Source organism: Camellia sinensis, chromosome 12 (genome assembly GCF_055761805.1).
Source record: "Camellia sinensis isolate YWXY chromosome 12, ASM5576180v1, whole genome shotgun sequence".
NCBI lineage: Eukaryota > Viridiplantae > Streptophyta > Magnoliopsida > Ericales > Theaceae > Camellia > Camellia sinensis.
In genome coordinates, this window is record NC_138972.1 from 72,156,355 (window position 1) to 72,288,962 (window position 132,608).

The window sequence follows — 132,608 nt, forward strand, 5'->3', positions numbered from 1 at the left end:
CTTCTCCACTCGCGTGCCGCGTTTGGACGTATCCTTTCTCCACTCGCTTGTCACGTTTGGACGTATCCCTTATCCACTCGCGTGCTGCATTTGGACGTATCCCTTCTCCACTCGCGTGCCACGTTTGGACGTATCTTTTCTCCACTCGCGTGCCGCATTTGGACGTAACCCTTCTCCACTCGCGTGCTGCGTTTGGACGTACCCTTTCTCCACTCGCGTGCTGCGTTTGGACGTACCCCCCTCTCCTCTCGCGTTTGGCACGCGTTTGGATGACTGTGCTTTCTTGCACATTCATTTCATCTCATGCGTGTGCCACGCTAAGAGTTGCTCTCTTTCCTTTCATGTGTATGCCACGCTGAGAGTTGCTCTCTTTCTCCTCATGCGTGTGCCACGCCGAGAGATGCTCTCTTTCCTCTCGTGCATATGATACGATGAGAGATGTTGTGTTTGAGATGCCGAGTGTCCTCGGTAGTCACTTTTGGTCTTCTCCGCGTGAGACACAGCGAGAATTGTATAATTTTCTTACATCCTTTCTGTTGGAATGTGTAGGATTGTTATCTCTTATTCACTTGCTTAAACTGTTGCATTTGTTTTGCATAAATGTTTCATTACAGCTCTCTTTGCATGATCATAAGTTATGTTCGGCACCCTGCATGTCATTTGCATTTTGCCCCTGCCTTCGGGCACATATCTTCCTATCTTGCATACTTGTCTAAGTCTTCGGCCCTGTCAAAAATGGGTCGTCTCTGGGCTTTGACATTCACTTCCATCATTTTTATGACTTTCGAGTTCTGTCAAAGAGGGGCAACTGTAGACACCCCATTTTTACTCGGCCTCAAGACTTGGACGTCATCGTTTGAATACTCGATGATCATCCATACTCATGTTCGTTTTGAGTTCTCGGAGGTCTCGGCTACGCGTCTTGCCTCAAGATCTCTCAACTTGTCTGTTTGGTGCTTGGTTGTGGACCAAACACTTGTGTTTTTGCTTTTAAGGGAAGAGAGTGGCTTGTTTGCCATCCCCTCAACCCACCGGCCAAGGCATGATGCCATCGGCCCCTTATTATTTCCATCGGCCAAGAGTGTTGGCCGATCGGCACTTTATTTGGTCAGTCGGCACTTATGTTGGTCGATCGGCCATTTTTGGTGGCTGAACCCTGTTCATCTACTTTATGCAGATATTTTGTGTCAGCTGGTGCAGCTGGCATGCACAATTCCCCTCCTCCATACACGTGTATGGGGGGATTTGAGCCTTGCTTAGCTTCTCCAAGAAGCTTTGCAAATTTGGTTTTCTATAAAAGGAGAGCCTCATCTCCCTTTCTAGAGGTTCAGCCAACTGATATAGAAGATATATCACTCTCTCTCTATATCTCCTCTCTCTCTCTATAGTTGTGTGTCTAATAGTGTTCTAAAGGGTGTTTTTGTTTATATTTTTGCACTAAAGCACCTAGTGGTACACTATCCCTTAGTTACTGAGGTGCTAAAAAGTTGATTTTAGAGTTTTTGAGTTGGTTTTGATCAGAAGGAGGTGCTGGAGTTGGTGTTCTTGAAGTGTTCTTCAAGGGTGAGAAATTACTCTTTTATTCCCCATTTTTGCTTAAGCTTTTAGCAATACTTACATATTGTTTTAAGCTTAGTGTCCAACTGAAAGAAGTTCTGTTTTTGTATGCTAAATATGTTTGTTTAAGGTTACTTTTGGGTTGGGGGTTGTCAACCCCCTCTTAGGCCTTGTTTGGCCTTATTTTGTGACCTTTTTTTTGAGCTTTGAAACCTTTTTGTTTTGACCTTCTCACCACTGAAATCCAGAGGATTTTCAGTGATGGAGAAGTGGTTTTGAAGTCTTGAATAGGGGAGGGACACCCCCTTCCATTTGTGTCTTATTTGCTTGCATTGTTGGCTCATCATAGTAGCATGTTTGCTTAGCATGTTTTGGCCTTATTTCAACAAGTATTTGGTGTTATCTTAGCATGATATACCTCTGTTTTAAGTTGGTTTGTTGGTCTCTTGCATGCACCATATACTTGCCTTGTAATCCCTTCTATTGCCTTAACATGTATTTTGCATTTGGACCATCATTCTTGCATATTACGGCTCAACTCTAAGGAACTTTTAGTCATGTTTCACCATGTTTAAGCTCTGTTTGGTGTTGGTTTGATCATATATGCATTGCTTTGTATAGCCTTAGTTCATCCTAGCTTGTTAAGCTTTGTGCACCAAGTTGCTAGCATGCATTGTTTTGACTATTCTCATGATTTGGCATCATTTGAAATCACATTTGAGTCCATGTAGTGTAGCCACACACTTATGTTTGCCATCTTCCCAATGCTTTGAAGAGTTGTTGTTTTGTGCCTTAAGATTGGGTCATTGCGTATGTTTTCATGATTAGGTCTTTAGGATGCCACCACATTGGGTTTTGGGGCTTATTTTGACATATTATGACTCTGTTTTTCATTGCATAATTCATGCCATGTTCGGTTGTGATAGGCGTAGTGTAATGCTCCCTTTATAGCCTTGCATGCCCCTTGTTTGTGCCCATCTTTTTAGCATGTTTTGGCCTCATTCCATGCATGTTCTAGCCTTGTTTTGGCCTGCCCTAAGACTGTCTTAGGTCACTTTGGCCCTTTGGGGCTTGGTTGATATGGCCATGGTGAGAGCCCCTTGACTAGCTTCAGGCATTGAGCCCATTAGCATGCTATGTTTCACTTGTGTATATGATTTGGCATCATTCTTCACATAATTTCAAAGCTCATTGCATTGTTATGTTCTCATGTTTATCCCATTTTGCTCATGGTTGAGGATTGTGCATCATTGCCTAGCTTACCGATCCATGTATGTGCATGCATGTCTCCCTTTTGGTACCTTGATTTGGGTGTTTTGGCAACTGTTTTTGGTACGGCTAAGGTCTATCCATCTTTAGTATAAGTCCATGGATCATGCATTTATATATTGTTGTATGCTTATCGCATTGCATGTTGTTGCATCCTTATGGTTGGTGTCATTGTTGCATGCCTATCACTTTGTATATTTCCATATCTAGGTTGCATTGTAGTGTTGCATACTTGTTGCATTGCCATGCTGTTTGCATGTTAGGTTGCATCACATTGCACTTGGCATGCTCATGTTACATTGCCTTACATTCCCATGTTGCATTGTGCTTGGTTGCATGTATTACATTGTGTTTGGTTTGGGGCGTCAAACCAAACATGAGGGCTGAGGGACGTTTCGTACTTGAAGTGACGAAACATGCCTCAAACCTCGGTTGCCGACGCTCTTGATCAAGCATGATAGAGTTCTAGGCATTCATTTGTTTTGTTGCATTCATTCCACATTGGTTTGCACACTTGGCTCCTTTGGCCATCATGCATTGAAATGCGTGATTGGTGGTCCGAGGATCGAGAGCGATACCCCCTTGAGTTTATAGCATGATAGGGAGGGTGGTTGTGCACACAATATCTTGTAAATGCTTTGCCATGCACTGTCTGTCCTCTGCTGCAGCAAAAACAGAATTCTGCAGGAAGATATGACCGGTTGACCATCTTCAGTGCCGGCCGGCTACCAAAATCTGGCCGAGAGCAAAAGGTCGATAACCATTTTCGAATGGCCTGTGGTCCTATCTCTTGGCCGGTGACATCCTACAGTGCTTAGGGAGTGGTTCAGAAGCATCCTTGGGACTTGTGCAGTTTTCAAATGAGTAAAACAGTGCAAACAGAGGCAACATGTGGCATGGGAATGGGTTTCCGAGCGAGGCGATTGAGCATGCATTATTCAATCATTCCAAGGTGGAACTGCAGTGGCCTCCTTTTGCAATTAATTTGTTAATTAATTAAGGGTTTGTAATAATTAATTAGCTAGGATAGTTGTTTAATCATTTGGTTTGTATTATTTATTCGGACCCTCCTTCGAGAGGGCAATGTTGTAAATAAGTGTGCGTGTGTGTGATACATGTCTTCCAACCCCCATTTCTTTCTCCCTTTTATCTACTAGCTTACGATGGTTAGTTTTAGGGCATGTTTCAATTAGCATCCTTATGCTCACATGTTCGCATTCATTCATCTGTCTTGCATGTATCGGGCTCGGCGCATCATACTAGTTGCATGGTATTTCAATTCCTGTTTGAATACATGTATCAAGTTGTGTTTCACATGATATTTTAGAATAGCCGAGCCTATCTTAGTTGCATTTTGTATGTGTTGCATTAGGCGTTCTTGACATAGCTAGAATCATGCATTGATTACTAACTAGCTATTGTTTTGGCTCGGAGTACTAGGTAAGCTTTTACGCTTTAGCATACTGCATGTGTATTAGTGTTGCTGTGATAGCATGCTTGCCATGAGGCTAACTGTTTATATGTTTAACTGCCTGAATGCCTGTGGGTGAATGTTAGATTACTTGAATTGGAACAATTCATTGAAATGCGAGTTTTAAGCCCACTTTGCGGAGTGGCAAAATCATGCTTTCTAAGCCCACTTGAGGGTGACAAATCCACGTCTTAGCCTACTTACAAGTAGCACCATCAAACTATTTTCAAATAAACAATTAAATGTTTTGTTCCAATTTAGGCGATCCAGTCTATACTTGTGTGTTGTGCGCATCACATAGTAAATTCTAGCTAATAACCGAAATAAGAACGCATATGTTTTCAAAAACAAAATATCATGTTTAGTAGTGGCCGACTTTTGATCGGACGAGCGGGGGTGCTCATTGCATGACCTTCCCCAATCGTACCCAAGTTCTCGAGCCGAGGTAACTTTGGTGATGACGGACACGTGGCCTTAGGCACAAGTCAGGGTTTCCTAAATTCCCCCAAGATAAAATATTTAGGTGGTGACTCTGTATCTGGAAAAACAGTCCATGTTTGGCACTTCTTTCTTAAAAATTAGTTTTCCAAAATGATTTGCCGGATTTGGACTCTTTGGTGATTTATCAATCTCACATCGCACATTGTGAGATCAGATTAAGAACCGTGACACTTTGAGTCCGAACTATAGTAGCAAAGCCCTCGGGGCGCGTCTACATCACCTCAAATGCCAAAGGCCTCCTCCTACAGTCGGCATAACTCTTTTGGTGACTCTGGGCTGTAACAAGCCTCCTACGGACAAGCTCAACTTTCTCCGTCGTTTCCCTCACCAACTCCGGGCCCAACAAAGGTGCATCACCCACCTCGGCCCAACAAACTGGAGACCTACACGATCGACTATATAAGGCCTCAAACGGTGCCATACCGATGCTCGATTGGAAACTGTTGTTATAGACAAACTCCACCAAGGGCTAGTGCCTCTCCCACGTCCCACTAAAGTCAATAACACAGCCTCGAAACATATCCTCAAGGATCTGAATAGTACGCTTGGACTGCCGGTTAGTCTGAGGATGATAAGCTGTGCTAAAGGTCAACCTAGTGCCCAAGGCGCAAACTCTACTACAACCTAGCAGTAAAACGTGGATCTCTACCTGAGACGATCAACATTGGGACCCCGTGCAACCTCACTATGTCCCGAACATACAAGTCGGCAAGATAATCTACTGAATCTCTTACGCGCATAGGAATAAAGTGCGCCGACTTAGTTAACTGGTCTACAACCACCCAAATAGCATCACTACCCCGCTGAGTCCTCGAAAGACCTACAACGAAGTCCATAGTGACATGCTCCCACTTCCACTCGGCAATAGGCAAGGGTTGCAACAAACCCGCTGGCCTCTGATGCTCGGCCTTCACTTGCTGGCAAGTAAGACACTTACTCACAAACACTGCCACATCCTTCTTCATACCCCGCCACCAAAACTGGCGTCCCAAATCACGATATATCTTAGTGCCTCCTGGATGCACCGCAAGGCGTGAATGGTGAAACTCTCGAAGTACCTCCTCTCGGCAAGACTCCGGCACGAACAAACGGTCTCGGTATCTCACACTCAGGTCAAGATACACAGTCAAACCCTTTTCAACCTTCCCACTGGAGATCTTCTCCCGGAGGGATTCTACCTCAAGGTCACCTTTTTGTGCCTCTAACACTCGAGTCACAAGTGTAGGCTACGCAACAACAGAAAATAAGGCCGCAGCCTCAACAGATTCGCCCAGAAGCAAATCGAACTCGCCCAGAAGCAAATCGAACTCGCCCAGAAGCAAATCGAACTCGCCAAGTGCACCCAACATCTCCCACTCCCGGATGGCTATACAAGCTACATCACTAATAGATTTCCTACTAAGGGCATCGGCCACAACATTGGCCTTTCCCGGGTGATAGTGCAACTCGAAGTCGTAATCCTCAATAAATTCCATCCACCTCCTCTGGCTCAAGTTCAAGTCTTTCTGTGTAAACAGATACTTCAGACTCTTATGATCTGAGAATACCTCGAATCTCTCACCGTAAAGGTAGTGCCTCCAAATCTTCAAGGCAAAGATCACAACTGCTAACTCTAGGTTGTGTGTAGGGTAATTCCTCTCGTGTATTTTCAACTGCCGCGAGCCATAGGCTACTACTTTCCCCTCTTGCATCAACACACAACCAAAACCCTTTCGTGAGGCATCACAATAAACCGCATAACCCAAACCTCTCTCCAGAATAATCAACACTGGAGCGGTGGTAAGTCTAACTTTCAACTCTTGGAACGACTTTTCACATGTCTCACTCCATACAAATTTGACTCATTTCCGCGTCAATCTAGTCAACGGCGAAGCTAGCCTGGAGAAATCTTTCACAAACCGGCGGTAATACCCAACTAAGCCCAAAAAACTGCGGATCTCAAAAACACTCTTAGGCTGTGCCCAATCCTACACTGTCTCTATCTTGGATGTATCAACAGACACCCCTTTCCCGGAAACAACATGGCCTAAGAACTTAACCTCTCTTAGCCAGAACTCACACTTTCCAAACTTAGCATATAGCTTATGGGCCCTAAGCAACTCAAGCACTACTCTCAAGTGTTCCTCGTACTCCTCCTCTGAAGGTGAATAAACCAAAATGTCTTCCACGAAAATGACCACGAAACGATCTAAGAATTCCCGGAAGATCCGGTTCATCAAGTCTATAAACATTGCTGGTGCATTGGTGAGCCCAAAAGGCATCACCAAAAACTCATAGTGGCCATACCGCGTACGGAATGCCGTTTTCGGAATATCCTCCTCCCTGACCCTCAACTGGTGGTAACCGATCTCAAGTCTATCTTAGAGAAACAACGGGACCCTTTCAACTGGTCAAACAAATCATCTATACGGGGCATAGGGTACTTGTTCTTAACCATAGCCCGATTCAATTTTCGGTAATCGATACAAAGTCTCAAGGCACCATCTTTCTTTTTATCAAAGAGGGTCGGTACTCCCCACGGCAAAGTACTAGGGCGGACAAAACCCTTATCTAGCAACTCTTGGAGTTGAACTTTTAACTCACTTAACTCGGCTGGGGCAAAACGATAAGGTGCCATGGAAATCGGCGCCGTGCCGGGCACTAAATCAATGGAAAACTCCACCTCTCGATATGGTGGCAAACTAATAAGATCCTTGGGAAAGACGTCCGAGTACTCACAAACCACTCTCAGCAATACAATATGGGTCTCATCACACTCACTACTCATACTGCTAGCGAGAAGACAACTAAGCTCACTCCGCTCTCGCGGATCATACACCGGTGGCAACACTCTACCAACCCGATCCCCCAAGAAATGGAAACAATCCCCGCTCAAGGTATATACAGGGACCCTCTGGCGGTAACAATCAATAACAGCCCGGTATGACGATAGCCAGTCCATACCCAAAATCACATCAAAACCCGACATAGCCATTACTACAAAAGAAAATAGAAGCCGGCGGTCGGCGACCTCTATATCACAGCCCCTACACCCCTGCTTCAAAATCAACTCACCCCCAACAGGTGACACAACACAAATAGGAGATGCTAACTACGCCAACCCCAAACCCAAAATAGATCCAAATGCAGCATATATAAAGGAATGGGATGCACCCGTATCAATCAACACATTGGCAACCGAGTTGCAAAACAAAAAGGTACATCTCACAACAGATGGAGCCGATACAAGATCCTGCGCGGTAACATTATACACGCGCCCTGTAGGCCCCTAATCTATCTGCTCACCTCTCAGAGCAAAAGACTGCTGCACAGATTGGGATGATGAAGCTCCTTGATTGGCCCTCCAGGCCTGAACTGACTGTGTTGGCTGAAACTTCTGTGTTTGCCTCAAACCAGACGCACCAGATATGCCACTCAACTGCGGGCAATACCTCTTCAGGTGCCCCGCCTGACCACACTGGTACCAGGAGAGCGGCTGGCCTCTGCCCTGACTCTAGCTCTGAGGTCAAGCCGAAGATGAAGCTATTCTCTGCCCTCCTCCCCTCTGCAGGCAAGCTGGAGACTTGTGGCCCAGCTGACAACATTTGTAACAAGTAACGTCTCCCTGACTGCCTCTCCTAGAGCCTGCACTCCACACTGGAAAGGTAGATCTCGCAAAAGCCCCCTGGGACTGCTGAGGGTTAGAACCTCTCTGCCTCCGACCACCCCCCTAGCCATCCTGACTCCTCTTGGAGCCCCTCATCCTCTCCTTCTCCTCTTGCATCATAATTTCTACATGGGCCGTGGCATCCACAAGGCGCCCATACTCCCGGGTCATGGATCCCCCAACTCTGGTCTTGAGCCCATGTCTCAACTTCCTCTCGAACTCAATGCAACGGCGTTCCTCGGACGCCACAAGCTCAGGTGCAAACCTGGATAAACTGGTAAATGCGGCCTCAAACTCGGCCACTGGCATACTCAGCTGCTTGAGCTGACAGAACTGGTCTCTCAACCTCTCCCTAACAGTTAGAGAGAAAAACTTCTCCGGGAAAGCATCTACAAAGGCCTCCCATGTATCACCAACACGACCCCTCATGAACTTCCACCACTGACCCGCATCTCCCTTCAATTGAAAAGACGCCAAGGTCACCTTCAAAGCCCCGTCTTCGATGCCATGCATCTCAAACGTCTTCGTCATCTGCTTAAGCCACTTATCAGCCTTAAGTGGCTCTTTCGAATCGCCAACAAACTCGTCCGGATTAAACCGGAAGAACTCCCTCTTCAGAAAGGAAGGCCCTACCTCAACTACATAGGCCTGGGCTTGATTCTCAGTCTTGAGAATACCTATAGATTCTCTCAAACCTCTTGCCATCTTGCGGGCTAAGGCGCCCATGGCCTGCTGACCTACTGGCTCGGCCACATTTGCCTGGCCAACACCCTCCTGCTGTGCCGGAATCTCATCCGGTATAGGCATCTCCTGCCTACCACGCCTACTACGCCTACCTCCGCGTCCTCGTCCTGATATCCTAATAAAGGTAACAGGAACATTAGCACATTCACAAATGTGCCGAAGCTACAACACTCACGTCCTAATGCAATGGACAACTGTAATTCATTTCACGTAAGCACATAATCACATAAGCACTTACGAATTTCATTTCCGGATAATGACAGTCCCGAGGCGTTGCTAGAGTTCCAGTTAGAAACAGCATTGATCAGCTGCTTTTCCAACAGGACTCCCAGAAATCCATGGATCCAATCAACATCCTAGAAACTAAATCTTATACCCATATAGTCACATAAGCATGTTATCATACAAGCATATAACATTACACTTAAGTTTCTAACAAGCGAGACAAACCCATTGTGGTTCCAACCACTTCCCGCGTACCCAAAGTATTCGAACCCGGTACACTCTGATACCAAGTTGTAACGTCCTCAAAAGTCATACATTCGTGACATCCATAAACATAAGAGAAATAATCATATTTCTATTCATCAGAGTATTTAATCCAAAAATATTACATGTTGACAACAAATGTAAATGCCCTACGGGCTTACAACTTTCCAAGCCAACACTTGGTTACCACAAAGGAGAGTACTAACTCAAAACACAAAATAAGCCCTTGGCTTGAATTACATGTAATACACAAAATAATTACAAAAGTAAGCCTTCAGCTTCTAAAACCTCCCAAGCTAAGTCCTTGGAGGCGGCATATCACCTGTACCTGAAAATGATATCCCATATAGGGTGAACCAACGCCCAGTAGAGATATGCTAAACATAATATGAACAATGACTAAAACATGAGCATTCGATAAATGTTAACACTAGTCTACCAACTTACAACACCATTCAATCCCATGACAAATATGTCAATGTTCATTTTACTTAACAATTTCGATTTATAAACATGGCTTAGAACCTGGCCAAACAATTTAAATGAGATTACATCTCTTATTAAAACATTTCCTTTATCCACAATTCATTTTCAAATGAGATAATACTCATATCAAAACACTTCCATACTTCACAATAGATACACATATTTGCTGTATCAATGTCATATTAAAACACTTCCATACTTCATAAATGATACACAGATTTGCTATATCAATGGAGTCCATTCCCTATCTCCTCCCAAATAACATCCGGTTTAGGAGTCCATCCCCTATCTCCCCCTAAATCGTGGAGTACATCCCCTATCTCCTCCCACACAAAACAATGTATATAAATAATTATCATATACACGATCAATCAATACACAGATTTGATGTATTATTTCAACCGTCATATTCAATGACATGCTCAATGTGATTAGTTTCAGTTTTTCCTAATCAACATACAGTGTCTACAACAATCACGACTATCCTCCACCGATAGCCCAAAGCAATTATTTCTAGACAGATAATAAATGTATCAACAGATAAATTATCAATATTTTTAAAAGTGAGTGATTAATCAATCCAACTCCACCATTCTTTCTCATAACTTTCCAATTCCACTATTTCACAATGAAAGTCATTAATTACACTAATGACCCAATAAAAACCCAAATATGGCATTTCTCCCCTTTTTTCAATATTGACCCAAAGGTCCAAATATTATCGTTAAACAACCACAATCTCATTTTAGGACCCAAATACACACGTATTGGCCAAAAAAACAAAACCCCTATTTTTCATATTTGAAACCCTAACACCCACAATTACCCAACTTCAACATTACATCAAAACGACAACAAGTTTATGTCAAAGACCATAATATGAGTAGTTATCCCTACCTCAAATTCGGAGCCCAAACGAGAAGGCGAAGAAAATCGAAAGTGCTCCAAATCCCAAGATTTTCGGATTGATAGGAAGCCCAAGCCAAGCTCTACACTTTTTGTAAAGGAACTAAGGTAGAAGGTCATTCAAACTAGATCAAACCTTAGAGAGAAGGTGAAATGTAGTGAGAGAACCTCTCAAAATAGATTTTGAAAAGTAAGAGAGAGAGTGAGAGTTGAAAAAGTGATCTGAAATGACCCAACTACCAACTGATATACGTATGACCCGCTCAAGCGGAGAATAGGACGCTCGAGCGTCAAACACAAAAACTTAACCCACTCGAGCGCAAAAATACCCGCTCGAGCGCCAAGGCACAAAACAAGACACCACCTGCTCGAGCGCAAAAAGGAACCCGCTCGAGCGTAGATTCTACTCTTCCAGTACTTTTACAGACATCGAACACCCGCTCGAGCACAAGGATACCCGCTCGAGCTCGACCTGCTCGAACGTAAGGAAATCCGCTCGAGCATGAAAAACACATCTACAGTATTTTTACAGACAGACAAACTACTGAAGGTATGCAAACTTCGCTTGAGCGCAAGAAGACCCGCTCGAGCGGATCACTAAAAATCTGGGCAACAAGAGTTAGGACAAAAGCTCAACCAACCTGTTCGAAACAAGCCCAAAACAAATCTAAACTCAAATACAAAGAGTTAAAGGACGGGAATGAAATACAGACAACAACAACTATCAACGGAACCAAGTCCAGAATACAGTAAACAAGGAAGGGAAAACCGGGATCGCTATAGTGGGTGTGTTTATCGTGGTTAGGTGTTTCATGGTGAGTGGAAACCTATGCAGGTGATGTGTTTATAAGATTTGAGTTAGAACTATAATTGGAATATATGATGTGTGGAATGAGAATAATAATACCTAACCAAATTCATAAGTGTGTGCATTGAGATATAATGTGCACAGAGATGAAAATGTGTGTGGAGATAGAATTTCTCTATCTCCAGAGATGAAATGTGTTTGCAATCAAGTCACAACATAACGAGATGATTGTCAACGAACCACAATTATGTATGTACTTACTTGTTGGAAAATGAAACTGTAAGGTATGTAGAGTATGAAGTAGAGGATGAGAAAGGAAACGAATGAATAATGACAATTTTTGATACATAAAATGGCTAGAGGGATTGCCTATTTATGGATAATGAAGCGTCTGTTTGGACGGGCTGAAAGTGGTTCTAAATGATTATGATCAAAAAATTTCAAAGAGAAGCCGAAAAAATTATGTTTTGTGAGAGGAGGGAAATTGAAGACATTAAATTAAAAATTTCAACTCAAATTTCAAAAGGCGAGAAAAGCTTGAAGAAGTTTAGGCCTGAAATTCTCGGGTAAAATACATGATTCTTGGAAGACAAGAAAAGTATAATGAAGTAAGGTGCAAACCCCGGTCTAGGGGGTTTGGGACTTGAAAGGTTTAATGAACCTACAAACCAAACGTGGTCGAAAACACAAAAGGTTAAATGACCCCTAAAATCTATGCACTTAGCTTCACAATATTCTAGGAATCTAGAAATCGCAACGTAAAGTGGGTTTCAGAGCAATATGAAGGCTTTGAGCCATTCCAATAATGATGCGTAGAATGGTAAGTTGCGATCGAAGTTAGTGACCCTCTCTCGAAGATGTGGAACTCGCTGCCTATACCCAAAGCCTAAGTGGCAAGACTTGGAGGGGTCTTTCGAGACTCGGCAAACCTTGTGGCAATATGTTTTTTAAAACTAACCCTCATCCTATTTTGAGATGTTGGGAATTGTTGGATTGATGATTAAAGACAAAGTATTGTTGATGTAATTCATAATGCTCTCGAACTGTCTATTATCCTCGAAGGATTATTCGAGGGAAAGACACAAAGTCCTCGGGGTTTACAATTACCTCGACTTGAAAGTTAGAAAGAATCTTTTCCCTACTTGTTCCCTTGGACACATGGCATCACTACAATAGATTGCTTAAACCATAAGCCAATCTTGGGGGTGTATAAATACCTACCACTCATCAAAACTCCACGAAAAAAGAAATCACTTCATATCTCTTTCTTAGAGACTCACTCATAGGAGCTTGAAGAGCTTTGGAAAAGTGAGAGCTTTTGAAGTCATTTATCTAATCATTTAAAACTTAATAATTTGATTTGTTTTTAATATAAGCCATTTATTTATTTTTGCTAAGTAAAATCGATGAAAAAAAATGGCATTCGGTTCATAAATGTGATTTTTTTTTTGTCCAAAGGCCCACACTCTAAAATACTTTGTCCATAAGGACAAGATCCCGCAAAATGACCAAACTACCAATGTATATATATATGGTATACACGTGAACCAAACCTTGTTCCCTATCTCTCTCTTATCTCCTACGATCGACTATCCCTCTCTCTCTCTCTCTCTCTTCTACGATCGTCGTCGTTGCTTCATCGTTGTCGCCTTATCGCCGTTCTCCACTCCTCTACTTTTTATGTTGAACGTCGCTACAACCGTTGTCGATCTACTCCTTTGTGGCTTTGGAAACACCACCGTAGCGCGGTCCGGTGTCAACTAATGATCGTTCTCTCTTTTCTCTCTCTCTGTGATGATGACGACGACTTAGATTTGGCCCTCCTTCACGTCATCAGACTTCACCGCTTTAGATCTGAAGTCGTCGAAACTTTGGTGGGCCTTCATTCGCAAGTCCACTTCGGCTCTACCTCGCAAGTGAACCCCTCCTAGTTGACTCAAGATCTCAGTGGATCAATTAGCAATCCTTCAATCAACAGCTTGGATCTTTTTGCCGATTCGCCTATTCTCATGTCTCTGTCCGTGCTTGATCTTACTCTAACGAACTCGTCAAAACTGCTATGAGTTTGATATATAGACACACATAATATGCATCTATGAGCTAAGTTTGTTGTATTTTATTTTTATTTATTTATTTTTTTGGGGTTTTAATTATTAAAAGTTGTGAAAATCATTGATTGATCATATTTCTACTATAATTTATTGTCATCGTGTAGGTTAAATAGAGCATCTGGATATTTGCAAAAGAAAGGCATGACTTCATCACAAATCGGAGTCATTCTTCGTGACTTTAACGGTATTCCTAAGGTCAAGAAACTACAAACAGATAGATATTAAGAGAGAGAGAGAGAGATATGTGAGGAGATTGCAACAGATTAAAACCAAAAAAAAAAAAAAACACATAAGACCTCTCTCTCCCCTCTCTTTCAAAATTTTTTTTTTTTTTTTTGAGCTCAATATTAGATCTGTTGTTGATAAAGATGATGATGATGTGTTGTTTTTGTTTTTCTTCTTTATTTTTTATTGTTGATAGTTGATTGTTGGATATTGTTGTTAATAATGATGATGATGAAACATATTGCAACAGATATGAGAAGAGAAAAAAAGATTCCAACATATAGTGGATTCATGAACAGATATTTTTACCAGATTGAAAAAAATTAAATAGATAATTTTTTGAACAGTGGATTGATCTGTTCAAAATGAGAATGAACAGATAAGTTAAAAATAAGAATTTCAATAGATAGAGAAAGAGAGAAAAGAGAGGTGTAAAAATTGAACAAAGAGGAAAGTGAACAGGTATGGAAAAAATTGAACAAACAGGGTAAAAATTTGAATAGATAAAAAATAATTTAAATAGATAGATATAAATTTGAACAAATAGTCAAAAAAAAGATAGATAAAAATAAGTCAACAAATAAAGTAAGGGGTAAAATTGGAAACATAATGTCATTTAAAATAATAAAAATGATTTCTCACTAAATTATTGCACAAATGGTAGACCTTTCACCAATAAAAAATATCCACCAGACCTAATGCCTTAAACACTATCCAAATTCGATTTATCACCAATTTTATCTAAAAAAAAATAGTATTTTAGCCATTAAATTAAACATAAGTGTACATAAAATGTCTAAAATATATTTTTTGAATTTAATGGATAAAATATAATTTTTTCCCCATCGTAACGAAAATAGACAAATAGTTTAAATTGAGAATAAATAAAAAAATTAGAACTTAAATTGACAAAATAAAAAATTTAAGACGTATTTTGTTATAGATTTTTATTAATTTTTATAATTTTGTTTAATAAAGCCTTTTTTTTTTTTCCAAAAACTTCAACCAGATATATTGATTATTATTTTACAAAGACCTCATTTGGGAAACTAGTTATTTTAATTAGTTTTTTGATTATTTTAACTTGACTAAAAAGTTATGTTCGAGAAGTTGGTTGTTCTATTTTTTTTTTTTTTTTTTTTTTTTTTTTGTAGTTGGTTTGATGGTTCTAAGAGAAAAAAATAAAATGATTATGGTTTGAATGTGACATTTTGTCCTATTGGCTATTTTAGTATATTTTGTTTTTATTGATTATTTTAGCTTTTAACCTACTCCCCCAAACACCCCCAAAATTAGTAATGATACACACAGAGGACCAAACAGAGAACTAAACATATAAATAGTTCATCCGGCCAGACGACCGAGTGGTTAATCGGCCAGAACTTGTCGATCACGACTATCATTTTGACCGCGACCAGAGCTTGTTGACCGCGACTGAGTTGTCATCTTGTTGACTGCAACCGAGTTGTCATCTTGTTGACCGCAACTATCATTTTGTTAATTGTAACTGTTATCTTGTCGACCGTGACTATCATCGTGTCCACCGCAGTTGTCATCTTGTCGACCACGACTATCATCTTGTCAATCGCGGCTGTTATCTTGTCGACCGCGACTATGATCTTCTCATCCGGGCGATCACCCGGTCATTCGGATGAACAATTTTTGTGTTTGATTCTGTATTTGGTCCTCTCTGTGCGTAGCATTATTGCCCCCAAAATAGGATACCGTGCCCATGACACAACAATAGCTGTTGTGCCTCAATTTGAGGTTTATTGTAGACTTATTTTTATGATTTGAACCATTTATTTTGTGGAGTTCATCAAGTACTTCATATATATTAAAAATTATATTGATCGGATAGCGATAGTTACGTGATCAGATTCATATTTTTTATACTATTTTAAAAAAAAAACAGAACATATATATATTTTTTTTATGATAAATGTAATCCGATCAAATAGTTACTGATATCCAATTAATAATATTTTTTAACATGTTTAAAATGCTCGACGAATTCTACAAAATTAACAATTCAAATTATAAAAATAAAGGGGAAAATTAGTCTAACATCCCTCTTTCACTTTTAGTAATGGAAGAGATCCACAATATTTTTTTTTATAGTCCAAGGTCCTTCTATATATCACACCCACTCTCTCATTCACTCTTTCTCATAGATTTTACTTTCTCTCTCTTCAAACCCTACATCTCTCTCCTCTCTCTCATATTTGAACCTCGTTAATGGTGACTTCAACTCCGTCAATGGCGGCCTCAGTGATTTTCGAAGCCAACTCGATCACGCGCATCTCGGGTTTAGTGTTTAATGTTAGTTCATTTGGAAATCACAGTTCTCAAAGCTTCACAAGATGGCAAACCATGCTTTCATGGTGGGAAAGAAGGTCTGGAAAGAGATTTCATCTGGGACAATTGTACTCAAATTGGAAAATATGGAAGAGAATTTATCTGAATCGTGTATTCATTCGATTTCGATTTTAGGCAATGAATTCAAACAGAGAGGTTGAATCATGGTGATTCCATATGGGTTGACATTGGGATCACATATTACAGTGGTAGGAAAGGCTAATTGGGCTTACCCAGAGATTGGACCAAAGATTGCATTGGTGAGAGAGAATGATTACTCTGTGCAGAGAGAAATTCTATGTTATTCAATTTTCTCTGGGTAATTTTGAATGAACGTTTGTTCATCTCTCTCTCTCTCTCTCTCGCTACTTGATCTCTACGCCATCTCACTAAGCTTCAAGCAGTTCGATTTCATTTCTCATTCTCTCTAGAGAAATTCTTAATATTAAGGACCCTAAAAAAAAATCCCAAAGTAAATCATAATAAATCTCAAATTAAAACACAGTCATTACTATGTAAAGGCTCAAATTTCAGCATTCGGATCCTCTAATCAATTGGCGCAGTTTTGCAGAGTTAGAGAGCGGGAATGAATTGCGCCTCCAGGGCTGAGACAGAGAGAGGACTTTCCTAAAAACCCAATTTCCATTCATCTCTGTTCCGTAAAAAACCCCAAAAAATTAAAAACCAAAATCATCAAAAAGGCCCACCCAAAAAAAAATCATCAAAAAGGGCCACCCAAACCCAAAGCGCGCGTGGCGCGTTCTTTCCTCTCCTTGGAGCGATAAGCTCTTCCGTAGCTCCTCCTCTTCTTGTTTTCTCTCTCTCATTCTTGCTCTCTATCCTTTCATGCTCAAGCGATGATCCTACATTCAAAGGTACTTCAAGCTGTAGAATATTGGAGATTCATTTTTTATTTTATTTTATTTTGGTATGCTAATAGTTCAATTTGTAATTTGTGAGTGCATTTGCAATATGGGTTCTATATATAATTATTATTGATTTTTGAATAAAGATCCTTCTTGAATTCCTCTCAATAATTGTACGTTGTTTTTCTCATACACACTTACGCTGGAGATAAGCGTCTTCTAACCATTGTAAGACTATAATGCCTGACTTGATGAATGATATTGTAGGCTATGTAACTGCTAGGTTAGGGTCACACAATAGAGTCTTTAAGGAATTGGGCAAGTATCACAATTATCACCCACAATATATATATATATATATATTTTTTGATAAATACAAGGGTTAAATTCATTTTACCCCATGTGGTTGGGGCTTGGAGATCTCCCTATGATTCAAATATAGTCAGAAAACCCCATGTGGTTTTGGCCTAAAGTGTTACCGTTAGTTTTCCAATCCAAACTAATGGAAGGTGCATTACACACACCATTTTTTAGAGTGAGTTTGGTTTTTTGAAAAATTAAGGTGAAATTAAGACAACAAAAAAACAAATTTACCTCCATTTTCTCCAAATTTAAAATTAGATTAATATGTTAATTAAATTAAATAAATTAAAATATTATTAAGAATTGATCTAAAATATAAAATATAATGAAGAATTGATTTAAAATATAATTAAATAAAATATAAAATAAATAATAAATAAGAATTGAACTAAAATATAATTAAATTAACATGTTAGGAATTATAATAAATAATTAAATATTTAGGATTAATTATGATATAAAATATAATTAAATTAAAATTAGAATAACAAGTTAAGAATTACAATAAATAATCAAGAATTTATAATTAATTGTGATTTAATTAAATTAATGTTAGATATTATAAATTATGTGTATTAGAGCGAAGAGAGAGAAAATGACAAAAAAATATAGGGTTTGAGGGTATTATAGTCATTTTACATTTATAGTTAACAGTGTTAACGGTTGCACTTTAATTCAAAATCATATGGGGGCTTTCTGGCTATATTTGAAATTAGAATAACAAGTTAAGAATTATAATAAATAATCAAGAATTTATAATTAATTGTGATTTAATTAAATTAATGTTAGATATTATAAATTATGTGTATTAGAGCGGAGAGAGAGAAAATGACAAAAAAATATAGGGTTTGAGGGTATTATAGTCATTTTACATTTATAGTTAACAGTGTTAACGGTTGCACTTTAATTCAAAATCATATGGGGGCTTTCTGGCTATATTTGAAATTAGAATAACAAGTTAAGAATTATAATAAATAATCAAGAATTTATAATTAATTGTGATTTAATTAAATTAATGTTAGATTTTATAAATTATGTGTATTAGAGCGGAGAGAGAGAAAATGACAAAAAAATATAGGGTTTGAGGGTATTATAGTCATTTTACATTTATAGTTAACAGTGTTAACAGATGCACTTTAATTCAAAACCATATGGGAGCTTTCTGGCTATATTTGAACAATAAGGGGGTCAAGTGCTCTAGCCTCAAACCACAAGGAGGTAAAATTAATTTAACCCTAAATACAATACAGCGCTATAGGGGCCACATGGCAGGGATAGAGAAAGAAGGAGGAGGATCAAGGATGAAAGGGAGTCTGTAGGATCTTTAAAGAGGAAGAGATAGCCATTCAATAGAAGAAGAAGAGTGAGGGGAAGAACCTCAAGAAGAAAAGGAGGGAAAAGTAAAAGAGATTCATAAAATGAAATGTCTAGAAACAATCTGTTTATTAGTAGATAAGTCAATGCTAGGATATATATTCTTAAGCCATCAACTTTTTCTCTGTGGTAAGTTGAGTACGCAGAAGTCTCTAATCTTCTTCTTTCTAGGGTTCTTTGTATTTACCTCACGTGAATTCTAAAGGGATGGAATCGAGAAATGCATGGTAAATGTACCTAATGTTAACCCCAAGGGTTTGGCCTAGTGGGTACAGCTTGGGGGTGTGCTACCTTCAAGATCTTGAGTTCAACTTCCACTAAGTGCTATCAACTCCTTGGGGCCACGCCTGTGGGTTCTGCTCAAGATTTGTCCGATCCCTGTGGAGGAGGTGTTTTGCGTGGGTCTCGGGATTAGTTGAGGTGCGCGTAAGTTGACTTGGACGGTCATCAACAACTAAAAATGTACCCGATGTTCAATTGTCTTAAACAAAATTTTGAAAAATTGGTTAATAGACTGAATTTAGATAAATATGCTATTTCCTTTATGTCTGAAACCTTGGTATAGGTCTAAGTCGCAGTTCTATTTCATAGCATAAATATTGTTAAGAGCTCTATGGTATGAAAACCTATGAAGTACGGACACCTCTCCGGGGCTTGCGTATCAGTGTTGGACACATGTCAGACACGCTGTGGACACGTGTCTGACACTCTCTTGAGAGTGTCCCTTTTTTTTTTTTTGAATTTTTGCAGCCGGACACTTTCCGGACACGTTCAAACACGTTTTGAACATTGCGGGGTGCAAAACATAATTTTTGAAGCTTGAAGTGGGGTCAAATTGTAAAAAACAAAATTCAAACAATTAACCCAATTTGGAATCCTACAATTGAATTGATTGAAGAGAAGAAACAAGAGAAAGGGTTGCTCACTGCTCGTTGCCATATCGAAGGTAAGTACTTCGATTCTCTTCTTCTTCTTGTTCGTTTGATCTTCTTTTTCTCTTCTTCTTGTTCGATCTCCTTCTTCTCCTTGTTCGATCTTCTTCTTTGAGTTTTTCGATCTATCTCTCCGTCGCTCTCTGTTTTTCTTCTCTCTCTCTCTCTCTCTCTCTCTCTTTCTTTTTTCTTCTTGAATGTAATGCTTTTCTGTCTCTTATTATTATTATTATTATTATTATTATTATTTTGTTGGCTGATTAGTTTTATAATTTTATTTGATAGAACAAATTAGTTTTATTTGAAGGGAAAAAAATTGTAGTTGATATTGCTAAAATTATTAATTTTAATGATGTGTTTATTAAGTTTATTATAGGACCAATTTTTTATGCTGAAATATAAAATGTTTTTTTGTAATATAATTTTAATAGTGTCATTTTGTATTTTTAATTACCTTTCAATATTTTTTTTAATAATTTTATGACATATAACATATAAATTCAATTATATGTATTGAACATGTCCCCAACGTGTGTCGTGTCCTCTATGTTTTAAAAATTTGCGTGTTCGCGTGTCCGCGTGTCCTTGTCCGTGCTTCATAGACGAAAACAAACAAGTTTGTGATGTTGAACTGGACTTCCGATAGATAAGATAAAATCGAAAAATACAATATACATGTGGCTATGTGCGCCTCATGGTAGGGATAGAGAAAGGAGGAGGACCAAGGATGAAAGGTAGTGTGTAGCCATTTAGTAGGAGAAGAGTGAGGAGAAGAAACACAAGAAGAAAAATAAGGAAAAGGAAAGAGAATTCATCAAAAAGAAATGTCTATAAACAAACCATTTATTAGTAGACAAGTCAGTGCTAGGGTATATGCTAAGATGCAAGGACATGGACACGAGACATAGTGATTTCAAAAAAATGAGGACACTGACACGGCGGGGACATGACAATACAAATTAATTATATATATATATATGTAGATTAATATTACATTCACAAACAATTAAAATTAACAAAAATTAATACTAATGCAAAATAATAAAAAAATCACTTTTTTTTTTTTGGTGATAAATAAAGTTTATTGCTTGTAGCATCAAGATGATTGAAAAAATACAAAAAGTGCCCTAAAAAGGGGAAGACTGCATAACCAATCAAATCATTCAAGAAATCAAAAAAATAAACAAATCTAGGTCTACCCTCATTGTAATCCAACTATACAAAACTACAAAAAACCTATTTTCTAACCACGAGATAGACCGAGCCACCCCCTGAAAAATACGGCGATTCCGTTCCAATCCAACCAGTGACATTAAGCACAATGGGGCCATGGCCTAAGCCTTCCGCTGCCTCCCAATCTGACCCCCTCCCCAACTTCATAGGACCGCCATCACCCTCTTTTGCTGAACCCCAGTAATTCCAAAAGTAGAGAAGATAAGCACCCACAAACAATAAGCCACAGGACAATGGATAAGCAAGTGATTAACAGGCTTTGCATTACCATAACACATATAACACCAGTTAACTTGAAAATAACGATGGCGAACCAAATTATCAATAGTTAGAATTCGATCAAAAGCTGCCGTCTATGCAAAAAACGCCACCTTAGATGAACACTTGTAACATAAACACGATGCCAAAGAAACTCCCCCTCCACACCACTAGACAAAGCCCGGTAGAACGACAAAATCGAGAAAACACCTTTATGCACCTGACCCCCCCACACCAAGATGTCCTCCCTTACCTCCCTAAACCCGCACCGTGTACAATAAACTCAGTAAATCCACCAATTGCCCAACCTTCCCATCCTGAACCTGCCGGCGCAATATAATATCCCAAACCACCGCACCTTCAACTCCATCTAGATAAGATGCCACCACAGCCTCCTGATCAATGGCAATATGAAAAATCAATGGAAAACAAGACTACAAAGAAACCTTACCACACCATTGACATCTATTAATTATTTAAATTTAAGCAAAAAGTAATAGTCATTCAACATCCAACATGCATAAAAAGAACTAAGAAAAGGGGATAAAAAACTAGTTGGGGTGTCCCTTTAAAAAGAAGTAATTAAATAAAGGGACACACGAGTCCCCTCTGTGTTCCTCTCTCCGACACTGCTACAACACATATTTTGGAGTATTGGTGCTTCATAGGGTATATGTTTTTAAGCCAATTAGATTCATATATTTGATTATTTATTTATTGGAATTAATGTTATGCTCATGCTTTATTATTTGAAATGTTTTCATCTAAGAAGCAGGGACATAGACATGGATACGTTGACACAACAATTTTTCAAAATTTTAGGACACGGCATGTTGGGGGATACATGAAAAAAAATAATGTTTTTATATATTTATGTCATATATATTACAATATTCATGAATTTAGAAAATACTAAATCAATATTGTGTTTTATTTTTTTTAAATTTTTTATTGGATATGATTTATTTATAATAAACTATTTGTTTATTTATTTTCTTGGATTGGTTTGCAATATAGTTTTTTCCTCATCATGCTTTGACATGATGGGCTTGATTTTTAAACCTGCTTGATGTAGTCCAAGTAGAAAGCCATGCACAATGAATTGGGTCAGTGGCAATTTAGAATAAAACACCCACAAAGCCCATAACAATGTACAACAGACCAACAAAAAGAGAGCCTACCCCATTAAGTGGAAAAAAAAAAAAAAAAAGATTCTGAACCCAGGATGCCTCTGTCGAAGAAGACGAAGTTGAACCAGGAAAGTATGCTTCTTCTATACTGTTATTGTCTCTTGTGTGAGTTCTTCCTTCATCTCTTTCTCTGTGAATCACAGATCTAGAGTTCCTACAGGTAGCATGAACAAAATCAGTGATTTTTTTATTTTATTTTTGGCTATCATCGTGTCCGAGAAGTGTTCGGAGAGTGTCGGAGGTGTGTCCAGCAACTAAAAGAAGTGAACAAAAGTGGGATAGAAGAGAGGGCATGTCTGACGTGTGTTTGCCGCGTGTTCAAACTTGTCTGTGTCCTAGACGTGTTGGACACTAATACGTTAGGCTAGATGAAGTGCATGTGCTTCATAGGTTTTCATATATAATGGATGTGATTCATGAGATGAATGTTTTAACCTCATGGTTATATTAAATGTGCTTTATGTAGGCCAAGGAGTTTCATTTACATGAGATCTCCAAAGTTTTGTAACTTGGAAATTTCACAGTAGTTAATAGAATTAGGGTCTCTATTAGGTCAACAACAACATAATTAACTTTTATGTGGGTGGTTGGGCTTGTCCAACTAGAACATGACATTTTCAGAATATGTCACTTCAAAGGCTGAATTTGTGGTTCATTCGAGTAATGTGGTGTGGGAAATACTAATTTAAGGGATGTGTTACATGATGTCTATCATGGAATTCCTAGAACATGTCATTTCTTTTCTATCTCAGTTTTGCTACTTACTTCCAATGTTCCCTTTTTTTGTTGGTAACATATTTTTTTTTGATAATTAATTATCCCTAAATGTTAATAATGCAGGCATTGATTTGGAAAATCCAGTTATTGATGTCACTCCATCTCCTCTCACCGGTTATACATCATCTTCTCATGGTTCCAAAGATGTTTTATTGTGTGAACGTGTTCGAGTTGCTGGTCAGTCAAGATTGGAACTTGGGAGTTATGCCAGTGCATATCAGGTTAAATTGGTCCCATCTGCAGTAATTCCTGAGAGACTGCACAACAAAATTCAGATTTGTTTTCACCAGTAAAAGAAATGTCCTTGAATTTTGACTCTTTAACACCCACCCTCTCTCTCTCCCTAATACTCTATGTTACATGGACTCGGGTACAAGTGTCGGGTGCGAGTATGTATTTAGGGGTCGGACTCGGCAAACCTCTAAATGAGGGATATGCGAGGACGTCCAAAAGGTACCCAAAATTAGACACGGGTACGTGGATACGGCTAAACATGGATGTATCAAAAAAATATTATGTATTTTTTTGATAAAGTTACAATAATTTATGGCTCAAAATGATTACGTATTTTTACGATGATGCTACACATTTGTAGTTAAAAAATATTGAATAAAAATTATATATAACGTTATTAAAAAAAATGAATAATTTATTTTCCATGGATATAAGTTAAATTCCAACACCTTAATTAGTATTAGTCCCAAACATGAGAAGCTTATGTAATGTAACGCCCTCAAAATAATAACAATAAACCCATCAGATAAGACATGAATTTACATTTAAACTAACCGCATTCCTTTCATTCATTAGAATTCCAAGACATAGGTATTACATGTTAACCTCATAACAAAATGCCCTACGGGCTTACAGCTTTCCAAGTTAACACTTGGTTACAACAAAGAGTTCTAACTCGTTTACACATTAAGCCCTTGGCTTGAAATTACATGTAATACATCAAAGTAAAACGACAAAACTATGCCCGCCACAAGCCTCCCAGCTATGTCCTTGGAGGTGGCATGCTTCCTGTACCTGAAAATGATATTCCCATATAGGGTGAGCCACAGCCCAGTAGAAATACACTAAACCAACCATGGACAATGACTAAAACATTAGCAATTGATAGTTGGTCAACACTGATTCAATCACATAAATTACATATTTATGTCAACGACTTACAAGTCCCAATTACTTTTCATTTTCCCTTTTTCAACAGATAAGCATGCTAGCTCTATCATCATTTCCACAGATATGTATAAAAACTATATCTCACATTCAGATAAGTATATCAACAATATCCACAGATAAGCATACAAGCTGTATCCACACTCTACAACAGATATGTATATCAACAATATCCACAGATAAGCATACAAGCTGTATCCACACTTCACTTCACAAAGATAAGCATATGAGCTCTATCTTCACTTCTCTAGACAAGCATATGAGCTCTGTCTACGGAGTACATCCCCTATCTCCTCCAAATACCTATCCGGTTTAGAGGTACATCCCCTATCTTCCCCTAAACCGCGGAGTACATCCCCTATCTCCTCCTCTACACATAACGTATATAAACACATTGGTTCTATATACAATCACACAATACAAACAATTAATGTATTCTAGCAACTGTCAAGTTCCATAACACATTCCATTGATTAGTTTCAGTTTGCCTAATCAACATACATTGTCTACAACAATCACGACTATCCTCCACCGATAGCCCAAAGCAGTTATTTCTAAAACAGAAAATAAATGCACAAATGGATATTCAATCAACATTTCATTTCGTCATTTCTCATCAATTAATTATCCCAATTAATTAAACAATGTAATTAGGCCATTTTCCATAATTACTATTTCAACCCTTAGGTCCCATTTTCATCAATGATTCAACAATCATTCCATTTTTCTATGCCAAACATGCATCTAGGTTTATTATGAATGAAACCCCAACTTTTGGATAATTGCACAAAAGCCCCAAACTTTCACAAAATTACCAAACCAAGCCCAACATCTCAAAATACCAAAATTTAAAGACAAAACCCATAGAGAGGAGTAGGATATCCCTACCTCAAATTCGGAGTCCCAAAGGAGATGAAGACCAAAACCAAAATGCTCCAAACCTCAAAATTTTCAGATCAAAAGGAAGCTCTCGACGATCAACACAACTTTTGTGAAGGCAAAAGGTGAGTAAACGATCCTTACTAGATCAAAACTAAGAGAGAAGGGCCGATTTAGAGTGAGAAGCTCTGAAAATGGCTTTTTGGAAAAGTAAGAGAGAGAAGAGAAAGTGAAAAGTGATTTGAAAAGTCACAATTTCGGAACTTTAACCCAGGTCTCCGCTCGAGCGTAAAACACCCCGCTCGAGCGGCCACTCACAGGCGTACGCTCGAGCGGCCAACCTCCCGCTCGAGCGCAGAATGCACTCGCTCAGCACTTTTGCAGAACCAGACCTACGCTCGAGCTCCCAACCCTATGCTCGAGCTCACAACACTGCACAACAAGATACTGGATGGATGTAATCTACGCTCGAGCGCCAACACCTACGCTCGAGCGTACAGGCCAAAAATCTGGGCAACTAGTTTTGATTTCTAAACTCAACCAACCTGTAACAAACCCGCTCAACACATCCTATAACTCAAATACAAAGTAAGAAAGGATGCAAACAAGATAATAAACAACTACCAACATCCACGGACACATGTCCGGATCACTATACAACAAGGGTAAACCCGAGATCGCTATAACCTCCCCCCCTTAAAGAATTTCGTCCCCGAAATTAAACACAAGTTTTCAAAAACAAGTTCTCCTCCATTTTAAACAATGTTACATTTTAACATTCAACAATTCGACCCATTACCGGTCATCCCATCCCTTAAACAAGAGACATATCACAATATGTAAACAACATATGTACTTTCAACATGCATCAACATTATGCACTATCCTTCCAATTTCAACAATATATTCAACAGATATAATGTTACATTCAACTTCCATATGAGGCAAGTTCCAAAACATACTACCAATAATCAAAACATTCTCAATGTTTCACAACTTAAGACATATATAAAAGCTCTTAAGTTCAACAAAATGTAAAATTCAAATACAAAATTACATATCAATAAACAAGTCCGGATATTTCTCACGGACTCCTAACTCACGTTCCCAAGTGGCTTCTTCCACTCCGTGATGTTTCCACAAGACTTTCACCAAAGGAATGGTCTTGCCACGCAGGACTTGATCCCGCCTATCCAAGACCCGAACCGGTCTCTCCTCATACGAGGCATCCTCATCTACCTCTAAATCGCTCCAATCCAGCACATGTGATGGATCTGGCTCATACTTCCGAAGCATACTCACATGAAACACGTCATGCACTCCGGACAACTGCGGCGGTAAGGCTAACCGATAAGCAACCTCACCTATCCTTTCAAGGATCTCAAAAGGACCAATAAACCGAGGGGATAACTTCCCACTCTTCCCAAACCTCATCAGGCCTCGTCTAGGTGATATCTTTAGAAAGACATGATCACCTACCTCAAACGCCAAAGGTCTCCTCCTACGGTCGGCATAACTCTTTTGTCGACTCTGGGCTGTAACAAGCCTCTTACGGATAAGCTCAACTTTCTCCGTCGTCTCCCTAACTAACTCTGGACCCAACAAAGGTGCATCACCCACCTCGGCCCAACAAACTGGAGACCTACACGGTCGGCCATACAAGGCCTCAAACGGTGCCATACCGATGCTAGACTGAAAACTGTTGTTGTAGGCAAACTCTACCAATGGCAAGTGCCTCTCCCACGTCCCACTGAAATCCAGGACACAACCCCGAAGCATATCCTCGAGGATCTGAATAGTACGCTCGGACTGCCCGTCAGTCTGAGGATGATAAGCCGTACTAAAGGTCAACTTAGTGCCCAACGCACTCTGCAAACTCTGCCACAACCTAGCAGTAAAACGAGGATCTCTATCTGAGACGATCGTCACTGGGACCCCATGCAATCGCACTACGTCCCGAACATACGCATCGGCAAGATGATCTACCGAATCTCTCACGCGCATAGGAATAAAGTGCGCCGACTTAGTCAACCGGTCTACAACCACCCAAATAGCATCACTACCCCGCTGAGTCCTCGGAAGACCTACAACGAAGTCCATAGTGACATGTTCCCACTTCCACTCGGCAATAGGCAAGGGTTGCAACAAACCCGCTGGCCTCTGATGCTCGGCCTTCACCTGCTGGCAAGTAAGGCACTTCGATACGAAAACAGCCACATCTCTTTTCATACCCCGCCACCAAAACTGGCGACCCAAATCCTGATACATCTTAGTACCTCCCGGATGCACCGCAAGGCGCGAATGGTGAAACTCTCGGAGTACTTCCTCTCGGCAAGACTCCGGTACAAACAAACGGTCTCGGTATCTCACACTCAGGTCGGGATACACCGTCAAACCCTTCTCAACTTTCCCACTGGAGATCTTCTCTCGGAGGGATTCTACCTCAAGGTCACCTCTCTGTGCCTCTAACACTTTAATCACAAGTGTAGGCTGCACAACGACAGAAAACAAGGCCGCAGCCTCAACAGATTCGCCCAGTAGCAAATCAAACTCGCCAAGTGCTCCCAACATCTCCCATTCCCGGATGGCTATACAAGCTACATCACTAATGGTTTTCCTACTAAGGGCATCGGCCACAACATTGGCCTTTCCCGGATGATAATGCAACTCAAAATCATAATCCTCGATGAACTCCATCCATCTCCTTTGCCTCAGATTCAAGTCTCTCTGTGTAAACAGATACTTCAAACTCTTATGATCCGAGAATACCTCGAACCTCTCACCATAAAGGTAGTGCCTCCAGATTTTCAAGGCAAAGATCACAGCTGCTAACTCTAGGTCGTGTGTGGGGTAATTCTTCTCGTGTATTTTCAACTGACGTGAGCCATAAGCTACCACTTTCCCCTCTTGCATCAACACACAACCCAAACCCTCTCGTGAGGCATCACAATAAACCGCATAACCCAACCCTCTCTCCGGAATAATCAATACCGGAGCGGTGGTCAATCTAACTTTCAACTCAACCAACTCTGCTGGAGCAAAACGGTAAGGTGCCATAGAAATCGGCGCCGTACCAGGCACTAAATCAATAGAGAACTCTATCTCTCGGTGAGGTGGCAAACTAACAAGATCTTCGGGAAAGACATCCGAATACTCACAAACCACCCTTGGCAATACAACCTGGGTCTCACCACTCTCACCACTCCCAAAGCTGGCAAGTAGACTACTAAGCTCACTTCGCCCTCGCGAATCATACCCCGGTGGCAAAACACTACCAACCCGGTCTCCCAAGAAATGGAACCACTCCCCGCTCAAGGTACACAATGTAACCCTCTGGCGGTAGCAATCAATAACAGCCCGGTATGACGATAACCAATCCATACCCAAAATAACATCAAAACCCTTCATGGGCATGACAACAAACGGAAAAGGAAGCCTATAGTCGGCGACCTCTATATCACATCCTCTAACACCCTGTTTCAGAATTAATTCACCACCCAAAGGCGATACCACACAAATGGGAGATGCTAACTGTGCTAACTCCAATTCCAAAACAGATGCAAATGCAGCAGATACAAAAGAATGAGATGCACCCGTGTCTATCAACACATTAGCAACTGAGTTGCAAAACAGAAAAGTACCTCTCACTACTGATGGAGCTGGTACTAAATCCTGCGCGGTAACAGCATACACGCGCCCCGTAGGCCCCTGGTCTACCTGCTCACCTCTCGGAGCAAAAGATTGCTGCACAGACTGGGATGACGAAACTCCCGGATTGGCCCTCGAGGCCTGCACAGACTGAGCTGGCTGAAAACCCTGCGTCTGCCTAGAACCAGACGCTCCCGAAGTGGCACTCAACTGTGGGCAAAACCTCTTCATGTGCCCAGGTTGTCCACACTGATAACAAATCAAGAGCTGCCCCCTGCCCAAACTCTGACTCTGCGGTCTAGCTGAAGAAGAAGCAGCTTTCTGACCCCCACCCTTCTGCGGGCAAACAGATACCTTGTGACCCAGCTGGCCACACTTGTAACAGGTGAAATCCCCCTGACCACCTCTCCCGGAGCCTGTACTTGGCACAGGGAAGGTCGATCTAGCAACACCACCCTGCGACTGCTGAGGGTTAGAACCCCTCTGCCTCCTGCCATCACTCTCACTATCCTGGCTCCTCTTGGAGCCTCGCTGACCCTCATCCTCCTCCTGCATCATAAGCTCCATATGAGCTGCAGCGTCCACTAGGTGTCTATACTCTCGAATATAAGACCCACCAATTCTCAACTTGAGGCCCCGCCTCAACTTCCGCTCAAACTCATAGCAACGGCGTTCCTCAGACGCCACCAGTTCAGGTGCAAACCTAGACAGACTGGTAAAAGTAGCCTCAAACTCGGCCACTGACAAGCCCTGCTGATTAAGCCGGCTGAACTGATCCCTCAGCTTCTCCCTAGCTGCTGCTGATAAAAACCTCTCCTGAAAAGCATTCACAAACGCCTCCCAAGTACCACCAACACGAGCTTTCTCGTACTTCCACCATTGACCCGCATCTCCCTTCAGTTGGAAAGATGCCAAGGTCACTTTCAGTGCTCCGTCCTCGATGCCAAGCATCTCAAACGTCTTCGTTGTCTGTTCGAGCCATTCATCTGCCTTAAGCGGCTCTTTAGGATCCCCGATAAACTCGTCCGGATTACACCGAAAGAACTCCCTCTTCAAGAAGGAAGGCCCTGTCTCAGCTGCCTGATTCCCAGCTCTAAGAATACCTAAAGCTCCTGCTATCTCTCTGGCCAAGGCACCCATAGCCTGTTGACCTACTGGCTCGGCCACATTGGCCTGCCCAACTCCCTCCTGCACTGCTGGAATCTCACCCGGTAATGGTACTTCCTGCCTCGCAGGTCTACCACGCCTAGCACCTCTTCCTCGTCCTGACATCCTAATAAAGGCGACACAGAACGTTAGCACATTCATAAATGTGCCGAAACTAAACACTCACGTCCTAATGCATGGACAACTGTAATTCACTCCACATAAGCACATAAACACATAAGCACTTACGAACTTCATTTCCGGATAATGATAGTCCCGAGGCGTTACTAGAGTTCCGGTTAGAAACAGCGTTGATCAAGTGCTTTTCCAACAAGACTCCCAGAAACTCAAGGATCCAATCAATATCCTAGAAATTAAATCCCATACCCACATAGTCACATAAGCATGTTATCAAATAAACACATAGCATATGGTACTACATCTACGCCTCTATCAAGCGAGACAAACCCATTGTGATCCTAATCACTTCCCACGTACCCAAAGTATTCGAACCCGGTACGCTCTGATACCAAGTTGTAACGCCCTCAAAATAATAACAATAAACCCATCAGATAAGACATGAATTTACATTTAAACTAACCGCATTCCTTTCATTCATTAGAATTCCAAGACATAGGTATTACATGTTAACCTCATAACAAAATGCCCTACGGGCTTACAGCTTTCCAAGTTAACACTTGGTTACAACAAAGAGTTCTAACTCGTTTACACATTAAGCCCTTGGCTTGAAATTACATGTAATACATCAAAGTAAAACGACAAAACTATGCCCGCCACAAGCCTCCCAGCTATGTCCTTGGAGGTGGCATGCTTCCTGTACCTGAAAATGATATTCCCATATAGGGTGAGCCACAGCCCAGTAGAAATACACTAAACCAACCATGGACAATGACTAAAACATTAGCAATTGATAGTTGGTCAACACTGATTCAATCACATAAATTACATATTTATGTCAACGACTTACAAGTCCCAATTACTTTTCATTTTCCCTTTTTCAACAGATAAGCATGCTAGCTCTATCATCATTTCCACAGATATGTATAAAAACTATATCTCACATTCAGATAAGTATATCAACAATATCCACAGATAAGCATACAAGCTGTATCCACACTCTACAACAGATATGTATATCAACAATATCCACAGATAAGCATACAAGCTGTATCCACACTTCACTTCACAAAGATAAGCATATGAGCTCTATCTTCACTTCTCTAGACAAGCATATGAGCTCTGTCTACGGAGTACATCCCCTATCTCCTCCAAATACCTATCCGGTTTAGAGGTACATCCCCTATCTTCCCCTAAACCGCGGAGTACATCCCCTATCTCCTCCTCTACACATAACGTATATAAACACATTGGTTCTATATACAATCACACAATACAAACAATTAATGTATTCTAGCAACTGTCAAGTTCCATAACACATTCCATTGATTAGTTTCAGTTTGCCTAATCAACATACATTGTCTACAACAATCACGACTATCCTCCACCGATAGCCCAAAGCAGTTATTTCTAAAACAGAAAATAAATGCACAAATGGATATTCAATCAACATTTCATTTCGTCATTTCTCATCAATTAATTATCCCAATTAATTAAACAATGTAATTAGGCCATTTTCCATAATTACTATTTCAACCCTTAGGTCCCATTTTCATCAATGATTCAACAATCATTCCATTTTTCTATGCCAAACATGCATCTAGGTTTATTATGAATGAAACCCCAACTTTTGGATAATTGCACAAAAGCCCCAAACTTTCACAAAATTACCAAACCAAGCCCAACATCTCAAAATACCAAAATTTAAAGACAAAACCCATAGAGAGGAGTAGGATATCCCTACCTCAAATTCGGAGTCCCAAAGGAGATGAAGACCAAAACCAAAATGCTCCAAACCTCAAAATTTTCAGATCAAAAGGAAGCTCTCGACGATCAACACAACTTTTGTGAAGGCAAAAGGTGAGTAAACGATCCTTACTAGATCAAAACTAAGAGAGAAGGGCCGATTTAGAGTGAGAAGCTCTGAAAATGGCTTTTTGGAAAAGTAAGAGAGAGAAGAGAAAGTGAAAAGTGATTTGAAAAGTCACAATTTCGGAACTTTAACCCAGGTCTCCGCTCGAGCGTAAAACACCCCGCTCGAGCGGCCACTCACAGGCGTACGCTCGAGCGGCCAACCTCCCGCTCGAGCGCAGAATGCACTCGCTCAGCACTTTTGCAGAACCAGACCTACGCTCGAGCTCCCAACCCTATGCTCGAGCTCACAACACTGCACAACAAGATACTGGATGGATGTAATCTACGCTCGAGCGCCAACACCTACGCTCGAGCGTACAGGCCAAAAATCTGGGCAACTAGTTTTGATTTCTAAACTCAACCAACCTGTAACAAACCCGCTCAACACATCCTATAACTCAAATACAAAGTAAGAAAGGATGCAAACAAGATAATAAACAACTACCAACATCCACGGACACATGTCCGGATCACTATACAACAAGGGTAAACCCGAGATCGCTATATGTAAGACCATCTCCAATGCTGCATCTAATATTTCATCAAATTTAAATTTGATGAAAAACGACAACTGTTTAACCTCTAACCCTTTCATCATACTCATATCAAATGACGGATGAACCAAAAATTTCATCAAATGGAGGTTTTCATCTTTCATCAAATTTAAATTGTTATCGTTGGGCCAGACATCCTCCCGGATGTCCACCCACGAGCAACTTTGACAGCCTTTTTTGTTCATGTCCGGACGACCGCTAGGATGTCCTCTCGGACAACCGGGGATGTGAAAAAATCTGATAAAGATTCTAGTCTTAGTATTAGAGTGAACGGTATCATACCCTTGTTGTGTTGTGTCATGTCGACACGGGTACCACTCAAATTACGAAGAGTCCGTGTAATGTAGCTGATACTTCAACGTGATAGTTATGTTGATTGAAAATAGTATCTCACATAGAAAGTGTTTTGTAGGAATGCTTCACGTGGTTTATGTCAATGTGAAACCGATGAATGGAAAACTGTCCACAAGGAGCTTTGGAGCTCTGTAATGTCACCTTATGAGGACAGATATGTTGATGTGAAGTATGTTGATAAAATTGCTGGTTATGTGACGGTAACAGTTGATAAAGGTCAGGATTTATCTCCTGGTGCTTGGGTTTAATTTATCTCTGTCTGTCTCCCTCCCTCCCTCCATCTTTTGATGTTTGTCTTTGGCTTTTGTGGTTTGTGCAGAGTTTCAAAGATGGCGTCTCTTTTGTCTTGCTTTTGGTTTTGTTTTATTGCTGTTGGCACCAGTGGTCAGCAGTTGGGTTCCCTTCTATTATAGCAGTTCAATGGCTGTTGGAGTTTTTCTTGTCATTATTATCCTTCTTTTTCAGGTATTTGGATTTGATGTGCATTGTATAGTAGTCTTTTTTTTAAAAGAAAAAAAAAATCGGTTGCCTTCTATTTTACTCTGTATTCTCATATGGTGCCCACTTATTCTTCTTAAGGTTTCAATTTCTATCACATTACAAAAATCAAAGTTGTTGGCCTGTTTAGTTGTACAGAAATCTTGAAATGTTTTCAACATGAAACCTTTGCAACCTTTGACAAAAATCTCGTTGTAGAAAATGCAGGCATTCACTGGTAATATTGGTGATATGATCCATAACAACCAAAAATCTTATAACCTGTGTGGATTTTATATTTTCATGGTCTCTCCAAAGGAGACGAAATGATGAGAAATAAAAATAGGGCTTTGATTTTTGTCCTTCTCCAGCTTTAGAATTAAATGATGAAGAGAATGGAAAAGTCTTCTTGTTTCTGTATTGCATGATTTAGGGTGGCACTTCTTGAAGATACAATGAGTAATAGTTGTTTAATGTTGACCAATTAATGTTCCTGTAAAGAGTGATCTGATCTGGGTCCATGGTGCCAAAAAGAAAAGAGGAAGGTCAAGAGTGGCATAGGATGGGACTATAAAAAACAAAAAGGAAAAAAAAAAGAAAAAAGAGTGACATAGGATGGGGTGGTGACAAATTACATGATTGCTTCAGACTTAATTAAGAATATGGATTGGAATAGAGTGGATAGGAGAACAAATTCGTGTACCTGAAGCCAGTTATTTGGGGCTAAGTGATGTAGAACAACCGGAAAAGAAGAATGGTAATACCGAAGAAAGAGAATAAACCACACAGAAAACAAAAGCAAACCCTAAAATACTCAAATACAACTCTCACTTTTCAATACTCATTCAACGCTGAATAATCCTCCTACATAAAGGCCTAGTTACCCTTCTTATGAGAGGAAAACTTAGCATCATGACTTGTGTTAGATTCATTATTTTTTGTTGGAAATGGGAAGAAAATAATTCTGCTAGGATATGGCTGAATTCTTTGGGATATCACAGCTATAAATATTTAGATTTAGTCAATACTATAGAATAGGAAATTTTATTTTTAGAATCAAAATTAGTAGCTAATTAGTAGCTAATCAGTCCTCCGAATCAATAGCTAATTAGTAGCTAATCAGTCCCTAATTTTATGCCTTGTATCTCCTATGAATAGAGGTGTTGTGTAGATTGTTTAAGAGATGAGAATAAGAAATGTTATTCTTTCTAGCTTTCATGGTATTAGAGCTAGGGAAGCTAATCCTAGAACCTGCTAGGTGTCCATCACCATGTTAGAAACCACATCTGAATCCACTGTTACTGCTTCATCGAAAAACGTTGAGAAAAATGCCTCCAACAGTGATTCTCACTCGGTGCAAATCACTAGCATTAAACTCAATGATGATAATTTCCTGCGTTGGTCTCAGTCAGTCCGGATGTACATTCGGGGCCGAGGAAAGATCGGATTCTTAACCAGCAAAAGAGGACTCGGCAAATGCTACCTGGGATGCTAAAAACTCCATGGTCATGACATGGTTAGTGAATTCCATGAAAGAAGACATTAGCTCCAACTATATGTGTTATCCAATAGCCAAAGAACTCTGGGATAATATCACCCAGATGTATTCGGATTTGGGAAATCAGTCACAAATATATGAGTTGACAATTAAACTTGGTGAAATTCGTCAAGGAGAGGACAATGTCACTGAGTACTTCAATTCTCTGACAAGATTGTGGCAAGATTTGGACATGTTCAATGATTATGAGTGGAAGTCAACCGAGGGTTGCAATCACAACAGAAAGATGGTGGAGGATCACCGTATCTACAAATTCCTTGCTGGCTTAAACATCGAATTTGATGAAGTTAGAGGGAGAATAATTGGCCGCCAACCTCTGCCTCCTATTGGTGATGTCTTTGCTGAAGTTAGGAGAGAAGAAAGTCGTAGGAATGTGATGCTTGGGAAAAAGGGAGCTGCTGGACCTGTGGAACACTCAGCCATGATTGCATTGGATGCAAGCGCAAACAAGGTTTTTAAACCACGGCAGAATGAAAAATCTCGAGTATGGTGTGATTATTGCAATAAACCACGCCATACCCGAGAAAACTGTTGGAAGATCCATGGGAAGCCTGCAACTTGGAAGAGCAGCAAATCAAGTGACAGACCAATTCATGCATCCTTCTATGCCAATGAGGTTGAAACAAGTCTGTTCAGTAAGGAGCAGATGGATCATCTTCTTAAACTGCTAAAATTCAATTCTTTATCGAGCACTTCTAGTGGTTCTCTTGCACAAAAAGGTTGCAATCCTTATGCTCTATCTTGCAGTCAAAATTTTGTTCCTTGGATCATTGATTCGGGGGCATCTGATCACATGACTTCTTTCTCTTCTTTATTCATTACTTATTTATCTTGTTTTGAAAGTGAAAGAGTTAGGATTGCTGATGGCAGTTTCTCACCCATTGTAGGAAAGGTCAAATAAAAATTTCAGAAAATATTACTCCACTCTGTCCTTCATGTTCCTAAATTGGCTTGCAATTTGTTGTCTGTCATTAAATTATCCAAAAACTCTCATTGTCGTGTTGTTTTCTTTGACTCTAATTGTGAATTTCAGGACCGGAACTCAGGGAGGATGATTGGCAGTGCTAGAATTGTCAATGGTCTTTATTACTTTGATGATGACATATCCAGCAATAAAACAAGTCAAGGCTATGGTTGTAGTATTAGTTCAATTTCGGCTCGCGAGCAAATAATGCTTTGGCATTTTAAACTAGGACATCCCCGTTTTCCATATCTTAAACATTTGTTTCCTAACTTTTTAGCATTTTAAACTAGGACATCCCCGTTTTCCATATCTTAAACATTTGTTTCCTAACTTGTTTAAAAATTTGGATTGTTCGTCATTTCAATGTGAAAGTTGTTATTTATCTAAAAGCCACGAACTACTTATCTTACAAAACCCTATCGTGCCTCTAAACCATTCTACTTAATCCATAGTGATGTGTGGGGTCCCGCCAAGGTTGCCACCATGACTGGTGTAAAGTGGTTTATAACTTTTATAGATGATCACACTCGACTTTGCTGGGTTTATTTGATGAAAGACAAATCTAAAGTAAAAAACGTGTTTCAAGATTTTTACAAAATGGTTGATAATCAATTTCATTCAAAAACCAGTATTTTTCAATCTGATAATGAAAAAGAGTACTTCAACGAATATATAGGGAATTTTTTAAGGGAAAAAGATATTTTTCATCAATCTACATGTTGTGACACTTCTCAACAAAATGGTATTGCTGAAAAAAAAAATAGCATTTACTCGAAGTAGCTCGAGCCATAATGTTTCCTATGTATGTTCCCAAATATCTATGGGGAGATGTCATTTTGACAGCCTCTTATTTAATTAACAGAATGCCTACCCGGGTTTTGTAATATGTCACACCCCTAGAATATTTCAAAAAAACCTTTCCTGATTGCAGAATTAATTTAGATTTGCCTTTAAAAATTTTTGGCTGTACTGTTTTTGTTCACATACCTAGCCAATTTCGATCCAAACTTGATCCTAGAGCAGAAAAATGTGTATGCTCCAAACGAAAGAGGCTACAAGTGCTATAATCCTCGAACAAAAAAAATTCAGGTTAGTATGGATGTCTCCTTTCTTGAAACTTAATCCTATTTTACCAAAAATTCTCTTCAGGGGGAGAAAGAGAGAGGAAGAAAATTTTTGGCAGACAACTTCGGATCCCTTTCCAAATCCTATTCTCTCATCTCTATCCCTTGTTTTTGAAAAACAAGCACAGAAACAGGGTGTTCAACATATGGAGAACGAAGGAAATCCTAGTCCAACTTCTCCAAACATAAAAGGCTCACAAGCAGGGGGAGAAATACTACAATTGGAACAAACTGTTCCCAAACCTGAGTTTTTGGTTTATGCGCGGAAAAATACTCAAAGAAAAAGTAAAGACCAACCAACCACTTTGCCACAAAGCCAATCAGAATCTCTTGAAAAAGGTCCCTCGAGTAGTTCTGGTAATCCTGATCTGGTTCCTCCTTCATCTGTCTCTATTTCATCTCCATTTCCTTCCGCGGTTTTACCTAATGTTATACCCACTGATTATGATCTTCCTATAGCCATTAGGAAAGGAGTTTGAAAATGTACCCAACATTCCATTGCGAAATATTTATCCTATGATAAACATTCCAATAGTCATTTACTTCAAAAATATCTAACATGTTTGTTCCTAGAACTATTAAGGAAGCCTTGGATGATCTTGATTGGAAATCAGTAGTTATGGAAGAGATGAATGCTTTGGAAAAGAATGGTACTTGGAAGTTAGTGAATCTGCCTAAGGACAAAAAGACAGTAGGGTGCAAATGGGTATTTACAGTGAAGTGCAAAGCTGATGGTAGCGTGAAAAGATTTAAGGCGAGACTCGTGGCAAAAGGGTTTACACAAACCCTCGGGATTGACTACCAAGAAACCTTTGCTCCAGTTGCCAAGATGAACTCAATTCGGGGTTTACTGTCACTAGTTGTTAATTACAACTGGCCTCTACATCAATTAGATGTAAAAAATGCCTTCTTAAATGAAAATCTAGAAGACGTCTATATGAACCTACCTCCAGGTTTTGAGAAGAAGTTTGGTATAGATAAAGTCTACAAATTAAACAAGTATCTATACGGCCTCAAACAATCCCCAATGGTGTGGTTTGAATGATTTGGGAAGGTTGTAAAAAACCTTGGATACAGTCAAAGCCAATCAGACCATACTATGTTCTATAAACACTTAGGAGAAGGTAAAGTACCTATCTTGATTGTTTATGTAGATGACATAATTCTAACAGGTAATGATAGTGCCGAATTGGAAAAATTAAAGAAGGGACTTGCTAAAGATTTCGAGATAAAGGACCTGGGAGCACTAAAATACTTTCTTGGAATGGAGTTCGCTAGATCTAAGGAGGGCATTTTTGTCACTTAGCCCAAGTACACACTTGACTTGCTCAAAAAAACAGACTTGCTTGGATGTAAAGCTGCTGAAACACCAACCGAGCCTAACTTGAAGCTACAACATGCTAGATTCGAAGACGTGGTGAATATAGACTAGTTTCAGAGACTTGTTGGAAGACCGATCTACTTATCTCATACACGTCCCGACTTAGCATTCGTAGTAAGCAGAGTAAGCCAATTCATGCATTCACCAGGACAGGAGCACTTTGAAGCAGCATACATGATCCTAAGGTATCTAAAAGGAACTCTTGGTAAAGGTTTGATATTTAAAAAACAAGGACATCTTCAAGTGGAAGTATATACAGATGCAGATTGGGCTGGAAGCATCACTGACCGGAAATCTACCTCAGGCTACTGTACCTTCGTTGGAGGAAATTTGGTTACGTGGTAGAGAAAAAAACAGAACATAGTGGCTAGAAGTAGTGCTGAAGCTGAATTTAGATCGGTGGCTCATGGAATTTGTGAAGCTTTGTGGATCAAGAGATTACTGGAAGATTTAAAAATTCCAAGACCATCATCACCAATGGAAGTGTACTGTGACAACAAGGCAGCAATTGCAATTGCTCATAATCCTGTTCTTCACGACAGAACTAAGCATGTGGAAGTCGACTAGCACTTTATCAAAGAAAAGATTGAGAAGGGATTGATTTGCATGTCTTATATACCCACTGTGGAGTAGATTGCAGATGTTCTTAAAAAGGGACTACACAAGAGGCAGTTCGACCACCTAATCAGCAAGCTGGCCATGGAAGACATATTCAAGCTAGCTTGAGGGGGAGTGTTGGAAATGGGAAGAGAATAATTCTGCAAGGATATGGCTAAATTCTTTGGGATATCACAGCTGTAAATATTTAGATTTAGTCAATAGTATAGAATAGGAAATTTTATATTTAGAATTAGAATTGGTAGCTAATTAGTAGCTAATCAGTCCCTAATTTTATGCCTTGTATCTCCTATAAATAGAGGTGCTGCGTACATTGTTTAAGAGATGAGAATAAGAAATATTATTCCTTCTAGCTTTCATTCTTCAATTGAGTTTTGATTGCTGGTTGAATTGTTGGTGATGGGGGAATATTTTTGATTCTTCTTCTTATTAGTTTGTTTTGGTGTAATGAATTTCCGGATTTGTTTTGGATTTTGATTATTGAATATATTTGATTTTGCTTTGGAATTATTTCCCTTTTCTCTCCTCTCTTCGTACTCTTCTTAGTTCTCTTCTCTTCCTCTTTCTCCTTCTTTATCATTCTTCTAGTGCTACATCTGTTGGAGCATGGGTTTACTATCATTTTGTATGCAAGTGCTATAATTTTATAAACATTTTACTGCCTAGTTTCATATGTTGCTTCTGAATTTATTGATGAAATATCTCATTGGACTGTTGCTGAAATTGGTTTAGGGGATGAAATTATTACCAACTGGGAGGAAAAATGTTTTCTACCTCACTTTATATGAGTGAGAATGTAAAATGGAGTGTAGACACCCCATTTTTGACCGACCTTAAGACTCAGACGTCACCGATTGAGCACTTGGTGATGTTGCATAGTGTGCTTGTTCAGAAATCTCAGAGTCGCGGCCGTGAGCCCTGCCTCCGGACTTCCGAACCCTCTTCTGTGCCTTGTCTTGGTTTGCGAACCAGACTCGGTTTTCTTTGTTTCTTTTCCTGAGGGGAGGGAGAGGTCCCGTAGACCATCTCTCATTGTCCGTAGGCTACATTTTGTGGCCGTAGGCCATTTTGCCCATTTCGGAGTCCGGTTCCCGATTTTCGGAGCCGTCAGGCCGTGTGCCTCGGTTCGGGACCGCTTAACCATCTCCTATTGCTCTGATTTTTTGGCATACATCTTATTTCATCCCTTTTGAGGGACACTGGGGGTTGAGAAACCCACTTCGTGGCCGAATGCCACTTTCGGTGCTTAACAGCCCATTTTCGGGACCCCGAACTGCGTGTTTTGGCCCCGGAACATTCGTTTTGCAACGATTTTCGTTCATTTTTGGCAGGTACCTCTGTTTTATCACCGGGGAGGTCACTGAAGGGTGGGAGGCCAGCAATTGTTGCAGCAACCAGTTATCTCTCCTCCGGAGCCCCCCGGCGCCCGTTTTTCCAACTTCCGGGCTAATGTTGAACACCTTGGAGTTAATGTTGCCAACTTTCAACCACATATCTGTGATCTACACACATGAGAGGCCACTAAAAGTTGGTGGCCGGCCATTAAGGTTACCTGACCCTTTTGACCCCTTTCTTCCGGGCTAATGTTGAACCCCTTGGACCTTTTTTCTTGAACTTTGAACCACATATCTGTGATGTACACACATGAGAGGCCACTAAAAGTTCATGGCCGGCCATTAATTCAAATTGACCCTTTTGAACCCCCCTTTCCGAGCTAATGTTGAACCCCTTGGGCCCACTTTCTTGGACTTTTAACCACATGGTTGTGTTGTACACACATAGGGGTACCTCTCCAGTAGCTGGCCGGCCAGAAAATCTCATTGAACCTTTTGACCCCTAGCCGGCCGGCTAGGGGGTGTGGCCGGCCGGCCACCTGCAACAAAAGTGATAGGCCGGCCGTGTTCCTTGCACTGTGCACTTTACAGCTGTGGGGCAATATCCCCCAGACAAGATATTTATCCGGGGGATATTTTGTGGGGGAGTTTTACTCTCCTTTTCCCCCACCTTTACACCCCTTCTTTGGCCTATATAGCAAGCAAGCCTTGTAGTGTTTGAGGGTTAGAAAAATTCTCCTTCAAGTCTTCATAGCCAACTCCATCTTCATCCTTCTCAATTCTTGAAAAAACCCTAAGTCCCTAACCATCATTCCTTCTACACCACCAAGCTCTACCACCACCACCTCATTTCCAGCAACAAGGAAGGTTTCTCAAAGGCTTAAGAAGCTGCAAATTCATCCAAGAAGCAACAAAAGTTTGAGTCTTCAAGGGTGAGTAACACTTTTACCCTTTTGACCCTTTTTCTTGATCTATTTGTAAGCCCCACTTCCTTTTTGTTTCAAGCTCCGGTCCTAACTTAAAAGGGCCATATTTTGAGCTCATCTTCACTTTTAATTAAGGGCTCAACCCTGTTTGAGCCCTCCATGACACACTTGCTTCATTGATCCTCTTGTATGTCATAGTTTTGCATGCTATTTTTGGTCCATGAGAAATCTGTTTTCGAGCATGTTGTAAACTGATATTAGGCTTATTTTGAGCCCCTCTTCAACATCGAAGAAGGGCTCAACATTGTTTGGTGCTTCCATGTGTCACTTATAGTTATATCCCTTATTTGGCCCATTTTTGCATAAATTGGTAGCCCTCTTTGCTTCTGTTTTTGGACCTTGGTCCGAACTGAAAGTGGCCTTATTTTTCCCTATACTTCATGTTTCATTAACACTTTTTTTCTGTTTGGTGATTATTTTGTATACTTCATGTTATAGCACCTTTTGAGCCTAGTTTTGCATCACATTTTTAGCATATTTGTATACTGATTTTGAGGCTGCCATATACTGTAAATGTTCATATTTTTGGTCCATCTTCAGTGTTGTAGAAGGAAATTTTTCAGTTTGGGTTTTGCTTATACCACTTGCTTCATTACCCCTCTTTTGGCCCCTATTCTTGCATGCTATTTTTCCCTTACCTATGCTTGCTGTTTGGCCATGTTTATAACTGTGAAAGTGCATCTTTTGGGACTGTCTAGCTTCTGTCTTTGCATTGCGTGTCCATATTGTGCATGTTTGGCATGGCTATAGGCCATTTCGGGTGCCTAATGTTGCATTTCGGGACAATTCCTTGCATTTGGTGTCATTTCGCTTCATTTAGGGACTGTTTTCCCCCATATTTTGTTGCTGAAATTCTGTTAGAATGCTTGCATATCATTTCCATGTCATTCCATTGCATTTTGCCATTGCCTCGGTTTGCGTGCCCGTGTGCACGCATTTCGAGGCACTCCATTTTTATCCGCTGGCATCCCATGTGAGTGTGGCTGAGGCTCACTCATGTTGGTATAAGCCCATTTATCATTTCCATGTCATTCCATTGCATTTTGCCATTGCCTCGGTTTGCGTGCCTGTGCGCACGCATTTCGAGGCACTCCATTTTTATCCGCCGGCATCCCATGTGAGTGTGGCTGAGGCTCACTCATGTTGGTATAAGCCCTTTTATCATTTCCATGTCATTCCATTGTATTTTGCCATTGCCTCGGTTTGCGTGCCTGTGTGCACGCATTTCGAGGCACTCCATTTTTATCCGCCGGCATCCCATGTGAGTGTGGCTGAGGCTCACTCATGTTGGTATAAGCCCATTTATCATTTCCATGTCATTCCATTGCATTTTGCCATTGCCTCGGTTTGCGTGCCTGTGTGCACGCATTTCGAGGCACTCCATTTTTATCCGCCGGCATCCCATGTGAGTATGGCTGAGGCTCACTCATGTTGGTATAAGCCCATTTATCATTTCCATGTCATTCCATTGCATTTTGCCATTGCCTCGGTTTGCGTGCCTGTGCGCACGCATTTCGAGGCACTCCATTTTTATCCGCCGGCATCCCATGTGAGTGTGGCTGAGGCTCACTCATGTTGGTATAAGCCCATTTATCATTTCCATGTCATTCCATTGCATTTTGCCATTGCCTCAGTTTGCGTGCCTGTGTGCACGCATTTCGAGGCACTCCATTTTTATCCGCCGGCATCCCATGTGAGTATGGTTGAGGCTCACTCATGTTGGTATAAGCCCATTTATCATTTCCATGTCATTCCATTGCATTTTACCATTGCCTCGGTTTGCGTGCCTGTGCGCACGCATTTCGAGGCACTCCATTTTTATCCGCCGGCATCCCATGTGAGTGTGGCTGAGGCTCACTCATGTTGGTATAAGCCCATTTATCATTTCCATGTCATTCCATTGCATTTTGCCATTGCCTCGGTTTGCGTGCCTGTGTGCACGCATTTCGAGGCACTCCATTTTTATCCGCCGGCATCCCATGTGAGTGTGGCTGAGGCTCACTCATGTTGGTATAAGCCCATTTATCATTTCCATGTCATTCCATTGCATTTTGCCATTGCCTCGGTTTGCGTGCCTGTGTGCACGCATTTCGAGGCACTCCATTTTTATCCGCCGGCATCCCATGTGAGTATGGCTGAGGCTCACTCATGTTGGTATAAGCCCATTTATCATTTCCATGTCATTCCATTGCATTTTGCCATTGCCTCGGTTTGCGTGCCTGTGCGCACGCATTTCGAGGCACTCCATTTTTATCCGCCGGCATCCCATGTGAGTGTGGCTGAGGCTCACTCATGTTGGTATAAGCCCATTTATCATTTCCATGTCATTCCATTGCATTTTGCCATTGCCTCGGTTTGCGTGCCCGTGTGCACGCATTTCGAGGCACTCTATTTTTATCCGTCGGCATCCCATGTGAGTGTGGCTGAGGCTCACTCATGTTGGTATAAGCCCATTTATCATTTTCATGTCATTCCATTGCATTTTGCCATTGCCTCGGTTTGCGTGCCTGTGTGCACGCATTTCGAGGCACTCCATTTTTATCCGCGGGCATCCCATGTGAGTGTGGCTGAGGCTCACTCATGTTGGTATAAGCCCATTTATCATTTCCATGTCATTCCATTGCATTTTGCCATTGCCTCGGTTTGCGTGCCCGTATGCACGCATTTCGAGGCACTCCATTTTTATCCGCTGGCATCCCATGTGAGTGTGGCTGAGGCTCACTCATGTTGGTATAAGCCCATTTATCATTTCCATGTCATTCCATTGCATTTTGCCATTGCCTCGGTTTGCGTGCCCGTGTGCACGCATTTCGAGGCACTTCTTTTTTTATCCGCCGGCATCCCATGTGAGTGTGGCTGAGGCTCACTCATGTTGGTATAAGCCCATTTGTCATTTTCATGTCATTATATTGCATTTATCATCGCCTCGGTTTGCGTGCCCGTGTGCACGCACTTCGAGGCAGCTCATCTTCATTGCATTTATCATCGCCTCGATTTGCGAGCCCGTGTGCACGCACTTCGAGACACCTCATTTTCATAGCATTGTGCATACTAGGTTGTATCTTAGACTGCATTCTGTCATTTTCTCGGTTTGCGTGCCTGTGTGCACGCATTTCGAGGCATGTCATTCCATAGCATTCTGTGTATGTTAGGATTGTATATTAGTTGCATTTCATGCATGTCATGCATATTGCATCGTGTCCGGAATAGGAGTTAGCCCGGACCCAGGAAACGAGGTACATTTCGTACTCCGAGTGACGGAATGTGTCTCAATTTCCCAGTCACCAACACTCCGGATTATCCATGATGGAGTTAGGTTTTAGCTGTAATTTCATGTGCATTCATCCTATATTGAGTTGTGCATTTCGACCCCTCGGCTATCATGCCTCAGTATGCGTGATTGGTGGCACGAGGATCGAGACATGCATATATCTGTGCAAATACATTGCTATGCCCCTTTCCTGCTCTCTGTTGCAGCAAACCGAAGAATCAGCAACCTTTCGGGACTTGGCATGCATTTCAAGAACAGGTGTGAACAGAGGCTAATTGGGGCATTCCGGTGGATTTCTGCGCAAGACAACCCGGACATGCATCATCCGCCAGAAGCAAGGCAGTCCTTGGCTTGCACGCCAGTTTTATTTACTTTCGTAGTTAATTTGTTAATTAATTAGAATTTTGTAATATTTTGGACTGTAATATTCTTTTATTCGGGACTGTAATATTTGGACTGTATATTTATTCGGACCTTCCGAGTGAGGGCACAACTGTAATAAGTGTGGGTGAGTGTGATGTATGTCTTCCAACCCCACGTCTTTCTCCCTTTTATTTATCCGCTTATGATGGTTAGATTAGGGCATGTTTAAATTAGCATACAGTATGACAGCATGTTTGCATTCATTCATCTGTACTGCATGCACCGAGCTCGGCGCATCATACTAACTGCATTGCATTTCCAATTTCAAAATTGAGTACATGATAGTTGTAGCATTTCATATACCATTTTAGAATAGCCGAGCTTGCTATAGTTGCATTTTGCATGTGTTGCATTAAGCATTTCTGTATACTTAGGATCACGCATGATTTCTAATGTAGTTTCTATTTTGGCTTGGAGTACCCGGTAAGTTTTACGCTTTAGCATCCTTGCATGCGTATGAGTGCTGCCATGAATAGCATGTTTACCATGAGGCTATGTGCTTATCTGATATAACTGTCTGAATGCCTGTGGGTGAAGGTCGGGTTATTTGAATTGGAATAAATCATCAAATGTTTCAAGCCTACCTGCGGGTAGCAAACCATTTTCAAAAACAAACATGAAATGTTTCGTTCCAAATCAGGCGACCCGGTCTATATTTGTATGCTGTGCGCATCACATAGTAACATAGGCTAATAAACCGGAATAAGAGCACACAATGTTTTCAAAAATTGATATCATGGTTAGTAGAGGCCGGTCTATGACCGGGCGAGCGGGGGTGCTCACGAAGTGACCTTCCCCAATCGTACCCAAGTTCCCGAGCCGAGGCAACTTTGGTGATGACGGACACGTGGCCTTTTGGCACCGAGTCAGGGTTTCCTAAATTTCCCAAAATAAAATATTTAGGTGGCGACTCTGTATCTGGCAAAGCAGTCCATGTTTGGCACTACTTTTTCAAAAATCTGTTTCTTAAAACGGGTTGCCGGATTTGGACTCTTTGGTTCAGATTAGGAACCGCAACATTTAAGAGTCCTGAGCTGTAGTGACCCCAAAATGAACAGAACGGGAGCTAATCCTCCCGGGGCGTTCGGGGGACGTCTACAGTTTCTGGCGACTCTGCTGGGGATTTAGAGAACTTGACTCGAACTCATGATATCTGTTTTTGACTACACTCGTGTGTTTCTTTGCATTGCATTTGCATTGGTGCGCCTAGGACACCGTGTTTGCCATCTGCTATTCCTGAACGGTTTGCCGGAGGCTTGTCTTGTCAAGACATGACCATAAGGCTGACCGGTTGTGAGCTCTGCCAGTATGGGAACACAAACCCCGGTTTTACAGGGGCACCCTCTTTGACCATTCGACCTAGTGCATATTCGGATCCATAGTGACCATTCCAAATTAGGACAGGTTGCTTACCCGTTTATAGGTTGTTTTGAAACCGCTGCGTGTGTAGTGAAACCTTAGCTCCTGACACAATAGGACAGGGAAACCCTACCCCAACATAGGGGTGTTTTTGGCTCTCACTTATCTGTTATGTGCTTTAGAGTGCGCCTCTACAGGAATGCATGTATCAGTATATGAGTTTGGGTATCGAGCCTGCGGGCATCAGTTCAGAATTGTCAGTATCAGGCCTGCGGGCATCAGATCAGTATACAAGTTTGAGTATCAAGCCTGCGGGCATCAGTTCAGAATTGTCAGCATCAGGCCTGCGGGCATCAGTACAGTACATGAGTTTGGGTATCAGGCCTGCGGGCATCAGCCAGTATTTGAGAATTGGTTATCTGCGAATATCAGATTCTGTTTTTAGGGAACAGTGATACAGGGATAATAATCAGTGTTCGAGGACAGTGCGTTATTCAGCTTATTGACTGTGTGTTGATTATGCCCGACTGTGTGTCATGCATTTTACTTTAAGCTGTTATGCTGCCCGTTTATCTGTTTATTTATTTCCTTTTCGCTTTATTTATCTTTTGCTAGGTCAATTTTAGCACGATTGCTTCCAACCCAGCAGGCATTCCCCAAGCACTTTGGACACGAGGTCGTCGACTCCATCGATCTGAGGATCTAATCGACGGACAGCCAGTGTTCCATTCTCTACCCCCTGTTACCAAGAGGAAGCAGAAAAAGCGTAGTGCATCTGAACAGAGAGCACCGGGACAGTGGTTCCCCCCACCAGTGGACAGTTGGACTGAGATCCCCATTGAGACAAATCTGCCAGTAGTTCAGACATATCGAAACAGTATGACGGCACCGACAGGAGTTGAGGAAATGATTCGCCAAATGCAGGAAACCATGCGGGCCATGCAGTAGGATGCTGTTCGCCGAGATGAACTTGCTAAGCAACAGGCCGAAATTATGACCCAACAGGCTGAGCTGATTACCAGATTGCAACAGCAGAGTACAGCATCTGCCTCACACCAAATTCCTCCTCCGGCAGGGGCCCCATTACCTGAGAAGGCTCCTGCTATCCAGGACGTTCCTCCGAACACCCAGAATACTATACCGACTATCCAAAATCTGCAAGAGGACACAAGTCTTCCAACGGGGCCAGCCCCGCCCTCGATTCCACCACAACTGTCCAAGGTCCATACCCCCAATCACCCGGACTCTCCATCCGAGGTCGAGGTTGATCATACAGCTCTGAAATTGAGCAAACTGGAGAAACTCTTCAAAAAATCCCAAGGGGCCAAGGCTATGCCGGATATCGGAGATGGATATACCGAGGAGGCCGTAACGCTCCCCGATAGATTCAAAATGCCACAAATCGACCGTTTTGATGGGACCGGCGACCCCATGGTCCATATCCGACTGTTTGCGGATGTCTTGCGGCCAATGGGCCTTACACGACCACAGAAGCTCTCACTATTCGGTCGAACCCTGTCGGGTGTGGCCTCTCATTGGTACGCAAGATTACCAGATGAAGTGAAGAAGAATTGGGATGAGATGGCTGAGGCCTTTGTCACGCAATATTCATACAACACTCAGATCGAGATCACAACCCGTGATCTTGAAACGACGAGGCAAGAGCCCAAGGAATCCTTCTCGGACTTTGTGATCCGATAGAGGGCCAAGGCGTCGACGATGACTCTAAGGCCCACTGACAAAGATCAGATTCGGATGATTGTGCACAATCTCCACCCGAAGTTAATGCAAAGAATGATTGTAGTCCCCTTCCCTACTTTCGCAGATTTACATGATATGGGGGTGCAAATCGAAGATGCAATGAAACAAGGTCTGTTTGACCAGGACAGAGAACAACCGAGGAGGACCTTCAACCGCAACAACAATGCAGGCCCGAGTGGCGCTGCAAATACAAGGGCCTCGGAAGTTAGTATGGTCACCACCACTCCCCCTCCCCCTCCAAGGCCCATGACTGCCACACCATTCTCCGGCGCGTCCGGAAGTAATACACAAAACAACCGATTCCAACCGCGAGGCCAAAGAACCTTTACTCCACTATATATGCCTCTGACCAAGGTTCTGGGAATATTGATCAGAAAAAATCATTTAAAACCCCTGGAGCCAAAGCCATTACCGAATCCACTCCCCCCCTCTTACGACCCGTCAAAGTACTGCGCATATCATCAACAACACGGTCATGACACCGACCGTTGTTACAGATTGCATCATGAGATTCAAGATCTTATTGACAAACAGGTGATCGCGCCTCCTGATAAACCCAACGTCACAACCAACCCTCTCCCACCACATAACCAAGCTCCTCCTCCCAAAAGAATTAATTTCATCCAGACTGGGGTCGCATCTTACGATCCCAGCGTCTATATTACGCCCACCCACCTACCCAAGCCGGAGGTGCTCCTCCCCGATTACGCTGACTTCTTGTGCACGGTGGACATCTCCAAAACCCAACCGGAACCGATGGTGGTGACCGTCGAAGACAGGGCAGGGCAGATTTTGGGAGAGACTGAGTCTGTTGAATCTGGGACTGGGCAGAATTTTGCTGAGGGAGCTTATGATCCAAGCAAGTACATCCTATCAACGAGCCGAATTGGGCTAAGTGTAGAATTGCCAGAGACAGGAGAACTATGCATGATCCGGGGGGATGGATCTGGGCTATGGGCAGATGAGCTGACAGCCGTAGAGGAGGACTTTGCTAACTTGCAATTTCTCGAGGACCAGGAATTGGGGGATGCGTCGATTAATTGGTATGATTATGAGGGATCAGAGGAGGCCACGGGATGGCTCGAAGATCAACCGGATGCAGCGAGGGAAGCCCAACCAAAACAGAGCCCAGCAGGGGCGGAAATATCAGTTGTGGCCGGAACGGCCGAAAATCAAGTTGTATCGCCGGAGAGCGCCGGTGTTAAGAATTCCGCTCAAGACATGGGCATTGTAGGTACAGGAACTGTTGAACAAACAGCTGTACTGACGCAGTTGGAACAAGAAAAGTTCGAGGCTACTGAGAGAGCCAGGAAGGCAAAGGGCCCTGAGGGGACTGAAAGTGCTATGTGCACGAAGACAGACAATGCTGCGAGCATATGGACAGAGAGCACTGAGAGTGCGAGTGGACCGGGGCCAGACAGGTGTCTGTTGGCTGCCAGTGGAATGTGGTGGGAAGATGACGATTTGTGTCTTGCCCACACCGATGAAGACTGGGGAAGTGGCCAGCCGTGTGATACTTGGTATCTTGATGAGATTGACCATATGACAAGAAGTGGGCGGTACTTCAAGCCCCCACATCTGGACCAACCCGAGGCATCCGGGAAAGATAGAGAAGCGGAAAAACAGAAGGAGAAGCAGATTGAAGAGGAAACTGTGCTGAAACAGTTAAAGAAGATACAGGCAGACATCTCCATCTGGGGACTGCTGATGGCATCACGAGTGCACAGAGAAGCTGTCCTATCTGCTATGGACAAGTCCAAACTCTCCATAGACACCACGCCTGAACAGCTGGTTGGGCTGGTTTTTCCGGGAGGAGGTTCCCCGGCATTAACCTTTTCAGACAAGGAGCTACCGCCTGAGGGCACAAGTCATAACAAACCTCTCTATATTTCTGTGGAATGTAGAGATAAGTGGATACCGGTGGTACTTGTTGATACCGGGTCTGCGATTAATGTCTGCCCGACCAGAACGGCATACGCAATCGGGTTGAAACCCGTGGACTTCGTCCCAACCACCCAAGTGATCAGAGCATACGACAATACCAGCAGAGAAGTGATGGGGACTGTTAAAATTCAAACCAAGGTTGGTCCAGGACAACACAATGTCGAATTTCATATCTTGGACGTTCCCGCAACCTTTAACCTACTTTTGGGGCGACCGTGGTTGCACCAGGTCAAAGCAGTCTCTTCCACTCTACATCAAATGCTAAAGTACCCCCACGGGAAAGGGGTAGCAATCGTTTTTGGGAATTCATCAATCCATCCACCGCCGGAAGTGTCCACACCTGTTTTGGAGATCGAGCACGGCACGGAGGATGTGTTTTTGTCGGGGTTCACTTTGGCCGAGGCTCAAGTGGTGCAGAATGTCATGGCTGTGAATGAGGGCATGTACGTTAGTGCTCAATCTATCTACCTCATGAACAAGCTAAAACATACCCCCGGGATGGGATTAGGGAGAAGCGGCCGGAAGGGCGTCTCAGTATTGGCCGAAGTGCCACACAACCCCCACGCCTTTGGACTGGGTTATCTGCCCACCAAAGAGGATTGGGTGAGGAAAGGGAAAGAAATGGCCGGAAGGGCCAGAGCAAAGAAGGCCGGGAAGCCATTTGAGTTAATGCACAGGCCCATCTGGGGTACCCTAAACGGACGCTTTGTCCGGGAGGGGGAAGATTTTCCGTTCTGCGGCTTCCCGGAGCCATGGCTAAACGCGGAGGGGAGGCGCGTGCCTGGTTTTGAAATCTTCTTCGACATACAATTATCTGGGGATGACGTTGCCGAAGCGCAGACAGACCCACCAACTGAGGTTGAGCGATGTGAAACAGTGGATCCTAAGAGCACAGAGCTTGAAATGGGGGTAGCACTGGCGAGTCTACTATCAGATCCTCCGATCGGCCAAGAGTGCTTGGGGGATAACTCTTCGGTTTCTATGATTGGAGATGAAATAGCTGCGGGCTTTCCAGCGCTGATCTTGGATGCATCTATCGCACCTTCTCTCATCTGGCAATATGAAGAAGGCTTTTTATCTAGCAGTTCCGGGTCAGGTAGTGAGCCGGAATCTGATTCTACCGAATCTTCTGCGTCGGAATCAGATTCCAGCTCGACTGAGTCTGAGTCCGGTATTCCTGGGGGTGATAACCCGGATGCCACAGTCCTGTCTAGGTCGTCTTTTTCATTTTCTTTTGAGTCTGTTGTAACAGAGGAATCTGACGGCTTGGAAGTATTTAATGAGAATGGTGTGGATGTGGTTTCCGAGTATTTTTCCGTGCCTTTAATTTATTGCTTAAATCAGGATTTTCAAAATTTTGATGAAAATAGCGAGGAAGAAATTCCCCCAGTTTTGCAACGATTAATTGATCAAGAGCAGGAAAGATTTGTTAAACCTTTAATGGATGAAATCACTACTGTGAATGTTGGTACTGAGAAGGACCCGCGGCTGGTCCAGATCGGGTCCACGTTGTCTTCGGAGGAGCGCGAGCGCTTAGTCGCTTTATTAAAAGATTTCAAAGATGTTTTCGCGTGGTCCTACGAAGACATGCCTGGAATCGATCCTGAGATTGTACAGCACCGGATCCCTCTTGATCCCGAGGCCCGCCCTGTCAAACAGAAACTCAGAAGGATTCGCCCGGACTGGGCCCTCAAGATTAAGGAAGAGGTCACCAAGCAAATTGACGCAGGGTTCCTGCTGGTATCTGAATATCCAACTTGGTTGGCCAACATTGTTCCGGTGCCAAAGAAAGATGGCAGAATTCGGGTCTGTGTAGACTTCAGAGATTTGAACAGGGCCAGTCCGAAGGATGACTTTCCCTTGCCACACATTGACGAATTGGTGGATTTCACGGCAGGACACGCCTTGCTTTCGTTTATGGATGGTTTCTCAGGCTATAATCAGATAGTGATGGCACCCGAAGACCGGGAGAAGACTACGTTCACTACCCCATGGGGTACATATTGTTATAGAGTGATGCCATTCGGGTTGAAAAATGCTGGTGCTACGTATCAACGGGCAGCAACTACAATATTGTATGATATGATCCATAAAGAGGTCGAGGTGTACGTGGACGACATGATTGTCAAGTCCAAAGATAGAGAGGGCCACTACACCGCCTTACAAAAATTCTTTCAAAGGATCAAGGAGTTTCGGCTGCGACTGAATCCCCAGAAATGTACGTTTGGTGTTACAGCAGGGAAGATGCTAGGGTTTCTGATCACACAAAGAGGCATCGAGGTCGACCCTTCCAAAATCAAGGCCATCTTAGAAATGCCACCACCAAGGACTGAAAAGGAGGTGCGAGGCTTTCTGGGTAAAGTGCAATTCATAAGACGGTTTATTTCTAAATTAACCTTGACTTGTGAACCACTTTTTGGTCTCCTGAAGAAAGGAAAGAAATTCCAATGGGACGGCCGATGTCAAGCAGCTTTTGAGCAGATCAAAGAGTATCTACAGAACCCACCCGTGTTGTCGCCGCCTGAGCCGGGGAGACCGTTGATACTGTACCTTTCGGTAACTGAGACTACCATGGGCTGCATGCTCGCGCAGGAGTCAGAAGACAAAGTGGAAAGAGCCATCTACTATCTGAACAAAAAGATGCTGGATTACGAGACCCGCTATACACCGCTGGAGAAGGCTTGTTTGGCCTTGGTATGGGCAACCAGGAAGCTGCGGCACTACCTGTTAGCCCACTCTGTAATGTTGGTTTCGCGTTTGGATCCCATCAAATATCTCTTCGAGAAACCAGCACTTACGGGTAGGCTAGCTCGTTGGCTGCTGTTGCTCTCCGAATTTGATTTGAAGTATGTAACGCGCAAGTCAGTAAAAGGTAGAGCGGTAGCGGAGTTCCTTGCCGACCACCCGGTTGAAGGGGATGAAGCAGTTGAGTATCTATTCCCAGATGAAGCAATTCTGCACGTCGAAGATGAAACCTGGACAATGTACTTTGACGGAGCGTCAAACCAGTATGGGTATGGGATAGGGGTGTTGCTGATAGCGCCTGATGATTCCCGTATCCCTTTAGCATTCAAGCTCCAGTTCAAAGTTTCCAACAATGAAGCAGAGTATGAGGCATGTATTGCTGGCATGGAAGCAGCCCTGGAACTAGGGGCAAGACAGTTGGACGTCATTGGGGACTCGAACCTTGTTGTGTCTCAAGCAAAAGGAGATTGGAAAGTCAAAGAGGAAAGGATGATAATCTACCACCAAACCTTGGATTTGTTAATTCCTCGGTTTGAGAAGCTAAATTTCACCCACCTCGTAAGAGAGAACAACAGGTTTACAGATTCATTAGCAACTCTATCTTCCATGATAGACATCCCGTCCGGAGTCCGGATGCGTCCAGTTATTATTGATCAGAAGTTCGTGCCAGCATACGAGTCGATTTCCGCCATAGATGAGGTTCAAGACGGAAACCCCTGGTATTACGACATCTGGAACTTCTTGGAAAAGGAGACATATCCACTAGGGGCAAATGCCAAGGATAAGAGGGCTGTCAGAAGAATGGCTGCTCAGTTCGTTATCTGCGGAGGAAAGCTGTACAAAAGGGGCCATCTGCGAATGCATAAGCTCTGTGTAGAAGCTGAAGAGTCAAGACGCCTGATGGAAGCCATCCATGGGGGAGAGTGCGGTGCACACATGAATGGAGTGATGCTGGCCAGAAAGATCCTCAGACAGGGCTACTACTGGTCAACCATGGAGGAGGATTGCATTGGTTTTGTTCGGCGATGCCACAAGTGTCAAATTCATGCAAATCGCATGAACATCCCGCCGTCAAAACTGTACAACATGACTTCGCCGTGGCCTTTTTCAGTCTGGGGAATTGACGTGATCGGAGCTGTTACCCCGAAGGGGTCCAACGGGCATGAGTTTATCCTAGTAGCGATAGATTATTTCACAAAGTGGGTCGAGGCCCAATCATACGCGGTGTTGAAGGCGTCGCATGTCGCAAAGTTCATCAGGAACAACATCATCTGTCGCTACGGGGTGCCAAACGAGATAATTTCGGATAATGGTTCCCACTTCAAGAAAGAAGTAATAGACTTGTTGGAGAAATACAATGTGGCTTTTCATAAGTCATCTACATACAGGCCGCAGACCAACGGAGCGGTTGAGGCCGCCAACAAGAACATCAAGCATATACTGCAGAAGATGGTGGGAACCTATCGGGATTGGCCAGACAAGCTGCCATTTGCTCTGTGGGGCTACAGGACTTCAATCAGAACTTCTACTGGAGCAACTCCATATTCATTGGTCTATGGAATGGAGGCTGTTCTACCCATTGAGATTGAGGTTCCGTCGTTACGAGTATTGGCCGAATGCCAGATAGCCGAAGCAGATTGGCAGCAAAGCAGATTCGAAGAACTCATGCTCTTTGATGAAAGAAGACTGAAAGCACTGTACCACATCCAAGGCTATCAACGAAGAATTGCCCGGGCTTTCAACAAGAAGGTTAAGTCCAGGAATCTGAAAGAAGGAGATTTGGTGCTCAAAGATAACCGAGCTCCCATCCACGACCCAAGGGGCAAGTTCAAACCCAATTGGACTGGTCCTTATATCATCAAAGCTATCTGGTCAGGTGGGGCTGTGGTTCTGATGGATCTAGATGGCTTGGAGTTCTCACAACCGATCAATATGGACAAGTTGAAGAAATACCATCCTTGAGAGGCTCGCTAGGCCGAAAACCCGAAAGGGCGACCTAGGCAAAATTCAGAGCACAAAAAATTAGAAAATATAAAAACTGAGCTCGCAAGGTTGAAAACCCGCAAAGGGCGGCCTTGGCAAAAGTTAGAGCGCAAAAGGAGAGTGAAAATACTCGAGTGAACCTGAGCCTGAACTACGTAAGGCTTGATTCCCATCTTTGGGATACGTAGGCAGCTTCACCTTGAAGTTCAGCCATAAACTTTTCCCCGATCAACTCTGTCCATGTTAATCATCTCAGTCATCTTTATCCATCAGCATTTATCGTGATCTCCGGTACAGTGCTGTTCAAACTAGGGGCAACTTTCTGTTGCCGCGACGGTGCAAAGTTACTCAGACAAGGGGCAACTTTCCGTTGCCTTGCGGTGCCGCATTGTTCTTCAGACTAGGGGCAACTTTCCAGTTGCGGGGATCTGGGGTTGTGCATCTCAGTGACAGATTTTCGGCGTGTCCAATTCTGATCCACATCGAAAATAGTTTTGAAAAGTTTTAATAAAAGTTGACTTTGTTCAAATCAATCTTTTTACGACTAAGACCATTTTTGGACCAAAAGTGGAAAATTTTTAGTACCATAACTTTCAATTTCATTGATTTCAAAATAGAGTTCTCCTGCTCTTGCATTACAATCGAGGTTGCTTTTTTTAGTACATTCATAAAGAAAACTTGAAAATGCTAAATGAGCAATAAATTTGAGGCATAGTTGAATCAAGTATCTCTGCGTCCCCTCCCAGAGCTGAACGGAGCATCTGATGCCAAGCTAGGCCCAACCTGTGCCTCCTCATTGAGCCAATCCAAGCACTCATCTGACAAAGTGCAACTGAAAGTTGAAGCAGGGGCCAGGAGCTCTCTAGTCCTCCATGCCGTGGCATATCGGGCAAGTTGTGCACCCCGGACCAGGAAAGCAGCTGGATACTCAATCCCTTCCGGTGGGCAGGTCTGATCATGACCAAACTGACGCAGGAACCGGAACGGAAAATAGAATACGCAGTGGGTTAGACCAACCAATTGGATCCCAATCAGCCGAGACATACTATAGCTCATTGCCGGGAGGTTGAGCCAAGGGCAACGCCAAGCAATGCCGTCTACGGACAAATTGCACATCCAATCGAACCACCACCTTTCGTCAAGAGCATTGACAAGACGCTGCCGAAGGAAGTAGCCTCGAGCTGAATAAGCTGGGCAAGAGTCCACGACCTGCAACTTGTCCATTAACCATACCTAGGGGAGGGATGGAAAATGAGAGAATAAAGAACAGAGAGATGTACGATGAGAGAAAAGTAAGACAAGGGTTTTGTGAGAAAAACCGAGCTGAGGGTCGAGTGATGTGAGCAAATATACATATAAGGTTGGGTGGGAAACATTACCTGCAGCAGCAGTGGACTCCCAGCAAACCTAGTCGCCTCCCGGCGATAGACAGAATCTAAGCCCATCAGTGTCTCGGCCAAGGTCATGGCAATACAACTCTTTCCTTCTCTCAAACCTTGGGCGACTTCAATCAGGCGAATGCTAGCCCCGCCGAAGCCCGAGGAAAGCAGAAAGTGAGACAACAAACATAAGCAGAGGGCGTGTTGCCGGAAACCCTGCCAATAATGGTTGCTGCGGTCACCGGCGTCGGAAAAACGATGGATCAAGCCGAGGATGTCCAGTTCTCCACTACAAATCAGAGATCGAGCGTCATGCGCCGTGAGCCCACACATCCGTCCTAAAGCCTGGGTGTGACCAAAACGGAGCTGAGGCAAGATCACTTCAGAGCACTCAGACTCCATCAAAACCTGGAAATCTTCGAAAGTGGGGCACATCTCTTGGCCGCCGAAGCTAAAAACATGCGTCACTGGATTCCAGAACCTTGTCGCGGCATGGAGAAAAGGGAGATGTAGCGGAGTACGGCTCAGCGTGAATAGTGCATTCAAGCCAAAACCCCGGAAATTCAGCTTTTCCGAGCCATCTAGAGAAGAGATCCAAGATGTGACATTTTCTGCGAGAAACGCCTCCATCTTTGTCTAAAACTAAGATGAAATGAATGTTCCCGTAGTTGAGGCTTTTATAGAAGGAAAAACACTATTCACGCGGACACGTGTCAAAAATCTGGTGGCTGCAGGACTGAATGGCCGGCCAGCTACCTTTTCTGGCTGGCCAGCCATTTACTTTTTACAAAACTGGCCGGCCAGCTGTCTCTCTCCACAAAAATGGCCGGTCGGCTCCCGGAGGTGGCTGGCAATGCCGCAGTGTATCTCCTTGACCCTGTTTTACCCTTCGAGGGAAAGTTCCAAACATTTCCATGCAACGGGGGAGTCAAAGGCCTTCATCTCCCTCCATTTCGGATGCATTCCGATGCCGAGATCGTCAGAAGTACACTTTTTAGTTGTTGAGTTTTTGCTTATCGAGTTGTTGTTTTGCTTATCGAGTTGTTCGTCGAGCGGACGTATTTCGTGTTTCCGAGTCATTGCTCTCTGTTTAAGCAATTTTTGTTAAAATCTTGTTTATTTGCGTTGTTGCATTTTGCTTATCGAGTTGTAAACTTGCTAAAGATTCTGTTATATCTTAGTAAGTTGAGTTGCTTAGTTTGTTGCGTCGGTTCACTACCTGACTTGGTGATTACACAATGCGCATTCCCATTCAATTTCATTTTGTGCGAAATAAATCATGCGATACGATGCTAAAAGTCAAAAGTACAAACACCTTTTCAAAAGCTATTTCATTTCATCATGCTTTACAACAAACAAAGGTACAAGTTTTACAAAAAATAAAGCTGCCTAACAATGTGCAAAGTGCTACAAACTACTAGTAAAAAGAAAAATAAAGCAGGAAATAGCAGCATCAAAGTCCTCGGGAGCGGGAACGAGAAGCACGCCTCATCCTCTTCTGCGGGACAATCTCCGCACCATCATCATCATCTGAGTCGGAGTTGCCATCCTCAGGATCCTCCTCAGCCTCGCCTCTGTTCCCCGAGCCAAAACCGGAGCCTCCCTCCTCAGCAGATGTCTCTGACTGACGGTCGGTAGCCTCCTCCTCCTCCTCATCAGGCTCCACCTCCACAACGTGAGCTCTGCGTCTGTGGACAGGCCCTCCTCGAGCTCCTCGATAAGGCCTAGATGGCCCGGCTCCTCGGGAAGGCCGAGATGACCCCGCCCCCTGAAAAGGCCCAGATGGCCCAGCTCCCCAATGAGGCCCAGGTGGCCTGGCCTGCGGCTGACCGGACCATGAAGGCATCTGAAAACAAAGAGTTCAATTTAAATACATCAGTCCAAATATATACATCAGGTGCAGATACAAGCAAAGGCTACATGAAGTGGGTGCATGTAAATACAGTGTACAAGTGGGGTGTGTGTCAGATGTGCTCTACACAAATAGTCTATCGATGCAGTAGAAATCAGCATGTCATCAGAAGTATGATAAATGCCAGAAAACTGAAGGGTACCTGAATGCCCGCGACAGACAACTGTGCCTCCCTGCGCAGGACCATGCCCTCGAGCGTGGCCACCAGTCCAACCACCTCCTCTATGTACCCTCGCGATGGCTGGAAAAATGAGCTCATAATTGTCAGTGAACAAAAGAGTGTCTAAACATCTGAATGATAAATGAAAAGAAGTGGAGCATACCGGCGGTGAGTCCGGATCAATGGCGTATCGATCACTGGGCATCAGAGGCTCTAGTGGGATCGGGGTCGGAGAGATAGCCCCATACTGCCACGCCATCAACTCAGTAGGCATATCTGGCCATCCGGCATGAGGATGATTCGACGGAGCCGGAGGAACCGGTCTACTCCCACCTCTAGATGTACCAGCCCTGCTAGAAGAAGGGACGTCTGTAGCTCGAGCCCGAGCCTGGTCCGAGGATGACATACCGGCAGGCCTCATCATCGGGATACGAGCTTCCGTCAATGGAGGCATCAAGTATATGTGACGGTAAGTGGCGTAGTCCCCCTCCTCAATATATAGTAAAGCATCAGTACCCAGCATGGCGCCGACTACCTCTGAGTAAGAGAGTCTGTCAGCGGTCCGCATACTAGCTGGGGGTACTGCGGGAATATCCTGAGAAAGATACCCCCATACCTGGCGCAGAAAGCGTTCCCCCAGGAACCATGCCCTGCCAACCGGCCCTTCGAGCAGGACCCTATACTGGGAGATGTCTGATGCTCCGGTATACTGAAGTCGGAGACCATCACCCAGAGACACCCAGGGCTGCCATGTGATCTGCGGATAACAAATGCATAAACCAATCAGAAATCGAGAATATACACAGCAAATCAAAGATGAAAATGAAGAGAACTGAAAGTTCTGAAGTACCTCTGAATGTCGCACAGTGTCGAAGTACTGTCGCAGGCGAATGAGGGTCTCTCGAGGTCTCGGTCGGTGCGGGCCCTCGAATATCAATGAATATGGGGTCACGGGAATCCCTACCACCTCCAGCTCTGGGGCTAATGATGGGAAGTATACATAGACCCATAGCTGAGAAAAACAGTGCAAAATGTAAGTATGAAATGCTGAGAGCAAAATACAGACTGTAAAAGTGCGCTGTGTGTGCAATGTACAAATGACGAAAAGCAAAAATGTAAATCAAGGGGACAGAAAGTACCTCCCAAGCTCTCCAGTAGCCGCCAAGCAAATCGCCCCGCCCGCGGGAGGTCGCGCTCATATAAAAGTAAAGGGTAGCCAGGCCGGCGCCACCCCAATCATATCGATGGACCTGTGATAGGTCGACTAGAGCGCTCAGCAGATATAGCCCGACGGTGTTCCCTCTGTCGGCAAACAGGGTAGTCCCGAAGAGGAACATAAGGAAACCACGGGCGTACTGCTCTGTCTCCTCGGGACTCTCAGGCACCATCTCCGCCCGCCGGAAATGGGAAGAAAACCAACTGTATCGGACTCTCCCTGAAACCCTATCAACAGGTGGGTGAGCCCCCAACAGATACATCCAGGCGGCCTCCCACTCTCCCATATCCTCATCGTAAGGGATGGACCAACCTCCGACGTCTAAGCTGATCAATACAGCAAAGTCAAAAGGGGTCATAGTCATGTCCCCGGTAGCAGAGAAATGAAAGGAATTGGTGGTGTCCCACCATCTCTCTACCAAGGCTGCCATCAGTGTCCTCCTGGCAGGACAACGTGACAACCCGACGCAGAAGGGTCCGAATCCTGCCAAATCTACCAAATCTCGGACGGCCTCCGGGAGCTCAGCATACCAATCCCGCGCGAGGGTAGAACCATACCCCCGCACACTGCGAGAGCAAACCTGCATTCAGAATAAATACATGTGTCAACAAATGAAATAAATGGGCTGTGCGCCAATGAGATGAATGGGCTGTGTGCCAATGAGATGAAGTGGGCTGTATGCCGATGAAGTGAAATAAACTACATGCCAATCTACCTGGGCTGCGTGTTCAGAAAATTTGAAATTTGGGCTGCGTGTTCAACTTTCAGTTAAATTGTGGGCTGCGTGTTCACTATCTACCTGGGCTGCGTGTTCAGAAAATTTGAAATTTGGGCTGCGTGTTCAACTTTCAGTTAAATTGTGGGCTGCGTGTTCACTATCTACCTGGGCTGCGTGTTCAGAAAATTTGAAATTTGGGCTGTGTGTTCAACTTTCAGTTAAATTGTGGGCTGCGTGTTCAGAAAATTTGAAATTTGGGCTGCGTGTTCAACTTTTAGTTAAATTGTGGGCTGCGTGTTCACTATCTACCTGGGCTGCGTGTTCAGAAAATTTGAAATTTGGGCTGCGTGTTCAACTTTCAGTTAAATTGTGGGCTGCGTGTTCAGAAAATTTGAAATTTGGGCTGCGTGTTCAACTTTCAGTTAAATTGTGGGCTGCGTGTTCACTATCTATCTGGGCTGCGTGTTCAGAAAATTTAAAGTTTGGGCTGCGTGTTCAACTTTCAGTTAAAGTGTGGGCTGCGTGTTCACTATCTATCTGGGCTGCATGTTCAGAAAATTTAAAGTGTGGGCTGTGTGTTCACTTTCGAATTCGGATTGTGTGTTCGACAAATCAGTGTTTGAGCCGTGTGTTCTAATGTGGGCTGTGTGTTCGCAATTAATTAATGAGCCGAGTGTTCAGAAATTCAAGGGTTGAAACTACATGTTCAGGATGTAAGCAAAGTACTATGTCATAAGCTAAACTGCATGTTCAAGCATGGCAAAGGTGCGAAATGTAAAATACAGAAGATGAGGTAAATACCTCTCGGGCCTCGTGAGAGAGATGCTGCTCCGGCTCTCTGAGAAGCAGATCCCCGGGTGCTCGCTCGTCAAAGCTGGTGAAGTGACGGAAGACAGCACGAGGGAGGACGTGTGCTGCCGGACGGTCCCTCCCGGGAATAAAAGGTCGGGTCCTCGGGGGTAGAGTCATGGGATCGAAATCATCTCCGGCACCTGGAAAACCTCCACCGTGGGGAGAATTGCCCGCCATTTTCAAAAATCTGCAAAAGGGGAGCAAAAATGAGCAAAATGAGCAAAAATTGGAAAAAGTCAACAAAAGTCAACTCCCGAGAAAATATTCCAAATATTAAGACAAACTTACCTCAAGTGGTGAAAATGCAAAAAGAAGCTTCGAAGTCGGAATTTAATCGCTTCAAAGTGCTCGAAACTGAGTGTTTTTATGGAAACAATTTGTGCGGGGCGTTGGAAAACGCGCGTGAAACTCAAATCTGGAGAGAAAAGTGTTGAAAGAGGCAAGAAAAGGAGGGGGGCTCGGCTGCCTTTTATAAGCCTCAAGTCTTGGTTGAAGAGGCATGGCAAAAGGAGGGAAAAAGACCAAAATAGCCCCGGAAAAAGCACATGGCCGGCCGGCCCCTGTTTCTAGCCGGCCAGCTATCAGCTTTTTGCAGAAATGGCCGGCCAGCCATTAGCTTTATTGGAAAATGGTTGGCCACCTCCCCTTGGGAAGATAAACGGCCGGCCATGTTCCTCACATGCTCACCTAGCTCTCTGCAAATTTTGAGGAAGATCGGAGTTCCCGGGACCCGAAAAAGTTCAAGAAAAGTACACTTCCGGTCGCGAAATAGCTCCGTCGGGACTTCGGTTTCAAGTTCTGACATGTGTCTCATCATCATTCATCAAAATCAAAGTATATCCTTTTTGAATAAGTTGTAACCCTTCAAGGAAGCGGATTGGGGGCCATGATCGAGTTACCTTCGCCGAAACACGCATTTCCGTACTCGTTGTTTCATGACAAATGGCACCCTGATTCATGCTCATTTTGTACTTTCATGCACATAACTTGCATTCTCATGAGCATACTTGTCTTGTCATGCACATTTCTTGTTATTGGCATACCTCCATGTTTGAGCATGCGTTGTCACGCCTATTCCATTCTTGCATTACGATGCATTCACTCACCGACGCTGCGTGTGTCGAACTTTCGAAATCACATTAAATACATGTTGGTAGCATGTTGTACTTGTTGCAATTTCTCTTTTGCAGGCACGATATTGTATGTACGGTTCAATTGAGGCTGGTGCGACCAGACGAATCGCGCAGGTATCGTATCTTCTCCGTGTGAGACGTGGCGGGGATTGAATAATCCTCCGCATTCTTAACTGCATGAAATGTAGTTGTTGCTTTGCATTCTTGCTTAAAACTGTTGCATCTATTTGCGAATACTTGCTTCATTACAGCTCGCTGCATTTATATGATCATTGGATTACCTTCGGCTTCTTGCATATCATTTGCATTTTGCCCCCTGCCTGCGGGCATGCCTGCGGGCACATTTCTGTTTATCCTGTATGTTTGTCTAAGTCTTCGGCCTTGTCAAAAATGGGTCGTCTCTGGGCTTTGACATTCACTCCCGTCACTTGTGACTTCCGAGTTCTGTCAAAGAGGGGCAACTGTAGACACCCCATTTTTGACCGACCTTAAGACTCAGACGTCACCGATTGAGCACTTGGTGATGTTGCATAGTGTGCTTGTTCAGAAATCTCAGAGTCGCGGCCGTGAGCCCTGCCTCCGGACTTCCGAACCCTCTTCTGTGCCTTGTCTCGGTTTGCGAACCAGACTCGGTTTTCTTTGTTTCTTTTCCTGAGGGGAGGGAGAGGTCCCGTAGACCATCTCTTATTGTCCGTAGGCTACATTTTGTGGCCGTAGGCCATTTTGCCCATTTCGGAGTCCGGTTCCCGGTTTTCGGAGCCGTCAGGCCGTGTGCCTCGGTTCGGGACCGCTTAACCATCTCCTATTGCTCTGATTTTTTGGCATACATCTTATTTCATCCCTTTTGAGGGACACTGGGGGCTGAGAAACCCACTTCGTGGCCGAATGCCACTTTCGGTGTTTAACAGCCCATTTTCGGGACCCCGAACTGCGTGTTTTGGCCCCGGAACATTCGTTTTGCAACGGTTTTCGTTCATTTTTGGCAGGTAACTCTGTTTTATCACCGGGGAGGTCACTGAAGGGTGGGAGGCCAGCAATTGTTGCAGCAACCAGTTATCTCTCCTCCAGAGCCCCCCGGCGCCCGTTTTTCCAACTTCCGGGCTAATGTTGAACACCTTGGAGTTAATGTTGCCAACTTTCAACCACATATCTGTGATCTACACACATGAGAGGCCACTAAAAGTTGGTGGCCGGCCATTAAGGTTACCTGACCCTTTTGACCCCTTTCTTCCGGGCTAATGTTGAACCCCTTGGACCATTTTTCTTGAACTTTGAACCACATATCTGTGATGTACACACATGAGAGGCCACTAAAAGTTCATGGCCGGCCATTAATTCAAATTGACCCTTTTGAACCCCCCTTTCCGAGCTAATGTTGAACCCCTTGGGCCCACTTTCTTGGACTTTTAACCACATGGTTGTGTTGTACACACATAGGGGTACCTCTCCAGTAGCTGGCCGGCCAGAAAATCTCATTGAACCTTTTGACCCCTAGCCGGCCGGCTAGGGGGTGTGGCCGGCCGGCCACCTGCAACAAAAATGATAGGCCGGCCGTGTTCCTTGCACTGTGCACTTTACAGCTGTGGGGCAATATCCCCCAGACAAGATATTTATCCGGGGGATATTTTGTGGGGGAGTTTTACTCTCCTTTTCCCCCACCTTTACACCCCTTCTTTGGCCTATATAGCAAGTAAGCCTTGTAGTGTTTGAGGGTTAGAAAAATTCTCCTTCAAGTCTTCATAGCCAACTCCATCTTCATCCTTCTCAATTCTTGAAAAAACCCTAAGTCCCTAACCGTCATTCCTTCTACACCACCAAGCTCTACCACCACCACCTCATTTCCAGCAACAAGGAAGGTTTCTCAAAGGCTTAAGAAGCTGCAAATTCATCCAAGAAGCAACAAAAGTTTGAGTCTTCAAGGGTGAGTAACACTTTTACCCTTTTGACCCTTTTTCTTGATCTATTTGTAAGCCCCACTTCCTTTTTGTTTCAAGCTCCGGTCCTAACTGAAAAGGGCCATCTTTTGAGCTCATATTCACTTTTCATTAAGGGCTCAACCCTGTTTGAGCCCTCCATGACACACTTGCTTCATTGATCCTCTTGTATGTCATAGTTTTGCATGCTATTTTTGGTCCATGAGAAATCTGTTTTCGAGCATGTTGTAAACTGATATTAGGCTTATTTTGAGCCCCTCTTCAACATCAAAGAAGGGCTCAACATTGTTTGGTGCTTCCATGTGTCACTTATAGTTATATCCCTTATTTGGCCCATTTTTGCATAAATTGGTAGCCCTCTTTGCTTCTGTTTTTGGACCTTGGTCCGAACTGAAAGTGGCCTTATTTTGCCCTATACTTCATGTTTCATTAACACTTGTTTTCTGTTTGGTGATTATTTTGTATACTTCATGTTATAACACCTTTTGAGCCTAGTTTTGCATCACATTTTTAGCATATTTGTATACTGATTTTGAGGCTTCCATATGCTGTAAATGTTCATATTTTTGGTCCATCTTCAGTGTTGTAGAAGGAAATTTTTCAGTTTGGGTTTTTCTTATACCACTTGCTTCATTACCCCTCTTTTGGCCCCTATTCTTGCATGCTATTTTTCCCTTACCTATGCTTGCTGTTTGGCCATGTTTATAACTGTGAAAGTGCATCTTTTGGGACTGTCTAGCTTCTGTCTTTGCATTGCGTGTCCATATTGTGCATGTTTGGCATGGCTATAGGCCATTTCGGGTGCCTAATGTTGCATTTCGGGACAATTCCTTGCATTTGGTGTCATTTCGCTTCATTTCGGGACTGTTTTCCCCCATATTTTGTTGCTGAAATTCTGTTAGAATGCTTGCATATCATTTCCATGTCATTCCATTGCATTTTGCCATTGTCTCGGTTTGCGTGCCCGTGTGCACGCATTTCGAGGCACTCCATTTTTATCCGCTGGCATCCCATGTGAGTGTGGCTGAGGCTCACTCATGTTGGTATAAGCCCATTTATCATTTCCATGTCATTCCATTGCATTTTGCCATTGCCTTGGTTTGCGTGCCCGTGTGCACGCATTTCGAGGCACTTCTTTTTTATCCGCCGGCATCCCATGTGAGTGTGGCTGAGGCTCACTCATGTTGGTATAAGCCCATTTATCATTTCCATGTCATTCCATTGCATTTTGCCATTGCCTCGGTTTGCGTGCCCGTGTGCACGCATTTCGAGGCACTCCATTTTTATCCGCCGGCATCCCATGTGAGTGTGGCTGAGGCTCACTCATGTTGGTATAAGCCCATTTATCATTTCCATGTCATTCCATCGCATTTTGCCATTGCCTCGGTTTGCGTGCCCGTGTGCACGCATTTCGAGGCACTTCTTTTTTATCCGCCGGCATCCCATGTGAGTGTGGCTGAGGCTCACTCATGTTGGTATAAGCCCATTTATCATTTCCATGTCATTCCATTGCATTTTGCCATTGCCTCGGTTTGCGTGCCCGTGTGCACGCATTTCGAGGCACTCCATTTTTATCCGTTGGCATCCCATGTGAGTGTGGCTGAGGCTCACTCATGTTGGTATAAGCCCATTTATCATTTCCATGTCATTCCATTGCATTTTGCCATTGCCTCAGTTTGCGTGCCCGTGTGCACGCATTTTGAGGCACTCCATTTTTATCCGCCGGCATCCCATGTGAGTGTGGCTGAGGCTCACTCATGTTGGTATAAGCCCATTTATCATTTCCATGTCATTCCATTGCATTTTGCCATTGCCTCGGTTTGCGTGCCCGTGTGCACGCATTTCGAGGCACTTCTTTTTTATCCGTCGGCATCCCATGTGAGTGTGGCTGAGGCTCACTCATGTTGGTATAAGCCCATTTATCATTTCCATGTCATTCTATTGCATTTTGCCATTGCCTCGGTTTGCGTGCCCGTGTGCACGCATTTCGAGGCACTCCATTTTTATCCGCCGGCATCCCATGTGAGTGTGGCTGAGGCTCACTCATGTTGGTATAAGCCCATTTATCATTTCCATGTCATTCCATTGCATTTTGCTATTGCCTCGGTTTGCGTGCCCGTGTGCACGCATTTCGAGACACTCCATTTTTATCCGCTGGCATCCCATGTGAGTGTGGCTGAGGCTCACTCATGTTGGTATAAGCCCATTTATCATTTCCATGTCATTCCATTGCATTTTGCCATTGCCTCAGTTTGCGTGCCCGTGTGCACGCATTTCGAGGCACTCCATTTTTATCCGCCGGCATCCCATGTGAGTGTGGCTGAGGCTCACTCATGTTGGTATAAGCCCATTTATCATTTTCATGTCATTCCATTGCATTTTGCCATTGCCTCGGTTTGCGTGCCCGTGTGCACGCATTTCGAGGCACTCCATTTTTATCCGCCGGCATCCCATGTGAGTGTGGCTGAGGCTCACTCATGTTGGTATAAGCCCATTTATCATTTCTATGTCATTCCATTGCATTTTGCCATTGCCTCGGTTTGCATGCCCGTGTGCACGCATTTCGAGGCACTCTATTTTTATCCGCTGGCATCCCATGTGAGTGTGGCTGAGGCTCACTCATGTTAGTATAAGCCCATTTATCATTTCCATGTCATTCCATTGCATTTTGCCATTGCCTCGGTTTGCGTGCCCGTGTGCACGCATTTCGAGACACTCCATTTTTATCCGCCGGCATCCCATGTGAGTATGGCTGAGGCTCACTCATGTTGGTATAAGCCCATTTATCATTTCCATGTCATTCCATTGCATTTTGCCATTGCCTCGGTTTGCGTGCCCGTGTGCACGCATTTCGAGGCACTTCTTTTTTTATCCGCCGGCATCCCATGTGAGTGTGTCTGAGGCTCACTCATGTTGGTATAAGCCCATTTGTCATTTCCATGTCATTATATTGCATTTATCATCGCCTCGGTTTGCGTGCCCGTGTGCACGCACTTCGAGGCACCTCATCTTCATTGCATTTATCATCGCCTCGATTTGCGTGCCCGTGTGCCCGCACTTCGAGGCACCTCATTTTCATAGCATTGTGCATACTAGGTTGTATCTTAGACTGCATTCTGTCATTTTCTCGGTTTGCGTGCCTGTGTGCACGCATTTCGAGGCATGTCATTCCATAGCATTCTGTGTATGTTAGGATTGTATATTAGTTGCATTTCATGCATATCATGCATATTGCATCGTGTCCGGAATAGGAGTTAGCCCGGACCCGGGAAACGAGGTACATTTCGTACTCCGAGTGACGGAATGTGTCTCAATTTCCCAGTCACCAACACTCCGGATTATCCATGATGGAGTTAGGTTTTAGCTGTAATTTCATGTGCATTCATCCTATATTGAGTTGTGCATTTCGACCCCTCGGCCATCATGCCTCAGTATGCGTGATTGGTGGCACGAGGATCGAGACATGCATATATCTGTGCAAATACATTGCTATGCCCCTTTCCTGCTCTCTGTTGCAGCAAACCGAAGAATCAGCAACCTTTCGGGACTTGGCATGCATTTCAAGAACAGGTGTGAACAGAGGCTAATTGGGGCATTCCGGTGGATTTCTGCGCAAGACAACCCAGACATGCATCATCCGCCAGAAGCAAGGCAGTCCTTGGCTTGCACGCCAGTTTTATTTACTTTCGTAGTTAATTTGTTAATTAATTAGAATTTTGTAATATTTTGGACTGTAATATTCTTTTATTCGGGACTGTAATATTTGGACTGTATATTTATTCGGACCTTCCGAGTGAGGGCACAACTGTAATAAGTGTGGGTGAGTGTGATGTATGTCTTCCAACCCCACGTCTTTCTCCCTTTTATTTATCCGCTTATGATGGTTAGATTAGGGCATGTTTAAATTAGCATACAGTATGACAGCATGTTTGCATTCATTCATCTGTACTGCATGCACCGAGCTCGGCGCATCATACTAACTGCATTGCATTTCCAATTTCAAAATTGAGTACATGATAGTTGTAGCATTTCATATACCATTTTAGAATAGCCGAGCTTGCTATAGTTGCATTTTGCATGTGTTGCATTAAGCATTTCTGTATACTTAGGATCACGCATGATTTCTAATGTAGTTTCTATTTTGGCTTGGAGTACCCGGTAAGTTTTACGCTTTAGCATCCTTGCATGCGTGTGAGTGCTGCCATGAATAGCATGTTTACCATGAGGCTATGTGCTTATCTGATATAACTGTCTGAATGCCTGTGGGTGAAGGTCGGGTTATTTGAATTGGAATAAATCATCAAATGTTTCAAGCCTACCTGCGGGTAGCAAACCATTTTCAAAAACAAACATGAAATGTTTCGTTCCAAATCAGGCGACCCGGTCTATATTTGTATGCTGTGCGCATCACATAGTAACATAGGCTAATAAACCGGAATAAGAGCACACAATGTTTTCAAAAATTGATATCATGGTTAGTAGAGGCCGGTCTATGACCGGGCGAGCGGGGGTGCTCACGAAGTGACCTTCCCCAATCGTACCCAAGTTCCCGAGCCGAGGCAACTTTGGTGATGACGGACACGTGGCCTTTTGGCACCGAGTCAGGGTTTCCTAAATTTCCCAAAATAAAATATTTAGGTGGCGACTCTGTATCTGGCAAAGCAGTCCATGTTTGGCACTACTTTTTCAAAAATCTGTTTCTCAAAACGGTTTGCCGGATTTGGACTCTTTGGTTCAGATTAGGAACCGCAACATTTAAGAGTCCTGAGCTGTAGTGACCCCAAAATGAACAGAACGGGAGCTAATCCTCCCGGGGCGTTCGGGGGACGTCTACATGGAGAAATTAGGGTTGAAAGTTAGGAGGAAGAAGAAGAAGAGAGAACTTTTGTATATATTGAAAACCAAAAAATTTCCTCAACTTTACATCACTCAAATATATATAAAAAACCTAAAGTAGCAATATGACCATCGTACCCTCAACTTAAGTAAATATTAACAAGAGAACAAAAATAACTAAAAGAACTATTCTAACACTCCCCCTCAAGCTGGAGCATAGAGATCGAACATGCCCAGCTTGGCAGACAAACGAAGAAATGAAGGCCGAGCCAAAGGTTTGGTGAGAATATCACCCAATTGATCCTTAGAACGAACATAAGGAGTCACCAGTTGCTTGCGGAGTACGAGATCACGAATAAAATGGCAATCAACTTCGATATGTTTGCTGCGTTCATGAAACACAGGGTTATTGGCAATGAAGATAGCAGCCTGATTGTCATAAAACATGCGCATAAGAGTGGAAACAGAAAAGCCAAAATCTTGGAGAAGAGACTGAACCCAGAGCATCTCAGAAGCAGTATGAGCCATGGCGCGATATTCAGCCTCGGCACTAGAACGAGCAACGACGGTCTGTTTCTTGCTACGCCAAGTGATAAGATTACCACCAACAAAGGTACAATAGCCTGAGGTGGAACGGCGGTCAGTCGTATTACCAGCCCAATCAGTATCACTGAAGCCAGCGACAGACAATGAGGAAGATGGGCGATAGAGCAACCCCTGACCTGGAGCACGCTTTAAGTATTGCAAGATACGACATACAGCCACAAAATGGGGTTGGCGGGGAGCATGCATAAACTGACTGACCACACCCACAGCATAGGTAATATCTGGACGAGTGACAGTGAGATATATTAACTTGTCAACCAACCGACGATAACGACCAATATCAGGAAAGAAGTCGCCAGTGTCACCAGCAAGCTTGACACTAGAATCCATGGGAGTATCACTGGGGCGAGTGCCTAAGAGACCAGTCTCAGTAAGAAGATCAAGAACATACTTCCGTTGAGAAAGAAACAAGCCCTGAGAAGAACGGGCAACTTCAATCCCAAGAAAATACCGAAGATGGCCCAAGTCTTTGGTGTGAAATTGTTGTCCCAAATACTGCTTCAAAGCAGCAATACCATTGGAGTCACTCCCTGAAATGATGATGTCATCCACATAGACAATAAGAACAATACTCCCAGTAGACGAGTGGCGAACAAAAACAGAGTGATCAAAAGTGGAACGGTGAAAGCCATAGGCAAGCACAACAGCACTGAAGCGATCAAACCAGGCACGAGGGGACTGCTTAAGACCATACAAGGCCTTCCGCAATCGACAAACAAGATGCTTTTGGCCGGGAACAACATAGCGAGGGGCTGATCCATATAGACCTCCTCGTGGAGAAAAGCATTCTTGATATCCAGTTGATATAAAGGCCAAGACTGATTAACTACAACAGAGAGAAGAATCCGAACAGAGTTAAGACGGGCCACAGGAGAAAAGGTCTCCAAGTAATCAACACCATAGGTTTGGGTGTAGCCTTTAGCTACCAGGCGAGCCTTAAGTCGCTCAACAGTTCCATTAGGAAGATACTTAACAGTATAAATCCAACAACAACCCACAATAGATTTGCCAGATGGCAGAGGGGTAAGGTCCCAGGTCTGATTTTGATGAAGAGCATGCATTTCCTCATCCATGGCAAACTTCCAACTAGAGATGGACATAGCCTCAAGATAGGTGCGAGGAATGGAAATACTCGACAAGCTACAAGCAAAAGAGTGAAGACCAGGAGAGAGGCGATCATAAGAAACGAAATGAGTAATAGGATGTTGAGTGTAAGTGCATTTACCTTTGCGGAGGGCAATAGGAAGGTCATCAGATGGTAGAGCAGCAGGTGGAACAGGGGCCTCAGATGAAGGAGATGAACTGGTCGGGCCATAAGACATAATGCGACGAGCTTGAGACCGTTGATAAACCTGCAAAGGAGGGGTAGAAGTGAGAGGAGAGGGAGAGGATAGAGGAGTGGATGTGGAAGGAGCATAAGAGGGAAGAGTATGAGCGAGAGAGGCTGGCTCCCCCTCACGAGAAGAGAGAAGATCAGTAGATAACTGTTGCCCAGAGGAAGAAAAAAACGGAGTAGACTCAAAAAACGTTACATCAGCACTGACAAAGTAGCGACGAGACTTAAGATGATTACACCGGTACCCTTTTTGAGTGCGGAATAACCTAAGAACACACACTTGCGTGCACGAGGAGATATATAGCGATCCCGGGTTTACCCTTGTTACAGTGATCCGGACATGTGTCCGTAGATGTTGGTAGTTGTTTATTATCTTATTTGCATCCTCTTTACTTCATATTTGAGTTATGGGATGTGTTGGGTGGGTTTGTTTCAGGTTGGTTGAGTTTAGAAACCAAAACTAGTTGCCCAGATTTTTGGCCTGTCCGCTCGAGCGGAGATGTTGGCACTCGAGCGGGGAATACACCCATCCAGTATTTGTTGTGCAGTGTTGTACGCTCGAGCGTAGGGTTGGGAGCTCGAGCGGAGGTCTGGTTCTGCAAAAGTGCTGAGCGAGTGCATTCTGCGCTCGAGCGGGAGGTTGGCCGCTCGAGCGTAAGTCTGTGAGAGGCCGCTCGAGCGGGGTGTTTTACGCTCGAGCGTAGACCTGGGTTGAAGTCCCGAATTTGTGCCTTTTCAAATCACTTTTTGCTTTCTCTTCTCTCTCTTACTTTTCCAAAAAAGCCATTTTCAGAGCTTCTCACTCTAAATCGGCCCTTCTCTCTTAGATTTGATCTAGTAAGGATCGTTTATTCACCTTTTGTCTTCACAAAAGTTGTGTTGATCGTCGAGAGCTTCCTTTTGATCTGATAATTTCGAGGTTTGGAGCATTTTGGTTTTGGTCTTCATCTCCTTTGAGGCTCCGGGTTTGAGGTAGGGATATCCTACTCCTCTCTATGAATTTTGTCTTTAAATTTTGGTAATTTGAGATGTTGGGGTTGGTTTGGTAATTTTGAGAAAGTTAGGGGCTTTTGTGTAATATTACAAAGGTTGGGGTTTTATTCATAATAAACCTAGATGCATGTTTGGCTTAGAGAAATGGAATGAATGTTAAATCATTGATGAAAATGGGACCTAAGGGTTGAATTGGTAATTACGGAATTGACCTAATTACATTGTTGAATTAATTGGGATGATTAATTGGGAAATGAGGAAATGTAATGTTGATTGAATATCCATTGTGCATTTATTTTCTGTTTAGAAATAACTGCTTTGGGCTATCGGTGGAGGATAGTCGTGATTGTTGTAGACAATGCATGATGATTAGGCAAACTGAAACTAATCAATGGAATGTGTCATGGAATTTGACGATTGATAGAATACATTAATTGTATGTATTGAGTGCTTGTATATAGAACCAATGTGTTTGTATACGTTATGTGTAGAGGAGGAGATGGGGGATGTACTCCGCGGTTTAGGGGAAGATAAGGGATGTACCTCTAAACCGGATAGTGTTGGGAGAAGATAGGGGATGAACTCCGTAGACAGAGCTCATATGCTTGTCTAGAAAAGGGAAGATAGAGCTCATATGCTTATCTTTGTGAAGTGTGGATATAGCTTATATGCTTATCTGTGGATATTGTTATTATACATATCTGTTATAGAGTGTGGATATAGCTTATATGCTTATCTGTGGATATTGTTGTTATACATATCTGTTGGGAATGTGGGTAGTGCGTATATGCCTATCTGTTGAAAAGGGGAAAATGAAAAGTAAGTTGGACTCTTAAGTCGTATGACATAAATGTGTGATTTATGTGAATGTATCAGTGTTGGCCATCTATCAATTGCTAAGGTTTTAGTCATGATTCATGGTTGGTTTAGTGTATTTCTACTGGGCTGTGGCTCACCCTATATGGGAATATCATTTTCAGGTACAGGAAGCATGCCACCTCCAAGGACATAGCTTGGGAGGCTTGAGGCGGACACACTGGTGTCGATTTACTTTTTGATGTATTACATGTAAATACAAGCCAAGGGCTTAATGTGTACGAGTTAGTACTCTTTTGATGTAACCAAGTGTTAACTTGGAAAGCTGTAAGCCTGTAAGGCATTTGCTTTTGTTGTTAACATGTAATACTTTTGTAATAGAATTCTGATATATGAGAGAATATGGAATATTTTGAGTATCAATGCATGTCTTATTTAATGGGTTTGTTGCTGTTATTTTGAGGGCGTTACAACTTGGTATCAAAGCGTACCGGGTTCGAATACTTTGGGTACGTGGGAAGTGATTAGTATCACAATGGGTTTGTCTCGCTTGGTAGAGACTTAGATGTAGTATCACATGCTATGTGTTTGATTGATAACATGCTTATGTGTTTATCTGGGTATGGGATTTAATTTCTAGGATGTTGATTGGATCCTTGGGTTTCTGGGAGTCTTGTTGGAAAGGCACTTGATCAATGCTATTTCTAACCGGAACTCTAGTAACGCCTCGGGACTATCATTATCCGGAAATGAAATTCGTAAGTGCTTATGTGTTTATGTGCTTATGTGGAGTGAATTAAAATTGTCCATGCATTAGGACGTGAGTGTTTAGTTTCGGCACATTTGTGAATGTGCTAATGTTCTGTGTTACCTTTATTAGGATGTCAGGACGAGGAAGAGGTGCTAGGCGTGGTAGACCTGCGAGGCAGGAAGTACCGTTACAGGGTGAGATTCCGGCAGTGCAGGAGGGAGTTGGCCAGGCCAATGTGGCCGAGCCAGTGGGTCAGCAGGCTATGGGTGCCTTGGCTAGAGAGATAGCAGGAGCTTTGGGTATTCTTAGAGCTGGGAATCAGGCCGCTGAGGCAGGGCCTTCTTTCTTGAAGAGGGAGTTCTTCCGGTCTAATCCGGATGAGTTTGTCGGGGATCCGAAGGAGCCACTGAAGGCTGATGAGTGGCTAGAGGAAATGAGTAAGATGTTCGAGATGCTTGGCATCGAGGACGGAGCACTGAAAGTGACCTTGGCATCTTTCCAACTGAAGGGAGATGCGGGTCAGTGGTGGAAGTATGAGAAGGCTCGTGTTGGTGGTACTTGGGAGGCGTTTGTGAATGCTTTTCAGGAGAGGTTTTTGTCTGCAGCAGCTAGGGAGAAGCTGAGGGATCAGTTCAGCCGGCTTAATCAGCAGGGCTTGTCAGTGGCCGAGTTTGAGGCTACCTTTACTAGTCTGTCCAGGTTCGCACCGGAACTGGTGGCGTCTGAGGAACGCCGTTGCTATGAGTTTGAGCGGAAGTTGAGGCGGGGCCTCAAGCTGAGAGTTGGTGGGTCTTACATCCGGGAATATAGACACCTGGTAGATGCAGCTGCTCATATGGAGATTATGATGCAGGAGGAGGATGAGGGGCAGAGAGGCTCCAAGAGGAACCAAGATGGCCAGGGTGATGGCAGGAGGCAGAGGGGTTCTAACCCTCAGCAGTCACAGGGGGGTGTTGCTAGATCAACCTTCCCAGTGCCGAGTGCAGGCTCCGAGAGAGGTGGTCAGGGAGAGTTTACTTGTTACAAGTGTGGCCAGTTGGGTCACAAGGTTTCTGTTTGCCCGCTGAAGGGTGGAGGTCAGAGAGCTGCTTCTTCTTCAGCTAGACCGCAGAGTCAGAGTTTGGGCAGGGGGCAGCCCTTGTCTTGTTATCAGTGTGGACAGCCTGGGCACCTGAAGAGGTTTTGCCCGCAGTTGAGTGCCACTTCGGGAGCGTCTGGTTCTAGGCAGACGCAGGGTTTTCAGCCAACTCAGTCTGTGCAGGCCTCGAGGGCCAATCCGGGAGCTTCATCATCCCAGTCAGTGCAGCAGTCTTTTGCTCCGAGAGGTGAGCAGGTAGACCAGGGGCCTACGGGGCGCGTGTATGTTGTTACCGCGCAGGATTTAGTACCAGCTCCATCAGTAGTGAGAGGTACTTTTTTGTTTTGCAACTCGGTTGCTAATGTGTTGATAGACACGGGTGCATCTCATTCTTTTGTATCTGCTGCATTTGCATCTGTTTTGGAATTGGAGTTAGCACAGTTAGCATCTCCTATCTGTGTGGTATCGCCTTTGGGTGGTGAGTTGATCCTGAAACAGGGTGTTAGAGGATGTGATATAGAAGTCGCCGATTATAGGCTTGCTTTTCCGTTTGTTGTCATGCCCATGAAGGGTTTTGATGTTATTTTGGGTATGGACTGGCTATCGTCATACCGGGCTGTTATTGATTGCTACCGCCAGAGGGTCACGTTATGTACCTTGAGCGGGGAGTGGTTCCATTTCTTGGGAGACCGGGTTAGTAGTGTTTTGCCACCGGGGTATGATTCGCGAGGGCGAAGTGAGCTTAGTAGTCTACTTGCTAGCTTTGAGAGTAGTGAGTGTGTTGAGACACAGATTGTGTTGCCGAGGGTGGTTTGTGAGTATTCGGATGTTTTTCCCGAAGATCTTGTTAGTTTGCCACCTTTCCGAGAGATAGAGTTCTCTATTGATTTAGTGCCCGGCACGGCGCCGATTTCTATGGCACCTTACCGTTTTGCTCCAGCAGAGTTGGTTGAGTTGAAAGTTCAGCTCCAGGAATTGCTCGATAAGGGCTTTGTTCGCCCTAATGTTTCGCCGTGGGGAGCGCCGGCCCTCTTTGTTAAAAAGAAAGATGGTGCCTTGAGATTGTGTATAGACTACCGGAAGTTGAATCGGGCTACGGTTAAGAATAAGTACCCTATGCCCCGTATAGATGATTTGTTTGACCAGTTGAAGGGTTCCCGTTGTTTCTCTAAGATAGACTTGAGATCGGGTTACCACCAGTTGAGGGTCAGGGAAGAGGATATTCCGAAGACGGCATTCCGTACGCGGTATGGCCATTATGAGTTTATGGTGATGCCATTTGGGCTTACCAATGCACCGGCAGTCTTTATGGACTTGATGAACCGGATTTTCCAGGAGTTCCTAGACCGATTTGTGGTCGTCTTTGTGGACGACATCCTTATCTATTCGCCTTCTGAGGAGGAGCACGAGGAACACTTGAGAGTGGTGCTTGAGTTACTTAGAGCCCATAGGCTGTATGCCAAGTTTGGGAAGTGTGAGTTCTGGCTGAGGGAAGTCAAATTCTTAGGCCACGTGGTATCCGGGGAAGGGGTGTCTGTTGATACATCCAAGGTTGAGGCAGTGCAAGATTGGGCACAGCCTAAGAGTGTGTTTGAGATCCGCAGTTTTCTGGGATTGGTTGGGTATTATCGTCGATTTGTGAAAGATTTCTCCAGGTTAGCGTCACCGTTGACTAGACTGACTCGGAAGGGAGTCAAGTTTGTGTGGAGTGAGACTTGTGAAAAGTCGTTCCAAGAGCTGAAAGTTAGATTGACCACCGCTCCGGTGTTGATTATTCTGGAGAGAGGGTTGGGTTATGCGGTGTATTGTGATGCTTCACGAGAGGGTTTGGGTTGTGTGTTGATGCAAGAAGGGAATGTGGTAGCTTATGGCTCACGTCAGTTGAAAATACACGAAAAGAATTACCCCACACACGACCTAGAGTTAGCGGCTGTGATCTTTGCCTTGAAAATCTGGAGGCATTACCTTTATGGTGAGAGGTTCGAGGTGTTCTCGGACCACAAGAGTTTGAAGTATCTGTTTACACAGAGAGACTTGAATTTGAGGCAGAGGAGGTGGATGGAGTTCATCGAGGATTATGATTTTGAGTTGCATTATCATCCGGGAAAGGCCAATGTTGTGGCTGATGCCCTTAGTAGGAAGACCATTAGTGAAGTAGCTTGTATAGCCATCCGGGAATGGGAGATGTTGGGAGCACTTGGTGAGTTTGATTTGCTATTGGGCGAATCTGTTGAGGCTGCAGCCTTGTTTTCAGTTGTTGCGCAGCCTACACTTATGATACGAGTGTTAGAGGCACAGAGAGGTGACCTTGAGGTAGAATTCCTCCGAGAGAAGATCTCCAGTGGGAGAGTTGAGAAGGGTTTGACGGTGTATCCCGACCAGAGTGTGAGATACCGAGACCGTTTGTTTGTACCGGAGTCTTGCCGAGAGGAAGTACTCCGAGAGTTTCATCATTCGCGCCTTGCGGTGCATCCGGGAGGTACTAAGATGTATCAGGATTTGTGCCGCCAGTTTTGGTGGCGGGGTATGAAGAGAGATGTGGCAGTTTTCGTATCGAAGTGCCTTACTTGCCAGCAAGTGAAGGCCGAGCATCAGAGGCCAGCAGGTTTGTTGCAACCCTTGCCTATTGCCGAGTGGAAGTGGGAGCATGTCACTATGGACTTCGTTGTAGGTCTTCCGAGGACTCAGCGGGGTAGTGATGCTATTTGGGTGGTTGTAGACCGGTTGACTAAGTCGGCGCACTTTATTTCTATGCGCGTGAGAGATTCGGTGGATCACCTTGCCGACTTGTATATTCGGGACGTAGTGAGATTGCACGGGGTCCCAGTGACGATCGTCTCAGATAGAGATCCTCGTTTTACTGCTAGGTTGTGGCAGAGTTTGCAGAGTGCTTTGGGCACTAAGTTGACCTTTAGTACGGCTTATCATCCTCAGACTGACGGGCAGTCCGAGCGTACTATTCAGATCCTCGAGGATATGCTTCGGGGTTGTGTCCTTGATTTCAGTGGGACGTGGGAGAGGCACTTGCCCTTGGTAGAGTTTGCCTACAACAACAGTTTCCAGTCTAGCATCGGCATGGCACCGTTTGAGGCCTTGTATGGCCGACCTTGTAGGTCTCCGGTTTGTTGGGCCGAGGTGGGTGATGCACCTTTGTTGGGTCCGGAGTTGGTTAGGGAGACGACGGAGAAAGTTGAGCTTATCCGTAGGAGGCTTGTTACAGCCCAGAGTCGGCAGAAATCTTATGCTGACCGTAGGAGGAGGCCTTTGGTGTTTGAGGTAGGTGATCATGTCTTTCTGAAGATATCACCTAGGCGAGGTTTGATGAGGTTTGGGAAGAGTGGGAAGTTATCCCCTCGGTTTATTGGTCCTTTTGAGATCCTTGAGAGGATTGGTGAGGTTGCTTATCGGTTAGCCTTACCGCCGCAGTTGTCCGGAGTGCATGACGTGTTTCATGTGAGTATGCTTCGGAAGTATGAGCCAGATCCATCACATGTGTTGGATTGGACGGATTTAGAGGTAGATGAGGATGCCTCGTATGAGGAAAGACCGATTCGGGTCTTGGATAGGCGGGATCAGGTCCTGCGTGGCAAGATCATTCCTTTGGTGAAAGTCTTGTGGAAACATCACGGAGTGGAGGAAGCCACTTGGGAACGTGAGTTGGAAGTCCGTGAGAAATATCCGGACTTGTTTGTTGATATGTAATTTTGTGTTTAAATTTTGAACAATTGTTGAACTTAAGAGCTTTTATATATGTCTTAAGTTGTGAAACATTGGAAATGTTTTGGTTTGTTGGAAATATGTTTTAGAACTTGCCTAATATGGAAGTTGATTGTAACATGGTATATGTTGAATATATTGTTGAAATTGGAAAGATAGTGCATAATGATGATGCATGTTGAAAGTACATATGTTGTTTACATATTGTGAAATGCCTCTTGTTAAATGGAGGGGATGACCGGTAATGGGTCGAATTGTTGAATGTTAGAGTATAACATTGTGTAAAAAAAAAAACTTGTTTTGAGAAACTTGTGCTTAATTTCGGGGACGAAATTCTTTAAGGGGGGGAGGTTATAGCGATCCCAGGTTTACCCTTGTTGTACAGTGATCCGGACATGTGTCCGTAGATGTTGGTAGTTGTTTATTATCTTATTTGCATCCTCTTTACTTCATATTTGAGTTATGGGATGTGTTGGGTGGGTTTGTTTCAGGTTGGTTGAGTTTAGAAACCAAAACTAGTTGCCCAGATTTTTGGCCTGTCCGCTCGAGCGGAGATGTTGGCGCTCGAGCGGGGAATACACCCATCCAGTATTTGTTGTGCAGTGTTGTACGCTCGAGCGTAGGGTTGGGAGCTCGAGCGGAGGTCTGGTTCTGCAAAAGTGCTGAGCGAGTGCATTCTGCGCTCGAGCGGGAGGTTGGCCGCTCGAGCGTAAGTCTGTGAGAGGCCGCTCGAGCGGGGTGTTTTACGCTCGAGCGTAGACCTGGGTTGAAGTCCCGAATTTGTGCCTTTTCAAATCACTTTTTGCTTTCTCTTCTCTCTCTTACTTTTCCAAAAAAGCCATTTTCGGAGCTTCTCACTCTAAATCGGCCCTTCTCTCTTAGATTTGATCTAGTAAGGATCGTTTATTCACCTTTTGTCTTCACAAAAGTTGTGTTGATCGTCGAGAGCTTCCTTTTGATCTGATAATTTCGAGGTTTGGAGCATTTTGGTTTTGGTCTTCATCTCCTTTGAGGCTCCGGGTTTGAGGTAGGGATATCCTACTCCTCTCTATGAATTTTGTCTTTAAATTTTGGTAATTTGAGATGTTGGGGTTGGTTTGGTAATTTTGAGAAAGTTAGGGGCTTTTGTGTAATATTACAAAGGTTGGGGTTTTATTCATAATAAACCTAGATGCATGTTTGGCTTAGAGAAATGGAATGAATGTTAAATCATTGATGAAAATGGGACCTAAGGGTTGAATTGGTAATTACGGAATTGACCTAATTACATTGTTGGATTAATTGGGATGATTAATTGGGAAATGAGGAAATGTAATGTTGATTGAATATCCATTGTGCATTTATTTTCTGTTTAGAAATAACTGCTTTGGGCTATCGGTGGAGGATAGTCGTGATTGTTGTAGACAATGCATGATGATTAGGCAAACTGAAACTAATCAATGGAATGTGTCATGGAATTTGACGATTGATAGAATACATTAATTGTATGTATTGAGTGCTTGTATATAGAACCAATGTGTTTGTATACGTTATGTGTAGAGGAGGAGATAGGGGATGTACTCCGCGGTTTAGGGGAAGATAGGGGATGTACCTCTAAACCGGATAGTGTTGGGAGAAGATAGGGGATGAACTCCGTAGACAGAGCTCATATGCTTGTCTAGAAAAGGGAAGATAGAGCTCATATGCTTATCTTTGTGAAGTGTGGATATAGCTTATATGCTTATCTGTGGATATTGTTATTATACATATCTGTTATAGAGTGTGGATATAGCTTATATGCTTATCTGTGGATATTGTTGTTATACATATCTGTTGGGAATGTGGGTAGTGCGTATATGCCTATCTGTTGAAAAGGGGAAAATGAAAAGTAAGTTGGACTCTTAAGTCGTATGACATAAATGTGTGATTTATGTGAATGTATCAGTGTTGGCCATCTATCAATTGCTAAGGTTTTAGTCATGATTCATGGTTGGTTTAGTGTATTTCTACTGGGCTGTGGCTCACCCTATATGGGAATATCATTTTCAGGTACAGGAAGCATGCCACCTCCAAGGACATAGCTTGGGAGGCTTGAGGCGGACACACTGGTGTCGATTTACTTTTTGATGTATTACATGTAAATACAAGCCAAGGGCTTAATGTGTACGAGTTAGTACTCTTTTGATGTAACCAAGTGTTAACTTGGAAAGCTGTAAGCCTGTAAGGCATTTGCTTTTGTTGTTAACATGTAATACTTTTGTAATAGAATTCTGATATATGAGAGAATATGGAATATTTTGAGTATCAATGCATGTCTTATTTAATGGGTTTGTTGCTGTTATTTTGAGGGCGTTACAAGATAACTTATCCAACCCAGGGTCAAGAACATGGACAAAGGCCACACACCCGAAAATGCGAGGAGGCAAGGGAAAAGGAGATGTGGTGGGATATAGCAGAGAATAAGGAGATGTGTGTACAACACTAGAGGGCATGCGATTGATAAGCAAACAAGCAGTGAGAACAGCATTGCCCCAAAACTGTTTGGGGACATGCATATTAAACATCAGGGTGCGAACAACATCTAGCAAATGGCGGTGTTTCCGTTCTGCAACACCATTTTGTGGGGATGTATGAGGACAACTAGTTTGATGAATAATACCATGAGCATCACAAAAGGTAGTTACAATAGATTGCACATATTCTAAGGCATTATCAGACCGAAATATCTTAATACGTTTGCCAAATTGAGTAAAGATTTCATTATAAAACTTAGAGATGATGGAAGGCAAATCAGATCTTTGTTTCATTAAAAACAACCAAGTCATCCGAGAGTAATCATCCACAAAAATAACAAAATAAAAGAACCCATTAACAGTAGGAGTTCTAGAAGAACCCCAAATATCTGTATGGACAAGAGCAAAAGACTCAGACACACGACTAACACTACGACGAGGAAAAGAACTACGATGATGCTTCCCAAATTGATAGGCTTCACACTCAATCTGAGAAACATGACTCAAACCCGGAACAGCTAACTTGAGCTTGGCCAAGGAAGGATGACCCAAGCGAAAATGCCACTGAAGAGGAGATACACTAGCACTCAACACAGCAGATGGAGGAGGAGACGTCTCAGCATCCAAAAAGTATAAGCCATCCTTCTCATGCCCCGAACCAATCATCCTCTTGGTCTGGAGGTCCTGCAAAACACATGAAGTAGGAGAAAAGGTTATTTAACAATGGAGAGCTTGAGTCAATTGGCTAACAGAAAGCAAATTAAATGGAAATTTAGGAACATAAAGACCAGAAGGTAAGGACATGGATGGAATGGGATGAAGAGGACCTTGACCACAGACAGGCCGAGAAGATCCATCAGCAAGTATAATGGAATGATCAACAGGTCTAAGAGTATCAAAAAGAGAGGAATTACCAGAGACATGAGAACTAGCACCAGAGTCTAGGAGCCAAGGCTGAGAGGACTTAGCCACACATGCAATATTACCTGAACTAGCCATGGTAGCAGTAGAGGAAGAAGGTAGACTAGGCCGGAGAGACTGGACAAGGGCAGTAAGCTCACTAATTTGAGTAGTGAGTGTCTCATGCGAAGTAACAGGAGAAGCATCCGAGCCAATGGACAACAAGGAAGACTGTGAGGAGGGGACATCCATAACCTGATGGACATGATCAGGTCTGCCATGCTTTTGCCAACACCAAGGTTCAGTATGACCTTGGGAACCACAATGAGTATACTTGCGATCGCCACGTGTACGAGAACCAAGTCCACTACTACCACCACGGAAACCACCACGTGAGCCACCACTACGAGAACCACCTCCACGAGAGCCCCGGAAACCAGAAGAAAAGCTCCGGGAACCAAAAGAACTATGAAAACCCCCGCGAGTAGACCCATGATCACTACTACTAGAAACTAATGCAGAAGATGATAAAGAAGACCCGACAGTGGATTGTGCTTGTCCCAATGAAGAGCGTAACAGTCTAGAATAGGCATTGGCAGTTGAAGGTAGAGTGTCACTGGCAAGAATCTGATCTTTGAACCCTCGCAACTCAGGATCTAAGCCAGAAAGTAAAGAAGCCATCATAAACTCCTTCCAATGTTGTTTTTGGGTGGTCACATCAGTTGTGAAAGGTCGATGCTGCAGTAACTGATTCCACAAAGTCTTGAGACTACTATAATAATCAGGGAGAGACCGGCCAGATTGACGCATAGCAAAAATCTGTTCATATAACTCGTAGACCCGAGAGACATTACTTTGAGTTGAAAAAGACTCAGCAAGGGAGTCCCAAATGGCCTTAGAGGTATCACAAAATTCCACAGTAGTAGCAACCTGTGGTTCCAGACTATGCCAAATCCAATCCATCACACAAGAATCCTCACAACACCAATCATCATAATCCTTATCATCAGTCGGAGGAGGGAGTTCACTAATATAGCGGGACTTCTTCTTACCTCGTAAGAAAATCTTGACAGCATGGGCCCAAGCCAAATAATTAGCACCATTCAATTTCTTTGTAGTGATAGATTTAGGCATATCATCATCTTTACCCATAGTTATAGCCTTAGCCTCAATCTCAACCATAATGATCAACCAGACTTGCAAACAGCCAATACCCACAATCACCACTATAAACACAGAACTAGCTCAACAACCAAGTTTGGACCCAAATGAGACCAACACATCAACTCAATAGTAGCAATCAATAAAGAGAGGACAAATATCCCTTGCTAGAAGGGTTTCAGCCCTTATATAGGAGCCTTCAATAGGTAGAACCGAAGAACACAAGGTGACTGGACCAAAAACAGCCAAAAATCGAACAGAATATCAACCCAACAGGAGTAAAACAACAAATTAAGATCAAGGACCCTTAGAGGGGTGATTTTTGGCTCCTAGGGAAGTGAGCCCAGCAAGAAAAACCAGAAAAAAATAGTCCCAAAGGCAGATTCAAAAAAGCAGTCCCAAAAACACGAAATAGTTTCAAAAATCGAAAACTCACATTAGGGATGATCAAAAAATTCCACAAAAATCACCATAAATCTCAGGAGGCAATTTCGAGTCTAGGGGTGAAGGACCCGTCCGTACACTGCTTACGTCATGCTGACGTCATCGTACGGCTGATGACATCAGCACATCTCGGTCACCTCAGATCGATCTTTAGAATCTGTAGAACCCTTTCTAATGAAGAAGAGATGGCTCTGATACCAAGTGAGAATGTAAAATGGAGAAATTAGGGTTGAAAGTTAGGAGGAAGAAGAAGAAGAGAGAACTTTTGTATATATTGAAAACCAAAAAATTTCCTCAACTTTACATCACTCAAATATATATAAAAAACCTAAAGTAGCAATATGACCATCGTACCCTCAACTTAAGTAAATATTAACAAGAGAACAAAAATAACTAAAAGAACTATTCTAACAATATGGATCGGTGGTAAGTGCTTTTCTGCTTTAGTATTGCGACGTTAGGATCTATTTTTTGGTGTTTGATATCTTATGGAATTGACTTGCGTTTGATGTTAGCTTGGAGCTGGTTCCTTCCTGTTACATCACTTTTCAATGTTGGTCAATTCAATTCTTGTCAGTTTTGGGCTGAGTGAAGAGATGCACAACCCTGTATGTCTTACTACCATTATGTTTATATTTGAAGACTTGTTTACCCAAAGTGATTGGCTTCATTTGGTCTGGAATGTACTGTATTTCAATTTGTTAGTGATGTAGTATAATAAATAGACTAAGAGTTTGTTAAATAGCTTCTTAGTTGTAGTATATAAACAGGTGATGTATTACCCATTGTACTTAGTTTTTGAATAAAGAATATATATTGTGAAAGCTGTGAGGAAACTGCTTTATATTTTCAATATAATACATTGAATTGTACAATATGCCCTATTATATAACCTGTAACCAGCAGCTAACTTAAGGAAATAAAATCCTACGATAAAGGAATATACAAGAATCATGGTAATCCTTATTGACCACCAGCACCATCCTTCTGCACATACCTAAAATAGGATACCTAAAATAGGACTATCAATAATCATTCCTTAATTATAGGGATTACATATGACTCCTAAACTGGAGGGATTTCTACACTCCCCCTCAAGTTGGATCATAGATGTTGATCATATCCAACTTGCCAATGAAATCCTCAAATAGTTGCCGAGGTAGTCCTTTGGTAAATGTGTCTGCAATCTGCTCCTTAGTAGGGACATATGTCATGCAAATAGTTCCTTCTTCCACATTTTCTTTAACAAAGTGTCTGTCAACTTCCACATGTTTGGTTCTGTCATGCTGGACAGGGTTGAGTGAGATACTGATCGCTACCTTATTGTCACAGTACAGCTTGACAGGTAACTCTAATTCAGCATGTAGTTCTTCCAATATCCTCCGCAACCATAATCGTTCGCATATTCCCTGAGCAACAGCTCTGAATTCTACTTCTGCACTTCTCCTTGCTACAACATTTTGTTTCTTGCTTTTCCAAGTGACCAGATTTCCCCATACAAAGGTGCAGTATCTTGTCGTGGATCTTCTATCCTCTATGGAGCCGGCCCAATCAGCATCAGTGAATATTGCCACTTCTTTTTGTTCACTTGGCTTGAATAATAAGCCTTTCCTGGAGATCCCTTTAGATATCTTAGGATCTTGAAGACTGCTTCCTGGTGTGCTTCTTTTGGAGATTGCATGTGTTGACTTACTACACTTACTGCGAAAGCTATGTCTGGTCTAGTATGTGACAGGTAGATTAGTTTGCCGACTAATTTTTTATATTTCTCCCTATCCACTGGCTTCCCAACTTCTTCTGTTCTTTTTCCAGCTTCAATAGGTGTGTCACTTGGTTTGCAACCTAGCATGCCTGTTTTGGTCAAGAGATCAAGGGTGTATTTTCGTTGTGAAACACTAATCCCCTTCTTTGATCTAGCTACCTCCATCCCTAGAAAGTATCGCATCTGCCCTAAATCCTTCACTTTAAATTCTGTGGCTAGAACTTTCTTCAATTTTCTCATTTCCTCAATGTCATCGCCGGTAAGGATAATGTCGTCTACATACACAATCAAAATAGTCTTCTTCCCATTTTTGTGTTTGAAAAACATAGTATGGCCGGACTGTCCTGGGCAGTATCCCTCTCCCTTTATTACCTTTGTAAATCTATCAAACCATGCCTTGGGGGATTGTTTGAGTCCTATAAGGACTTTTTTAGTTTACAGACTTCGTTTTCCTCGCCCCTTTTACTGAATCCAGGAGGTAGTGTCATGTACACTTCTTCTTCCAATTCACCATTTAGGAAGGCATTTTTGATGTCGAGTTGTTGAAGTGGCCAATCCAAATTGGCTGCCAGGGACAAGAGCACTCGAATAGTGTTCAACTTTGCCACAGGTGCAAAGGTTTCTGTGTAATCGATGCCATAGGTCTGAGTAAATCCTTTTGCAACCAACCGGGCCTTGTTTCTTTCAACTGTCCCATCTGCTCGGTATTTTATAGTGAATACCCATTTGCAGCCTATTGGTCTCTTTCCTCGTGGCAACTTCATAACTTCCCATGCTTTATTCTTTTCCAGTGCCCTTATTTCCTCTATTACAGCCTCTCTCCATTCTGAAATTTCAAGTGCTTCCTCAACGTTCTTCGGAATTTTGACCCCGTCAAGGTTAGAAGTAAAGGCACGGTATCCTGTGGACAAGGTATTATAAGAGAGAAAATTTTCAACTGGATGAAGTGTACATGAGCGAGGTTTTTTTCTGAGAGCAATGGGCAGATCAATATCATCAGTTTTAGTAGGTTCTATCACATGTTCTGAGTTGTTAGGAGGTTCTTGGTTGCTCGGAGCTACCACCAGATCCAACTCTCTTGGTGCTTAAGGTATTTGTTGCTCATTACCACTTGGTTTCGCCCTTCGTGAGTAGACTAGTGTCTCCTTGTTATTCTGTTGTTCTATCTCTCCCCTTGAGGTTAAGTTTCCTTCTGTAACTGGCAAGGAAGTGGAGTGGGATGGTAGATTGGTGAGAGGAAAGTCTAGGGAAAACATGTCACCATTAGAGTTATGTTGAGTCTGAGATTCACTCATATTCTCCCCCTGAATAGAAGACTTGGGATAGAATGGAGTTGTCTCGAAAAAGGTGACATCAAGACTGAGAAAGAGACGGCGGGCAATAGGGTCATAGCACTTGTAACCTTTTTGGGATGGAGAATACCCAAAGAGGACACTTGATGGCCCGAGGATCCAGCTTGGTGCGCTGGTGAGGATGGACATGCTCAAAGGCAGTGCGGCCAAATAAACGAAGAGGAAGAGTGGACTACAGCCGAGAGGTAGGGAAAAAGGCGAGGAAAGTGTCAAGAGGTGTAGCATAGGAAAGAACACGACTGGGCATTCTATTGATAAGGTGAGTTGCTGTGAGAATAGCATCACCCCAGAACATTGTAGGCATATGGGTAGTGAGTCGTAAGGCTCGTGCTACCTCAAGAATGTGTCTAGTTTTACATTCGGCAACCCCATTTTGTTGAGGGGTGTCAACACATTTCTTGAAGGAATGGACCCAAGGTGTGGTTGAAATATTCTATGCCATTGTTTGTACGCAAGATTTGAATCTTGGTGTGAAATTGTGTTTGGATCATTGCATAAAAGTTGATAAACACTGAACGGACTTCAGATTTGTCTTTTAACAAGTAGACCCAACAAATACGAGTGTGATCATCAATAAATGTCACGAACCATTTGTGTGAGTGCGATTAGGGATCCGGGAAGGTCCCCATACATCACTATGAATGATTGTGAAAGGTTTTATGGGTTTGTAGTTGGATTTTGGGAATGAAGTTCTTCGGTGTTTTGAGAGTTCACACACTTCACATTGAACATCAAAAGACCTTTTATTCAAACATAGTGAAGGAAACAAACGACACATATATTGAAAATTGGGGTGACCCAACCGAGAATGCCATAACATTAGGTCACTATTCTTAGGGATAGAGACAATTACAAATAAGACTTTGACACTGATCATGCACTTTAGCTTCCTCATAGTAGATTCCCTCATACTCCTTAGCACTGCCAATCGTCGTCCCCGATGATAGGTCTTGAAAGACACAATGGGATGAAAGAAATTTAGCAGAGCAATTGGAGTGTTTAGTGAGTTGGCTGATAGACAAAAGATTACAGGATAATTTTGGAACATGAAGAACATATTCTAAAGTAATCGAGTCAAAAATCCGAATACTCCCTTTACCAGCAACAGGAGCAAGAGATCCATCAGCAATTTTGACTCTTAGATTACCAGTACATGGGATATATGATGAGAACAAATGATAAGAATCTGTCATATGATCAGAGGCTCCAGAATTTATAATCCAAGGTGTATGGTTACCTCTGTGTGCCAAATCACCAGATGGATTATTTTTTGGTGGCTGACCCGAGGCTTGGAGAGTAGCTAGTATCTCCATGATTTTCTTTAGTTGATCGTGGCTTGGGGTGCTGCCACGGTCAGAATGGTTGCTCTCCACTTGTTGCCTCTCAGGTTGAGGCTCAGAACAGGCTTGATAGCCTTTGGTTTTGGTGCTCTGTCGTGGTTTCTAATCAGCTGGCTTGCCATGAGCCTCCCAACAATTATCCTTGGAATGGCCTAGCTTTCGGCAATGTTCACACCAGGGGCGTCCCTTTTGTAGCCTGGCATTTGGCCCACTGTAGGTCCCTCGGGATACAAGTGCAGAGCCCTCTGGAACCGTGGCTGTCACTTCCTTCAACATGACTTTGCTCCTCGCCTCTTCATGCCTTACTTCAGCAAACACTTCTCGAGTGGATGGTAGAGGTCGGCGACTGAGAATCCTTCCTCGTACATCATCTAACTCTCGATTAAGGCCTGCAAGGAACTCAAAAACTCTCTCCTTTTCCTGTCTCTTCTTGAACAGTGCACTGTCCTCAGAACAGCGCCATTCTTCTTCGCTGCTTAAATCTAGCTCTTGCCATAGTGCCAGCATCTCCATGTAATAGTCTGTCACCTCCCTTTCGCCTTGTTTCATCTGCCATAGGCATGTCTTAATTTCAAAGACTTGGGAGGCATTCTCCTCATCAGAGTAGGTTTCTCGAACTGCATCCCACACTTCTTTTGCTGTGGGTAGAAACATATATGTTTTCCCAATAGTTGGCTTCATGGAGTTGATAAGCCATGAGGTAATCAATGAATTCTCTGATCTCCATCGCTGGACTGCCACAGCATCCATCAATTCAGATTTCTGTGAGTTGCCGGTAAGATACCCGAGCTTTCCTCTGCCATCCACTGCAAGTTTCACGGACTGTGCCCATTCTCGGAAGTTCTTCCCCTTGAGTTTTTCTGCCGATAGTTGGACAGAAGAGCCCTCTAGTCCATTTGAACTGATGATGGAATTGGTTCGACTCGTTTGAGTCTCTAAGGTTGTCAACCCTTGACTGTTGATGGAGTTATCCACCATAGTTAGCTTGGTTTAAGAAAAAACCAGCTTTGATACCATGAAAGCTGTGAGGAAACTGCTTTATATTTTCAATATAATACATTGAATTGTACAATATGCCCTATTATATAACCTGTAACCAGCAGCTAACTTAAGGAAATAAAATCCTACGATAAAGGAACATACAAGAATCATGGGAATCCCTATTGACCACCAGCACCATCCTTTTGTACATACCTAAAATAGGATACCTAAAATAGGACTATCAATAATCATTCCTTAATTATAGGGATTACATTTGACTCCTAAACTGTAGGGATTTCTACATATTGTAATTGGAGTAGAGCTTAGTTTCTCTCTCTAGCCCTTGGGGGTTTTACCCTTAATTGGGGCATTTGTCTTCTCTCTCTCAATTTGATCTTGATTTGGCATTTGGATTTCATTATTTGGTATCAGAGCATAGGATCTTGCACTTCATTGTTTCTAATTGTACATAGAGCTCGTTAATTAGAAAGGAGCAACATACCTGACTTTGGATCTAAACCCTAATTCTTGGGTGTGAACCCTAGATCATTTCACTGGAAGTTGCCATCACAAGTGTGATTGATTTGACATCACAATCAAGAGTTGACCCTAGATTTGGTAGTCGCGACGTGCTTTTGGACCTTTCGCGCTGGTGATTCAACATCGCAGCAAAATCTTGAAGCCTTCATTCGAGTTCAGATCTCAGTTTGAAGCCCTTCATTTGTTTGAATGTCAGGAAACCAGGGAATAACCATCTCTCTTTGAAGTCTTAGTGGAAATTACGATTTGACCAAATTTCTTCGTTCACTCCACTGGACGAAAGAGGGATTTTTTTTGTTCAGTTGTTTTGGGTCGCATCTGGTTCGAAGTTCAAACCTAGAATCTCTCTGAAGTCGAAGTTGAAGACCCATCGCGATTTAAAGACCCATTGCAAACTCGAAGTTTCTATTGTTCATTGCGATTGCAACCTAGCTCTTTGATTGAGTTTGAGTTTGCTAGAGTTCTTGAATCCTCTTATTGAGTCAAGTTCGCAGACTTGGAATTTGACTGGTCTTGCGATTTCAGTTTGGCCTTGCCAGTTGACTTGCAAGATGAGATTCGATCTAGGTTTGGTCCTTCGACTCCAGTTCGTCGCTGAATTACGTATAACAACTCTTCGTGAACCAACTCCCTTGGACTCCCTCTATCCCTTCGATTCGGCATCTTGGGTTTGAAGCTGTGGGTCGACTTTGACAATCAATTGCAAGTTGCGATTCAACCCTCTACAACGAGTTGATGTAAGGAGTAGTGAACTCGACTTCTTTTGAAGTTGCAACTGCAGATTACCAAAAAAATCAACTCAAAGATTTAATCTCATAGTTTAGAAGTGATTCAAAATCTGACCTAGTTATGTTTTTCAAGTTGATCTACATGATTCAATTCAATTTTGGTATGTTTGACTCAGTTTTCTTCTCAATTGGAATTGTCCTGAATCAAGTCGCGATGTGGCTATCTTATTCTTGATTGTTGTTCTTGGATTGGATCTTGATTATTTGCTGCTACATACTGCTATGAATGGATATTGAATTGAGTTGTCCTCAATTGTGAAATTGGGTCTGAAACTGTGATCTTTGTAATCGGCATATCTAGACCGTTTGTGGGTCATATTGGGTTGTTTGGTTATGGCTAATCAGGATCGAGGTCATCGAGATCGCCGTGGTAGAGTTCATGCTCTAACTTTGGTTGAAGAAACTGAGATGAAGTTCTCAATTGGAAGGGACACTGATGCTAATCCAAATCAAAATTCATAATCAAAAAGATGAGTTGAAGCAAATGAGTGGACGACTTGTCACATCACAAGCCGCCATTGAAATATTTGACAGCTTTAAAGAAATTATTTGAAGTTCATCGTTAGGACTCTTCCATACCTCTTTACAAAGTTTTGAGTTGAGTAGGTTGCTTCTTGTGTGCTCAGTTCAAATTTGTGCCAAGGGAGGAAAGAAAGAACTTGTGTAGTGCTGAATTCCAGCTCGTGATCAACTACTCTCATGGTTTTGCCTAGTGGATACGTCGTCCATCCTATCATTGTGTCAATCTTCTTTGCTTTGCTTTGGGAGATGTCATTTGCCAACCATTGGTCTCATTCCAACAGAATGAGTACTCTTCTGCATGAGTATGCAAGTTAGAGGTGAAGGGGTTTGGAATGATGGTCTATCGGAGTTTTTTAGCGAGAGGATATGGATACACTGGTAGGTCATTTTGTATACCAAAAATAAATCCTTACTGAGACCTTAATTCAATAGAATAGTGGTTTAGTTTGGGTATCGATCCACAGGGACTAAAAAGCTAAGTTGTTTAAATTTCAGATTAATTCTTAAATCAATTCAAAAGTAGAAAAGAAGAATTTTGTATGAGCTTAATTAAATTAAACAAATAAATATAATTGAACTAGTATCAATCAAATAGAAGAGACTCGGGGTTTCGAATCCACCATAACCTTGTAATCAATGAACTGTAACAGTTTGCAGATTTATTAGTCAACTCAACTATGATCCGTTAATGACTACAAGTCCCAACAGTATCGTCTAGAGGATAATTGGCAGTTTAACGATTAACATAGACTATCTAGTATTAGCACGAATTGTCTCTCCTAGCATAGACTATCTTAACCGAATAAGAGCAAATCAATGAAAACTGATGTATAAGTATGCAATTAGAATCACAAAAACTAAGAACATGTGCTAGATAGAAGATTCAAAACAAAGTAATAATATAGAAAAGCTTTAATCTTATACAATTGTTGAATCAATAATAAAACCACAAACTAAATACAAAACATGGTTACTTGACTAGAGTTTCATCCAATAAGAGGAGAGCTCCTTAGCTGCACATGTCTTTGTAGCCTCCGCCTTCTCTCTCTAAAATCAAGAACAACCCTAATAATGAATAGGGTTTTATATTTATAGAGATTAGGAGCCTTCTAAGTAATACCCCAGAGGTTAGAATTTCCCAAAATGAAAGGAAAATTCGGATGTAATTATTCTCAGCTTTTTAGGCTCATCTTGTTGGCCTGTTTTGACCTATTAAAAGTCAGAATTTGAAAATTCCTATTTCGCACAAAACCGTAGCCCTTTGAGTAATCTTTCCAATGCTGCTTGAATCACTTAAATCTGATATCGGACGAGAGAGATACATTCAAAATACTGAAGGCTGTACAGAGTGCCTTCTATAGCGGGATTGTAACAATTTTAACTTTTCTTTCTTCAAATCTCATGGGTTGGACTTTTATTACTTGATTAAAATTATTTAGATTCTTCTAGGCATTCAGAGCTGAGTTTGAGCTTGGTCTTAGATTTCAAATATGAAATTAAGTCCAATTTCTACTCATAAACTTGAATGACCTGCACATACACAAACATTAAAATCATCAAGTAACAATGATTAAAGGACCTAATAAGTATACTTTAAGGGGCCTAAATATATACATTTTGGCAACTGTCACACACCTATGGTTGTTGAGCCAATGATGCGAGGATGAAGTTCAATGTATTTGTAGACGGCTAAGTTGAGAGAATCTTGTTTGTTCTTGAGCAAAGAAATGCAGCACCCATTCCTTACATATCGTTACATGAGTAGTATTACACCACCTATTTATATACTACAACTAATAAGCTATTTAACAAACACTCGGTCTATTTATTATACTACATCATATAGATTATATATATTCTAAACCCTACCCCACTTTTGAAGTATGAGAAATTTCTATTGTGCAACCCTTTAACTAAAACTCAACAAAAATGATTTGATAAATGTTAACTCATCTAAAAGCTTAAACTATTGTAGAAAGTGGTGACTTCACTATTTATAAATTATATCCTCAACAAGCCCCTCACATATGGCCAAACTCTCCTCCAAAAGCAGGCCAAAGAGGTGCAAGTATTATAATTATCGGGTAGGTGTTGAGGTTCAAAGACATGATCTATTACATGCTCTAACAACCATGATAAATTGTTGACAGGCAATTCTTCTTGTCCTTCAACATGATCCTTAAAGTTTTATGTTGTCGTAGCAACTTTTCTGGCTGCCATAATACTCATCATCAGTAAAAGAGTGGAAAATAATCAAAGAAGAATACAGTTTCCCTGAGATTAGAAAAATAAGAAATGCGAGTACATGTGTTGCATGAAAAGAAACAACAAGAAAACATTCCTAATTAAAGAAGAGTACATTTGCATGTGTTGTATTACATTTGTTCACAAGAACTAATTTAGCCCCTTGAACACACTCCACCCGTGCTTCTTGGACAAAAATAATCCCCCATAATAACCACTGAAGTCCAATAAAAAATTACCACAACATCCTCGTTCTCTTACATTACACCGAACAAAAGACAGAAGGAATAGAGACTTGAGACTCTAGCCTTGATACTATACCTTGAGGTATCTTACCTTATGTCTTCCACCCTATGAAGCATGTGTACAGGTACGAGTATGAGTATATCGATATGGTAAAATCTAAAAAAAGTAAAGCACGGGTACAACTAGGTACGTTAGTAAAAAAAGATTTATTTTTAATTTAGAGTTGTGCAAAAATTAGGTAAATGGTTTAGTTGGTTAAGATACAACATACAATTTACATTTAATACCAAAAGTAAGGTATAAAGCAAAATTAAATGTCATTATATTAAATAACTAACAAACCGAAGCTTAATTTAAAAATCAATACATAAAAAATCCAGTGAAACTGAATTCACCTTTGTGTAAAAGAAAATATTGTTCCGGCTTTAGTATGGCTTCGGTATATACGAGGTACCTCTAGGGAATGACAAAAATTAAGAAGAAAAATTTAGGTATATGCTTTGTGTACCTGATATGTATGCAGAACAACAATGCAAAGTACCAGTACCCGATACGAGTATAGCATGTTTGTCGAAGTACCTATACTTCATAGTTCCACCCAATGCTATGGAACTTATCTGCTCGATGTCCATAAGAGAGACTTGCAAACCCTCTTTTGAACAATCAACTCTAATCATCTCCCACCCTTTGTATTATTCAGAGCTATTGTATTGCTCCACTCAGGTCTTGAAGCATCTCCCTCTTTTGTTCCTTCTTGAGCACACATTTCTTTGCAATCAGAGTTTACCCATCTGAGAACGAAGACAACCTCCTTTCACAACCACCAAAGATGCCCCATAGAGCTGAAAAATGACCATATAACGAGGGGTCATCGTCTAGAAGAATAAGGCCCGACTCTTTTCACAAGGTCTATTAGGATAAAAAGAGTAAGCCCCCGAAAGCAAATAGACCAAAGCTGGATGTTACTAAGGACCATTTTGACAAAATGCAACTCTTATGTCTTCAACCATGAGTAGGGCTTGATTGTTGGGATAGTGTGTCACCCATTTTCCTTTCTATTCCTAGCTCGAATAAAACAAACCACTTTTTCTCATCCCATCAGGAACTAGCCTAGTACAATTTTCAAAAAATTATCCAAAGCGTTCAACCCGAATGACCCGACTAGAGCATCATCGGAAGGTTTTGATATCAGTTACGGTTTGTGGTGGGTGAAGTTCTTAATTTTTTCAATCAATCGGTTGGATGTCGGGTCTACTGTCCAGAAATCTGCCACTCGAACAGACTAATGTATTTACTTAGCATATTGCATCTACATGTGTTACATTGGTATTGGCTCTTGAGTCACTTTCCTTATCATATTATCTTATCTCTAAAGACTGGACCTATCTAAAAAAAGACTAGGCCTATATACTACCCTTTGCCCTCTTACCTATAGTCATATCTGAGTCCTCTCTCTTATCATATCACTCAGAGTCACTTTTTTCTATGTTTGTGTCTTTCGTTCTCTCCTTCGGAAGCCATGATCTGATGAATGAAGATCTATGAAGCACGTGTACTCCAAAAATGGTGTCGTACAAGTATAGGGTACTTACCGGGTGCGGGTAAGTGTACCGGTATGATTGCATGTGTACCGGGTACGCTAAATACATGTTGGGTACAGCATATACGTTTGGGTACGTCGTGGGTACAGGCTGGGTATGTTTTGGGTACGGCGTGGTATTTTTTTTTTGCAGCTGCAAAATTTGTTACAGCCTTTATTATTCTTCTTTCAACTTTGAAAATCATCAGGTAATTTGTTTCCAACATCCTTTACCAATGAGTTATGGGTATGCTCTCTTTTGCATCTTGTTTTAGACATTAGACAAACTGTTCTCCTTTTAGTTTTGATATTGAAACTTTGATTTGTATGTTGGATGTTTAACTATAAATAAAAAAATTGATGTACCCCAACCGTATCCGCATCCTACTTTTTAAAGAATTTGACGTAACGGCGTACTCTTATCGTACCCGTACCTGTATCCGTATCCGTATCCATACCCGCACCTGTGCTTCCTAGATGAAGATCATCGCTTTTAGGCTCTCAAAATCTTCTTACAATATGCAATCTCTCACGGTTTCTCTTCTCTCTGTCTTGTTGCATCATTAATACCAAACAACTGTAGGCCAAACTGCTGCTGCAAGATGGAGGTAGTGGCAAGCTGTGATAAGATGGAGGCGGAGACGGTATTCACTCTTTTTTGTTGATCTGCCCTACCCTCAACCTGTCTATCACTCTTCAATCTCCCTCTAGTCTCCACTATCTAATCTTCGCAGTCTCATCTCTCACCCCCTTTCCCTCTTCGGTCTTCCTTGCCTTTACAATTGATTTTTTTCTTAGGGTTGTGGTTGATTGCAAGAAAAAAATAGACAAAAATGAACCACCCGAAAGACGAGCCTGAAAACGATTGCAATCCGAATGACATATTTGGTCCAGTTTTTTTCCTAGTGTTCGGTCGAAGGCGGATGCTTGTGCTTCCCACCTGAAAGGACCAGTTTGTGTGACGAGCCAATGGCAAACCTGAACCAATGCAACCCCTGAACACACTTACTCTTGTTGTAACCCAACAATTACTCAAGAGCTGAAATGGTTGGGATTTCCCAGACCCACTACCTTCTGCCTAGGCAGTGTGGCACATTTCTCTCCATGCACTTGTCCGATAGCTAGGGGACTTACCCAATGCACCCGACCAAACTAATCCGACTCGACCCGACATGCTATGGACGGTTTCGTGAAGTTGCACGGTTGGTAGTGGGTTGGAAGTGTAGATTTTTTTTTATTTTTGGTTGTCTCTCGGAATGTGGAGAAAAACAATGATTGGACCCTGAACCGTCCGATATATGTGTATGTATAAAGGATATTCATTACACGTGCCATTGTATCTTTGGAAATTGACATTACACTCTTTATCTTTTTACTTCTCAATCTGACATCCATCTTATCTTCTTAATTTTTAAATACTATTTCATTCTCTTCCTTCTCAAATGACTTTACTGTTTTCTCTTTCTTCTCAATCAACTTATATTTAAAACCTATCATTCTCTTTATCTTCTTATATGGTATTATTTAATTCTCTCTCTTTCTTTTCAAATGACTTGTAGTATTTGAAATCTCTCTGTCTCTCTCTCTCCCCCCCTAAATAGTATTGTTTAATTTTTTCTCTTTCTTTTTCATTCTCTTTCTACATCTAACACATACACAATCTCTCTCTAACCTGCATCTCATCTCTCTCTCTCTCTCTCTCTCTCTCTCTCAACGATGCAATCAAAGGAAGAACCCAAATGTTGTACTTGTAGAAACTAAGGTATTGAAGCATATTGATTTGGTGTTCTTTGAATTATTTTTAAACCCTCCCTTTGAAATCCCCTACACTTAGATCTCCATCACTCATTTCCCTCTCTAATTTGTGATTTTTATGTATTCATCAAATGGTAGAGATTGATTTGGGTCAGATCAAACAGTGCTACTGCTCAACTCTTTTTGTTTTTCTTAGATCTACACATGTTCGGAGAGAGTGTGCGGGTCTTGAAGCCGACCGAAACTAACATTTAAACTGGAGGAAGAAAATCGGTTGATTTTGAAAGGAGATTTGGTCAAAATTGGATGGTCAGTTTTGGAATTTGAAATGGTCGGTGTATACACAAATTTCTTGTTTGCAAAAATAAAGACAGAAAAATTGAGTAACAAATATAAATTTATTAATTTAAAATAAAACGAGTACAATCTCTAATGAAATTTCTAATAAAAGAAAATCCTCTGATTCTTCTCTTCAATAAGTTGCTTTGAGGGCTTGATAGCTTGTTTCCGAATTGAGTAGCGAAATCTCCTCCAAGTAACGAGAAGAAGACTGTGAGGGCTTGATAGGTTTTTCCCAAATCAGGTTTGTAGAATCCCCTCCAATTTTGTAGAAGACGACAATATGTTTGATGACAACCTTTGATTTGAATCTCCGAACTTTATGTTTTATGGAGTTTGATTGGCTTTGGTGAAGAAACCTTGGGGCTTTAGGCTTGAATCCGATGGAGCTCTCTCTTGCTTGATGTAAATTTTTGTCTCTCCAACTTGATTTATGTATGTAGAATTTGTATGAAAATTTTTGGTAGAGATCACACCAATTTATAGGAATGGATGGAGGAGAGTCTTAATAGACTTTAACTTCTTCGATAATTATGATTTATTTAGAGGTAAACACCAAAATATCACTTTAATGGTGTGCCATATTTTATATTGGCTTGACCACCTCAATGTGACAAGTGGCTTAATTTGATTAGTCAAAGGCTTACTGCATCATTTTAACACATGAGAATATTTAATTTGACCACCATGTAATCTTGATTTGAGACCAATTAGACACGTGGAAAGATTTGATTTGCCAATAATTGTGCCATATTTTGTAGGTCTTAGAACATGGCAATTTGTGAATGGCTAAAATTTCCCAGGCTTACAGTTGGTTCAGGTGACGGGTTATGGACAAACCTAGGGCGAATCGACCCGTGAACACCCTTACCTATAGCACTTTCTTTTCCTTTTGTCTATTCATATTTGAACTAGATGACAATTGTTATGCACTAACAATGCATGCCTTTTTGCCAAGCAAACCCATGTATTGACCACGTGTGACCCTCCATTATCCTCCTCATTCGGTCAACGCTATTACCTCCACTCATTGTATGCTACGTAGACCTTCGACTATCATGCACTTGAAGACCCCAATTCCGTCCAAAGAGGGATCTCAAAAGCCAAGGATTTACCTCCACTATTACAATTGTCAGAAATTGTATTGTGTATTCTTCAACAAGAAGCCTAGCCCAACGATATTGACATCTTTGCTTGCGTCTTTGTCAACCCTTAGAACACTTCCACAAACACCTTAACAACCTCGTCATTCTATAGGTGTAGTGGCAGCCCAGGAAGCGAACCCAAATGGCCTTTGGAACACCAATTCCATGACAACACACTCCCACTAGAGACCACCAGTCAGAAGAACTCAACTTTTTTCATTCAAAACCCCTTTTCGCCTCCTCTTTTGATGGCAACAAAATGAATAAAAAAGTTCTTTAACATCAAACCCAACTCTGGTCGAGACCTTCCAAAGGTGATTAGCATATTTGTTGTAGATGGGATGCCCCTATATTAGTCCACTACCCTCCCCATCAAACCTCTTTCCAAGAAATGTACGGTTTCCTTGGCATCAATAGAATTCACTACTCTCTTTTTCCCTTGTAACCTTAGTCTAGAAGGGCTTTGATTTGGTGGCCCAATACACCATTTCAGGCACCTGCATAAAGGATCAACTTCTTTCACATTGGCTGGTTCCTTCTACACCTTGAGTTTTGACAACTTCTTAGCCACATCCCTCAAAAAGGGCGCCCTTTATTCTTTTGAAAGAAGACCACCATTTCCTACCTTTACCAACCAAAATGCAAAGGAATCTCCCCCTTTAGTATGACGGAACTAACATCCATACGATACGACTACCTTGTCACAAAATCCTTCTGTAAAATCCTTCTCACCTTTGCTACTCATTAGTTGGTTAAGGACTTCACACAACCAATCTAACTTCTCATGCTTCAGTCTGACCTAGTGATTCAAGTTTCGCTTTCTCTCTCTGAGCATCAGGAAGTCACCATTTACATCTCTATCATCTTCCTCTTCAAGGACAATCTTAGACCATCCCAACTAAAGAGCTACGTTACACAGACTCTTTGTATTTTGAGAGGTACTCATGTCGACACAACACGACATGACACGACACGAGTACGGGTGGGGAATATATCTAAATACAAACGGATACAGTTGATTTTCTTTTCTGTTTTTCACGGCAGCAACAAAGGAGGAGGAGAGAAACATGGCTCACGACCTCATCATCGTTGTCGTTCATCATCTTCGTCTTCTGTATTCATCTTCGTTGATGGTTGCTAGGGGTATATTAAAGGGTTTGGTGCATTTGGGCTTATATAGGATACACTTTGGTCTGTTAATAAAATGGGCCTTATAATAAAAATTATAAGGTTATTGGGCTGGCTGGCTTTTACATGAGCTTCTCATGTTTGGGCCTAATACTAATTAAGTTGGGATTTAACTTATATCCGTGGAAAACCAATTATTCATTTTTAAAAAATAATGTTATATATATATATATTTTATTCAATATTTTTTAACTACAAATGTGTAGCATCATCATAAAAATATGTAGTCATTCTGAGCCATAAATTATTGTAAATTTTTCAGAAAAATACATAATATGTTTTTTACACATCCATGTTTGCCGTATCCGCGTACCCGTGTCTAATTTTTGGGTACTTTTTAGATGTACCCACGTATCCCTCATTTAGAGGTTTGGCGAGTCCGACCCCTAGATACATATCTACACCCGACACTTGTACCCGAGTCCATGTAACATAGCTAAAGAGTGGCTCTCCTTATTATCTCCGTGTTAGCCCACTTACATCTATTAAAAATTTCGTCATTTTTTTGGTCACTTTTCAAAGCATTTATTTATTTTCTTCTACTACAACTTGAATCCCATTTTTGTTGTTTTTCGAAAAGGAAAAATGGTGCATATGGCATGTGCTCAAAATTTCAGTCTCAAGGATTCATAACCAAAAACACCACAAAGCCTCGTAACCTAGGCCACTTCTGTTCATAGCCACAAAGCCTGATAACCAAGTTCATGACCAATCACCCCAAGTTTGACCACCACAAAGCCTCACAAGTAATTACACGATTCATAATCAAGACCAAATGGCCTCATAACTGCAAGACCATAGAATTAGCGTTTTTTTATTACAGATTCAGTTTTCAACTGTCCTTTATTTGTTTAAACTATTTACCTTGTTTGGTTACAGGATTCTATTTTTGTACTACTTGGGATTGTCGTTGCAGGAGCTGCCCTAGGGTATTGGATGGTGCGGAAATTTGTTATTGCAGAAGATGGAAGTGTGGACGTTGGCGTAGCTCAATTTGTGAAATGGGCCATGCGCGTCATTGCAGCCACATTTATCTGCCAGGTGGCTATTGTGTTCATGTTAATAAATAGTGTGATAATGCTCCACTTGCGTATCTCTGGACCAAACGGAAATCTGTGTGCAATTTGCCTTGCATTCCCGCAATTTCTTCCTACTCTCAGAATTGTATTATTTTGAATTTTTTATTCTTATTTTCTGTCAGAGTACTCTTGATACTCCTTTGGCATTGGCTTCTTGTTTGTCAACTGCTTTCTTATCACTTCCTTCAAGTGGAATGGTCCAGAGTAAGTTATTTGCACCATTTTTTCCCTACTCTCCCGTTGCATCATGCTGGCGGACTGGTAATTATTGTACCAAATAAATGTTCATATAATTGATGCTTAACTCAATTTATTCAACTTATTAAATCCAAAACAAATAGATCTTATTAGCTTTTTGAGTTTTATCTGTTGGGATGTTGAAATCGATTTTGGATTAGTCAAAATGGGTGGTATGCTTGATTTAATGTATGAATGGTCATGAATATTGATTGAAGAGAGATCTGCTTAGTTGATAGAACAGATTTAAAAAAAATTTTGTTTGCTTGGTTTAACAACTTAACTAATTATTTGTATGTAGTTCTACCATTACTTTTGGGAATTCAATTTATTCTGCAAATGGGAATCCTTGGCGGGGTAGAGGACGAGCAAATGTAAAACAAAATCGTGCTGAATTTCTCAGCAGGTCAGGGATGGTGGCTTCACAGGGAACACTGTGGAATAGCCCAAGGAGATCTTCTGGTTGGTCTGAGTCTCCTGTTAAAGGTACACACTTTTGTTAAACTCAGCATTTTCTCTCCCTAATATTTGTTTTTTCTGTTGAAACATTTTTTCTAAAAAGATTTAAGCTTCTGCAGAGCATTTTATTTCCCTCTTCTTTTCCTTTGACATGATGGATCACTTCCATAGTTACCACGTAAAACTCCCCATCAGATCTCTTATGAACATGAGCATGCAAGGGCTAGGATGTTTTCTGTAAGCAACATGTTTTGAAAAATAGGCAAGGATCACTACATCGGCGCCTTAGTGCAATGAAAAATAGGAAAAGGTCCTTATGTTTTCTTGGAAGAGCACCTGTAAAGAAATTAGCCCAAGATTGTTGGTTTACATTAGCAACTTGGAAAAGGGAACACTGACTGATAAAACTATGGAATTAGTAGATTTAATGATTAGAAGGAAAGTATAACATGCTTACAAGAAACTGAGTAGCTGAGAAAGTAAACGAAATAGAAAAAACTCTGTACAACATTTTGTATGCTGGAAATATTGGTTTGTAGACAGATTTTTGTGAGTCTTGTGTGGTTGGGTGTTAGGGTGTGTGGATCCTGATTTGTTTACCTTTTTTGACTTCCTTGATGACGTAATTGGCTAGCGCTCCTTTTTATGGGACCTTTTTGTATCTTTAGCATCTTCTTGATGCTCTTCTCCAATAAAATTTATTTATAAAAAAAAGAAAAAGAAAAAAGAAAGATGTAGAAATGGTGTAGCTAAGCATCTGAACAATAAGGTAGTAATAGTTATGAGAATAAGTTACATAATAATATTAATTAATATTGTAATTGGAGAGTATAATTAGCGCCTATGCACCCCAAATAGGATTGGAGAAACATATTAAAAGAAATTTTGGGATCAACTGGATGAGTTAATACAACAAATATTTGTAGAGGAGAGAATAATTATAGGTGGTGATTTCAATAGTCATGTCCGAAAATATAAGCAAGTGCACGAGAGGATACATGGTGGATATGGTTTTGGTGATCGAAATGAGGGCAAAGAGAACATCTTAGATTTCGCAGTAGCATTTAATCATGTAGTAACCAACAACTTTTTAAAAGGATGGTTAAGCACATAACTTTTAAAAATGGGTCAAATAAGAGTTGGATAGATCATTTTCTTGTTAGAAAAATAGACCGCTGAATATGTAAAGGTTTCTAGGTTATTTCCAAAGGAAGTTAATGGCACAAAGTAGGCTAGCAATATTCAATATATAGTATTATATACAATAATAAAGAGCAAAATCAAATCGGGAAATATATTAAAAACTCATGAATTAGATGTGAAATCTAAAAATTGAGAAATTGAGGATAAAGTGTTTAAAGAAGTAACGCAGGGTTTGAAAGGTGTTACTAATAACATGTGGAATACAATGGCCTAATGCATTGAAAGAATATCAAAAGTAGTGCCATGGAGAGTCAAAGGAAAAAGCTCCTATATCTAAGTATACTTGGTGGTTGAATAGTGAGATATAAGCCATAGTAAAAGAGGATAAAAATGGGAATAATTTTAAGACATAAGTTGACCAATAAGGAGGTTGGATGAGAAGATTAAGAAAAAGTGCGAATGATATTTTGAGATATTGTTAAAGCGAAAATCATTTTAAAAACTTGGAAGGAGAGGAATATGATAGCCTTGATGGAACTAGAGAATATAAGTTTTATAATCGAACTAAGACAGTTCGAAGTGGAATTTGCATTAAAAAAAGATGAAATAAGGCAAGGATTAGATTTATCAAAAAATAAAAAATAAAAATAAATAAAGCAAGGCATTAGGACTAGATTGTATCCCTATTGAGGCTTGGAAATGCTTAGGTAAGTAGTTGGCTAGTTAACAAAATTCTTTAATAAGATTCTAATGACTAGGAAAATGGCTGACGAGTAAAGAGAGTATTTTAAAACCTATATATAGAAATAAATGAGATATCCAAAATTGCAACAATTATAGCAACATTAAGTTCATAAGTCAATACAATAAAATTGTTGGTAAGAATGATTGAGCATCGCTTGAGAGTTATAACAATAGTGTTAGAGAATCTGTTTGGATTTATGTTTGGTAGATCAAATATGGAAACACTATTTTTACTAAGAAGATTAATAGAGAAGTACAAAGAGAAGATGAAGGATCTAAATATGGTTTTTATAGATTTTCAAAAAAAAAAAAAAAAAAAAAAAAAGACTTGCGATAGGGTGCCTAGAGATATAATCTAGGAAGCATGGATACGAGTACGAGATATGGATGTGGTGATACGACAAAACCTAAAAGGTAGGATACGGGTACGGCTAGAATACGTTTGTAAAAAATATATTTTGAAAAAAATTTATTAGTAGCAGTGGAGTTACACATAAGCTCAAGAATGTTGAGAGATCACATTGTAATTTTACAATGCAGAATACTAATCTTTAAAAATTAGGTATTAATTTTAGGCAATTGCTTGTTTACTTTTTAAATTTTCAATAGGTCTTGCAAATATTTCATTTTAATATCAAGTTTAATATGTTTATATTACAATAATAGAGCAATCCACAACTTGTTTCTATGCTTTCTCCTTTGGCACTAGCAAAAATATTGTATTCAAGTTTACTTGCTTATTTATTTATTAATTTATTAATTTTACTATTGTTTTATTCTCTTGTTAATCTTTACTATCTATGTAGTTATAGAGGACATGCATGAAACAATATGGATACATAAATTTGACAAATTTTGTTACTTTAACTCTCACTATGATTTTTCAAATAACTAAATAAAGTATTTGGAGTAATATGTGGCTGAGTATCTGATACTTCAAAATTAAGTATCCGATGCTCCAAAATTAATGAAAAAATAATTAAGAAGTATCCAATAATTTTAGTAAGTATCTGATACATATCCGCGAGTATCCAAAGAGTATCGGTATCGAATACGTATACAATATAGATATGTCTCCCTTTTTGAAGTATCTGTGCTTCATAGGATATAATATGGTGAGTGTTGGTGAAAAAGGATGTGACGAAAAGGTATATGCATGCAATAAAACACATGTATAATGGGGTATTGACCACAATTAGATCATTTGTAGGAGAAACTAGTAAATTCTCAATCACTATTGTATTGCATCATGGGCCAACTTTGAGTCCTTACCTATTTGCCATGGTCATGAATGAATTAACTAAACACATTTAGGATGATAGTTCGCAGATGATATTGTTCTAGATGAAACTAAGGAAGAAATCAACACTGAACTACATATATGGAGAGAATCACTCAAGTTAAAAGGGTTTAAAATTAGTAAAAATAAAATTGAATATACAAAGTGTGACTTAGCAACAATAGAAATAGAAATAGAAATGATAGAGAAGTGAAGATTGAAAATCAGAAATAACAAAGTGAAGTTCTTCATTATCTAGGTTTGATTATTAATAAGGATAGTAAGGTTGAAAATGACGTGATTCATAGAATTGAAGTAGGTTGGCTCAAGTGTGGGAGTGCATTTGACATGTTATGTGATTGACGAATTCTAACAAAATTGAAAGAAGAATTTTATAGAACAACTATAAGGCTAATGATGCTTTATGGGAAAAAATATTGGGCAACTAAAATACTTGTCAATAAAATGAGTGTAGCTGAGTTGAAGATGCTTAGATGGATATGTAGTAAGACTAAGAAAGATAGAATTAGAAATAAATATATTCTTGAAATGGTAGGAGTAACACCGATTGAAAGATAAGTTGAGAGAGAACAGGTTAAGATGGTTTGATCATTTACAACGAAGAAATGTAGATGCAACGGCAAGGATGAGTGATATGATTTCTATAAATAAAAAGTTGGGGGAAGGGGAGGACTCAAACTAACATGGGATATAGTCGTAAAAAAAGATATGAATGTATTTCATTTATTTGAACTTGTAGCCATCGATAGAGCAAAATGGCAAAAAATGATTGACGTAGGTTGGGAAATAATGCTCAGATTGGATTGGATTGGATTGGATTGGATTGGAAGCGGGAAACGGAAACTGAAACTTCATCCAAAAATATTATGGAAAATGTGAAACATTAGGTGATGTAAAGATTGAATACGTTGAATAAAAAAAAGAGTAAAGTTTGAATAGGATATTTGTAAGAAAAATTTATGAAGAAACTTAAAAATAGCAATGTAAATTATTTTTATATTTTTGTGATCAATTAAAATACTACTACTACTACTACTACTACTACTACCCAATATCTATGGAAACTTATTAGAGCAATCATATATTATTGTTGAAAAATAGTATTTGCGAGTATACAAAGATGGTAAAAATTATGAGAAGTGCATTTCTAGGTAGTTTTTAGAACATTTTTTTTGAAAGAGTTTCTTGCAACCTTATTCAAATTGAGTTGGACTTTTTCCTTTCATATGTAAATTGTACTTGAATTCTTGGATTGTTTTGGAGATATTTTCTAGAGGTTTTCCTTAAAATTTCACTAGAGTTGTGTCCGTTCCTGAAATGAGTTTACAGGGAAACAAGTTTCCTCTCTCAAGAGATTTCCTAGTCTCCCTTTATCCCTCTTTATTTTCTTTCTTTCCCCTTGTATGTGGTTATTGCCGTCACTAGAAATGTGCACAAAGAAAGTAAGAAGTTGTGGAGGTTTTTTGGATGAGAGAAAGCAAAAGATTGTGGTAGCTTGTTTATTACAGAATGTATGGTGGTGGTAGTAGTGTCTGGTTGAGTATGAAAGTGGTGAAAGAGGGTGTTTAGTTGGGTTTCCGAGATTGTGATTAAATTGGGTTTCCGAGATTGCAGTCCAGACAGGTGATGTGGTAGGCATGCAATTCGACAGTCCCGTTCAATGTATGTTGCATGAGTAACCACAAAATTATGTTTCTCTATCCTAATGAAGTCTGTATGATGGTTTTTATGGAGCATGGAGCATTAAATGAGATGTATGATGTGAAATTTTTAGCAAAATTGGATGTAGACATACTATGACAATATCTAACAAGAAATGTTTTGATGGGGGAGAAGTCTATGTTTTTAATAAATTTATCCAAATTTGTGCATTAGTAGTCGCACAAATTGGGAATTAAAGATTAACGAACAGTAAGGCTGTGTTTGGTTGTGATTTCAAATCACAATTCTACATCTTAATTCAAGCATTGTGTTTGGTTGTGATTCTCAAATGCTGTTTTGAGAACTCTGCACAGAACATCTGTGTTACTCTGCAATATCAGACGTATTGTTCCTTTTTTTTTTTGAAATTTATGCCTTGGGGATGTCCACCTGGAAGACCACCCGGATGTCCACCCGGATGTCCTTGGGGACGTCCACCCGGATGTCCTCTGAACTTCAGATTTTTTTTTTTTTTGCAATTGATTTACATAATCGGGAAAAATATTTTCTGAAATTTTTTAAATTTTTTATGTGCTTTAAAATAATTTTGAGTTGTATGTTTAGTTATGAGTTGTAAATTTTTGTATCGCATATCAATTGTCACATCAACAATTCCCCACTCAAATCAAACCTCTTTTCCAAAATTATTTTCAAAACTCTTTACCAAACAAATTTTCTACACTCAAATCATAATTCTATAACACAAACTCAAAATACAACTCATACTCTCAAATCACATTTACAAAACACAACCAAACGCAGGCTAAGTGTTTCTTTAAAACTGTTCCTACTTTCTTTATATCTTTATTTTTACAACAGTATTCTTTTTCACATATTAGAAGTGGGGTTCATGCTTGACTTTGCAAGGTAAATGTTCAGTTCCTTTTGAAATATCTCTTGTTCTTGACATTTATTGGCTTGTGTTGCCTGATATGGTGTCAGTTTCAGATCTCCTATGATCTACTGTTCATTCTTCATGGTTTGGTTTTGACCATGATATTGTAATCATAATAAAAATGAAATGAACAAAGTAGGTTTTTGGTTGGGAGGATTAATCTTGTTGAGGATGTTTCATGCACACACTGTTTCCAAAAATGTCTATAAAGTACAATGGTACTCATGTAAATTATACTATATATACCATTGGTATTGACCTTTAATTCATGCTTCATTAGTTTGTTTTTGGCTGTTGCAGGTATGATATCTCCGACCACTGGGAGGGTGACAAGAAATCAACAAGATTACCATTCAACATTCCATAGGACACCCAACAGAAAGAAGTTTTCAAAAAAAGAGTGGGAGAACTTCACCCAGGAATCTACCCGACATGCTGTGGCTGAGTTGGCATCCTCTCCAAAGTTCACTGATTGGATTATTAAGCATGCTGACAGGATACAACTCCTTCCAGATGATAGTTCAGATAACACAATTGGAAGTGGCTCAGATTCCACAGATGAGAATCTTGTAGAAAGTGGCGATCGATTTAGTTTGTTTAAATGGTAGCTATGACATTAGAGTAGGAAATTAGTTACTTGTAGCAGTACAATGAGGTAGAGGCTAGGAATGGTGCTCATTTAATTTTTCTTCTGCTTTGTTTTAGGCTTACTTTTAATACATCATATTATGTCATTAAGAAATTGTGTCAAATCTTTTGAAATCTTCTAATCATGTTATAGTGCCTGCTCTTTCTGTGTCTTCCTACCAAATACTTTTGATGGTTGCATAAAAAGAGCATTGTTAAGTGTTCTAACTCTCATTTTCAGTTTTAACCCACTTATGCAATCACCCACAAAAAGGGCAATACACTTGTGCAGTTTCAACCTTCGTTTGCATTTGTTTATCTGTTTTAGTTCAATTTGGTTCATATGTTACGTTTGTTTCTGTCACAAATCTATAATGCTATAGCTGGAAGGCTTAGAAAGGTATCTCATCTATGAAGCTAGTTTTGGTAAATTTTAAGCATGGTTTCCGTTCTCCCTGTGAATAATTTTAAGGGGTAATTACATTTTTGGTGATTGACATGCATGCCTTAATAGATAGACTTATTGCCTAATAGGTCATGTAATAATTAATGGCACTTTTATTTTATTTTTTTTAAAAAGCGTCATTAATTGTTAGTTTTTAGCAAAAATTTGAAAAATTTATAACAAAAAGTTATTAATTGTTAGTTTTTAGCGATAGATTTAGAAAATCGTCACATAAAACATCATTAATTGTCAGTTTTTAGCAATAGATTTAAAAAATCATTACAAAAAAATCACTAATTATAAGTTTTTAGCGACAATGTTGATAGGATCAACTTTTATCGACGAATTGATAGGACTTAAAGGACTTGTTGGTAATTAATTTACCTTTATATTTTAGTGGGACTTTAGAAAAACAAGTACATTTTAGTGGGGAATTTATCTTGATTGCAATAGGGGTGGGAAGAAAAAAAAAAATGAAGTATGGAATTTTTCCCTTGAATTTACTAAATTATCCTTTCCTTTTGTTCTTTCCTCTCTGTTCTCTTCCATTTCAACTTTGATTGCTTGGCACTTCTTGCTGGCCACCATTGCCATGCCCTCCCTTGTTACCCCCAAGCCTTCTCCTACCCATCCTCGCAACCCTAGTCCTTTCCATCATTTCCTATCATCCCTACCACGGTTATACTTGATTGCCACCTTGTTGCTTCTATCAGTCTTAACTCTTTCCCTTTTCACCATCACAACTACCCTTTCCTATGAGCTCTAACCATCTCAGCTGCTTGAACCTCTTAGCTTCTCTTCATTGCAATCTCACACCTCTACCCCTTATTGTTGGGAAACATGTTCGATGAGTGTTACTTATGCTAAGATGTATAGGGTAAATTTGTGTGCGATTGTCACTCTTGTCACTTGCATCACACATAATTAAAACTTGCCCTAGAAGTTTTGCAGCAATAGATGTAACAGTAAGGAAAGAATTGTATAAAGTGAAATTGAATGCTTAAAAAGGATTTATACAACTGATCAAATTTATCCCAAAGTTTGGTTTGGTTTGATTTTATTTGTTCATATGAGCAATTGGTGCAAATCCTAGATTTTCGATAGATCTTTAACTTTTACAACTTAAAAACAAGTGTATGAACATGTAATTATGGATCAATCTCTGCTAGGCACCTAGAAGGTGCACATGATGCAACAACGTGCTTGAAGTTACGATGTAATGTGCTTAAAATTATAACTTAAACATATTGAGTCACACTCGAGTTATGACTCACCGAGTAACTCATTGGGTCATTGGAGTTATGACAGAATGAGATCATATCATATTTTGAGAACATTGTGCTATAATTTTGTGCACATCTCATCATCATAATTAGAGAGGGTATAAATCGTGCACACTTTTTTGGGTTGCACATTATAGATTTTTCCTATAATGACAAGTTCTTTATATGAACTAGTGGTGGGTGTCATGTTGTGTTAGGATGTATTCGTGTTGTTTCATTTTGGGTTTGAATAAGAATTATTTCAACACTAACTTAACATGTTTATTAATTCGTATTTTTGAGTCATGTCATTTTTTGTATGTGTCCAATTCATATCTTATTAACGTGTCATGTCAATTTTTTTTTTACCTTAATTAGTTAAAAAACTTAGTGTAAAGACCAATTATTGGATGAAATTATTCATAAAAATATTTGCTTTCAATTTGTTATTTTTGGCTTAATTTACAAAATTACATCCTATTATTTTATATTTTTATTAGATTAAAATACTAGGAAAAAAAACATTATCTTCAATCAAGAAAAAAAAAAAACCTTAAAATCATTATTTTACATACTTTTTAATCAATTAGATGGAGTTACATAAGTAATATAAAAATGCCATGGTACCTTTTAGTAGAAATAACATTAAAATATGTAAATAATTATTTATAAAACATCTATATCAATTTGATCTTATACAAGTTTAATACTAACTTAACCTGTTTAATACTCATATTATTGGATTGTGTCATATTTGTATTTGTGTCGGAAGATGGACAAGTTAACTTGTTTAACTCTTGGGTACCTATTATGGGATGCTTGAGTCAAATTTGTGGTCTATAGACTATATGAAATAGACACAACTAACATGTCTACTGCTATTGTATTCCACAGGAGTTCTGTTATAGCATCTCTAATAGAGATGTTAAATTTGTGTCTCAAGTGCTTATTAATTTAGAGAGTAAATTGGTGCTCTCATGGAGGTGTTAAGGTGTGTTAAAATGTGTGTTATGTGAGGGTAGAGTCCAATTGAATGAGTTAAATATATAGAGTATCAGTGGATAAAATTTCAAAAAATTTAACTAGAAAGACAAAGAAAGTAAATTACACCATTAATCCCTATTGTTTAAGCGAATTAATTTTCACTTTAATCCCCATTGTCTTAATTTGAACATTTGAATCTCATACTTTCATTTTGTTGCAATATCGTCCGCTTGTCATGCGCCTTTTATTTTTTGGATGGAAAAATAACCCGTGCACAACTAAAGAGACTAAAGTGGAATTCAAAAGAAACAATAGAGACCATTGGTATAGTATATTCAATTTCTTTTCTTGTGTTGAAATTGCTAAAATTCTCATGTGTGTTGCACATGGTAGTTTTGCGTATAAAATTTCAACAGTATGTGATAGAAGGATTAGACTGTAACAGAATTAAAAATATAAAGTTTAAATTGAAATTATGAGGACCAAACTGAAACTTTGCTAATCATAGATATAACAATGATATAATTTACCTAAAAAAAGTTAATTGGTGATTTGGCCAGCCAAGGGGCTGTCACAATTAATGAAAGTACACAGTGGCTGATTATATTAAAGAGGAAGATAACATGTCCACTAGGACAGAAAAATGGAAAAGATTAGGTAACTATTAATTTATGACACTAACTACCTTCTTAACAATTTCTAAGTTCCAAAATGTAAACAATTAGGAAAGGGAAAAGAAAAAAGACAAGAAAAATGAAAATGAATACAACTTAGATATGCATATCATAAGCCAAATTGAAAACATAGTTGATGAGTAATTACTGATGAAACTAAGGAGCATAAAAGGCTATTAGTGAAGAGAGATGCAAAACAAAAACAACAAATCAATTAGATCAACAAAAGAAATCATCAAGAAGTGCGCTACTTCAAAGATCACAATAAGGGCATAATCTGATCATTTTGATAATATATTTTCTCTTTACTCCAAATGTGTTCCACGACAATTTATTGGTTGAGTAATACAAGACTTAAGTTGTTTTGTACGATGTTTGAGTGGCAAGCTTAAAGTTGTAATTTTTCCTGTTTGCATTAGAAACTAACTTCCATTTATATTGTTATACATTATACACACACACACACATATATATATAACAATATATTGTATTAGTGAGTCAGAGTATATAGGATAAGATTGTTGCATCTCTATGAAACAGAAAAATTACACAAGTTTCTTCCACATGTCGTTCATTGGAGATTACAAACCAATACTTGCATTGGCAAAAGAAGACATAGTGACAGAATTGCAGTATAGCTTTACCTTGCATTGCAGCCTTAAAATACTTCTCCAATTTATTAGAATACACAATATATTTACTACAAACAATTTATAATTGACTTCGTATGAGCTATCTTCTTCCAAACCTTCTTTGATCTCTTCCCATGTTGACGCATTTTTACACCAAAAATCCTCACGAGCCATTCTTCTTTCCTTCGAATAATGTAACTTCCAATCAACAAACCAAGCAATACTCCACACCCATATCCCATCAACACAGCTTCCCAACCAAAGCCATCAAATTTGAACTTAAAATTGTGGCTAAATGAGGATGGTAAAGTTGGTGATTCTGCTATCTGGACATTCCCACAATTCTTTGACAATGGAAACCCGCACAAGCATAGATTTCCCTCATATGAAGTGTTTGAAAATGTTTCGAACTGCCCACCTCGTGGTATAAGTCCTGTTAGATTGTTTTGTGAGAAATTAAGGACTTCAAGGAATGTCAATTTAGTCAGTTGTTGAGGAATCTCTCCAGAGAGTTTGTTCTGGGATAGATCCAAGGACTCAAGCCTAGTTAGATCCCCCAAGAACGCTGGAATGAGACCCGTGAGGCCATTACCTGAAAAATTTAGGACACAGAGGGCTTTAAGTCTTCCAATGGACATTGGAATATTTCCATCAAACTTGTTGTGCGAGAAATCAACAGCTTTGAAGATGGTGATGATCCTTACGAGTTCCATTTCCAATCCTTTATTCATTATGGTTACTGAATAATAATTACCACGACCATCGCCCATATAATTTAAGACGGATTTGTCTTCATCATCCATCATCATTGAATGCATGCTCTCAAAGTATTTTGACGGAAAATTACCTGTAAAGTCATTGTGAGACATGTCAATGATATGTAAATTGGTGAAGGCTAATCTCTTCCTTGGTTGTCCTATGGGACCATGGAATTTATTATCTCGCAAGACAATAACCTTCAATTGGGGCAGGTTCTCCAACCAAAATGGAAAAGCATCTTCTATGAAATTATGACCCACATTCAAAATTTCTAGGTTCGTGCAATTCGCCAATGATCGTGGAAGCACCCCTTGCAATCCATTGTGGCTAATGTCAAGTTCCTGTAACATGCTTGCATATCCAAATGTTTGAGGGATGCTACCATGGAAATTGTTTCTTTGCAAATTTAACGAGGTTAAATTTCCATTGAAGTTCCCCAAACAGGTAGGAATTAATCCGGCCAATTGGTTATTGGACAGATCGAGATATCTAAGAGAATGAAGATTGCAGAGTGGATTGAGTTCTTCATTTAGGTGGTTGTTCGAAAGGTCTAGCATGTCCAACAATTCGTTTCGGGTTTTCAAAAATTCAGGAATTTTACTTATGTTGCAAGACGACAATCGTAATGTCATAATGTTTCGGAAAGAGGAGGGAGTGGAGTTGGTGGTGGTCAATGATAGACCACTGCTTGAAAGATCCAAAAAATCCAAATATTCAAGCTTTGCAAACGTGTCCAACTCAACAGTGTCGCTTAAAATTGTGTTTGAATCATGAATTGGTAAGGGAATTTGAAAAAAGAAAGGCAAATATAAGAGAAATATAAATAAAATGTAAGCTAAATTTTTTATTCACTTTCTCACATTTTCGTTTTCATTTTCAAATCACTATATAAATTCACAATCAAATATGATTTAAAAAGATTTTTTCTTATTATAAATGATTTGGCCATTTTCCAAACAGTGGCTGAATAAAAGACCCACAATACTATTCTTATTTGGTACTCTATGTCAATAGCAAGCTTGACTAAATAAAAAAATTGGTGTTGATTCTTCGGTATTATAGGCTTCGGATCTCCTGTACCTATTTTTGTATACCCATCTTCTGTCCTATTCATCTCAGGCTGCCACGTCTTCAATCTTCAAATCATAAATAGGACATAAGATGGGTACAAGAAATGGGTATAGGTAATCCGAAACCGATACTTTGGACGTAGAATTATTCGATTGTCCTATTTATATCCTCACATTTTTTTTTCCTTTTATTTTTAATTATATTAGTATATTAACATCAGAGAGTGAAATGACTAACTCAGGCCCTGTTCGATTAACATATATAATGTCTCGTTTGTTTTTAACGATGGAAGATAGGATTAGTAAGAAAAGGTTTATAAAATTAAATTTTTTTTTTTGAAAAATTGTAAAATGAAGAAATAATCTAATGCATGAAAAATAATTAATAGTTTAATATCCTATTGAGGGTTTTAGATATTTCAAGTCCTAGTAAATCATTCTTACTCATCATGAGTGGTTTCTCATTTTCCATTTATTTTTCATAGGATTTTTTGATTTTCTAAAATTAATCAATTTAATATTATTACCCATAATAACACATTCGCAAAATGATATTTTGGATTAGATTTTTTGACAGATCAGGCCTTCTTCAGACAAAAAATAATAAACTATATAAGCTTTAACTATATTATTAAAAACAAAAATGATTCAAAAACTTAATTTTATAAATAAAGCTAAAAAATAATATAATATGATATTTTTGCAATTATAAACTACCATTAGGTGTTTTTGCTTGAAACAAAAGGACTACAAAATGACATCATTTCGTTTGAGCTCTTTCTACAAAAATATTTTTGCAATTATGAATTATATATATATAACATTATTCTTTGTGAAAACCTTTTAAAATATTGTGCATCATTATTGAAGAAAGGGATGGACAGATGAGTAACGAGAGAATTGAAGAAGGAAGTTTCTTATAAGATGTTTCATTGGTGCAAACCCTCCTTTCTCAATCAATATGATAAATAAATCAACGGGGTTAGATTCTCCCAAGTTGGCCATTCAACTTTGTTAGGTCCCTATGTTGTCAAAACCGGAGACAAAACCTTGTGTTGATTCAAAAGTATTTTTTTGTGTTTTTGTACTGTCCGCTCGAGCGGAGACTGTTGAGCTCGAGCGTAGATTGGCAGGTCTCAGTAGTTTGTCAGGGCAAGCAACAAATACTGGTGGGTGTGATTTTACGCTCGAGCGGAAACTCCTACGCTCGAGCGCATCTCAGTTTCTTCGCATGCAGTTTTTGGTCAGTCCGCTCGAGCGGGCTGTTGTGAGCTCGAGCGGAGATCGCGGATCCAGTTTTCTATTTAAAGCTGCTAAGGGTGTTTTTGTGAAGCACGTTTTCCTAGATCTGATCAAAACAAACTAGGGTTGTGTTTAAAGTCTTCTTTGGAAATTTTTGATCGTTTTCCTTGATGTTCTTAAGAGAGTTCTGAACTTATGCATTGAAATTCATACATCAAGGAGGTTGCTTCTTAAGTTTCAAGTGAGTTCTCTTTGGTGGATTCCGAAGATCAAAGCGTAGGATCCAAAAGGCGTTTGAGTCTACGCAGTCGTTAATTCGACAAGTGAAGTTGTGGTGTGGAATCAACTTCAGAATCAATTCCGTGACGAAGGTGTGGTGAAAAGAGTTACAGAAGATTCAGAGACAAATTGACTAGGGTTGGGTAATTTGTATGATTTCTTTGTAATCTTTTCGTTCTTCAGTAGTGGATTGTTAGTGGCGGTTCGCCCGTGGTTTTTTATTACAATTGAAGGTTCTTCAATTGTGGTTTTTTCCATGTAAAAAATCGTTTGTGTTGATTTATTGTTTATTCTCAAAAACAAACAAACTAAAATTACTCTCGTAAGTGTTTGATGATTTTAGGTTGAGTGTTTTGAATTTATTGGGTTTTGGAATTAGTTAATCTTGATCTAATCATAAATCACGTAGGATTTTCAAACTTGAGAGAGTAATTGGACTTAGTAAGCTCGTTTTGGAGTCAACCTCAGTAATCTAAATTGTTTACTTTTTTAGAACTAGTTGAATAGAATATTAATGTAAAAAATCAAGATCATTGGATATCGGTGTTTTAAAAAAAAATGGAGGATAAATATATATTCGAGAACAACATCTATTTTTTTGTAATATAAATGTTATTCAAACATATAACTATTAATCTGCGATCACCTTTATATTTTATATGAATTTTCTGTTCAACAAATCTTAAAAAGTGAGTGGTTTGAATTATCAAGATCGATTTCAAAACGGATCCCCCAAACCCAAATTGTTCTATCAAGTTAGATGACTAACCTAAGAAAATTCAAACCGACCGTAAATTAATAATTGAAAAGAAATCCAAAGAAAAATTGAAAGCTCTTGTCACTGTATTAATCTTATAATTTTCAACTAACACTTGATCCTTTGAAATTTCTTCACTTTTTAGTGGATGATTTGGTCCTCAAATATTGTTTGTATTCATCTAGCTTTCACTCCACAAATTAGTGGAAATATATTGGAATTTAATTGGAAGCTTCACAAATTAGAATTTTTGTCATAAATCTTTGAGTAATAGAAAATGTATCGTGCAAGTCTTTCCTCAATGTCACTAGCTTGATTTTATTGATAAATTTCATAATATTGTCTATAAGCTTTGGGTAAATCTTTAATAATCCTGATTGGATAACCATAAAATTATGTTTTGGACAAATTACACAGGTAGTTTTTATATTTTGTCAATTGAGTCATTTTAGTCCTTATATTTTAATTGGCTCAATTTTAGATTTTATATTAATTTGATCAAATTGATAATACCGTTAGTGCTTTTGACAAAATATTATCACCGAATCGATTGAAGTTAACTCACTGAGTTGAGTAAATTTATAATTTTTTCCTTTAAATCATGACACATGCCACTTATATATTTATTTTTTATTAAAAAATGCTAACACTTGTATCAATTGGACTAAATTGATACAAAATCATAAATTCATGATCAAAATCTAATCGATTGAAATTATGGAGACTAAAATGACGTAAGGATCAAAATACAAGGACTATCAATATAATTTGCCCATATGTTTTTGTTATAAGTTTGATTTTTCAGTAAAATTAATTTAGAAGTTTACTATAATGCTTACGTAAGTCTTTAGTGATACTCTTATTACACTTTTATTAAACTGGACTATAAGCTTTGAATGGTTATAAATTGACGAGGTTTGCTAAATGTTTTATTTTTTGTTGTTATTATTGTTGTTGTTGTTGTTGAGTGTGTGTGTGTGTGTGTGTTTTTTTTTTGTTTGGCTGAAGATGCTTTGCGTAAATTTCTTTTTTGCTTATTTAGTGCGGCCTATCTGAGTTGTTTATAATTTTTGTGGGCACATATTGTTGGTACAACTTCTGCTTATGTTTGGTTCAATTTCTACTTTTTTTTATTAGGTAGAAGTAACTTAAATAAGTTGAAAAAATTAGATTTCTAAAAATTAGGTGACGGGATGCTTTTGACTTCTATTTTTAAATTATCAGCTTTTAATTTATAATAAATTGTACCAAACAACACTATTATTATTATTAGTAGTATATTTTTTTGATTGGGCGAAATAAGAATATTTTGTGACCGTAAAAAGTCTTTTATGTGGAAAAAAAATGGAATGTTGAAAAGTCTTTAGAGGGATTTTTGTAAACGAAATTAAATTATGTAGACAAAGAAATGCATGGCTTTTAGAGTCATAGAAATTTTGGAATTTAATTGGAAGCATCAAAAATTAGAATTTTTGTGACATGTATAGCGATCCCGGGTTTACCCTTGTTGTATAGTGATCCGAACATGTGTCCGTGGATGTTGGTAGTTGATTATTATCTTGTTTACATCCTTTTTACTACATATTTGAGTTATAGGATGTGTTGGGCGGTCTTGTTTCAGGTTGGTTGAGTTTAGAAGCCAAAACTAGTTGCCCAGATTTTGGCCTATACGCTCGAGCGGAGGTGTTGGCGCTCGAGCGGGGGATACATCCATCCAGTATCTTGTTGTGCAGTGTTGTGAGCTCGAGCGTAGGGTTGGAAGCTCGAGCGGAGGCCTGGTTCTGCAAAAGTGCTGAGCGAGTGCATTCTGCGCTCGAGCGGGAGGTTGGCCGCTCGAGCGTAAGTCTGTGAGTGGACGCTCGAGCGGGGTGTTTTACGCTCGAGCGGAGACCTGGGTTAAAGTCCCGAATTTGTGACTCTTTAAATCACTTTTTGCTTTCTCTTCTCTCTCTTACTTTTCCAAAATCACCATTGTTGAGCCTCTCACTCTAGATACTACCTTCTCTCTAGGTTTTGATCTAGTAGGAGTGATTTACTCACCTTTGGCCTTTACAAAAAAGTTGTTGATCGTCGAGGGCTTCATTTTAATCTGAAAATCTCGGGTTTTGGAGCACGTTGGGTTTTGTCGTCTTCTCCTTTGGGACTCCGAATTTGAGGTAGGGATAACCTACTCCTCTCTATGGGTTTTGTCTTTAAATTTTGGTATTTTGAGATGTTGGGCTTGGTTTGGTAATCTTGTAAAGGTTTGGGGCTTTTGTGTAATTTTACAAAAGTTGGGGTTTAATTCATTATAAACCTAGATGCATGTTTGGCATAAAAAAATGGAATGATTGTTGAATCATTGATGAAAATGGAACCTAAGGGTTGAAATGGTAATTATGGAAAATGGCCTAATTACATTGTTTAATTAATTGGGATAACTAATTGGTGAGAAATGAGGAAATGAAATGTTGATTGAATATCCATTTGTGCATTTATTTTCTGTTTTAGAAATAACTGCTTTGGGCTATCGGTGGAGGATAGTCGAGATTGTTGTAGACAATGCATGATGATTAGGTAAACGGAAACTAATCAATGGAATGTGTCATGGAACTTGACGGTTGATAGAATACATTAATTGTGTGTATTGTGTGATTGTATATAGAACCAATGTGTTTATATACGTTATGTGTAGAGGAGGAGATAGGGGATGTACTCCGCGGTTTAGGGGAAGATAGGGGATGGACCTCTAAACCGGATAGGTATTTGGAGGAGATAGGGGATGTACTCCGTAGACAGAGCTCATATGCTTGTCTAGAGAAGTGAAGATAGAGCTCATATGCTTATCTTTGTGAAGTGTTGTGAAGTGTGGATACAGCTTGTATGCTTATCTGTGGATATTGTTGATATACATATCTGTTGAGAATGTGGATATAGCTTTTATGCTTATCTGAATGTGAGATATAGTTTTTATACATATCTGTGGAAATGATGATAGAGCTAGCATGCTTATCTGTTAAAAAGGGAAAATGAAAAGTAATTGGGACTTGTAAGTCGTTGACATAAATATGTAATTTATGTGATTGAATCAGTGTTGATCAACTATCAATTGCTAATGTTTTAGTCATTGTCCATGGTTGGTTTAGTGTATTTCTACTGGGCTGTGGCTCACCCTATATGGGAATATCATTTTCAGGTACAGGAAGCATGCCACCTCCAAGGACATAGCTGGGAGGCTAGTGGCGGACATACTTTTGTCGCTTAACTTTTGATGTATTACATGTAACTTCAAGCCTAGGGCTTAATGTGTAAACGAGTTAGTACTCTTTTGTTGTAACCAAGTGTTAACTTGGAAAGCTGTAAGCCTGTAGGGCATTTTGTTATGATGTTAACATGTAATACTTATGTAATGGAGCTCTAATGAATAAAAGAGTATGGTTAGTTTATATGTAAATGCATGTCTTATCTGATGGGTTTATTGTTGTTATTTTGAGGGCGTTACAACATGTGTCTTTCAATATTTAAAAAATCTACCCCACATGCTTAGATTTGTCACTATAACTTCATAAAAGTTTGAATAGAAAGTCTTCTCAAATATTCACTAGGAGTTTTAAGCAAATCTTCTTTAATTTTGACTTGAAATTTTCAATGACAATAAAATTATGCATCTAGAATTTTTATATAATTTTTTAAAAATGTGTAATTTAAATTCAATTTTTTATATTGTAGGGGGGATGAATTGAAATTACAAATTAAGTTTTTTATGCATTTTTTTTTATGACATTCAACCTCATTAAGTTTCTATATATTTTTCCATCCATTGATATTAATGAGACATACTATAATTAACTTACATGTAACAATAGGACACAATTAAAAGTGAAACGTTCAAAATAAGTTTATGGTGAAAGTGTAGACGTTTGACAAGAAAAATATCATTTGTCGCTCATATGTCAAATTTTTTGTCAATTTTATTAATGTCAGTGAATGGAAGAGTAACATTGAAACTTAACTTAAAGTTTAAGAACTTACTTGTTACAATTTAAAGTGAAAGAACTAAGTGCAAACGTATTGTGTACGCACCGAAAAATATTACGTAAGGCTAGATATAATGAAAAACACTTTAAATGCACAAGGAAGATACAAAATTTGGGAGGATTCTATGCTCATCATAAAAGTTACGTTTTTACTGTCAATTTAACTTTGTTAAGTTTTTGTTATTGACAATCCTATTTGACAAAACTCCTTTCAGTTGTAATCTTATTCGATCTTTTATTTTAGTGAGGCTATGAGTATTTAGATGCGAATCCAACCCGAATCTTGCCTTACAAAGGAGTTTGTGATCTTAATTCTTTCATGTTTGCCACTTCACTGACTATGGCGGGAATCAAGCTGTTTGACAGCTCGAGCAGTCACTTGTGAGCTTGAGCAGTTATTTGTGTGCTCGAGCGAAGAAAAAGATCATCTAGTATTTTTGCAGAGTGCTTGAGTTTCTGGAAAGAAAGTTTTAGTGCTCGAGCGGTCAGCCTATATGTTTCGCACCGCCTTTAGTCACACTGCTCGAGTGGTCTACGCGATCTTATTTTCTATAAAGTGCGCTATTTGTTGTATCTAGGGTTTGAGCTGTATAGATTTTCAGAGAGGAACAAGATACAAAGTGTTTTATATTTGAGGGTACTTTTTGAGTGATTCCTTGATGATTTAAGAGTGATCAATGGATCCGCGAACTTCATATCAACATCATCAAGGGTTTGTTTATTTTTATTTATTCACAAAAGAGAAAGTTGTTTTTCGGTGGATTTCGTGGAATTTTGGCCTAAAGCCTTGGTGGATTCCGGAATGGCTCATTGTCATGGATTCGACATCATCGTTGTGGATTCAATATTGGGCAAGATAATTCTGAGGTGAAGACGGTGGTGGAAGAGGCACATTGGGGTCGGTTCAATTTGGACGTTGATTCACTAGGCAATTGAGAGTACACTTGTGTAATTCTTTTTTGTTTTCTTAGTGGATTGTTTTGTGGCTTTGGCTCATAGTTTTTTTTATCACAATTGGAGGCACTCCAATTGTGATTTTTCCACATCAAATTGTTGTGTCGATTTGTCTTTGATTGTTTGATTGAGATTGTTATTTACTGTTTAAAATTGATACATAATCACAAATCAATATCTTGGAAATTTTTAGATTTTTCAAACTTTTTATTTACTTTTTACCCGTCGTATTGTTCCAAAAATTCTTTAACTACTTGTTTTACATCAATAATTAACCCTCCACTAAAACTATTTGATAAGTCTTTTGTGATCTTGATTACAAGATTTATTTTTTAAATGCATAATGTAATGTTTATAAAAGCATAATTTTTCAAGTAAACTACTATTTAGGAAATAATTACTTAAATTACTTGGAATTATTATTATTTTTTAAGTTATAAACATTATTCTGTAACCTAGGTTTTTTGTAAATAAAGAAAAGTGTCACGTTACAAAATAATGCTACATAACCACTTGGCCAAATAAAAAGTTATCAAAAGAAAATTGAAAGCTCTTGCAACTATATTAATCGTGGTGAAAATTCTTTAGTAGCAAAAGCAAAATTTTAGATGGGTAAATGAAAAAATATTTTTAAAAATTTTAATGGGGCAATTGAATCGTCAACACATATCTTGATCATTGTTTGGTTGGTAAAATTTGCATCAAGGTTGTGTCAGATTGAAACCTAACAAAAAAGGTTACTAACACTAGCACAACCCAACAATATCACTACAAAATAATCATACTTAACTCAACAATCACATAATACAAACCTCATAATAAGAGAAAAATAAAATATGTTAATTTTTTTTCATAAGATTTGAATCCATAACCTTAGATCACTACATAACTATTAGGCCAAATGAAAAGAAACCAAAAGAAAAATTAAAACTCTTGTCAATGTATTAATCTTAGAATTTTCAACTAATGATGCTTGGTTCTTGGAAATTTCCTCACATATAGCTTAAATAAAGGCTCCACGTGGGGAGCTTTTGTGGATGATTTGGTCCACGAATATTGTTTGTAATGATCTATTCTACCTTTTATTTCACAAATTATTAGTGTATTATTGTCTAGATGTTCAACTGAATAATCAGTAGGCACTTCTTGTGCACCTCACAAGTTATTAGTTTGATTTTCTTCAATCAAAATTATATAAGTATGAAGATAAAAATCAATATTATTTAAATGGAAAAATAATTTTTAAAATAATATTTTTCATAATTTTAAAGGGGTAATTGAAAAAATATGTACTTCCCCTCAGGTCTCCATCTCCAGAGGATTATTTGGTGATTTATACTTCCCCTCTCTCTCTCCACCATTTTTTTCAGAGGCAATTTCTCTCACCTCTCTTTCTCTCTCTAATATGATGATGATAAAATTAACTAGAACTCTTATTACACTTTTGGTAAACTTTACTAACAGTTAACAGGCCCCTTGGCCTAATAGTTGTGTAGCATGACTATGTTATGAGGTTGTGGATTTAAGTCGATGAAAAAAACATTATTGTTGATAAATTCTATGAGATTGTGGATTCAAATCCTATGAAATTACGGACTCAAGTTTTAAATGGTGATAAATTGATGAGGTTTGGTAATTATTATTATTTTTTTTATTGTTCGACTTTTAGGGGGGAACCCTTGCCAAACAGTTGTTTTCATAAGTAAATAAATAAATAAAAAACTGCCTTTTATTGGGTTTTTTTATAAACACCTAAAAAAAAGGGTAAATTATAAATACATTTCTAAAATTTGCTGAAATACAAATTTTCTCTTGTGATTATAAAAATTATATCATGTTCTTTAAATTTTTTAATCGTATAAAAAATGATACATCTCATTAATTAACTATTAAGAAAATTTACAGTTTTTAATGATATCACAAATATATTTTAATTAACAATTATGATAATTTTATTGTTGTATAGCAGGAAAGTTCAAAATTTTATTTTTTTTGTTAACTCTTTTAAATGACCAACGATGAATTCCACTTTGCTCCTTTTATATTTGATCACTTTCTCACTTTGGCCCTTAAAATTTATTTTTTCCTACTTTAGCCCTTCATGTTTGAAGTTTTGTCTAGTTTATTCCTAAAGAAAACTTCTGTAAAAAATTAGATAGAAAATAATATATTGACAGTCACGCAGTATAAAATATTTTATTACATAATTCACACCAATACAAACTTAAATCCTAATATAATAATATATATTTTTATATTCTGTGACAGTTATCGTGGCAGTTTTTGTCTAATTTTGAAAAGAAGTTAGCTTTATAAATAAATTGGAAAAAACTTGAAACATGAAGGGTCAAAAGGAAAAGAAAAGAAAAACTTTAAGAGTCAAATTAAGAAAATGGCCAAATATAAAATAGGCAAAATATAGTTTATCCAATGAGGAATTATGACAAAGAAGGTATTTGTAATTTTTGAAATTATAGGGAATAATTCATATTTTAAACAAATTTCAAGGAGTTTATTTGTAATTTATCCTAAAAAAGTTAAAAAATTATTTTTTTTTTTACTTAAAAGAAAGAAGAAAAAAAAACCAAAAAAATTATTTTCCAAATCGGAGTCTTTAGACCTATTTACAAGTCTTCTGCAATTATAGACTACCATTAGGTGTTTTTGCTTGAAACAAAAGGACTGACATCATCATTTCGTATGAATTCTTTCTACAAAAATTATATATATAGCATTATTCTTTGTGAAAATCTTTCAAAATATTGTACATCATTATTGAAGAAAGGGTTGGACAGATGAGTAATGAGAGAATTGAAGAAGGAAGTCTCTTATAAGATGTTTCATTGGTGCAAACCCACCCTTTTCAATCAATATAATAAATAAATAAATTGGGTTGGATTCACTCAAGTTGGCTATTCAACTTAAGAGAATAATTGGGCTTAGTAAACTCGTTTTGGAGTCAACCTCAGTAATCTAAACTGTTCACTTTTTCATAACTTGTTGAGTAGAATATTAATGCAAAAAAATAAAATCATTGCATATCGGTAACTATATGTTTTAATCACATTTGTTTAAAAAAAATGGGCGATAAATATATATTCAAGACTAACATCTATTGTTTATAATATAAATGTTATTTAGACATATAACTATTGATCTGTAATCACCTTAATATTTTATATGAATTTTCTATTCAATAAATCTTAAAAAGTGAATGGTTTGAATTATTAAGATCGATCCCAAAATGGATCCCCCAAACCCAAATTGTTCCACCAAGTTAGATGACTAACCTAAGAAAATTTGTAAATTAATAATTGAAAAGAAATCCAAAGAAAAATTGAAAGCTCTTATCACTGTATTAATCTTATAATTTTCAAGTAACGCTTGGTCCTTTGAAATTTCTTCACATATTAGTGGATGATTTTGTCCTCGAATATTGTTTGTATTGATCTAGCTTTCACTCCACAAATTAGTAAAAATTTATTGCAATTTAATTGGAAGCTTCAGAAATTAGAATTTTTGTCATAAATCTTTAAGTATTAGAAAATATAGCGTGCAAGTCTTTCTTCAATGTCACTAGCTTGATTTTATTAATAAATTTCATAATATTGTCTATAAGCTTTAAGTAAATTATAGCGATTCGGGTTTTGACCTGACCCATTTGATTTTCTGAATTCGGGTTTTATGGTTTTTCAATGTTGTTCATGTCTTTTCCCCCTTATTCTTTCTTAAATTTGGCTATTGGATTGTTGTTGTTGCATTTGGGACAGGTTGGTTGCTTACTTTCCAAACTCTTATTGCCCAAAATTTTGCTCCTCTGCTCGAGCGGCATTTCTTGCGCTCGAGTGGACTTTGTGAACTCTCAATATTTTTGCAGCTTTGCAAAACTACTGGGAGAGTGTATTCTACGCTCGAGCGGATCTTTTTGCGCTCGAGTGATCTTTTTGCACTCGAGCGTTGGTCTGTTGTTTGCAAAACTATTGGAAGTGTGCATTCTGTACTCGAGCGTCACTTAGTGCGCTCAAGCAGAACAACTTATTGTGTCTAACGCTCGAGCGTCAACTCTTGCGCTCGAGCAGGCTGTGCGTATATTAGTTCGCAACAGCCTTCTTTTTCACCTCTCTCTCTCTCTTTCTCTCTCTAAAACTTACTCTCTCTCTATATTTTAACCTAGATCCATTGGGTTTTCTATCCTAATGTCTTTGAGAAAAAGTTAGAGCATTCCAAGAGCTCCGTTTTGATCCGATTAAAACTTGATTTCAGCGTTGTTGAAGGTTCCACCTTGCTTTGTTCAGCTCTCAACTTTGAGGTAGTTATTTTCTACACTTTTATATGGTTTTTAATTTAGTTATTTGTTGATGTGTAAGGAACTTTGGAACTTGAGGTGATTTTGAACAAACCTAGGGTTTTAGTTTAAAATCAAAAGAGGAGTTTTCAAATATATGTGTAAAAAAAATGGTTATGGGAATAAATGTGAAGTTGTGTTGTGGTAAATTTGTTGATTTTGATACCTGGAGTGAATTTTGGAATAAAATGGAGTTTTGCCCTAAAATTGTTCAAATTGTTATTGTGTATAAACTAATGAATTTAATATTGGGAATATGAAATTAGATGAGGGTTTATGTTAATGGTGGAGCTGGATTTGCATTATTACGCACTTATGAAATTTTGTATAATTTTATCTGTTGAATGGATTGTATATCTATTTAGAAGTATCTATTTTGGGCTATTGGTGGAGGATAGCTATGATTGTTATAGAAATTGCATGAGGATTAGGTAAATTGAAACTAATCTCTTATAAGTTGTCATTGAATATGACTACGCGTTTTAATACATTGTATATGTATGATGTGTTAAAGGAGAAAAAGAATGTACTCTATTGTTTGGGAGGAGAAAGACGATGGACTCCATTAAATTAAGTTGGCCTGTATGTACATAGTGAAAGTCCCGAAAATCTTGTGTATAAATGGGTGCCAATTCCTGCAGACGAAATTTCTATAAAATGGTAAATGGAAATGTTTGTGTGATGACTATATCGTTTAAGAACCTTTGAGTTGTACCCTCAGTTTGGTTGTTTGTAATGAATGGAAATAGCTCATGAAGTGAGATAAAATGAATTGAGACAAAAATGAGATAAAGATAGCATGACTTGTGATATAAAAACTTGGCATGGCATGGTTTGCAACCGAGTTGTAAATGATTTTGTCACCGATATTGTGTATGTGCATCATATTTATATCTTTGTTAGAATTCATATATTGTGTTAGATTGTTTCTATCAGGCTTGGGCTCACCCTATTTAGGGAAATCATTTTCAGATGTTGGTGATATGCCTCCACCAAGGACTTACCTCAGGAGGACTGTGAAGCTAAAAGCTCAATTTTATTATTTATGTACTTAACTTTTGTACGGCCAAAGGGTTTTAAATGTATTGGACGGAAAGTCCACTTTTATTGTAACCAAGAACTATCTTAGAAAGATGTAAGCCTTTAAGACATTTATTCTTTATTTTGCTTCCAGCTCTATCTCATGCTATGATATATGTTGTAGATTCAAGGACAGACTTATGAATGTATAATTGCATATGTCACTCTCTTGTATAATTGGATCTCATGTAATAAAAAGACTTTATGCTCTGAATCTTATCATTCACATATTGTCTTGGTTGGTTTATTGTATTATTTTTGGGGCGTGACAAGTAAATCTTTAATAATTCTGATTGGATAACCATAAAATTATGTTCTGGATAAATTACACCTGTAGTTTTCATATTTTTTCAATTGTGTCATTTTGATCCCTATACTTTTAATTGGCTCAATTTTAGATTTTTTGTCAATTTGGTCAAATTAATAATATCGTTGATGCTTTTGACAAAATATTATCACCGAATTAATTGAAGTTAACTCATTAAGTTGAGTAAACTTAAAATTTGTCCCTTTAAATCATGACACATACCACTTATGTGTTTATTTTTTATTAAAAAATGCTAACAATTGTATCAATTGGACTAAATTGCGACAAAATCATAAATTCATAATCAAAATCTAATCAATTGAAATTATGGAGACTAAAATGACATAAGGATCAAATTACAAGGCCTATCAATATAATTTCCCTTTATATTTTTGTTATAAGTTTGATTTTTCAGTAAAATTAATTTAGAAGTTTACTATAATACTTACGTAAGCCTTTAGCAATCGTCTTATTACACTTTTATTAAACTGGACTATAAATTTTGAATAGTTATAAATTGATGAGGTTAGGTAAATATTTTATTTTTGTTATTATTGTTGTTGTTATTGTGGTCGTCGTCGTTTTTTTTTTTTTTGTTTTTTTTTTTTTTAGGAGTTTTTTTTTTTTTTTTGCTAAAGTTGCTTTGGATAAATTTCTTTTTTGCCTATTTGGTGCAGCTTATTTGAATTGCTTATAATTTTTGTAGGCACATATTGTTGGTATAGCTTTTTCTTATGTTTAGTTCAATTTTTACTTTTTTTATTAGGCAAGAATAATTTAAATAAGTTGAAAAAAAATAGATTTCTAAAAATTAGGTGACAGGATTCTTTTAACTTCTATTTTTAGAATATCAGCTTTTAATTTATAATAAGTTGTACCAAAAAACACTATTATTATTATTATATTTTTTTGATTGGGCCAAATAAAAATATTTTGTGACCCTAAAAAGTCTTTTATGTGGAAAAAAATGAATTGTTGAAAAGTCTTTAGAGGGATTTTTGTAAACGAAATTCAATTATGTGGAAAAAGAAATGCGTGACTTTTAGAGTCACAGAAATTTTGAAATTTAATTGAAAGCATCAATAATTAGAATTTTGGTGACATGTCTTTCAGTATTTAAAAAAATCTGCCCCACATGCTTAGATTTGTCACTAACTTCCACAAAAGTTTGCATAGAAAGTCTTCTCAAACATTGGCTAGGAGTTATAAGCAAATCTTCTTTAATTTTGACTTGAAATTTTCAATGACAATAAAATTATGCATCTAAAATTTTATATAATTTTTTTTAAAATTTGTAATTTAAATTCAATTTTTATATTGTAGGGGGATGAATTGAAATTACAAATTATGTTTTCATGCATTTCTTTATGACATTCAACCTCATTAAATTTCTATATATTTTTCCATCCATTGATATTAATGAGACATATTATAATTAACTTACATATAACATTAGGGCACAATTAAAAGTGAAGTGTTCAAAACAAGTTTTTGGTAAAAGTGTAGACGTTTGACAAGAAAAATATCATGCGTGGCTCATATGTCAATTTTTTGTCAATTTTATTAATGTCAGTGAATGGAAAGAGTAACGTTGAAATTTAACATAAAGTTCAAGAATTTGCTTGTTACAATTTAAAGTGAATGAACTAAGTGCAAATGTATTGTGTACACACCGAAAAATATTACATAAGGATAGATATCGTTTTAGTAATAAAAGACACTTAAAATCCACAAGCAAGATACAAAATTTGGAAAGATTCCAAACTCATCACAAAAGTTACATTTACTCTGAATTTAACTTTTTATTTACTTTTTACTCGTCCAATTGTTCCAAAATTCTTTAATTACTCGTTCTACATCAATAATTAACCCTCCACTAAAACTATTTGATAAGTCTTTTGTGATCTTGATTACAAGATTTATTTTTTAAAAATGGCGCATAATGTAATGTTTATAAAAGCATAATTTTTCAAGTAAACTACTATTTAGCAAATAATTACTTAAATTACTTGGAATTATTATTGTTTTTTTAAGTAATAAACATTATTCTGTAACTTAGGTTTTTCATAAATAAAGAAGTGTCGCGTTACAAAATACATAACCACTAGGCCAAATGAAAAGTTACCAAAAGAAAATTGAAAGCTCTTGTAACTATATTAATCATGGTGAAAATTCTTTAGTAGCAAAAACAAAATTTTAGATGAGTAAATGAAAAAATATTTTTTAAAATTTTAATGGGACAATTGAATCAAGAACACATATCTTGATCATTGTTTGGTTGGTAAAATTTGCATTAAGGTGTGTTAGATTGAAACCTAACAAAAAAGTTTACTAACACTAGCTCAATCCAACGATATCACTACATAGTAACCACTACCTAACTCAACAATCACATAATACAATTCTCATAATGAGAGAAAAATAAACTGTTTTTTTTTTTTTTTTCCCATAAGATTTAAATCCATAACCTTAGATCACTACATAACTATTAGCCCAATGAAAAGCAACCAAAAGAAAAATTGAAACTCTTGTCAATGTATTAATTTATTTATTTATTTTTTTTTTCCATAAGATTTAAATTCATAACCTTAGATCACTACATAACTATTAGCCCAATGAAAAGCAACCAAAAGAAAAATTGAAACTCTTGTCAATGTATTAATTTATTTATTTTTTTTTTTTTTTACCAAGTGCACTTGTTTGTTTTAATATTTGTTTTAACTTTTTTAATATAAAAATAATTTATTTATTTATTTTATATAAAAATAATTTAACAATCTCATCGTTAACTATCTCCCACACTATCGTCAAAATAAACATACTTTTACTTAATCCCCTCACTAATAATTCCACATTAACAATCTCTTCACTAATCACTATCTCACTAACAATCTCATCCACCCTAATCTGTCAAACAAACGTGGGCCAAAGATCAAAGTGATAAAAACTTCAACTGCATGTGGAGTTTTTTTTGTTAACAAATTGGACAACGATTTTTTTTTTTGGTCACACACTATATATCAGAATGTGTTAGTAGGAAGATGAGACCACATAAAATGATACTAATCTTCTCTCTATATAATTTGAATTCATAATTTTGCTTACAAAATAGTACTACACATCTACTAGGCCTGATTAAATTAGAGAGGAAATATCATTTTAACTCCCAAACTTCCATGTGTTTTTTACTTTAACCCTCAGACTTTGATTAATATCAATTTGACACCTAAACTTTCAAAATTTTGATCAATTTGACCCCTGCCATCACATTCCATCTACAATTTGACAGAATATACTGACGTGGCACCAAAATTCATTTGAAATTTTATTTTATCCTCGAAACTATGCCTTAAAAATTAATTTGCCCCCCAAATTAAAAATCAATTTGCCTCCCAAACTATACCTTAAAAATCAATTTGCCCCCCAAGTCAGCACATTCTGTCCAGCCAACACGTAAAAAAGTCGCTCGAATCCCTTATGACAATGAATTCTACGTTGAATCGTTTAAATGCTAGGTCGTTCCCCTTAAGTGACGCGTTGCGCCTGCCTCCGGGTGTTTCGAAAAGTGAGCAAGGGGCACCACATCGACACATGGGTGCGGTGAAAAATGGGCAAAGGTTCCCGCGTTTTTTTTGGACAAGCGCGAGTAAAGAAGCTAGTCCAAGACTATAGGTTTAGGGTAGCCACTTGGAATATAGAAACCTTAACTGGTAAGACGATGGAATTTGTAGATGTTATGATTAAGATGAGAGTTAGTATAGCTTGCGTACAAGAAACTAAATGGACGAGTGAGAAAGCTTGAGAAATTGAGGATACCAATTTTAAACTGTATTATAGTGGTAAAAATAGACGCAGGAATGGGGTAGGAATCATAATTGCCAAGAGTCTTGTGGAGAATATAGTGGCAGTCATTTGGAAAGATGATAGAATTATGTTAGTTAAACTAATTATTAGAGGGAATATAGTGAACGTTATTAGTGCATACGTCCCTTAAGTAGGATTAGATGATCAGACTAAGAGGAATTTTTGAGAGCAAATGGATGAGATCTTACAGGAGATACCTGTAGGAGAGAACCAGGTTATAGGTGAAGATTTTAATGGCCATGTAAGCATAGACAAACTAGGGTATGAAAGGGTGCATGGTGGATACGGTTTTGGTGACAGAAATGAAGCTAGAGAGAGTATCTTAGATTTTGCATTGGCATTTGACTTGGTGGTGGCCAATACTATATATAAGAAGAGGGAAGAGCATTTGATAACCTTTAAGTATAGGTCAGTTAAAAGCCAAATAGATTACTTCTTAGTGAGAAAAGTAGACCGTCTAAAATGCAATGATTGTAAGGTGATTCCTGGAGAGAGCCTAGCCTCTCAACATAGGATTTTGGTACTAGATTTACGTTTTAGAGGGCAATACCAAGCTAGGAAAGATGGTGGGCGTCGTACGACGAGATAGTGGGACCTAAAAGCGAATAAATTAGAAATATTTAATAATAGAATGGATAAGGAAGGTATTTGGGACTTGAAAGATGATACTAACACCATGTGAAACTCGATGGCCAATTGTATGAGGAGAATCTCAAGGAAAGTACTTGGAGAGTCGAAAAGAACAAGACCCAGCTCTAGGGAAACTTGGTGGAGGAGAGAAGAGGTTCAAGCGGTAGTTAAGGCAAAAAAAAAGTACTTTAGAAAGTGGCAGTAGGATAGAACTAAAGAAAACCTCAAGAGCTATAGATTGGCTAATAAAGAGGTCAAGAAAGTAGTGAAAGAGGCTAAGTTGAAAGCTTATGATGACCTATACACTAGACTAGATAGTAAAGAGTGCGAGAATAGGGTATACAAACTTGCTAAGATACAGGAGAGGAAAACAAGATATTTTAATCAAGTTAAGTGCATCAAGAGTGAGGATTCTAAGGTATTGGTGAAGGATGAAGAGATTAAGGAAAGATAGAAGAATTATTTTAAAAAACTATTAAATGAGGAATATGAAGGTACGACAATAAAGGAAAAAATAGTCAGTAATACGATAAACCAAGACTATAGGTTGTATTGAGGATTAGGAACTTTGAAGTGGAGATTGCACTTAAGAAGATGAAATCAAATAAGATTTTAGGACCCGATGATACCCCTATTGAAGCTTGGAAGTGTTTGGGTAAAAAAGGGGTTACTTAGTTGACTAGGTTGTTTAGTAAAATTTTATTGACTGGGAACATGCCAGATGAGTGGAGGAAGAGTATTTTAGTGCCAATCTATAAAAATAGAGGAGATGTCCAGAATTGCAACAACTATAGAGAAATCAAGTTAATGTGTCATATAATGAAAATGTGGGAGAGGGTGATGAAACGCCAATTGCGAGATATAACAGAAGTGTCAGAGAATCAATTTGGGTTTATGCTTAGTAGGTCAACAATGGAAGCAATCTATCTTTTGAGGAGAGTAATAGAAAAGTATAAAAAAAAAGAAAAGAGACATTCATATGATGTTCATCGACCTTGAGAAAGCATATGATAGAGTGCCCCGGGATATAATATGGTGGGTGCCAGAGAAGAAAAATGAGACAAAAGGTTACATTGATGTGATTAGGAATATGTATGAAGGGGTGGTGACCACTATTAGATCGCCTACTGGAGAGACAAATGGAATTCCTATCAATGTAGGATTACACCAACAATCTACCTTAAGTCCTTATCTTTTTACTTTAGTTATGGACGAGTTGACGAAAAATATTCAGGATGACGTGCCATGGTGTATGTTTTTTGCAGACGACATCGTGCTAGTGGATGAGATTAGAGAAGGAGTTAACACAAAGTTGAAGATTTGGAGAAAAACTCTTGAATCTAAAGGATTCCGGATAAGCAGAACTAAGACAGAGTACATGGAGTGTAAATTTAGTAACAGTAACAATGAAAGCATAGGAGAAGTAAAGATTGAGAACCAAGAACTGCCTAAGAGTAAACATTTTCGTTATTTAGGGTCGATTATCACAACAACAGGGGAGATTGATGTAGATGTGGCCCATAGGATTAAGACAGGATGGTGTAAGTGGAGAAGTGCGTATGAGGTACTGTGCGATAAACGAATACCCACTAGACTAAAAG

General features: G+C 40.0%; 2 protein-coding genes and 1 pseudogene across 2 annotated transcripts; 1 reads left to right on the forward strand and 2 right to left on the reverse strand.

Annotated features, from left to right (window-relative positions):
• The first annotated feature begins 17,311 nt into the window (after window positions 1-17,311).
• Window positions 17,312-108,008, forward strand: LOC145804561 (uncharacterized). The gene is made up of 8 exons (XM_082898913.1): window positions 17,312-17,446; window positions 23,628-23,785; window positions 33,438-33,595; window positions 33,699-33,844; window positions 100,402-100,563; window positions 100,724-100,805; window positions 101,140-101,324; window positions 107,381-108,008. The coding sequence occupies exons 1-7, from the start codon at window positions 17,429-17,431 to the stop codon at window positions 101,214-101,216; spliced, it is 801 nt and encodes a 266-aa protein (XP_082755039.1). The 5' UTR covers window positions 17,312-17,428; the 3' UTR covers window positions 101,217-101,324; window positions 107,381-108,008.
• LOC145804341 (uncharacterized) lies at window positions 58,023-60,560 on the reverse strand. Its single transcript, XM_082898027.1, has 4 exons — window positions 60,555-60,560; window positions 58,922-59,515; window positions 58,741-58,839; window positions 58,023-58,532 (listed from the first exon to the last, which is right to left on the reverse strand). Exons 1-4 carry the CDS (start codon window positions 60,558-60,560, stop codon window positions 58,140-58,142), a joined length of 1,092 nt encoding a protein of 363 aa, XP_082754153.1. The 3' UTR covers window positions 58,023-58,139.
• A 3,764-nt stretch (window positions 108,009-111,772) lies between the features above and the next one.
• LOC145803652 (receptor-like protein 33 pseudogene) lies at window positions 111,773-113,095 on the reverse strand (annotated as a pseudogene).
• Window positions 113,096-132,608: the final 19,513 nt, after the last annotated feature.

Bases quoted from the DNA above. Each gene is read 5' to 3' on its own strand.
- LOC145804561 (XM_082898913.1), top strand. The intron at 23,786-33,437 runs GTTAAATTGGTC...AGTGTTTTGTAG, and splicing joins GTTATGCCAGTGCATATCAG to GAATGCTTCACGTGGTTTAT. The intron at 33,596-33,698 runs GTCAGGATTTAT...TGGTTTGTGCAG, and splicing joins GACGGTAACAGTTGATAAAG to AGTTTCAAAGATGGCGTCTC.
- LOC145804341 (XM_082898027.1), bottom strand. The intron at 58,840-58,921 runs GTATGCTCCACT...TCATTTTTCCAG, and splicing joins TTGATCCGGACTCACCGCCG to CCATCGCGAGGGTACATAGA. The intron at 58,533-58,740 runs GTACCCTTCAGT...CTTTGTTTTCAG, and splicing joins TGTCTGTCGCGGGCATTCAG to ATGCCTTCATGGTCCGGTCA.